Source organism: Trachemys scripta, chromosome 3 (genome assembly GCF_013100865.1).
Source record: "Trachemys scripta elegans isolate TJP31775 chromosome 3, CAS_Tse_1.0, whole genome shotgun sequence".
NCBI classification, from domain to species: domain Eukaryota; kingdom Metazoa; phylum Chordata; order Testudines; family Emydidae; genus Trachemys; species Trachemys scripta.
In genome coordinates this window covers 139,912,845-140,028,941 of record NC_048300.1, presented here as the reverse complement: position 1 = coordinate 140,028,941, position 116,097 = coordinate 139,912,845, and the positions used below count along the sequence as shown (strand labels likewise).

Genomic DNA, 116,097 nt, shown 5'->3' with positions numbered 1-116,097 from the left:
ATTTATAATTTAAAATCCCAACACATTTTTAGGATGGGATTAAGTGATTTTTAGGGAGATGTGCTATTATGCAGTGGTTAACACTGAGAATTATGATACTTTTTTGTAAATCATGTCAAATTGCCTTCACACATTTCTTGAAAAGTCAAAGTAATGCCTCTCTTTTAACATGTGTATAACTATACATTAATTTCATTATGGCAAATTTATCTTCAATATTGCCTCTGCTACTTGTTTTGTCTATGTGTAATTTATGATCTGCTTACACAATGATCATTTACCTGAGAAATCCATCAAAGATGATCTCGATCTCCCTCCATCAGTTGAGGAAGTTATGAAAGCCATACAAACAACAGAACTCTGGCAAAGCCTCTGGAAAGGATGGTATTCCAGCAGAACTGTATAAAGTAACAGACCCTAAGGCCTCGAGGTGTTTCATGATACCTTGACTAGCATTTGGGAGGAAGAAGAAATGCCAACAGATTTCAAAGATGCTATTATTGTATCATTGTTCAAAAACAAAGGCAGCAAAGCTGACTACAGAGGCACTGCTCTCTGTACAACAGGGAAAATGCTTGCATTCTACTGAACAGACTCATTGTAGACATATCTGAGGAGAATCTGCCAGAAGTGCAATGTGGTTTCAGACCAGATAGTAGTACTATAGACATGATCTTTGTCGTAAGGCAGGTCCAGGAAAAATGTAGAGCACAACATGGACCTGAATGCAGTTTTCATTGATTTGACCAAAGCTTTTGATACAGTCAACACAGAGGGTCTATGGGCTATTCTACATAAAATGGGCTGCCCAAGAGGGGGTTCATACAAATCATCCATCTGTTCCATGACCACATGATAGTACAAGTGCTCGCCAGTGGTGACTTTTTCTGACGCATTTGAAATCTCGAATGGAGTGAAGCAAGGCTGCGTTCTTGCTCTAGTGCTGTTCAACTTGTTCTTTGCCTGTCCTAAGCCATGCTACAAGGGACTTGGATCAGGGGATATCTTTCACTTCAGAGGGAGTTGTAGACCAAGAAAATCTATTCTTATTGCACAAAGAACGAGATACTCTCTCTCTACTTCATGTTGCTTTCATAAGAATAACCTCATGTAGTGGTGTGGTCTCTGAGAACTGCAGTGTCAGGGGCTGGAGTAATTTTATTTACAAGTTGGAAACAGCTCAAGCTTTGGGTATGTACTGGTGTGAAAGATAAACCAACCCATGCCAAAGCAGCTGCACTTGGACAACTATATAGAATGTTGCCAGCAGTACACACACTGACTGGGTGTAATTCAACCAGCAATCTGGCATGGCTTGCAAACTAAAGCCATGGAAGTTTATCAAGAAAAATCCACACAAATTTAGAAGCCTTGCCAATTTTGGCACTGTGATGGAGATACTTGTGCTGATTTCAACTGCGCAGGAACTTCTGATAACCCTTTTCTATGACACAATGACTAACTCAGCACCTGTAAATGGTGTGCGATATAAGCTTTTCTGTCACAAACAGACCTGGAATAAGGCCCTCCCCCCAATTTATGATAGTCTTGTGCAACATACCAACCATTCAGATTACCAGACCTTTATCTGGACCTTGCCATGGAGGCTTGACCTGACATCTTTCTCCTCCTTCCCTCCGCATGGAAATAGCTGGCATCACAAGGATGGACAGATTTCTCCAACACTAATGACAGACACACCTGCCACTGAAACACTCCTGGAAATCATTACATGTAGATGTAAAAAGCCAAGTGTGGAGGCAACTGTAGTTGTTCAAGACAGAGCATGGCGTACACTTTAACTTGCTTGTGTAGTGGTGGTGAAGACTGTTTGACACTGACAATTTCATGATGAGTATAATCTAAATGAGACCGACTACAGATGGTTCAGAATTAGACAAGAACCATATGGCAAATATATTGAAAAAGATTAGATACACCCATATTGCCCATCACTGAGAGGGAGTCCAGTGGCTAGTAGTGGGGCCCTACCAAATTCACGGCCATGAAAAAGGAGTCACGGACCGTGAAATTTGCCCCCCCCGTCTCCCCGGAAATCTGGTCTCTTGTGTGCTTTTACCCTATACTATACAGATTTCACAGGGGAGACCAGCATTTCTGAAATTGGGAGTCCTGACCCAAAGGGAGCTGCAGGGAGGCCGCAAGGTTATTTTAGTGGGGGTCATGGTATTGCCACCCTCACTTCTGCACTGTCTTCAGAGCTAGGTGGCTGGAGCGAGGCAGCTGTTGGCTGGGCGCCCAGCTCTGAAGGCAGTGCCTCACCAGCAGCAGCGCAGACATAAGGGTGGCAATACCATACCATGCCATGCCATCCTTATGTCTGTGTTGCTGCTTGCAGTGGCTCTGCCTTCAGAGCTGGGCTCCCAGCCAGTAGCTACCGCTCTCCAGCTGCCCATCTCTGAAGGCAGCACTGCCGCCAGCAGCAGCACAGAAGGGTAGCAGTACTGCGACTTCCCCTCCCCCCTCCCATAACCTTGTGACCCTCCCTCCCCAACTCCTTTTGCGTCAGGATCCCTACAGTTACAATACCATGAAATTTCAGATTTAAATAACTGAAATAAAATTTTTTATTTTAAAAATCCTATGACCGTGAAATTGACTAAAATGGACCATGAATTTGTTAGGGCCCTAGCTATTAGTGTTTTTGCTAGCACCATGATGTTCAATAGTATATTTGGCTTCTAATATAATGAATACATTTATTTAAAATTGTCAATGACTAATCTCTGCATTGATCAACACAAGGCCAATATTCTTTAAGTAATGAGCCTTATTAATTTGTGTCAATTTGGATGACTAAATTTAATTTTTTGTATGCAGTGTTGGTGTAGTCATGTCAGTTCCAGGATATTAGAGAGAGAAAGTGGGTGACATCATATCTTTCATTGGATCAAGTTATGTTGGTGTGTGAGACAAGTTTTCTGTTTGACCTTGTATTTAGTGGACACACTGAGTACTTTTTCCAGACCTGAAGAAGAGTTCTGTGTAGCTCAGAAGCTTGTCTCTCATCAGCAGAAGTTGGTCCAATAAAAGATATTACCTCACCCCCCTTGTCTTTTTTTTAATTTTTTCTTTTAATGTAAATTGTTTAAATCCCCTTTTATTCATTTTTTCTTTCCAACTTGTCTTGACAACTTAAATACATTTTTGAGGACTTTTCACTTGCACAAAAGGTTGTTTAGTCTGGGTAAATCTTGTATTGGCATCTCTTGCTATTACCTTATAACACCACACCCACCGTAGAAAGTACCAAAGGGACATGTCTATCAAAATAAGCTGTTGATTTCTGTGGGGGTGGCTATATCCACAAAATTTGTGTGGGCCCCTAGATGAAAAATCTAGTCACTTGGGGACTGCATATTTATCAGGATATATAGTGGGTAGTGGTAGGGCCAGCCACAGGATTTCTTGAGCCCTAAGATGTTGGAAGGCGCCATGGACAAAGTAGGTCGTGTGTGTGCTCTAATCCTGTTGTGTGCTGGAAGCTGTGTTGGTTTGGCAGTGAGCTCTTCCCTCCATCTCCTGTGATAAAGGGGATATACCGTGTTTTGTGAAGCTTGTATTGGATGCAGAGGCTGCTTGTGTTCAAGGTCTGCTGTGGATACTGCATTTATTTTGTACCAGTGTTAACAGTTTAAAAAGACTTAATTAATTTTGTTTGAATTAAATCTGCAGCTGTTAGATCAAAACCTTTTGTACCTGGATTCTTCAGAGGTGGTGAGGAGAACGTTATAGTGACTGAAGCGCTCTTGAAATCTTTGTGAAATCAATAAATGGCCTAGATTTCAAAGTGGAATGGTGAAGGGTCAGACACAGGGAAGGCTATTTAAGGTACTAACTAGTATTTGTTGAAAGGCGATTTCCTAATATTCCCAGATTCACCCCTGTAGCAAATGATTGATTAGTGTAGTTGTGCTGCATTTGATGCATAATGTCTCCTGATACTAAAAAAAATATTACACACAGATATCCTCCATTATATCACAAGTGAAATGCAGCTACCGTTGCAGTGAATTATTGGTAGCAGTTTAAGAAAGTGTAACAGCAGCTTAGATTAAGATACCCATCCCCTTGAAACTGCTGGAGGGGTACTGCATGTAATAACTGGTCCCTGAGCAGCATACTGACACTAACAAGTCAGTGGCTCTTTAATGATTATAAATACTCCAGGTGCTCAACTTCAAGACCTCCACTCAAGCAGTGCCTGAACACCATGTGGCAGTGCTGGTTTAAAACTAAATCAAAAGGAAAAAAGGCAGGAAGGGATAGCTCAGTGGTTTGAGCATTGGCCTGCTAAACCCAGGGTTGTGAGTTCAATCCTCGAGGGGGCCACTTAGGGATCTGGGACAAAATCAGTACTTGGTCCTGCTAGTGAAGCCAGGGGGCTGGACTCAATGACCCTTTCGGGTCCCTTCCACTTCTATAAGATAGGTATATCTCCATATATTATTAATGAACATCCCTGCATCTTGCACAGCCCTTGATCTGAATTCTGACCCAGCCAAACCCTTAGCTGTGATTTTGGTCAGAGTGCCCCCAGCAAACAGCTGTAAGTGATATGTTGACAATACACAGCCATAGCTATGTCACTATCATGGTTTGTGTGCAGCCTACGCTGCTGGAGAAAGGGGTTTTTCTGTTGGTGTGGGAACACTACCTCCCCAAGCCATGCTAGCTCCATCAGAGGAAGTGTTCACAGTGGTCAAGTGATATAGCTAGGTCAATCAAGTGGTATTTTTCCCCATATTGCTGACTAACATAGCTATGTTGATTTAATGCAGACCTACAGACCAAGCCAGCAGCTGTATAAATATTCATAGCCAACTGCTGCCCTCAGTTACAAATCCACTGGGAGGGTGCCTGCATAGGTTGGGGGCTGAATGCAGCCTCTAGCTATGTGGTGTGTGTTTTTTCTTTTTTGAAATGAGTATTATCTGCTTCAGATAAAATTAAAGGATTCTAGCACAGAGAATATCAAGCCTTCATAATTTAATAAGTGCTAAGGTAGCTTTTGAGTTAGGAAGGAAGTGTTAAAGCTTAGCTCCCAGACCCTAAAGTAATTTCCATTTTGCTTAGGAAAAATATTTGCCTGACTCTAATGGAATTTGCCATGTCCACCAAATCAAATTTGCGTCTCTGCAGTATACCTGCAAAACATGCAGTCTATGATGGACTGCACTGGTTGCTGAACAAGGTGTGGAGGAGCAAGACATTGATTGCTTAATGACAATCAAATACTGCTATTAAACCATTTCCTACCAATGAATTTAGTGTAGCCCCACCTAGAGCTTATCTACCCTCTCACTATGACTGCTTGCCATGAAAGAGATTTAGTCATGGGCAGCAAGGCAATGTAATATTTTACAGTCCAAATATTTTTTTTAAAGTAGTTTGCTTGTAACTCTGTGATAAAAGACCTCAAAATTGCTGTAGGTGTTCTAGTTAAGAGGGACCAAAAATAGGCGAGGTTGTCTCTTCTGGGACCTGTTTCTGGGCTCCTGCAGGTCTCTTCTACTTCTCATTGGGGTGGAATTGTGCTTGCAGACTGTCTTTGTGTCATCCCTCCCTGACTGCCAACTGGGCTTGGCCCTGCTGGAGTTTGCCTTTGGGAGTCTGGTCAGGAACAGTGGGTAGTGACACGGAAGCACTTTCTCCAAAGCGAAGTATGATTTCTTTGTCTGCATGGTACAGCGAGTTTAGCAGTACATAGAAAAATAAGAGTCCTATGTGTAAGGTAGACTTGATTTAGCCATGCACATGTATGTGCCCTCTTTCTCCTCCCCCATCCAATTATGGTATATAAAAAAAAATGCAAACTTGAAAATATCTGCCCAGCTCCTCTTAAATATTATAATTGTACTAACGTTATATATATATATCTTATGACAGAGGACTATGCTGGTTAGTTGAACCACTAGCTAAGCTACCAGGTATGACTTTAGTTAGATTGAATAATTCTGTGTAGGAAGCCAAAAACAGATCAGACAACTCCCCAGCACTACCTGCAAGGAGAAGACTTATGACAAACTGCATTTTCATTTGAGAATACCTATTTTTAAAATAAGTTCTTTTTATAGGGACGCTGAGAATTTAATACAGTAAAACCTTTTATCTGACCCTTCATTATCCAGCTCTCTGCATTAACTGAACCACCACCCACTTCTGGTCCTGTATGTGCTGATCTCTCCCGTGGCTGCTAGACAGCACTGTAGCCTCACATTTTCCCATTTTCTGGATTATCTAATCTGGCCCTTGTCCTAATTAGATTGACTACAGGGTTCTGCTGTAGTGGGTTTTTGTTTCATATTTTGGAACAAATTCAGATAATTGGAATAGCCACTAAGATGCCTGAAAATTTCCTTGCTTCTGTTGCTGTATATTTCACAGCATCTTTTTTTTTCTATTTTCCTGTGGGGTTCTGGGACATAGGATTCAAAGCTAAAATTTATAACCACTAATATAACACACTACAATGAAAACTTCTTATACAAATGAAGGAAGAATTATGGGATAAAAGTACTTAATTCCCAAGAAACTTACAACACTAAATGTTACCAAGCAGTACGGTATATTTGTGTATATGTTCTATGTCCCTATACTACGTGTAAGGTAAAACCAGCTACTACTTGGGGGGCAGGTGGGGGGACATAGTTCCTGGTTTTCAAACATGGCTATTTATGTCTTCAGGTGTAGTAAAGCTAGAGCACTGTGCTCATGTGTACTTTTTGCTTGTTCTCCCTTATCTTAATAAAATCTGAGGTAAAAACTCTTACTCTGTTATTAACCTTTGTTTTCCTGCCAGTGTCTACATTGACACTCATTCAGCAAGTCTGAAAGCTACAGCAACTTATTCCTTATTTTTCCATAATGCTTAGCATTTACATAGTACATTGCAGCTGTAGATCTCCAAGTGCCTTCTATAGGGGTATCCTCTCATCCTCATTTTGAAAATGGGGAAATTAAGGCAGAAATGGTGAAGTGTGACTTTGGGGATGTTACAAATCAGTAGCAAAGCGAGGAATAGAATTTAGACTTTTCTACCTCTGAGGCCAGTGCCCTATCCCTGGCTGTGGAAGATGGGCTGGAGGAGAACAAGTGATCCAAGTAATAAGCAGACTGAAGGCACTGCAGCCCAAAATTATGAGAATATCTAGCAGCTTCCCATACAAACAGGACAGGATGGAATTGTGGAAGCTTGCACCCAAGCACCCTCAGGGCAAGTGAGCAAATACATAAGGCAACCTCGGAAACCTAGAAAGTAAACAATGGAGCCACCAGTGCGCTACCTTATCCATCCTTGCCAAGGCACACCTGGCTGGTTATTTAAGGCAAAGGCTACTGCTATACTCTGTCTAGCAACATTAGTATGGCAACCTGAAGTTTTCCATTACCAGAAGACTGATCAAGTATATCAATTCAGTGGCTGAGTTACACCCAGTCTTGAAACCTAGCTAGCAGCAGTCCAGGACACCTGGATTGGCCTGCTACAACTTTGTGGAGACTTTCTCCCATAAAAGACTGTTTCAGACAAGGTACTTCATAACATTAGGGGCTGGTTTATTCAACAAGGGCCTATCTCCTGCCTATTTAAAGTAATTAATCTCTGCAATGGCCTATGTCCTCCCCATTGTCTTTCAAAACCAATAAAGGGGATAAGTCTAATTTGCAGGTGTAAAACCTGACTCCCAAGCCCCAGCAATGGCATATGCAGTACTTTAAACTTGTATGCATAGTTTTTATAAATCATCTATAGTTAAATAGTCTCCTCACTTGTTTCAATAGCAATCTGGAAAAAAAATCTAGGGTGGTTAACTAGGGTGTTTGTTGTGTATTTGGCTCCTTTTTATATATTCTCTTTATTTAGCCACTATTTGTCAAAGCTCTCATCACAAGATGTGATACTCCGCTGCATATTCTATTCTTTAGTGCTGCAGCTTCTCTCTCTTTAAAGACTGCCTATTCTAATCTAGGTCAGTGACTCATCATGCCAGCTGTTCTATCTTTTCAGAACATTTCCAGTACATGAGAATAATTCCCTCCACAGGGTTTAAAGTGGAAAATGGCTACTAGCATAAGGAATCAAGGCTCTGCGTATTTAAAAATGTAAAATCTGTTACAGGGGAACATTTTTAAGGAGCAGGGCATCTATTTACAATAATAGATTGAGGAAATTTATTATAAATCTGTACTAAATGTCCAGGATTATTTCCTAGTTTCCAATGATACTACAAAGGACTCTACATTTTTAGTTTTATGAAATATCTTCACTTATAAGAACAAATAAATGAGGCTACCTCTAATGTAAAAAGGGGGACAAAAGCACCAAATGAACATATAGAATTACTTATTTGACAAATAACACTAATTCCACTAAAGGAGGATTTTAAAATAAAAGCCAATGAGCTGTTTTCTCACTCCACTTTTGCTCTGGTTCAGGAGATTTTTCCCCTTTCTCTATACTCAGGAGGTATTGTTGCAACACGTGGTTCTAACTTGCTTCAATTTTAGGGCTTAACATCATCAGTTTAACTTGGCCATTATGCAGAAAGCATCTAAAAATGCTATTTTATGTAACAGAAATTCCATACTGTCACCCTAGATGTTACAAAGTATCTGGGAGATATTACATCACAGCATAACTGAGCATTTCACATAAGTTCACATATTGTAGAATATGTAAGTTTTCTCTATCCTGAGGTAGCAAGTTCTCTTTCCTTTCCCAAAGGTGTGTTTCAATGAATATATCTTCAAATAATGACATATTAGACACACATGGATACATCTTTTTTATAATAAAGAGCAATATTAAATATAATAAAATTAATAATGTGCTCAGTTAATTTCAAATAAATTAATTTCAAAACTAGATTCCTTCCAACAGGGCCCTGGATGATGTAAATGAAACATTAGAATTTCTAGAAACAATTTTTTTTGTGTTAATAGTGTCTTTAAAAATGCAATTAAGATTTTCCTCTCTTGATGACCTGGGGAAGCAGCAGACTTGAGAGGAGTTTTGTTGGGAGTATACACTGACAGCTTGGAGACATTAGGGTTTCTAGTAGCAAGCGGAAAGTACTAATTTGCTTCAGGCAAAATCCAGAACAGTCTTGTTACTAGACATTCTTGTCCCAGTTACCATCCCCAGTGTACCTGCTTTCAGAACCCTACAAATACTGGCTCCCAGAAGGTAACGCCACAACACATGAATGGTTTATTATGTTATCTGAACCCCTTTATGTAACTAGAATTTAATTACATACACTAAAAATGCTTCAGTATGTAGAGTTATGTATTTCTTTAGAAAAAAGAAGAAATTAACTGTCAATGTAACTGAGAAGCTAAAGATGTACATATACAGTAACTCCTCACAAAGTCATCCTGGTTAATGTTGTTTCATTGCTGATCAATTAGTGAACATGCTCATTTAAAGCTGTGTTATGCTCCCTTCTAACATCATTTGGCAGCCACCTGGCTTTGTCCACTGTTTGCAGGAAGAGCAGCCTGTTGCAGCTGGCTGGTGGGGACTTGGAACCAGCGTGGACTGGCAGCCCCCATCAGCTCCCCGCTCCCCTAAGTGCCTTGTACAGCAGCTGCTCAGCAGGCTATCAATTGCACCTGTCCCTCCCCCCCCCCACTGCCACATGCTGCTCCTGCTCTCTGCCTTGGAGCTGCTCCCCGAGACTCCTGCTTGCTGTGTAGGGGGGAGGGAGGGAGAAAGAGGGGGAGCTAATGTCAGGGTGTCCCCTTCCCCCTGCTCCTGCACCCTGCTTCCCCATCTTCCATAGAGCAGGAGGGACACACCAGGGCTCAGGATGGAGGGAGCCTGCTGGCAGCAGCTGCGGTCTCAGCAAGCTGATCTAATTAACAAGGCAGTGTACTTAAAGGGGAAATGCACATCTCTCTCCCACACACATACAGTATGTGTGTGTCTGTCTGTGATGCTGTCTCCCCTTCCTCCATTCCTGCTGCCTTGTAGAGTGTGAGAGTTAACCCTTGAGGCTCAGCCAATTGCTAGTTCATCATTTAGCAGTAAGGCATTCCCTGGGAAATATCCCACCCTCTGACTCCTCCACCTCAACCAAGCTTCACAATCATCATCACTGTGTACCAGTATTAAATTGTGTTTAAAACTTAGAGAGAGTGAGTGTGTGTGTGTATGTGTATATAGAATATATAGTCTTTTGTCTGATGAAAAAAAATTCCCTGGGACCTAACTCCCTCATTTACATTAATTCTTATAGGGAAATTGGATTCGCTTAAAGTCGCATTTTTCAAGAACATAAGTACAACGTTAAGTGAGGAGTTACTGTACTTAACTTATTGTAAGATGCCTTTTTTGATAAGATTTTGCTCTCTTTACTAATTAAAACCTTTCACCACACTGTCAAAATGTCCTATCAATTGCTACTTCAAAAGAGGATACCATACTTTTATGGCAAATCCACATAGCAACTAGAGGATGGACTGAAAAAGTTACTCACCTTGTGCAGTAATGATAGTTCTTCGCGATGTATGTCCTGGTGGGTGCCCACTGCAGGTGTGCTTGTGTCCCTGCGCTGCTGATTGGAGAACTTTGGCAGCAGCGGCCATTAGGCCTGCACATGCGCTGTCTCTCCTCGTGCAATGCCACAAGGCTAGTCAGCGCGCCTGGGCTAACACCCGTCAGCGCCTTCTCTACCTCAGAATCATTAACAAGAACTCCAAAATAGAGGGAAGGAGGGCAGGTTGTGGAGCACTTATAAGGACACACATCTCTAAGAACCATTGTTACTGCACAAGGTGAATAACTTCTAATAGTGTCCCTATAGGTGCTCCACTGTAGGTGACTCCTAAGCAGTACCCCTTCTGGAGGGTCAGGACTTCAGAATTGGGTCAGTTACGGGTGACAGCACTGTGGAGCCGAAGATGGCATCGGAGGCAAAGACTCAAGTGATTGCATAGTGTTTTGTGAAAGTGTGGACTGACACCAGTATCGCCGCTCTACAGATCTCTGAGATAGGGACATTCTTGAACGTGACAGATGAGGAGATCGACCTTGTGGAGTGTGTATGAATAGGGCCTGGAAGGGTCATATTGTGAATTTGGTAACACTGTCTGATGCAATTCGATACCCATTTAGAGAGCTTTTGAGCTGTGTAACGGGGTGGTCACCCGCACTTGCCCTGAGGGGTATAAAGACAGCCCTGGGAGAGGGCTGTTGCAGGGGGAAGCAGCTACTAGGCTGACTGGGGAAGCAGCCGCAGCTGGACCATGCCCCAGTCAGGCCTCAGCTAGCCCTATATAAGAGGCTGGGAGTCAGGAGCTCAGCAGACTTCCTCTAGCTTCTGAGAGGGAGGTAGCTGGCTGCAGGGACCTGAGCAGAGTACTTGAGTAGAGCAGGGCTGGGGAAAGGCAGAGGAGCCGGGGAGCTCCAGCCTGGAAAGCCCCAGGCTGTGGCCTAGCAGAAGGCCAACGGGTACTGGGGGTTGCAGAGGGCAGCCCAAGGGTAGGCAAAGGCAGCAGGTCCAAACCCTAGCTTGCTGGTGATGTGTAGGCTGATACTGCAGTCTGCCTCAGGGCACGGGGGCTAGATGACTGGCAGTAGCCTTATACTGAGGTGAGGTGGGGATAGTGGGTGGGGGTTCCCCAGGGAGGGGAGACCCCAAGACTGAGGGGTGTACAGCCAAGGGGCAGCACCCCAGATAATGGAGCACCGGGTCCGGGAGGGACACGGGGGCCAAGCGGCAGTGGGACACCGGCCTGCAGAGGGCACTCCGGAGGCTGGACGAGCTAATTCCCGGAAGAGATCAGCAGGAGGCCCCGCAGGGGTGAGTCCCACATTGCTACAGGCTGAGATTGCTGAGCCCTTAGATCTTTCTGCAATGGAGAGAAAAAGTCTAGGGGACTTCCTGGAGACCCTTGTCCTGTTAAGGTAGAAGGCCAGGGCTCCCCTGGTCTCTCAGGTATGTATTATAGCCTCCCTGTTGCCTTGGTCAGGCTTGGGATAGAAGATTGGAAAGTGAATCAACTGATTCATGTGAAATGGAGTGATTACCTTAGGGATGAATTTTGGATGCAACCTGAGCATAACCGTGTCTGGGAAAAAATACTGTATAAGGTGGATGCACTATCAGAGATGTTCGCTCTCCTATTCTCCTGGCTGAGGTAACTACTACCAGGAAGGCTGTTTTCATTGATAGGTACATCAGCGAACAGGTGGCCATAAGTTCAAAAGGAGGCCTAGACAGCCATTTCAGTACCAGGTTTACGCCTCACGTGGGGATAGAAAGTTGAGGGAACTCCACTACCCTCCACTGAGGTGCACTTGCTTCTGCCCCACCCGCTTTAAAGGTCTGAGAATTTTTGAAATTCCACTTCCTGTTTGCTTGGCGTGGACAGCTTACATTGCATCTTCCAGCTGACCATGGTGACTCCACACAGCAAACGCTCTCCTGCTTGGAGCACACCTGAGTTGTTGGATCTGCTGGCACTGTGAGGAGAGGAGGCTTTGCAGTCCCAGCTCCACTCCAGTCGTAAGAACTTCAATACCTATGGTCAGATTTCTCATGGCATGTTGGATAAGGGCTATGAATGGGACACAGTGCAATGCTGTGTGAAGATAAAGGAGCTGAGGCAGGTGTACCAGAAGGCAAGGAAGTCAAACCGTCCCTCTGGTGCTGCGCCGAATACCTGCTGCTTCTATGAGGAGCTGGACACCATCCTTGGCGGCAACCCCATCTCTACTGCCAAGGAGTTTGAGTTTGAGCATAATATGGAGCACACGTCAGGGTCATCCAGTGGTGAGGTAAGTCAGGAATGCTTTTCCACTCTGGAGGGGTCTAGCCAGTCCCAGCAGTCCATGTCTGGCGTGGATGATACAGGAGGGGGAGCTCTGGTAAGTGATCTTTTTGAGTTAATGCTCCTCAGTTATATGAGATAGAGTTGTCCTTTGCTTTGTTATATGCTAGAAGTGGGTGAAGGGATAGAAACGTACAAGACTAGTTGTGTTTGTGTGTGCTTCACATTCCCCTGTGCCGCTAAGCAGTGTGGCAGAACAGTGTGTTAATGCACACCGAGATTTCATGGGAATCTTTCCTGGAGATACTCGCCAATCCTCTGCTGAAGGTTCCTTAGCAGAGATGCTTTGTTCCTTCTCCCGCTGTAGAAAACTCCTATGTCTATCGGCAATCACTTCTGCAGGGACCAAAGCGGCACACAGGCAAGCAGCATAGGGACCTGGTCTGAAGCCACATGCATGCAGGAGATGCTCCCTTGCTTACCCTCAGCAGTGAGATATCAGCTTTAATGATCCCCTTCCTGTAGAAAATGGTGGCAGAATTCACAATATTGTCCCTAGTCACCTGCACTGATACCCTTAGAAAACCACCAGTATCTTTTGCCCCATCTTGAGCGCCACCCCCTTCCCCCAGGCCAAACTTAGGGCGTTCACTTAGCTGTGTACTTACCAAGGGACAATGACAAACTGAGTCGTATTTTTAAAAAGATGCATTTTACTATAATGATTCAATGCTGTGCGTGCACTAATAATCATGCTTCTATTTGTTTCTTGTGCTTCTGTAGATGTTGCCTTAACGGGAACTTCCTACACACCAGTGGAGCACCTCCACCAGATAAGGAAGCAACCAAGGAGGAGCAAGGAGAACATGTTTTGAGAGGTGCTCCAATCCTCAGAGGCCAAAAAACAAGAACACAGGGCATGGAGTGAGAAAAATTTAAAATAGAAAGGCAGGACAGAAAGGAGAGAGGAGCGCATTGTAAAGGGCCAGGAGCAGATGATAAAAGTGATGGAGGAGCAAACAGAGATGCTGAAGTCCCTAATCATGCTCCAGGCAGAACACGTGTGCTCTTCCTGCGCAGCAGCCAATACAGAACTGCTTTCCATGCCCTCCCCAAACTCCTCCCACTTGCAACTTCCCAGAACATCTCAGTACCCTGTTCACTTCGGACAGCTTCTAAAATGATAGTTGGACTTACACACAGCTATATGTGCCTATACTGCCCTTCATTATTATCTCCCTTCCCACCAAGCATTTTGTGTGTGTTGTTAATTGGTATTTAATAAAAACACACTCTCTGAAAGATAACCAATATTTATTTGTCTCCTACACATGGTAGTTGCTGTTGGAATTAATACACAGTGGCAATTTGATCATCTGCTGAGTACAAATCATGGTCAGGAATCATCAAAATTCATGCAAGGCAGCAAGTTAACAAAGCATGGCAGAGTGCTGTATAGAAAGACATATTATTGGAGCTCATTCCCAAAATAGTGCCTCAAAGCCTCCCTAATTTGAATAGCAACCCATTGTGCCCCTCTAATAGCCCTGGTATCTGGCTGCTCAAAATCAGCTGCCAGGCGATCTGTCTCAGCACTCCATCTGGGGGGAAAACTTCTCCCTTAGCCTCACAAATATTATAAAGCGCACAGCAGGCTGCTGTGACTATGGGAATATTTTCATCATTTAATTCTGACCTGCCATAAAGGCAGTGCCAGCGCGCTTTTAAGCTACCAAAGGTACATTCTATGGTCCTCCTGCATCTGCTCAGCCTATTGTGGAAGTGCTTCTTGCTGCTGTCCAGGTTTCCTGTGTAAGGCTTCATGAGCCATGGAAGTAAGGGTCTCCTAGCATCACAATGGGCATTTCACCATTTCCCCCATTGGAATCTTCTGGTCTGGAAAGAAAGTCCCTTCTTGTAGCTTTCTGTACAGGCCAGTGTTCATGAAGATGCGTGTGTCATGCACCTTCCCAGACCAGGTCCCCACATTGATGTTAGTGAAACTGCCACAGTGATCCACAAGCACTTATAACACCATAGAGAAATATCCCTTTTTACTGATGTACTCCATCGCAAGATGATCTGGGGCCAAAATCGGGATATGCGTGCCATCTATTGCCCCACCACAGTTAGGGAATACCATTGTCATAAAGCCATCCAGTATTTCATGCATATTGCTAAGAGTCACAGACCTTCGTAGCAGCATGCAATTAATGGCTCTTCACACTTGCATTAATGCAGCTGCAACAGTGGACTTCCCGACTCCACACTGGTTCACTACTGATTGGTGGCAGTCTGGAGTTACCAGTTTCAACACAGTGATCAGCATGCGGAGCTCTCATTTTGGTGTCCTTGTGCCGCACTACTGGGGCAAGCTCTGCACACAGTTCTAGGAACATGGTTTTCCGTATCCAAAAGTTCTGCAGCCACTGCTCATCATTCCAGACATGTATAATGATGTGATCCCACCACTCAGTGCTTGTTTCCTGAGCTCAGAAGTGATGGTCCACCATGTTCAGCTCACTGTGAATGCCAAAAGTAATCTGCTTTTTCTTTCCATGGCACACAGCAGGTCAGACAACTCTGATTCCTGTTCAGAGTGGGTGCTCATAATATATTGCATGATCAGATTGTTCATAACACTGACTACAACAGTAGGGAGCAGTGCAGGATCCATCCTTTCAGACAGAGATGGTGGGCGGGCGCACTGTAAACAGGGGTTGTTGAAAAATGCCATGAAATGCAGTCGGAAGCCCAGGGAGATGGGATGGAAAAACTGCATCATGGGACTTGAGCCCGCACCCATGATGCACTATGATCCACTCTGCCTTCCCACAAGTCCTAGCTGCACAAGGTGGCAAGTAGCACAGTGGGAGAGCTCTGTTGATGCTATAGCACCAACTGTGAACACGCTCTGTTGACAGAAGGAGCGTTGTGTGAACATGCACAAACAATGTAATTATACTGGGTTTTGATTGTCAGCATAATTTGTGTCAACAAAACTCTGTAGTGTAAGTCAGGATTAAACAAAGACTGTGAATGGCTATCCAACTAGAGAAACAGTTTCTCCTCCCTTGGTGTTCACACCTCAACTGCTAGCAAAGCACCTCACCCTCCCTGATTGAAGTAACCTCGTTATCTCCATACTGATTTATACCTGCCTCTGGAAATTTCTATTACTTGCGTCTGATGAAGTGGGCATTCACACACGAAAGCTTATGCTCCAATACTTCTGTTAGTCTTAAAGGTGCCACAGAACCCTCTGTTGCTTTTTACCTCTTCTGGCTTACTGTCTGAACCCTCACTAGAGGGCAGAGGGAAGGGGCATAACATGGCATGGCAGTGGGAATACTTCCTGTGGCTGGTAGAAGCTCAATGCAGAGGTCTTGGTACCAAGAGGAAGGGACTCGGGTGCACCTGACGTGCAGAGGTCTCTGGAATGGCGGGATTCCGCTGGTACCAATTGTCCCAGTGTCAGTAGTGGTGCCGGGGTTGGGGGCAAGAGGGCGGAGACGGAGATCTGGGTCTGCAGCTGTCTTTCAGGTACCATGTGAGCTGTCGCTGGTGAAGTGGACTTGCATGGACTTTTTAAGAGTGTTTACACTTGTCCTTCGGAACCAGTGACTCGGTGCCCATGTCCATCGGGTCCGTGAGTCTGTCAGTGGTATCAGTACCTGTTGGTCTTTGTGAGGCATGGTTGCCAGGCTGAGATGGTCTTGGAGCCGGCAAGATACCAAGCGAGATGGTGATCGCTTATGGCTATCTCAGGGTTCACTAGGGGGACTGACTTCCCATTCTCCTTTTAGATGATTTGTGAGAGGGGTCCGCAGCCTGTTTCTTCAACCCACATCCCTTAGATGTAGAAGGTTATGAAGACTCAGGTCTACCAGACAACTGGGGCCGGATTGATGCCTCTTCAGGCAGAGCTCTCTGTCTTCCTGGAATCTTGGCCGGAGTTGTTGGCAAAGACTACACTTCTGCTGTATATGGCCTTCCCTAAGGCAGCGAATGCACTGAGAGTTTACCTGCAACCAGGATCGCCTCTGTACACGTGTGGCACTTCTTGAAACCTGGCAAACTGAACATACCCCATTGAGGGAAAAAAAGCAGGAAAAATGCAGTCTCTTTTTCTTTTTTTTTTTTTAAAAAGGGTAAAATAAGAACGAAGATGACGAAAAAAACACTACAACTATAACTTAAATAGAAGGCTAACTATAAGTATGTAAAACAAGAGGACAATAGTATTAATGGACTGCTAATGGCTCTCTCTCTAGCCAAGGGTGGTTGAGAAGGAACTGAGGGGGGTTAGCCTGGGCCTGTTGACTAGCCTTGTGGCGCAGCATGAGGAGAGATAGCCCGTGTGCCAGGCTAACTGAGTTCTCCAATCAGCAGCCCAGGTATGCAAGCACACCTACAATGGAGCACCCTTAGGGACACTACTCGAAGAAAAAACGTTGGTTTCTTTCTTTTTTTTTTTTAAACTTTTGCATTTGCAAACAAATCACAAGAGCTTGTACATTATGAAAATACAACATATTTACTAATGATTGACATTTTATATACAAATCTTTATAGTCCTATTTACATAATTTATGACTATATATTAACACTTCCAGATTATTCTTGATTATTCTTAATTATTCTAAAAAAATCTTTTTAATGAAAATTAAGCTTTTATGGCGTTTTGGAAAATATCTGAATGAGATACGCAAAATAATTATTGCATTAATCCCAACTTTATCACTCTCAATACATGTTTTACATACAGATATCATGTACAAACACTTAGGGATTGTCTACATGAACCATTAGACTTCAGCCAGCTGGGGTGTGAATATACCCCACACTAGCTGTTCTTGTGGACCCTGCTCTACATGCTAGCAGTCTGTTAGAGCACTTTGAGCTAGTCGCATTTCACAAAGGACCAGATCAAAGTATTCTACGAACTGTTAATATACAGCAGCAGGGACAATACGGATAGTCAGACCATGACAGGCTAGTGCCTGGGAGCTTCACACCCCAGGCTGCTGTGGTCTAACTGTTCATGCAGGCTAGCCCTTACATACAGTGTATGTATTTTTACATGTATATATAAAATATATAGCATAAATATGAGCAAATATTGCACTGCAAATCAATTATGGGCACTCAAGTGCATTTTAACAGGAACTTACAAGATACAAATTGGTATATAACTACTTTTTATTTAAATCATGTACACTCACTCGTGTGACCACATAATTTACTGATGAAAACGTATCTTCTTTCATGGTCCCTCCAAAAAGGCACAGATCTATAGCTAATATATGTGCTGCTGTAGACTTGTAAACTAAGTTACTTCAGCTATGACTTAACTTTTAGCATCATTCAGTCAGCAATCAAATACCACAGATTATACTAAATAGAGCACTAGCATGAATGGCATGGCTTTGTAAGAATATCTCAAAATTCAAAGAAAATGGTTTTCTAAGGTTATGTCTATACTAGGAGTACTACAGCGGCACTGCTGCAGCTACGCCATAGCATAGACGTTTCCTATACCAACAGAAGGAATTTTTCTGTTGATGTAGGTAATCCACCTCCCCTAGCTAGGTTGACCAAAGAATTCATCTATCAATCTAGCTGCATCTAGACCAGGGATTAGGTTGTCTTAACTATGGCACTCAGGGGTGTGAATTTTTTCCACACCCCCTGCGTCCTTCTAAATTTTAACTGCAGACCAGGCTTAAGTCTGGGGTCATTGTTGTCATAAAAAGAACCAGACCTAGTCCTCCAAGCATTTGGAGAAGTTTAGGGGCCAAAAAGGGGAGGGAGGAAAGAAAAGAGTATTGGGTGAAAAGATGAGAAGAGAGAAGTGTTGGAAAGATGTAAACAAGATTTTGTGCCCTAATTATTGTAGTAATGATATTACTGGGTTAGCAATTTCTGTATAAAATAGACCACATTATTGGAGATTTTCATAGAAGATCTGACATAGGAGAATACAACTGAGCAATCAGTTATGCTATATGAAACAGAACTGTACATCTTCTCTCAGAAGTATTCAGTAATGTTCCACAGGCTGTTGGAAGAATACAAAATGCAAATTTCTTCACAATTCAGTTTATGGGGGGGAGGGGAAGAGGGGGAGGAGAATCATCTGGCTCAAAAGTCCTAATTTTTTGTTCAGGATTATTTCATATACAAGACCATTTATTATTAAGAAATTATGAGACACAATATGATCTATCAATTGTTCAGTAAAAACTTGCCTTTAGATGAGTGAAATTTCAGATGAATTTATGGAAAGTATCTGAACTTGCAAGGATTTCACCAGTGATTGTTTTATATTCACAGCTGTCTAGGTTAATATTCTATTTCTCTGATCAGTTCTTACCCAGTCACGTCTTTCAATATCTTTCTGGTAAATTTAATCCACTTGAAACAGGTACTGGAATAACAACCCCTTGTTTCTGCAATTCCCGTAAAACATCTAATATTGAATCTAATTCCACTTGAAACTTCTCCAGCTCTTGATTCTTTAATTGGGCAAGTTTTTTCCACTTCTCAACTTCCTGGGTTTGCTGCACTTCAGCAACATGTCGTGTTTGTTGCACTATCTGTAAATGATAAGTTGGTTAACAAGAAGTATATTGATTTCCAGCCATCAGTTCACTGAACACTGTTCCTTAGTTGAGACAGTCCCTTTGCAAAAATACATACTATTGTATTTTTAATTAAGTTTCTGATGTTAAATCCCAAAGCCCACTGCTAATTATTATATGGAAATATTTGTTCTGAACACTGGAAAATGTACTTTTGATAGTAGCAATAAATTCCTTTAGACATTAGTGGGGAGAGGAAGGGGGGTTAATACCCAGTTCATATTAAAGAAGCTTCACAAAGAATTTATTTTTTCCAAAGGTCCCAATTAAAAGTTTGAGCACTTAAGACTTTATGACAAATATTTAACACTTTTGAATATATCAGGCCTTTATGAGCCTTTTACAAAATTTGCTATATAAATACACACTAATTGAATTAGTAATAGTGTGCAACAAAGACAGACCAAATCTGGATTCTCTTTATGATACAGAGACCCTGTGCTATTGCTATACTTTTAAAAACTGCGTAATGAACTCTATAAATGCACCAAAAATAGCCTATAGTGACATTGCCCTGAGGCTGTTGCGGATATGGGTCTGAATGAGTTTTCACTCCTAATCTCACCAAATTCCAACAAACTAATTTAAACATGTTAGTGTCAAAGGAAATAAAAATCCATATGCCATTCTGAAAATGTAATGGCTATTCCAAACAGAATATTTTATTTTGGAATGTGCTGTATAAAGCAAAGACATAGTTTCAATCCTCTATAATAACAAGATATAAATTGCCAGTTATTTTCATTATTTATGTGTATTACCGTAGTGCTGAAGGGTAAATCTACACGGAAAGCAGCAGCCCACGGCAATGAGTCTCAGAGCCCAGATCTACAGATTCAGGCTCATGGGGCTGATATTACAGTAAGAAGTTCAGACTCCTCAGGTTCTGAAGGCTAGGAATGGGGGCTGGGTTTCGGAAACCCGAACATTTACACAGCTATTTTTAGCGTTGTGGTGTGAGCCCAGTCCGCAGACCCAGGCTCTGAGACTTGCTGTTGTGGGCTGCTGCTTATCGTATAGACCAGTGGTTCCCAAACTTGTTCCGCCCTTGTGCAGGGAAAGCCCCTGGTGGGCTGGGCCAGTTTGTTTACCTGCCGCGTCCGCAGGTTCGGCCGATCGCAGCTCCCAGTGGCCGCGGTTCCCTGCTCCGGGCCAACGGGGGCTTTCCTTGCACAAGCGGTGGAACAAGTTTGGGAACCACTGATATAGACGTACTCTAAGAGCCCTAGTCATGGACCAAGACACCGATGCTTCTTAACATTCAATACATTAGACTGTCCCTTTTTTATTTTATTTATTTGTACTGATTACTAGGAGTCCCATTGCAGAGGATTAAATTTGCAAGTTGGGAAATAAGCAAAAATTAAAAAAAAAAAAAAAAAAAGGAATACAAACAAACCCCACAATAACTCAGCAAAAGAAAAATTACTTAACAGTGATTGGTGTTTCTTATAGTGTTGCTCCTCTTTTACTGTACAAAAAAATCCTCACAATAAATATTGGGTCAGATTGTTTATTTCAGTGGTGTTACACCAATAAAGAATTTGGCCCTATGGTCCAGACAGCAAGGCAGTAAGGAACTGCCAATCAAGTTAAAGCATAAATCCCACCTGCCCCCACTTGTATCTGAATTGAGGAACTTTCTAGAGTTGAAAAAAAGGGAAATTACCCACTACCTGAGGTTGTAAAGGTGAATGGGTGGGGCCATGAGAGAGGGGAAGAAGAAAACAAATGAGTTATGTTGACTTGCTGTTTTGACTTTTAAAAATTGACAGCACAGGAATAGAAATAGGGCATTCACATTCATGCTAATGAAGAAATAAATTGCTCCGCCATCAGGTCTTATATATTTGATAGATTCTTTTAAAGAAGAAAGTTATTATATCCTAAGTGGACAGTTCCACTTTCTCTGGCACAATGGAACTTTCTACCATCAGGGTAAAGCTTGTATCTGCAGCAGACAGGGCTTTCTTTGGGGCCAGTCCAAGACTATGGAACAATGCCCAGAAGAACTAAAAACCTCATCACCTTCTACTCCAAGTACAAGATACACCAGGGCCGGCTTTAGGCCGATTCCCCGGACTTGGGCCCCGCGCCTAAAAGGGCCCTGCGCCTTAGGCACCTTTTTAATTTTAAACATTTTTTTACTCACCCGGCGGTGGTCCAGGTCTTTGGCGGCGGGGGTGGTGGGTGGGGATGGTGTCCTTCAGTCGCTCCGGATCTTCGGCGACATTTCGGCGGCGGGGGAGATCCGCGGAAGACCTGGAGCGAGGGAAGGACCCCCCGCCGCCAAAGTGTCACCGAAGACCCGGACTGCCACCGGGTATTCGAATCGGGCCCCGCAATTCCTAAAGCCGGCCCTGAGGTACACTTCAACTTTGCCTTCTCCATTTACCAAAAAAAAAATATTCCCCAAACCAAACCACTTCATTACACATATAATCTTCTCCCTGGGAGAGCATATGGGAAAGAATGAACCACATGTGACAGATACTAATCACACTGCTTAATGCACTATTGAAAAGCATTAAGATGCGAAAGTGATGAGGGAAATAAAAGAACCTATACAGAACAAAGTAGAAGTAATTCTTTGGATACAAAATGATCCTTATAAAGTTTACTAAGAACACAGAAGCTAGATCCGTCTATAAAATGAGGTACAGGAATCACTGAGAAATTACTTTACCTAATTGAAATTATATATGGCTGTACGTTAGGTTTTAAAAAGAAACCTTAATTCAGGTACAAGTGGTCTGGAAGTGTTTATGCTTTGACTTCATTGGCAGTTCCTTACTACCTTGCTATCTAGGGCATAGAGCCAAATTCTTTTTTGGTGTAACTCAAATAAATAAACAATCTGACTCAATATTTACTGCAAGGATTTTTTTGTTTGTATAGTAAAAGAACAGCAACACTATAAGAAGGAAAAAGCTCCAACTCACCAAACCACCACTGGATAATACAATTGTATAATATTTTTAATTACTACCTTTATCCCAAATCCACAAAAAAGCTAAAGAAAGTCTATGGGCATTTTTTATGAAAGTACAAGGAGCATATGGGAAATATTTTGCAAGTTTTTTCTGTCTGTGTAATGTTTAGAAATTGAGCAAACATCTTATGTTGTTGAGCTCTATTTGGGATCTCAGACTCAACTCAGTCAATATTAAGTCGAGCCTATTCTATAAACACACCGATCCTCATTTTCTAAACCTAGTGTTCCTGTTTGTGCCCATATATGGCAATTTGGCACCTACAACTGTTGTCACTTTGGATTTCTAAGTATTTCATTTGAGATCCAATGTACAAGTTACTTTAATTGCCCCTGTAAATAACTGTGGGTGCAGGATTGCATGCACATTTACATGTACCAGCGGGCACAAAAAAGGACAACGACTTTGGTTTATCATGTCATCTGTCAAAATGTATTTGATCCCTGCAGTATGGTCTGCAATAATTTGTACAAATGCTGTCAAAATACATAGGAGATAAGTACAGAGATGCTCTATTTTACCTGCTGAAGTTCTTGTTCTCTTTGTGCGTGTCGGATCTCCATATACTTGATTTTCCTTTCTAGACACAAGAAATGTTTCATCTCAGGACTTTGCCTATCTTTAGCCTCTCTCAGTTCTTCCAACAATTTTGCCATCTAAAATTTGAGGTATTATTTGTTACTTGTAATGAAGTAGTGCCAACTTTACTAAGTGTTGTATAAACAAACAGGATTTCCCATCAAAATGCCTTTACATTTTCTTTTACAGTATTTTAAATGTTAGCCCACTGTTATAATCCAAGCTTATTTTAGAGCCCGAAGGTTCTTGCCTCTTACTACTTTCCTCTATGCTGCAGAAGCCTAATCTCTAGTAGAATCATAGACGATTAGGGTTGGAAGAGACCTCAGGGGGTCATCAGTCCAACCCCCTGCTCAAAGTAGGACCAATCCCAACTAAATCATCCCAGGCAGGGTTTTGTCAAGCTGGGCCTTAAAAACCTCTAAGGATGGAGATTCCAACACCTCCCTAGGTAACCCATTCCAGTGCTTCACCACCCTCCTAGTGAAATAGTTTTCCCTAATATCCAACCTAGACTTCCCCCACTGCAACTTGAGACCATTGCTTCTTGTTCTGTCATCTGCTACCACTGAAAACAACTGAGCTCCATCCTCTTTGGAACCCTGCTCCAGGTAGTTGAAGGCTGCTATCAAATCCCCCCTCATTCTTCTCTTCTGCAGACTAAATAAGCCCAGTTCCCTCAACCTCTCCTCATAAGTCATGTGCCCCAGCCCCCTAATCATTTTCATTGCCGTCCGTTGGACTCTCTCCAATTTATTCACATCCTTTCTCTAGTGTGGGGCCCAAAACTGGACGCAATACTCCAGATGTGGCCTTACCAGTGCCGAATAGAGGGGAATAATCACTTCCCTTGATCTGCTGTCAGTGCTCCTAATGCAGCCCAATATGCCGTGAGCCTTCTTGGCAACGAGGGCACACTGTTGACTCATATCCAGCTTCTCGTCCATTGTAATCCTGAGGTCCTTTTTTGCAGAACTGCTGCTTAGCTACAAAAACAACAGGGAGTCTGGTGGCACCTTAAAGACTTAACAGATTTATTTGGGTATAAGCTTTCGTGGGTAAAAACCTCACTTCTTTAGATGCATAGAGTGAAAGTTACAGATGCAGGCATTATATACTGACACATGGAGAGCAGAGGGTTACTTCGCAAGTGGAGAACCAGTGTTGAAAGGGCCAATTCAATCAGGGTGGTTGTAGTCCACTCCCAATAATAGATGAGGTGTCAATTCCAGGAGAGGAAAAGCTGCTTCTGTAATGAGCCAGCCACTCCCAGTCCCTATTCAAGCCCAGATTAATGGTGTTAAATTTGCAAATGAATTTTAGTTCTGCTGTTTCTCTCGGGAGGCAGGCCAGTCCTCGCTTACAGACAACCCCCCAACCTGAAGCAAATACTCACCAGCAACTACATACCACACCACAGAAACACCAACCCAGGAACCAATCCCTGTAGCAAACCTCGTTGCCTACTCTGTCCCCATATCTACTCTGGCGACACCATCAGAGGACCCAACCACATCAGCTATACCATCAAGGGCTCATTCACCTGCACATCCACTAATGTTATATATGCCATCATGTGCCAGCAATGCCCCTCTGCCATGTACATTGGCCAAACCGAACAGTCCCTCCGCAAAAGAATAAATGGACACAAATCGGACCTCAGGAATGGTAACATACATAAGCCAGTAAGTGAACACTTCAAAGCTCCCTGGTCATTCTATTACAGATTTAAAAGTCACTATCATTGAACAAAAAAACTTCAGAAACAGACTCCAAAGAGAAACAGCAGAACTAAAATTCATTTGCAAATGTAACACCATTAATCTGGGCTTGAATAGGGACTGGGAGTGGCTGGCTCATTACAGAAGCAGCTTTTCCTCTCCTGGAATTGACACCTCATCTATTATTGGGAGTGGACTACATCCACCCTGATTGAATTGGCCCTGTCAACACTGGTTCTCCACTTGCGAAGTAACTCCCTGCTCTCCATGTGTCAGTATATAATGCCTGCATCTGTAACTTTCATTCTATGCATCTGAAGAAGTGAGGTTTTTACCTATGAAAGCTTATGCCCAAATAAATCTGTTAAGTCTTGAAGGTGCCACCAGACTCCTTGTTGTTTTTGTAGATACAGACTAACACGGCTACCCCCTGATTCTTGCTGCTTAGCTAGTCAGTCAGTCCCCAGCCAGTAGCAGTGCATGGGATTCTTCCATCCTAAGTCCAGGACTGTGCACTTGTCCTTGTTGAACCTCATCAGATTTCTTTTGGCCCAATCCTCCAATTTGTATAGGTCACTCTGGATCCTATCCCTACCCTCCAGCATATTTACCTCTCCCCCCAGTTTAGTGTCATCTGTGAACTTGCTGAGGGTGCAATCCATCCATATCATTAATGAAGACTTTGAACAAAACCGGCCCCAGGATCGACCCCTAGGGCACTCCGCTTGATACCGACTGCCAACTAGACATCAAGTCGTTGATCACAACCCATGGAGCCGGACGATATAGCCAGCTTTCTATCCACCTTATAGTCCATTCATCCAATCCATATTTTTTTAACTTGCTGGCAAGAATACTGTGAGAGACCGTATCAAAAGCTTTGATAAAGTCAAGGTACCGTATATACTTGTTCATTAGCCCGTTCGTTTATAAGCCGACCCCCCACAGATGGTTAGGTAAAAATAGAAAAAACTGTATGAGCCTTTCATAAGCCGACCCTATATTTCAGGGGTTGTCAAACTTTGGCTCCCGGCCCGTTAGGGTAAGCCGCTGGCGGGTTGGGACGTTTTGTTTACCTGGAGTATCTGCAGGCATGGAGCCCCTCAGGTCCCAGTGTCCGCGGTTTGCTCTTCCCAGCCAATGGGAGCTGCGGGAAGCGGTGCGGGCCCAGGGACGTGCTGGCCGCCGCTTCCCCCATTGGCCTGGAGCGGCGAACTGCGGCCAGTGGGAGCCTATATCGGCCAAACCTGCGGACGCAGCAGGTAAACAAACTGGCGTGGCCTGCCAGGGGGCTTACCCTGAGGCCGCAGGCCAAAGGTTGCCGATCCCTGATTTAGAAGAAGCTATATAGCAGGGGTGGCCAAACTTACTGAGCCTCTGAGCCACATATTACAACCTTAAGAAATTCGATAGCAAGGGCACACCTGCTGGAGATTGGGGCTTCTGCCCTGCAGGGTGTGCTTGCTGGGGCTCTGGGCTTCAGCCTTGTGGGAGATGCTTGCCGAGGCTCAAGACTTCAGCCCTGCTCCTGCTAAAGCCCTGAGCTCTAGCAGATGCACCTTGTGGGACTGAAGCCCCGGGGCCCCCCTACCCATTAGTCAGAAGCCTCTAGCCCCACTACCCTGCCACAGGGCACAAGGCCTGAGCTCTTCCCCCTTGACCAGTCTGGTAGGCGGAAAATGGGGGGCAGTGTGAGGGGCTCCGCGAGCTGCACTTTAACTGTAAAAGAGCCGCATGTAGCTCATGAGCCGCAGTTTGGCTACCCCATATAGGTTACTTTTTAAGTGGTACTGCAGTTCGATACATCTTCGTTCTTCCAGCAGCTGTCTACTTGTGGATTTCAAAAAGGTTCCATCAGAACTTTCTAGAGACCTTAATTTCTCAGTGTTGTTTTCCTGAAATCAAATACCAAGTATTGCTGTATTCTGAGAGTCCCCACTCACCCCCCATTCTTTACTATTCTGAATTCAAAATAGCCTGAGGTGACCAGTTCCAAATACCAATATGTTCACATCCTCATGCAGTACCATGTAGAAGCAGATCCAAAGATAGGGCATCTTCTGGTTAAAGTCTCCAATTTTTAAGTAAAAGTTGTCTTCTAAGGAAGCTAGGAATCTATTTAACAGATTGGCGTAGTTAATGCAGCATGGCTGTGCACAGCAATTCAGAGGCAGATTAGCATTCAAAATATCGGAATTACTTGGGGCTCTCCCAAAATATCTATATCTTCATTTGAGGCACTGGTAGTTTAAATAGATGAAGCTCAACCCCATCCCATTTAAGACTGCTAATAGTGATTCCCCTGTAATCACTAATCATATTTGCAACCCTCATTTGCTTTATTTTCCTGTTTAACTAAATTTGGATTCTAGGCATGAAATGTTTAAAAGTTATTTTACACTAACATTAATAGTTATTACATAAACTGAACAAAAACATGGCAAGTGAAGTTTTACCTTGAAAAGTCGCAGTCTCACAATGATTTCCAATGCAAATTTCTCACTTTACAAATACAATTATGTTTTTTCTAACTGCCAGCCCTTCAAACTCAACCTGGAATCTGTAGTTCAAGTAGGAGTCCTTCCTTCTTACACATCACCACCAGTAATAAAAGGACACACTAGGAACAGATCTTTTGAGTGAGAAGGTGCTATTTTTTACATAAGCATTTTTCAGAGTAGAGCTGAACTTTAAGATGCACAGAAGATGAAGATTAAGCATCACTCGAGGGACATTTTAAAGTTGTGATAAAGCACAAGAACTCCTCTTGCTTGAGCACATACGGTTATAGAAAATGTGAAAGAAATACCAGCAAGGACAATGGGTAAGATTACTAAAATTTCAAAAGTTTAAAACCTTATAATGGAAAAAATAGATTTTATTTTAGCAATACTTCAATGGTACTTATGATTTTAGTGTTAGAGTGACAGAATTAGCAACATTGTTCAAATGTACTATCCTCAGCAAAGCTTTCAATTGAAAAAAAGACAGAAAATTAAACATCATCATGATGGAGGATAGTTTTACAGGTAATAGATGGTATAAAAAAAAAGATAACATAAGTGTGGGACAAATGATCTCTATGGAATAACAAAACAAATACACCTCTACCCCGATATAACACGACCCAATATAAGGCGGGTTCGCATACAACACGGTAAATCTCTGACACGCTGCTTTGAGCAGTGTGTTAAGGGTGCTGGGCCAGTCTGGGGCCGAGGGGTTGGATAAGGAGCAGAGGGTCTCGGGGGCAATCAGGGGCTCCTCCCCCCCCAGGGTTTGGGGGGCAGGAGCTGTGGGAGGGCACTTTTGGGGGCCCCACAGTCCAAGAGTGGCCCGGAGGGTTAGCAGGGGGCCGGGAGCAGCCCGCTCTGCTTCCCTCGCCCTGGCCCCAGCCGTGTTGCTCGGGGGAGGGTGGTTGGGGGAAAGGATTCCCCCCCGCACTCACCAGCAGCGGCGGAAGCAGAGCAGCCCGGCTCCAGTCCGCTCCACTCCGCCAGCTCCCAGCCACAGCGCTCCGTTTACCGCCGCAGGTGAGTATGGGGGGGCATCCTTTCCCCAACCTCCCCGCACTCACCGGTGGCGGGAAGCGGAGCAACTCCCAGCTGTGGCGCTCTGCTTCCTGCCGCAGGTGAGTGCAGGACTTTTCCTCAGCCAGCCCCCAGCGACACGGCTGGGGCCGGGGCAAGGAAAGCAGAAAGAAATTAAAGCAGAGGTGTGATAATTGAATATCTGAAAACAGAAAAGGTTTGAAGGTTATAATATGGTCATATTTACCCTGTGAATAGAGGACCAGATAGAGATGCAGACGGAAGATTTATTTCTGCATTGGTAGTGAGATGTACCAGACTCATGCGTCACAAACATTTTAGGACCGTGGCTCTCTTACAGAATAAGTTTCAAATGCAATCGATGTCTATAGATCCATGTTCAACTCCAGGAACATATTCATCAAAAGAGGAATACAATCCAGACAAATGATCTTTGATAGTATTTTGATCACTTTCACTCTTCTCTTTTAAGAAATCTGGTTTCACTGGAAACAACTCGGTAACTCTCTTTTCAGTGTGACATCTCCAAAGACAAAGCTTCTTCATGAATTCCCTGATTTTCTCTTTCGTATCTAGTACATTTGTCTTCCTACCTTACCAGTTCAAGTTCAGTGCATTCAATTTGCCAAATATGCCTACCACATAAGTTAATATAATCAAGAAGTCCACATTACACACACAATCTGCAAAGTCTGTTTTCCAGGAGTAAAATTCTGATTTTGTCTTGCAATTTAAAGACACGTTGTAAAACTTTCATACATGAAAACACCCAGTCTTCACTGTGAAACAAAAGCTGAGAGTAGTCAGAGCCCATCATTTCACACATTGTACTAAAACCATGTGTGTTCACTACCCAGAATTTTATAAAATTAACAATTTTAACAACAACATTGAGGGCCTCGTGTACTTAAGATTGCAACTTCTTCAATACCAAAAGCTTATGATGACTCATACAGCTTGTCCAAATTGCTGCTAGTACCACTTTTTTAACTCATGTTGCAACCACACTATTCTATCCTGTCACTGCTGCTGCCTCATTAATGTACAGCTCTACATATGTAGCCCACTTAGGACCTTCTGGAATTAGAAAGATCTTGCCAGTCGTGTGTGATTGTTCGCATTTTGCAATTTGCACAGCCTCACCATAAGATGTTTCTAAGGCTTTTTGAGGAACAGTTGCTTCTTTAGACATGACTTTTTGTTTGGCACTTTAATTCTGTTGGTTTCTGAAGGAAAACAAGTCGCAGTTCTCATTTACAAATTCCAGGTGTTTGGTTGCTAAATGTCTCTGTAGTTTCCCTGGCCTCACACTTTCATTCATTAATGCATGAAAACAAACAACACATTGTGGCTGTGGACTTTCTACAGTAATACTGAGACACAAAACCCAAAACATTATGTAATTATCATTGTATTGTCTACTTTTCATCCATTTCTGTTTAACTTTATTAAAATCATGATCTTCAGCCAAACATTTGCTACATGTAGGTTTAGAACTTGGTAAAAATCATTCCAAGTACTAGAGACCACAGTGAAATGGACAAGCATTATGTAAGTTAAATTTTCTGTGGCATGTTCTGCTTCCTTGCTCACATAAATACCTGGCCTGTCCCAACCAATTAAAATTCACAGTTGTACTTGAGATAAAGAGCAATTATTAAAAACTTAAATTCTAACCAACTTAATTTACCAAGATCTAAAGTGGACGTGGAATCAGTCATCTGTTCGCTCTGCAACAAAATATGGACGGAGGAGAAAGTACCAGAAGAATGGACCCTTGGTATCATAATCAAGTTACCAAAGAAAGGTGATCTAAACAATTGTTCAAATTGGAGGGGAGTAACACTTCTATCGGTCACAGGAAAAGTATTAGCAGCAGTCCTCCTGAGAGGACGAAAGGAAAGATGGATACCATCCTACATGAACAACAATCTGGATTTAGACAAGGGAGATCGTGCACAGATGCTATTTTCACCTGAGACGGATTACTGAGAACACAACTGAATTCCAAGGCAGTCTTGCCATCAATTCTGTGGACTTTCAAAAGGCATTCGATAGTGTAAATAGAGAAACAATGTGGAAAATTGTGGAACAATATGGAATTCCAACAAAATTAATTATTATGAAGGCATTCTACGCCAATTCAAAATGCTGCCTTAAAATTGAAAATGGATTGAGTAAACTATTCAGCATCAAGGCAGATGTAAGGCAGGGGTGCGTCCTGTCTCCTTTTTTGTTTATGCTAGTCATTGACTATGGATTAAAACAATGCGACAGTGATACATATGGCCTAAAATGGAACAATTCAAGGCTATCTGATCTAGACTTTGCTGACGACATTGTTCTCATCAATGAAGATGCCAACGGACTACAAAAATGCACAAACCAAGTAAATGAAGTAATGGAGAAAATGGGTTTGAGATACAATGCAAAGAAGAGAAACTGGAGAAGGTGGACAATTTTACATATCAGCCAAGATGGTACTAGTTCCAAGGAAATAAGAAGAAGAATCGGGAAGGCAAACGCTGCATTTGGAAGACTTGAAAACATCTGGCAACTCAAAACATCTCACTCAAGACAAAACTGAATGTGTACAAAGCAATTGTTATTGCCATCACAACATATAGCAGTGAGACATGGCAACTTACCAAGAAAGATATGCAAAAGCTGGATATATTTAATCACAAATGTCTGAGAAGAATATTGGGAATAACACAGATATAGGAAGACAAATGAAGAAGTCAGAAAAATTACTTGCCAGGGCGCCCTCTCACAAATAATCTACCAAAGAAGACTTCAGTAGCTGGGACATGTGCTGAGAATGGAAAAAGAATACATACCAAATACCGGCCTTGAATGGACGTCAGAAAGAGAGGAAGACCATGAATAACATGGAAACGAACAGTTGTGAACGACATCAAGCACCTCAATATGAAATGGGAAGATCTGGAGAGAAGGGCAGTTGACAGACAAGATGGCAAATGTGGGTAGCCCAATGTGCAGAAAAGCACGGAATGGACTAAGGTCTAAGGTAAGGAAAGGGGTCACAAGCTTGGATTTTTGCAGGTTGTTTTCATTTTATGTTATTGGAACTTTTTAAAAATAAAACAAAGATTTCTTGCTTTATAATCAGATAGCTTAAAATTGAACAAAATCACAACAAACCTTTCATTTACCTCTTTTTGCAAGATTTCTTCTCGCGTTTGTGAAACTGCAAGGGCCTCCTGATCTCTGTGCAGCTCATTAACTTGTTCTTGTAGATGTTTTATTAAGATCTAAGGAAATATTTTAAATATTCCTCATTAACACTGACAGATTTTAAAACCTTCAAAGTAATACATAAAATCAATTCTTGAATCTTAGAATTAAAATATATGAAAGCATTTCTTGAATCTTATTAATAGTAATTGTATTGTACATTATACTAGACAAAAGCCAATACTGATGCATTTAATTGGTCGTGTACTGGATTTGAATTTAAAATATTTCCATCATATCATATCTTTATGCCCCGTATATTCTCTCTACATTTTTATTACGTAATATACACCTCTACCTCGATATAACGCTGTCCTCGGGAGCCAAAAAATCTTACCACGTTATAGGTGAAACCCCGTTATATCAAACTTGCTTTGATCCACCGGAGTGCGCAACCCCGCCCCCCCCCAGAGCACTGCTTTACCGCGTTACATCCGAATTCGTGTTATATCAGGTCGCGTTATATCGGGGTAGAGGTATACATATATTATTTGTTGAGAAAGTCCCATTTCTGAAAGAATACGACCTATTTTAAAAATATTTAATTTCTAAATCACCACAAATTTTGCTCATTTTCTGTTAAAATCATAGTTAACTCTTAACATTCATTAGGATCATAGGTGTATAACTGTTTTATTTTACTTCTTGTCTTGAAATTTTGCTATTTAGTTCAGCTACTTTAGAAGCAGAATGTTCCACTGCATGCTGACAAAGAATTTTCTCTACTTCTCTCTGATGGGATGCTCTTAGAGCTGCAATGTATTCTGCTGTATCGTCCTTTGTCCTGTAAAAGAAAGCTATGCATATAGCTGTTCCCCAAAATTGCACCAACAAAATTATATATGCTTATACATTTAAAATAATTAAATTATAGGCCCCATAACTTCAAAATTGCACACACTTCATTTCTTAGAAGTTGCAAAGATGCTATATGCAAACACCATGTGTGTGCAATTACTCCAACTGCACCCACAATTTTGGTAACTGTGTACGAAATTATGCATGTGTCTAATTTTGAAGATTTGGGCCATAAATATTAGTATTACACTATTAGCTGAAAAGACAAAGGCATCCAAGCTGCAACAATTTATATTAAATAACCTTGTTCTTACTCAAAGCCATGACAAATTCTAGATTTATTAAAATGCACTCATCTGGACCTGCCTGAGGGCTTAATAGCAGTGATATACTACATAGAAGACCTAAGTCCTCTTCTCAGCGTATTGTTCCTAAATGAGGGTAAGGACTTATGGAAGTGATTGCCTCACATTCTCGTCCATTCAAAAGCATCAATTTTATCCAGTCATCTATGACCAGAAAGATGCCAATTAGTGCCAATTTAGGTGGCAATTTTTGTGACATGTACACACTTGACTATGAATGTGTGTACAGATACCACCAACTAAGTTAGATGGTAGCATGAGAAGGTAGCAGCTTTTAGGTCATTACTAATGTGATCTGGATTCATACATGTGATCTATTTGTTAAAAGGCACTGTAACATTACTGATCTCCCGCCAAGACTCCGATGTTTTAATAAATGCATGAAATGACTGTTTTACCTTCGTATGTTACTTTCAGAATGAGCCAGTGCTGCTTGAGACTTCACTCTCTGCTGGCTCATTTCTAGAGACAGTCTTTCTAGCTCATCTTTTAACCTGGCATTTTCTTGCAGAACTTCTGAAATATGGGAATCGGCAAAGTTATGTGGCTGGTATATTTTATCATCAAGAGTGTCTGGGAAGGGTTCACTGGTGCTGGCATTCCTTTTACTTGTTGCTAAAATATCCTTTTTCAAAATTTCTGTAGACTTGTCCTTATCACTTGAGTTATGATTTGACAACATTGTCCTCCTCTCTTTTTGAAGTCTCTCCACAGTTTTTGTTAGGTCTTGTATCTCTCTACTTTTGGTGATTAATTCTTGATTTAGTCTTACCAACCTGGCTTTAGCATGAGCTTGTTCCACTTGGTATTCTATTGTTTGTAAGTCTTCATCATCTCTTTCACATTTTTTGAGTTCTAACTGGGATTTTTGATTTTTAAGATTTTCAATTTCTGTTTGAAGATTTTTTACTGTGATCTGATGGTTCTCCTTTAGACTACGAAGTTCTTGCTCAATTGCTGTAAAGCTGGCTTTGCTGTCATGCAGTTTTTGTGGTTCATTCATCAATTTATAGGCAAGGAGTTCTTCAAGCTCTACAAGTCTTTGCTCATACTGAAGCTGGAAAAAAAGTAATTTACAGAGTTGCACATCTATTACTCCCTCTTTTTTGTATAAATTAAGGGATTAAGCACCTTATGTAAATGTCTAACATTATATACAACAAAATCAGCAATATTTACAATACTATGAATTAGGTAGTTCAGAAAGCAGCCTCTTGAATGCAATAACTTATTAAGACTACCTGCAACAAAAAAGCACAGTATATCAGCAAACTAAGGAACTATTCTTAGTAAAGATAGATGAGCACTTTAATTATTTATTCTCTTTCTAACTGTTATAAAGCCAATTATTGGGAAAATGAGTGTTTCCCATTGTATTATTGTGCTGGATTATTCTATTTAACTATCAGTCTGAACAGACAAATTAACATTCCATTCTCAGTTTAACATTAAGAGCACGTTGGCTCACTAAGAAATTCAGAGCGTTTCATATTTTTGTTCAACATAGCATTTCAACTGTTGCAAAGTGGAAATTAGCATCATGGACCAGAATGTACAAATAGAACAAAACAGATGGTCCTTGCCATCTGGGTGTATATGGGGCAATCAAGATAATTAAACCCTGGTCTCTTTTGAGCTGTCAGGACATTCTGTTCCAGAGGTACTAGTAGATAGATACACAAGGAAGTTTCCTCTCAATTGGATGGAGAAGGCAAACCTTAGCAATGTATCTTCTTCTCCTGGTGTCATGAGCAGAAGACTGGTAATTTCTCATTCAAGTGAGTGCCAGGGTTTATTCAAAAGGGGTCTATCTCCAACTGATTCAGTCTTTCCAAGATCATGTTCTCCTTCCCTTCTACGTAAGCAGCGACCAAAACTGGTCTTGTGGTACAAAGCCCACTGCCATACCGACAGGACTTCCAAACACAGGATTTCAGATCTGATGCCAAGATCCTGGCAGAAGTATATGTTTTCCTGGCAATGGCAACCTAGCACCTACTTGTCATGCTGCAGATCAGAGCCCAGGACAATTTCTGCAGGAATCTCCAGTCCACAAACTCCCAACATAACAATTCTGTTTCCTGGACATCCATGAAGAAAAAGGTGGGGGGCACGGGTTCCAGTTCAACATGCAGAAGAGACTGCAATTTGTAAGTGGACTATGCTGTTGCAGCCTGCATTTATTTCGCTTGTGTGTGCAGCTTAGTATGTGTGTACCTCCTCTCTGTATCCTGTAGGACCAAGTCCCCTTCCTCTATTTATGAAAGGTTTTTTAAGAAGACCCAAGCAATCTCTCCTGAAAGTTTAATTCCTCCTCTGTCAGTTTCAAAATGCTTTTACGTGACTATATTTAAATGCCCAAAGCTTTGAAATTTCTGCCCCCAAAATCTTTTTCAATATTCTTCTCCCCAAATGTTATGCTACTACCTTAGAGACAGATACCCTTACATTCAGTAGAACCTCTCTTCACCACTTGTGGAATAAGCTGCAACTCACCATGCATAAGGGCCTGATGCTGATAGCCTTAAGTTAGTTACCTTTACTTTTTGAAACTGTTGTTCCATAGCACGTAGACTTTTTTTAGCTTCATCATCTTTACCCTCAAGTTCTGTTTCTAACTTTTTTATTCTTCTTTCCAGGAAATCAATTGTATTGGATTTAGCTGAAATGTCACCACCTCCCTCAGATGCTGCAGCAGCAGCATATATCAAAGCAGGCAAAGAATTTGGATGCCTTCTTTTTAGAATTGTTTCCATTTCTTTAATCTGTCAAAAAAAAAATTGTTAAATAGAGATTTGATTAAAAAAAAATTGTTGTTTCCCCTTTCAATAAGAACATAAGAATGGCCATAGTAGAACAGACCCATGGTCTATCTTGCCCAAGTATCTTCCAACAATGGCCGGTGCCAGATGCTTCAGAGGGAATGAACAGAAAGGTACAATTATTGAGTGATCCATCCCCTGTCATCCAGTCCCAGTTTAGGTGCACTCAGAGCATGGGGTTGCATCCCTGACCATGTTGGCTAATAGCTATTGATGACCCTATTCTCCATGAATTTAGCTAATTCTTTTTTGAACCCAGTAATACATTGGCCTTCACAACATCCCTTGGTAACAAGCCCCACAGGTTGACTGTGCACTGTGTGAAGAAGTACTTCCTTATATTTGTTTTAAGCCCGCTGCCTATTAATTTCGTTGGGTGTCCCTCTGGTTCTTGTATTATGTGAGGAGGTAAATAGCACTTCCTTGTTCACTTTCTCCACATCACTCATGATTTTATAAACCTCTATCATATCCCACTTTTTAATCTCTCTTTGCATGGAGGCTGTTCTATACCATTTTTGTTGCCCTTCTTTATACTTTTTCCAGTGCTAACATATCTTTTTTGATGAGGCATCCAGAACTGCAAGCAGTATTCGACTAGTGGGTGTACCATGGATTTCTATATTATATATTTTCTGTCTTTTTATCTATCCCTTTTTTAATGGTTTTTAAGAGGAAGTTTCTTACCTGTGACTGGAGGTTCTTTGAGATGTGTGGTCCCTATCTGAAGTCCACTGAGGGTTATACGCATGTGCCATGTGTCTGGAGATTTTGAAAGTAGTAGTCTCTGTTGGACCACGTGTGCACGCTTGCTGCACATCATGGATTCATGTGAGGCAAGTAAGGGTGGGGCGGATCAGCTGAGCCCTCAGTTCCTTCTCCACCACAAATCAAATAGATCTGCAGTAAACGGGAAGGAGGGTGGGACTGCAATACAAATAGGGACCACATATCTTAAAGCAACTCCAATTACAGGTAAGTAGCCTCCTCCTGTTCTTCTTTGAGTGATGATATCTATTGTATTCCACTGAGGGTGATTAACATGCAGTACCTAGTTAGGAGAAGGGTGCGAAGATGATGATGGAACTGTGCAATATTGGATTTGACTTCCAATTCAGTAGGATTTGACTTCCAACTTTTAAAGGGTGTCTTTTTGTATCTAACTGCCTCTTTTACTCCGTTTAGCCATGGTGGCATTTTTTGGTCCTCTTACTGTTTTTTTTAAATTTGAGGTATACATTTACTTTGAGCCTCTGTTATGGTGTTTTAAAAAAGTTTCCTTGCTGCTTGCAGGCATTTCAATCTTGTGACTTCCTTTTAATTTCCATTTAATTAGCTTCCTCATTTTTGTGTAGTTTCCCTTTTTGAAGTTAAATGCTACTGTGGTGGCTTTCTTTGGTATTCTCCACCTTACAAGGATGTTAAATTTAATTACATTATGGTTGCTATTACTATGTAGTTCAGCTAGATTCACCTCTTGGACCAGATCAGGTGTGCCACTACGGACTAAAACAAGGATTTCCTCTCCCTTTGGGGATTCCAGGACTAGTGGCTCCAGGAAACCCATGAGTTTGAACTTCTATTGTAATAAAACTCTGCCCTCAACTCCTCCTTGGGTGTTTACTAACATGAATATTTAGACCCCCAGAGACAGTGAAACTTCCCTACCTCCCTCAGAGTCTAACAAAAATGAATAGTCCTTCTGTAGAGAAGAAACTGCCAACTGGTGTGCTGAGACTGCCCTCAAACTGTGCTCTGGATGAAAGTGTTGATATACTTGGTTCTGGTATAGGAGCAGTGGTTGGTACTTGGGGTTAAGCTCCTTCACTAAGGCTAATAGAGTGGTGTCCAGTATGAAAGAGACCAGTAGGTCTTTTGACATCACACAGGACTTTGGTACGGAATACACTGGTACTGAAGACAGATGAGTAGATAACATTGGTACCAGGGAAGACAATGGTACTGGGGTCCTTAGTGGTGAGAGGTTGGGACAGCAGACCCATTTTGGGCCTTGGGCTACTCTGTCTCAGGCTTGAGAAGATTTATGACTTGACCTAGAACTCGTCCACCTGTGGGCTCTTTCCTCCCTCAGTCCCCTGAAATTTTACCAAACAAGGACGCTGGATCTTTAGGAGTAGGAACTTCAGGTCCACATGTGGAGCACTTTTAGATGATGGGTGCTCAGAGGTTTGTGCCCCAGACATCCCAGGATCTGAAGCGGGATGCATTATCCTCTCCAAAAGGAACATTTTCCAACAGGACTCCCTAGCTTTCTGGGTTCTCCTAGAAACTGATTTACAGAAGGCACATCTCTCTCCTTCTAATGTGCTCCTCACTCAAACACAACTAGTACTTAGTATGCAAGCAACTGAATCATTAAGAGAAAGTCTGGCCTCACAAAAAGGGCAATTTTTAAAGCCTGGAGATTTATGTTCAGTCACAGGGTATTGTCATCACTAAAAAGTTTACATCAGCACCTGGGTCTGAGCACCCCAGTTAGCCCAGCATGGCTGTGAACAGCCACACTAAAGCCATATTTGAATTACCATGTCCTCAGTGGTGCTTCACTCACTCAGGTAAGTTGCTATGACTTCTGGACGCATATTGCATAGTTCTTTGTGCTTCAGTAAACTGAGCTACTCTCCAATTCTTTCTCAGTGAATTGTGGGAGAACTTGACTATCCTCTGGGCACAAAGGGGGGATTCTGAGAAGGCACTAGAGGAGTATCAGAACTTGAGTGGTCTAGCTGGTGGCATTGGCCACTGCCGGAAGACAGGATACTGGACTAGATGGATCACTGGTCACACCCAGTATGGCTATTCTTAAGTCAGTACAAACTAAAATTTCATACAAACAATGACTTGTTTATGCTGCTCTATATAATATACACTGAAATGCAAGTACAATATTTATATTCCAGTTTATTTATTTTAAAATTATATGGTAAAAATGAGAATATTACTGAAAAATGGCTCAGTGTGTTGTGATACTTTTGTATGTTTGTGTCTGATTTTGTAAGCAACTGGTTTTTAAGCTAAGTGAAACTTGGGGTATGAAAGATAATCAGACTTCTGAAAGAGATACAGTAGTCTGAAAAGGTTGAGAGTCACTTCTAGCCTATTCCCCTATCTATTCCCCTATCTAGGCCAGACAGATTGGGTTTAAAGCACCATCAAATGCAGGTAAATGTATTTTGTGTGTGGACAAAAAGGGATAACACCGAAGTAAGAACCTAAAGGCATGTCTGCATTAGTGAGCTTACAGTGGCACAGCTGCACTGGTACAGCTGTGCTGCTGTAAGATCACTTGTGTAGCTCCTCTATACCGGCGGGAGAGAGCTCTCCTGTCAACATAATAAAACCACCTCCACAAGCAGTTGTAGCTATGTCGGTGGGAGAGCTTCTCCCACGGACATAGCACTTCTGTCAGTGTAACTTATGTCACTCGGGGGGGGGGGGGGGTAATTTTTCATGCCCCTGAGCGACATAAGTTATACCAACAAAAGTGGTAGTGTAAACATGGCCTAAGTTAACTCTGCAGTGAAGAGACAGTCTTGGTGCCTGGATAAGCCACTAGCCCTGAGGCAAAAACAACCACCAAGTTTCCTTCTAAAGGGAAGAAAAGAAACACTATACAAAATCTCTAACATTAATTATTAACTATTAAGTACCTATCTATAACTAACTATTTACATAAGAAGAGGTCACATGAACACTGCAAATTCCAAATTGTAGCCAGATAAGGAATTGCCAAAGTTGGGCTCTGCCCTACCCCTTTATGCCTTCGGTTGGTGGCATAAGGACACACAGGGTACAAACAGTGGCTACCAGCAGACACTGTGGGGCACTGATTCCATGTACACCATCAGTGGAATATATACAGAGAAGCATTTGAAGGAAAACATTTCACAGACATTACCACCAGTATACTTTCAACCCTTAACATTTATATCTAGAGGAAAATGCTACAGGATAAATTTTCATTAAAAAAATATAATTACATTTCTGTGATCAACAGTCAGACATTGATCATATAAAAAAAGCAGTTTCCTGGATTTTGAATTAAAAATCTCTTATTTCTTACTTTATTATCATTCATTTAAAAAAGATGAAGGTGGCAATTTGCTGGGGGAAGATTTGTAAAGAGGACACAAGGGCTTTCATTGGAATTTTTAAAATTTATAGAGGTACACGCACACGCAGGCATGCACCACCACCCCACCCCAACACAAGAACAGGGATTTGTTTTAGATTTTGAAATATTCAGCTGCATTGTGGGTTTAGTAGTTTGATTTAAACAATCTTTTCCTAGGATGCCTTTTGATTTAAATGGGTTATTCTTTATACTCCGATTATTTTAGATAGAGAAGGACACTACTTTAATGCACCCTCCATTTGCTTTTTGACGCTTTGGAATTTCAGGGCCATATAAAACAAAATATTCATGGCTTTCTGGGCTCTTTTTCCTTTTCTCTTCTGTCCTATTCGCCAACTAATACTTGATTCTACCGTAATCTCAATGTTAGTCATATGATATCCAAATCATTCTCCGAGCAACAGACTAATGCCATTATTATTTCACTGTAGGCCCCAGAACTTTCATCCTGGATGCAAGGGGAAGAAAATATTCAAACAAAAACTTTACACATGGAAATAAGAATTCAGAAGTGTACTGATAAAGTTAGTTGCTGCTTGAAATACTATTACTTTTAGGGTTTGTCCCATCATGAGAACACTTTCTCATAAATGAATTAATATTTGTAATGTCAAGATAAGACAGTTCCATAAGGACAAAAAAATGTTTACTTTATTATGGGACTTTTCCAATACCGCATAGTTTAATCTTGATATTTCTGCCAAGATCTCTCAACAGCAATTAACATTATTGCATTTTTCACAAGCTATGAAACACTGAGAAAAGTAATGTTATTACATACTTGTCGCTCAAGATCTTGAATTTTTTTTGCATCTGCCGCTCTGTCCTTTAAACGTTTCTTCTGTTGCACAGACTGATTCCCAGCTTCAGTTCTGAGATTATCAACCTATCCAGCATATTCAGTGGTACATTACAAAAAGTATATGCAACTTCATTAGCACAGTTGAAAATATTTGTAATTATTTCAAATTAACTATAATGAAAGAGTTCCATATTTGAACAAGACTAGTGCAGAAGTTTATCCTAGTTATCAGTATGGTTTGTCTGATAGAAGTCTATGGGCTATATTATCATGGTGGGCTATGGCCTCTTTGTGCCAGATAGGGGTAATGGAACTGTAACCTAGCTGCAGAGATCTAGCAGAGAATTCCCTTATGAAGGGAACTCCCTGCGAGCAAATCTCTGCCAGGTCTGTGCCCTGAGCCTCTGCCCCCCACTCTCTTGACATGGTAGGATAGGGAGGTGGGATGGTAGAGCTAAGCTATGTCTTCCACTGATGTATGATCAGTTAAGGGCACAATTTAAGCATCCACAACTTTGCATTCAGTGATGCAATTTAGAGATGCCCAGCAGCAGCTCTAAATTATATCTAAGATGAGCTGGCCCTGAGGTTCTGGAAGCCAGAACCAGGTACCTTTTTCCTCCATGACCAAGCAAAGCTCTGTCACAGGAGAAAATTTGGCCATCAAGGTTCAAGTCTAATATCTGGAGCTCCCACCTAATATTAATATTGCAATGTATTGCTAAAGAGATATTGGACTGTTACATGAACACACATTCCCATTATCTACTGGATCAGTAGTGAATGTTATTTTAAAAACATGGGTAATAACAACGCTTCATTGTAAAGTTTAACCTTTGATACACAAAACTGTTCACCCGATTGAGAGAGCAATCTCATGGTGTTTCTCAAACCTATGAAAATGAGCCTACCTTGAGGAATATGAAACCAGTCATGACAGCTCCTCCCCACCCACCATGTGTTGTTAAAGGCCTACATAGATCTTAATTTACATACTTGCAACCTCTTCCCACACTTTGGGATGTTTATCATACAATACTTCCTCTGTTTTCTACATGCATTCATAAGCTGGGAAAGAGTATCACTGGCATCTGAATTAGCATCCATTGACATAAATGGGGCAGTTCACACTCACAGAAATTGTGAGCTATAGCCCACGAAAGCTTATGCTGAAATAAATTTGTTAGTCTCTAAGGTGCCACAAGTACTCCTGTTCTTTTTGCAGTTACAGACTAACACGGCTGCTACTTTGTTACCAGACATTGTTTCAGGCTCTCTGCATTGGTTTAACTTGTTTCATGTTTTGAAAGGTTTTCTTTTCAACCATTACAGCTAGAGACTTACTTTTCTTTCAAGAAAATAAAGCTTCCTCTGACTCTGGAGAATGATTCAGAAGCCTATGTCCCCTACAGCTATTTCCTTCAGCCTCTGAGGCACGCATGCCACGCACTTTGGGATAACACTACTTTAACCACTACAGCATGGTATGTTTTTTAAATGTTAGTGTAATAACGTAACTGCTACCTAGTAGTCTTAGTCAATAGATTTGCATGGCCTAAAGAACTATCAATTTAGAATTATTTCCAGAAATGCCATTGAAGTGCCAAATGCAAAAACAAACAGCTTTAAGCTCTCACAGATCTAAATCCTCCATTTCACACATAATAAATGTACATTCTGCATATCAGGCCCTCAGTATTTAAGTAAAATTTTGATGTATTCCATTACTGCATTTAGAATATGATAGATAACATATACTAAAGAACCAAGCTGCATTCTATGGACACTATTTCTATAAATACTAATTCACAAAATAAACCTTGAACTGTTGTGATCACCTGTAGTTTCAATTTCTCAATTTCTTCTTTTGCATCTTTAAGACGAATTGCATCTCTATCCAAAAGCTCCTGATTTTCTGCATACCACTGCAGTCTCTTTTTCAAAAGACTGATTTCCTGTTTGTATGATTCTTCTATAATCTTTATCTCATAAGATTTTTCACCTAGAAGGCAAAAATTCTTGATTTAATATACTCCTCTTAGATATCTGCAACAAAGCTACCAGTCAGATATTGCATCATTCTCAGATACATTTCAGCACTTTGCCATTACTTTTTCTTTACTAAAATTTAAAGGTGTGACTCAAATTAAGTTTTCAAATATAAGAGCATTTCAAAAGCCTTTATATCACATTTATTTAAGCCCTTCTGTATTACAAATAATTAAGTTTTATACATTTATTTAATGAAACAAAGGTAAGGAGCAATTATCCAATTATTAATTGGAACAAGAGCCTCCAGAAATGAGTACTTTACCTGAAGTAGAAACAATTTGGGCTCTTGCCAAATCTCTTTCTCTCCTCATTTGTCCCAAATCTACTTCAAGAGCTTGTTTGTCTTGCTTAAGCCGTTTTATCTCTTCCAGCAATTTGGTTTCTTCCTTCTTAATTTTCACAGTAAACATGTAAAGAAAAATAAACCAACAGAACATATGTTTTATACAAAAAAGAAAAAAAGTAACAGGTGTTTTTCCATCATAAGATGAATCACAGCTATTGCACTGATCCCTTAGCAGCCAATGTGATTGTCTATGTTGGATCGTATCCTTTCTACAATGCAGGAAGACTGTATGAAGTTAGTCACACAATACAGGCTGAATCTGAGGTCTCTTATAACATAACAGGCTCTTATTAAATCAGTCTTAGAAACCAAACAATCCAGATTCAGTTTGTAAGTAGACCACAGTTAAAGAAAAAACTCTTTTAGTCTAGGCACAATGGAAAAATTTAAGTTTACATTTATCAAGAACATAAACCCATTCCCAAACTTTAGTCTAGTTCATTTGTATCAGTGAGCACTAACCTTTAGCCTTACTCTGGCTATGCCTTCTTGGAGCCCTTTCAAACCAACAATTTGCTTCTAGGTCTCCTGCTTTCCCAAGTCCAAAGGGAAACAAATGAGAAGGAAGGTTTCTCAGAAATCCACATGCCTCCTTGTGAGATCTATGCACACTTGCTGGCTGGATATGGTTCTTTCTACAACCTACTGGTTTTCTTCCAAGATGCCAGGTCTTTCCCTTTGAGTGAGATGTGGCCTCACACACTGACCACCTAACAGAGAGAGACTCATTCCCTCCTTTGCTTTGAGAAAGTGACAATCTTCCTGCCTCAGCTTCTCCATATTTAAAATGGGAGATCTGCCTTCATTCCAGTATACTGTTGATTACACGAATCACATGGGGGACATGGATTTTATTCAGATAATGGAGAGTATGGATAATCGAGAGAGCAGGAGTGGCAATACAGGGAGCTCTCTGCAGCACTGCTGTCATGGCCTTGCTCGCTCACAGAGGGCTCCCTGTACTGCTCCTTCTACCTTCTTGATTATTGCAGGCACAAGATGTCAGGGATGCAGGGGCATTGTGGTCCTGGCAGAGCACAGCAGAGAACCCCAGCTGGGACTAGGCTCTGCCCTGTCGGGACCACAGCTGTCCTGTGGCTGTGCAAGGAGCTCTCTGCATCTCTGCTGTCACGGCCCCACTCCCATGACAGCAGGACTGCAGAAGGCTTCCTGCGCTGCTGCAGGAGTTATTTAGCAGCAGGATGGCCTCCCTTCTGGCCAGAGGTCTCTGCTCTATTGGTGGACAAGCAAAGGTTCAAATAATAGGATTTTGGAAAATCCAGAGGGTATCCGGTGTCTATAAATTTATTTTCTCAGAGATGACATCTTTGGCTACCTACCTATCACAAGAGCAAAAACTCTTCCCTTGCAGAATATAGAAACGGTTCAAAATTCTGAACTGGCAAAGGTACCCTTAAGGATCTGCCCACCAGCTATCATCTAGAACCCAACTGAAAAACACTCCTTAAACACTACACTAAACTTGCCTGAGACTAACATGTGTTCTTTATCGGTGTCTCAACTAAATGTGCACCTGTAAATGTCAGCATATCACCCTGCTGGCTGCCATCATTCTCATAGAACATTTCAGAATAACACTGAAGCCCCACAAGAGATGACAGTGGCTAAAGGCATCTTTGGAGGCTAGTTTTGTGGGTTCAATTGATTATTCATTCATGCTATTTTCAAGTACTAAAACAAGACAGGTTTTTAATAAATACTATAAAGGGTACATCATTTTAATATACAGAAATATGCTACAAAATTTCCAATTTTACTTTACACAATAAGTCTATGGTATCAATGGATATATTTATTTTACCTGGAGGTTAATATTTAAACAGGCATACACTTCTGGAACAAAAAATCCACTTACCTGTGCTACTCGAAGTTCTGAAATCAGTTCTGTGAAACTCTGGTTTCTTGATGGCTTAGAATCCTGCTCTAATCGTGACAGGAAGTTATTTTTATCCATCTGTTCTCTAATGTGACAATGACAAAAGAGCATGTTATGCAGTTTGGTGATTTTATGTAACTTTCTCTTCATTAACACGTTCAGTGGTTTCCATATGAATGGATCATCTCTACAAATTCAGGCAAATATTTCTTTTAAAGCATTAAAAAAAAGAATAAGCATTGAAATAAATAGGTAAAACACAAAGCCCAAAATTACTCCTGGGATATCAGACACCAACCCATCCAGCTTCATAAATGCTAACTTGATGATTGTGATGCTGTGTATAAAAAAGATGACCATTTTTATTATTGTTGCTACCACTGTTATACAATTGCAACAAATCCTGTACAAAATATGCCATGTGAGATGTCAATGGAAAAGTTAAGATTTTCTAAGTATGGTTATCTTGTTTACATGCATGTATCATATCTTTGTATCTGAGTTTATGAAGACTGGCTACGTACCTACGTCTTACACATGTGTTGTATTCCTGGGTGTCACTCCCCAGATAGAATTTACATTAGGGCTAGACAGCTGTGTGTTGATGGCCTATCAAGGACATTCCACTCTCACAATGGACCGCTGAAGAAACTCATCCTGTCCAGATGGCTCTTCCTGAGGATGCCTCAGACAGCAAGGAGTCAATGACCACACCCTGGTGATTCCATAAAACATGTAAGGGCATGTGATATGCTCATATGACCCTGGGCTCCATCTTGGGCCAGTAATTTTCCACATACAGGTGCTGTGGGCTTTGTTTGGGACTTCCATTCACATGGCAAAAGAAATAAAAGACCTCTGAGACACCTCCATGTTGCCTCTTTTCTGCTCTAATTCTCTGGACTGCGGATTTACAACTAAAAGGAGCCTTTTGAACTATGAACTGAGGACCTTCCAATCTTTTGGAAGTTTCTAGAGAGACTTTACATGCCAGCAGTCTATTCATCACTGCTACATATGGATATAAGGACTTGGCAATCATTTGTATGTGTATGATTTATTAACCATTTATAACACCCTTCTTTTCTTTTATTAATAAACCTTTAGTTAGTTTACTAAGGATTGGCTGACAGCGCGATATTTGGGTAAGATCTGAAATTTATAGTGACCTGGGATGTGTGTCTGATCCATTGGGATTAGGAAGAACCTCACATATGGTGAAATGGGGTTTCAATAACCTCTCACTATATTAGACTGGACTGACTGGACGGGAACCAAGGGCTGGAATGCCTAAAGGGGACTGTGTTTGGCTTCTGGTTAACCAGTGTGGTACTGCAGAAGTTCTTTTGTTACTGGCTTGATGAATCTAATTATAGAGTTAACCACCAGTTTTTGAGGGACTGTCTGGTCTATTTCTTGCAGTCTGCCCTGAGTGTGGTATTCTCAGTGTGGCCCATCCCAGGCACCAGTCACAATGATAATTGCAAAGATTTTAAATAAAACAAAAGATGATAAGTCATTATATGATCAAAATCAGTAAAGGTGACATCTACCCCTTTCCGGCACAAGCCACTATGTCTACACTGCTATAAAAAAAACAAACCAAAAAAAACCCACTCCAGTAGTGAGTCTCAGAGCCCGGGTCAACAGACTTGGGCTCATACTAAATAAAGCCATGTAGATGTTCCCGCCTGGGTTGGAGCTCAAGTTCTGAAATCCACCCCTCCTCCCAAGTTTGAGACCTTGAGCTCCAACTGAAGCAGGAATGTCTACACAGCTATTTGCAGCGCTTCGGCATGAACCCAAGTCTGGAGACCTGGACTCCCAAGACTCGGTGATGTGTTATTTTTTTATTGGCAGTGTAGACAGACCCATAAACTCCAAGTAAGCAATCTTTGCTTAGGAAAACTACATGCAAGTCTGGGGATAGAATCTACTCCCCATGAATTAAGCTCAGCTGTGAGCTCCTATACAAAGATTTGTAAATACTGGATTTGCATGGTTGCTGACCCTCTATCTGTTACAGACACAGATCCCAGTTTTACAGAGGGGGAGATTCCCCCTATATAACCACTGCTCAGGCACTCATCCCTCAGCACAGTGATTCCTTTGTACTGGGGCCTTCCGTGACCTGAGCTGCTTGGTGAATTTCATTTTATGAGAATACTTATGCATAATAATAATAATAATAAACACATTTTAACATGGCAAATAAAATTATACTACAAAAAGGCATGCTCTCCCCCAGGCCTTCACTTAATTCTGTGTATGAACAAACATTCACTCTTGAGATTTAGAATACAAGCATCTAAGCTACAAGCCCTATTTATCCAGTAGATCTCTAAGAGAAAAGGGAAGGGTAAGAACCAAATTTGGACACTTCTTCCACCCTCCCAATTTCAGTGGAATAGGAGCTCATCAGTCACCTATCAGCATCTATGACAAAACAAACCGAACAGGATATCCGACAGGCTTGCTAGTTCTGTTTTTATGGTTCTGCTTACTGAAGGCTTGTCTACATGGTAACAGGTTTCAGAGTAGCAGCCGTGTTAGTCTGTATCCGCAAAAAGAACAGGAGTACTTGTGGCACCTTAGAGACTAACAAATTTATTAGAGCATAAGCTTTCGTGGACCCGAAGAAGTGGGCTGTAGTCCACGAAAGCTTATGCTCTAATAAATTTGTTAGTCTTTAAGGTGCCACAAATACTCCTGTTCTTTCTACATGGTGAGTTAGTGTATGATATGCTGGTGCAGACTAACTGGCCTGTGCGGACCCTGGTGTGCACTAAAAGTTCTCTAGTGCATGTTAATGTTGTCCCGTTTCAGATAGTATTATGTTCATGTACAGTAGGAATTTTAAGTGCACACCAGCAAGGTCCACATGGGCCAGTTAGTGCACAAAATACTAGTGTAGACAAACTTATACCTCACTAGTGCAGACTAACACACAAGCCCTCAGACTAACTCTGAATTTACATGTCTTTAGGTTAGAAGTTTAAACATACTCACCTTAAGGACGCTAACTCAGATGTTAAATGTTGATTTTCCTTAAACATCCTTTCCTCGTTTTTCTTGTTTTGTATCTGGAGTTCTTTCATTTGCTTGTATAACTTTTCATTTTCCTAAGACAAAAAAGACAAACTTAAACAAATGCTGGTTATTAATAATAATTTGATCTGGCTCAATAGCATTTTTATTGTAATTTACACGTGTAATTTGCTTCTACCACATTCTTAATACTTCGATTTCATAAAGCAAATACTCTATTACCTTATTCATATAACACAGAGTAAATATAAATTACAGTAATTTATAAAAATACTAGACAACAACAACAACGATGATAATAATAGGTCATATAATTGTAATCACTGAATACTCACACATAGGCAAACATATTTATGTTGGATGAGACCTTGATGTTTATAACAATTTGTTCTTTGAGCACATCTGAATATCAAATACTTTTTTATACAGTATGCTCAACTAAATGTAGTACACATTTAGCTGGGATAGTATGGCACATCCAGGCTGATAACACTCGTTAAAAAATAATGAGTTAATTAAATTTGTAACTGAACTCCTTCGGAGAGAATTGTATATCTCCTGCTCTGTTTTACCCACATTCTGCCATATATTTCATTTTATAGCAGTCTTGGATGATGACCCAGCACATGCTGTTAGTTTTAAGAACACTTTAACTATGGATTTGACAAAACGCAAAGAAGGTACCAATGTGAGATTTCTAAAGAGAGCTACAGCACTCAACCTAAGGTTTGAGAATCTGAAGAGCCTTCCAAAATCTGAGAGGGCAAGTGTAAAGCAGGGATGGGCAAACTTTTTGGCCCAAGGGCCACATCTGGGTATGGAAATTGTATGACAGGCGATGAATGCGGGCTCTGGGATGGGGCCAGAAATGAGTTCAGGGTGCAGGAGGGGGCTGCGGACTGGAGCAGGGAGTTGGAGTGCGGGGGACGGAGGCGGGGGGGGGGGGGGGGGCGGGGGGCCCCGGGGGGGGGCGGGGGATGCGGGATTGGGGGTGCAGGAGGGTGCTCCGGGCTGGGACCGAGGGGTTGAGGTGCAGGAGGGGGTCAGGGGTGCAAGCTCTGGACGGCGCTTACCTCAAGCAGCTCCCAGAAGCAGCGGCATGTCACCCCTCTGGCTCCTACAAGATGGTGCAGCCAGGCGGCTCTGCACACTGCCCTGTCCGCAGGCGCTGCCCCTGAGCTCTCACTGGCTGCAGTTCCCAGACAATGGGAGCTGCAGGGGCGGTGCTTGTGGCGGGGGCAGCGTGCAGAGCCCGTTGGCTGCCCCTATGTGTAGAAGCCAGAGGGGGGACATGCCACTGCTTCTGGGAGCCGCACAAGCCCTAGATCCCGCTCCCCAGCTGGAGCGGAGCAAGCCCCAGACCTCGCTTCCCAGCGGGAGCTCAAGGGATGGATTAAAACGTCTGGAGGGCTGGATGTGGCCCCTGAGCCGTAGTTTGCCCACCCCTGGTGTAGAACATGTTTTCAGAAGTCTTAAAAGAGCAACATTCCAATGTGGAAACTACAGAACCCGAACCACCGAAAAAGAAAATCAACCTTCTACTGGTGGCATCTGACTCAGATGAAAATGAACATGAGTCAGTCCGCACTGCTCTGGATCATTACCAAGCAGAACCCGTCGGCAGCATGGACGCATGTCCTCCGGAATGGTGGTTGAAGCATGAAGGAACATATGAATCTTTAACGCATCTGGCATGTAAATATCTTATGACACCAGCTACACTAGTGCCATGAGAAAGCCTGTTCTCACTTTAAGGTGACATTATAAACAAGAAGTGGGCAGAATTATCTCCTGAAAATGTAAACAAACTTGTTTGTCTGAACAACTGTCTGAACAAGAGGTAGGACTGAGTGGACTTGTAGGCTCTAAAGTATTACATTGTTTTGTTTTTGAGTGCAGTTATGTAACAAAAAAAATCTTACATTTGTAACTTGCACTTTCATGATAAAGAGATTGCACTACAGTACTTGTATGAGTTGAATTGAAAAATACAATTTCTTTTGTTTTTTTACAGATTACAATATTTGTAATAAAAAATATAAAGTGAGCACTGTATATTTTGTATTCTGTGTTGTAACTGAAATCAATATATTTGAAAATGTAGAAAACATCCAAACATATTTAAATAAATGGTATTCTATTACTGTTTAACAGAGAGATTAATTGTGCGATTAATCACAATTAATTTTTTTAATCACTTGACAGCCCTAGTTCTGAGTCATATCCAATCCCAGAAGAAAAGTTTCAAATGCTGTTCTCTAAGTTTTCTACCTTTCTACCAGTGCAGTCAGAGACATAAGTTGCACCTCTGGGCTGAGAAGTAGATGGAAAGATGATGCAGATGCATGCTAGCAGAGCCAAGCTTACCTCCATGAGCCTAGTTTTTCTTGGGAAAACAGGTTTTCCACATGTTTTGGGGACGGAAATTTTGATTCTTTATTGGCCAAATTGTATTTTATCTATTAAAGTTTTCAGCTCACAGATCATATTCCTTTAATGCCAGGGAACACTATATAACTTGGGAAACGCTTACTCAAAACTAGAAAGATATAAGCTTTTTTGAAATGTGTGTAATTTATTCATGCCCTTCAGACCTAAACCTCTACTGCTTTTTAGAAAAAGATATCTTCTTTCAGTAGAATAGCAGCAACTAGTCAAGGATTTCACCTACGAAAGTTTCATTCTCAAAAGAATCAGTTTTGTAAATGGAAAAGCTGTGAATTATTAAAGGCCCAAGTAAGGCAGCTTTTGAAATTTTGAAGAAGTAAAGGAAACCCCAGAAAGTTTTATTTGGTAACAATTCAACTAAGTGTTTTTAAGTTAAACACAGATGCATCTTGTATGTGGAGGAGCGCAGGAGCGCTTAACCTCAACTATGGATACAATGACCCTGGCAGATGGGAGTCTAACTTAGGTGCTTTAGAAAATCCCATCCTAAAGTTACAAAAACAACATATAGTTTGTCTGATCTTTTTGTTTTTACAGCTAGCTAGAGTTCACACCACCACATTAAAATATCACTACCTGCTGATAACCGTGAAGAAGGTTCTCTTGATCTTGAATTTCCTTTTGGATTTGCTTTAACTTTTCTTCAGTGACCGTCTCTGTTGCCCCAAGGTGAAGCCACTTCTTTTCTTTGCTCAGCTCTTCCATACTATTTACCTTTTAAAATATACAAAGCACACAAAACGTCAATAAAACAATTGTTAGACAAAGTTCTCTGGAGAAAGCTTTGCACTAAGTCAGATGGCATCTATAGTCCTTTTTATAATAAAAGGCATGGAAACAGAGTACTCTGAGTCTTCAAAAATACCGGTGTCATCATAGAAGCATTATCTGAAAAAGTGAAGCACATGAAAGACTGTAGTAATATGCACAACAGGCCCTGTTCAGTATACGGTCTTGTCTACATGGGGAAAACTTACCAGCAGAACTATACCACTAACTCCCCATGTGGACACTCTTATTAAGAGAGTTCACATGGTATAACTGTAGCAGTATACTTGAATTGATAAAGTTCTGGTGGTAACTTTCCCTGAGAGCCAAGCCTTAAGCATAGTTTTGTGGAAAACACATCAGAAAGTGTATATAATTCTGCTTTTATTTTACCAGAAACTGACATTATATTAAACATTTATTTATAGTTATAGTGTAAGGATTTATAATTGGAATGCTGCTCTGGAATGTGTAATATAGGATACGTATACACCGTACACCACTGGTGGTGGCATGTAGTATACATATAGCTACATGCTGCAGTTAAAAGCACACTGCATCCACACCCCAGCATGTAGCCATAGATATCAGTGAAAGACTCTGGCAGAGGAGAGATAGTGGGGAAAGGCTTCAGCAGCTTCCTGCTGCCAGAGCCTTTCCCCACATCCCCCTCCCCCCCCCCCCCCCCCCAGCCTTTCCCAGTTGCCGGAGTCTTTTCCTGAGGCAAGGAAAGACTCTAGCAGGGGGAAAGGTGAAGCCTTTCCCAGCTACCTCTCCGGTGTCAGAGCTTTTCCCTGCAGCAGGGAATGACTCCAGCAGCAGACAGTTTGCACAGCCTTTCCCTGCTGCCCCCTCACTGTCAGAGTTCTTCCCCACTGGATGAGTTAAAAATAACAGTGTAGAGGCAAGTAGAGGGGGTAAAGTATGTACTCACATACATACACACACACACACACTCACTCTTCAGGTGTCTTTACTTGTCTAAGCCAGGCCTCACCAGCTTCACTGTTATTTATACCCAGGCTAAGGGGGCTAGAGGGATATGTACTCTACATGCTGCCAAAAGACGCATGGAGCATGCACGTATCCAGAAAGGAATTAGACAGACAACCCCTAAGTAGCAAAGCCTCCATGTAAGAGCCTCTATTCATCTTGTGACAATGTGGCTCAGTGAAGAAAATTGGTAAGTAAATTGTTTGGTTGAGGTGAAAGTCCAAGACCATCTCTTTAAAAAACTTGGGGTGAGGCCTGGTAGAGACTTTGTCCTTATTTAAAAAAAAAAAAAAAAGGAAAAATGTGTAGGAGGTCCTACTCTGAGGCTTGCAGATCCCCCATCCTCCTGGCCAACATGGTAGCCACAAGGATGAGGGAAGAACATAACTCAGTTTACTCTCTGGAAAAAAAACAAAAACATCTTTATGATTGACTTCAGATGGAACAGCAACAGTGTGAGTGTGCACCCTGCCCCCACCCCCACCGTTTATTTCCTGTTAATTGGTTCAGAGCAGGAATGACTGAACTAAGAAATACTGAGTGTTGTTTTCAGAAGCAAGTTTAAGCAAGACTTTCCCTTTGTCTGTGGTGGAAGATAATAAGGTACAGTACCTTGGTCTGAAGCACATAGTTTTCTTGACTCTGCTGAAAAAGCTCTTTGTCATGTTGCATTTTCATTTCTATCATCTTATTCTCCATTTCCTTCTCTTTCTGTGAAAATGAATCTTTTAGCTGCTGAATTAAATCATGTGCTGCTTTCAACTTTTCCTCTGCTTCCTTGACTCTTTTTAGCAAATAAAGCTCTCTCGCACAGTTTTTGACAGGGAAAAGTGAGGAATCCTGGTGAAGAAAAATTACCAGAGAAACACTGCATTGAGATCATTAATCATTCATTTTCATTTCAATAAGATGAATTGAAGATTTAAGGTTAGCCAATACTACATCTTCTTTCTTCTGTGAACTATTTCACTCAGCACTATGAAGATATAAAGAGCTGAACAGGAGAGTTAATACAGTTAAGCAAGATTAAGTGTCCAATGCCAGCAGATATCAGGGTGGAGGAGAAAAGAGTTGGGAAGGATCTTCACAGGTAAAATATACAATAAAAGTTATAAAATTATTGTCTTTAGGTTTTGGGTTTTTTTTTTTTTTTTTTTTTTTAAGCAAGTCATGTAAAATGCAATTTAAAAGTACTATTTATACTATGGTTCTGGTAAAAAATGGCACCAATTTCAAAGAGCTTCTCCTTGTATGTGTGCCAAATCCTATAATCTTACTTTAGAGATAAAAATGGATTTCTAACTACTTTTACTCTTATCAGAATTAGCTCTTAAGAAGAGCGAATCAGTTGGATTCTAGTCTGACTCATACTTCAGAATGGCTAAATCCCCAATAACAAAATAAATATTTCAAGGTGAACAAAGCTGTTAAGGCACCTTTGAGTTGTAGTAGCTCTAGGGCCAGATTTTTCTATTAGCTGCACATACATGCAGTTGCCACCAACTTCAGCAGAAGTTGAACATGAACGGATGATGGGATAATGAGGACCTTTTAATATATTTCAGTACGGTAGGATAAAAAAAGATGTTACTTACCTGTTCTGTAATACTTGCTCTTCAAGTGATTGCACATGTCCATTCCATGTGAGGCATGTGTGCCAAGTGCACTGAAGCCAGGGATTTTTTTTCCTTAGCGTTATCCACTGAGGTAGTGCCTATGCCTGCGTGTACTCCTGGCCCAAAGTACAAAACTTGGAGCCACCCCAACACTTTTCAGTTCCTTTTCAGCACTGGAATCCATAGCAAGCTAGCCTCTGAAGCAGAGGGGAAGGTGGGTGGGGTGTGGAATGGACATCTCGAAAAAACAGAACAGATAAGTCACTGTTTTTCCTTCAGGTGTTTGCACACGTCCATTCCACATTAGGTGACTCCCAAGCAGTTTGAAATGGAGGCAGAGCTCAGATCCTGTCTGAAAAGGGATTGTAGAACTGCCTTTCCAAAGCTGGTATCATCCCTAGAAGCTGCAGCAATACCATAATACTTGGTAAACGAACGTGCATGTGTCAGAAATTGGGATATTTTCCCAAAATGCTATTGAAGTTGCTTGAACTCCTATGGAATATTCAGAAATCTTTGAAGGAGCAGTGGCCTCAGGAATCTCATAACACACTGATATGTATGATGTGCTCTAATTGGAAATTCTTTGCAAGGAAACTGCCAGCTCCTTCATTCTGTCTGCAAAGGAGACAAACAGCTGAGGGATGCACAGAATGGCTTAGTTCTGTCGAAGCAGCAGGCCAGGGCTCTATGCATGCCTAAAGAGTGGAGCCTCTATTCATCTTGTGACTATGTAGCTCAGTGAAGAAAATTGGTAAGTAAATTGTTTGGTTGAGGTGAAAGTCTATCATCATCTTTAAAAAACTTGGGGTGAGACCTGGTAGAGACTTTTTTTTTTAAATAAAAGACGAAGTGTAGGAGGCCCTACTCTGAGGGCCTGCAGATCCCCCATCCTCCTAGCCAACATGGTAGCCACAGGGAAAGCCACTTTGACTGAAAGCGATGTAATCAGGAGCATGCAACCAGTAACTCACAAAGTGGGCCATTAGAAGTAATACTAGATTCAAGTCCCAGGACACAGGCAGTGAGTCTGTCAGGATCAGAGTGTCTCCACCCTATATACTCTTGGCTGGGATTAGAAATAGATGCAAGGCACACAAGCAGCCCTGATCAGTACTGCTATGTGAAAAATCTCTTTCTGCAGTTCACTGGGTGTGCCCACACTTAGCGTGGAATGGATATGTGCAATCACTTGAATTTACAGTTATTCCCAAGGAGGAGTGAACACAAATTTCAGAACCCATGTAAAACTGCAGCACTGGCACGCACACACACACACACACACACAGGTTTATTTCTAAACTGAAAAAAGTTAATATGGAAATCACCAAGAGGCAAACATGAAGCCCCACAATGCCATTTTTAGTCACTTTTCAGAAAAGAAAAGCACTTTACAATTATTTTTGCTAATATTTTAAAAATATTCTGTTTGTTGTGGCTCTAAGTGTTGCTTCCCATACACTCATTGGAAGCTGTCTCATCCTCCCGGTATGCACAGAGGTGCCAGAGAAGAAGGAAGAGCAGCACTCTGACAAGTAATGAAACATCCTGGAGATATTTAAGAGTAGGTTAGATAAAATGTCTATCAGGGATGGTCTAGACAGTATTTGGTCCTGCCATGAGGGCAGGGGACTGGACTCAATGACCTCTCGAGATCCCTTCCAGTCCTAGAATCTATGAATCCTATGCTCTTTTCTTTGCTTTCAAGATTTCCTTTGGGCTCTTTTATGAGCCTTTTTTCCATCTTGAAAAAAGGTCTCTGAATAGAACCAAAAAAAATGGTAGCGACCACCCACAGCTACCTGAGCTGCCTTGCTCCATGTCTAGCTTACAGAAAAGCAGTAAGAATCCAGGGATAAACACCAATAAATGCATAACATTTCCTATAAGGCAAAAATAAATACATAAATATTGCTTTCTTATTGGCTGCCCACTGCCTGCCTGAATAAAGGAGGAGAAAAACTCTGCCATGTTGTCAACCAAGTCATTTTTCTGTTGAGATCAGAAGATACTATTATACGCTCTAGTACAATATGCAATACTAATACAAAGACAGACAAATACAGGTACTAACTTACATGCCAAATATAAGTTTTATTTGGAAGTTTTATTTAAATTAAAACCATTTGGTACTGAAATATTAATGTTTAGAAATTAAATAATGTATACCATTTTCACAATAACATTGACATAAAACTACCCAAACAGGCTGATCTGGGAACCTAAAGTGACAATATAACTAGCAATATCTTTTAGAAGAACATCAACATCTGATTAAAGCAAGCTCTTAATGCAAAGTTTCAGCATTTATTGATCCTGTTACAAAAGGTGTTACAAAAAGCCTCAACAAAACTGGCATGCAAATTCTTCATCACAGGTGTTCTAGTTTTGAGCAGTAAACTTAAAATACTACACTTACATTTTGCGACTGCACACAAGAATCCATTTCCTTAATCTGCTGTCCAAGGGCATTAACAACTGACTGGCCGGACGTAACCATATTGTTGATCTTTTTAGAAGCTGATTCATTTATTGCAGATCTTATTATCTTAGTAGTAAATAATGTGTCTTCATTTTGAGAGGAATAAGCAGAACAGAACAAAATTCAGTGAGTGACAGACTGTGAAGGCACTGTGCTTTCAGGCTATAAAGCCAATGAAAATGCTTATTTTCTACTTGTGAACAACACATACTGTATGTATATGCTCTCAAAAAGTCAAGTATATTCATATAATCCACCAGTGCTAAGCCTCAAACTTCTGGCTCACAATTCAGGCACTCCATAGTTAAGATTTTCAGTTAATTCAAGAACATCCACAACAAATTATGTGCAATGTTACTGGCGATGGAGTAGCCATCATTTTCTTTATAAAAATTTTTATTCATACTTAAAGAACAATGAGAAGTATAACTGTAATAACCAGAATGCCCTGCAGACCAAAATACCATGATAATTATCCATTAATTGGATAGCAAATAAGCTAGCTCAGTTCATTTTGTGAACTTTCTTTAAGAAGAACCAAGCCACCCACATGTATATGAAGATACTACAGAATACCAGTCACACTCAGAGAAATAACACCAATCTTAGAAATAGACCCTGTAGCAAAACCAAAAAAACTCCACAGTTTAATTGAGAAACTCAGCATCTATTCATAACAGCCAACATGACATTGCTGTATGCAGTGCTGTTGTAGTCATGTTGGTCCCCAGATATTAGAGAGACAAGCTGAGTGAGGAACTATGTTTCATTACAGCTCTGTGTGGGGTCAAAAGCTTGTCTCTCTCACCAACAGAAGTTGGTCCAATAAAAGATATCATCTCACCCACCTTGTCTTTCTAACTTGACATTGGGGCATAAACAGTGAAATTCATCCTAGGATAGGAAGTAACGCACATTCAACAATTTATAGGTCGGTAGCCTAGAACGTGGTGGTTTTCTGTAACTACTGAAATACTACAGACTACATACACTCCTTCCAAAAAAAGCTTGAGCTGATGACAGGAGTTTCTACCTATAGTGCGGGAGAATATATTGGTAAGTGACCACGTTGCAAATCAGATGCCTTTTGCTCTTCTGAAGAGCTGATCTCTTTCAGGTTTTAGCTCTAGTACTGTTGGTTGTGAAATGATTGTTTGCTTCTAGGACTACCTGAAGTATTTTTCCTAGGAATTTTAAGGAATACAAATAAACTTTTCCTTACCATCCACCACTGTCACCATTTTATCCAGAAGCTCCCTAAACTGTCGGGCTCTCAAAATAAGGGAACAGACAGGAGCTGTTTTAGCCTCGAGTGTGCTCCATATGCTTCCTGGAGACCACATTAGATGCTATGGAATGTGTTGAGAATCTGAGAGCATCCACAGAGTGGATGCCTGCAGTGCCTCAGAAATAACAAATATTGCTCACAAGATGCCAAAACTGATCAGGAATTTTACTAAGTTCAAATGAACCAAATCCTGAAGTTTTTCTTTATTTGTAGTTCAGTTCCCACTGTACAAGCCACTTGGAAGCAGAGAATTCTGGCAGAGGTTTTTTCTTAGTGGGCAACCTCAATATCAGATTAATGGGCATTAAGGAAAAAACTAATTCTGGAAATAAATGGGAAATAAAAGCAATTATTTCTTTGTATTTTCTAACAAGCTCCAAAATGCCCAACTGAGTATAAAGATAAAACGCATATAAAAAACAGGACAGGCCACACTGAAAGAGGTTACAATATCACTCCAATAAATTGAACTATCCAAAAGGACTTTAACAGAAATAAAGATTTTTTAGTTGCAGAGAATATTTATACTTACTAAAGTAGAAACTAGAACAGATGTACATCTGTTTTTGAAGGCAAAATTATTTTCTATTCAGTTGGTCAGCAATAGTTACATAAATCTAGTGGTGGAGCATGGGCTTTGAATAATTACATATGACTAGAGTAAAACATAATTTTTACTTGGGAACTACAGCAGGTCAAAAAATATTTTTTCCTTTCTATGGAAAATTTTGAATTTTCATAAGGAAATTGAAAATGTGTTTTGTTTTTTTTATAAAAAAGGTTTTTTTTAATTAAAAAACAATGGTTTTTGAGGACAGCAGGCACTTTCCATAAAAACTTGCATGTCGTCAAAATCGACAGAAGATTTGACTAGCCCAGTAAAGGAAGGTTTGAAATCCACATGTAAAATATGCTACAAAAGAAAGATTACATTTCTACAACGAGTTCTGGTAGGCCTATTCAAGCATAAACTGATTACATTTATTTTTCTTATTTTACTTTCGGACTGACTATGATATCCATGAGTCAGTGATATCAAAATGCATCAATCTGTTCAATGCAGAAAATATCATACAATCTGACTGCAATTTGAAAATATGATATCTAGGCCCACCCCTCAGGAACATGCAGGAATCCTGGGAATCTCTCGCTGATTTATTCTTTCAGGAAAAATTAACACTGCTATAAGACTCATCTTTAAGAAGTGGAAAAAGTACATCACATAAAATCTAACACTATTTTGTGCGTGTAACATCAAAACCAAAAGCTCTCTGGATTAAACAAAAATTAACTTCTGAACTCTTCATTTAAGATAAAATTATGTGTATAAAACTATCAGTTTACCTTTTTGCCTTGCTTTATCTGGAGGTGATTTGGCTTTCAAACTTGGCTTTTTGAGAGCTTCTTTTGATGCTCTCTTTTCACTAGTTGTGGGAAGTTGTTTTAAGGGTGAAGTGGGTTTACCATACCCAGAACTCCTAACCAATATATGAGGTCCAATGGGAAATTTCTTCTTATGTAAAGGAGCTGTACTTCTAGTGCTCTTGTGCATTATTTGCTTATTAATCACTGAATCCAATCCCTTGTTCCTCCAGGAGCTGGACTGACATGCCTGTGTAGAATAAGTATAGTTTGTAACAACCACATTAGACTATAATAAAATCTGAAGGTAACTTCAGTTTTATTCCTATTTAAATATAATTCTAGTAACTGAATACTGGGCCAGTTACAAGAGTTATACTTAAATAAACAGGAATAAAATTCCTGTTGGAGCTGAAAATGAATAATCCAAACCCAAACAAATGAATAATGTGTAATTCTACAAAAATCTAGAGTGCTTTTAAGGTAGTGAAAAGAAGCTATCACACTGAGAATAGAAAACTGCCTATTAGGTGGAACTGACAACAGAGCAGAGATGAAAAAGACCTATCAGGTCATCTTGGAAATTGGCATTCAGCTTTGGAGCCATGACCCTAATCAATAGATAGCAATAATGTTTTCTTGGGAATCCCCAAATTATGGATAGACTCTAAGCTCCTAAAAATATTTCTAGCAAATATGTTTGTAGAAACAATCTTCAAAATGTGATTTAAAATTATTTTTTAAACAGATAAAAGATAGCTAAATATTCCTTACCTTATTATTAATTTTGCTGTCCTGATGCAACAATGCAGAATCTTGTAGTACTGTTTGTCTCAAAAAGTCAAGCTGCTCTTTATCAATTTGGTCTTCTTTATCAGTCCCTTTTTGATGATTACCTTCATTTGCAGTTGCCTGGAGAAAAACACTCTCTTCTTCTTCACTATGTTTTTCAAACAAAGAATCTAAACTTTGCTTCTCCAGAACTGCATCATTTTTGAGTTCTTTAAATGGCAAATGGCTGACAAATTCAGCTGCTCTGTTGTCTGTTAGCTTTACTGGACTAAAAAATAAAAATAAAAGTGCATTTAACAAGACTTGCAATTTGCTTACAATTTTTTTTCTAAAATTGACACACAAATGCAATGTTATTTCCGTTGCCAGATCAAAAGACTGCTCATTTTTGAAATAGCTACTTGCAATACTTCTAAACTGTATTTACTAATGGAGTAAGTCTACTGGAAATAGATCTTGTTTTCAAAAGAGGCCAGACTAATTCAGACTACATATTCACTTTACACATCAGCACAAATGACACACAGTAGTACTAAATTATCTAGCACAATAAAATCTAGATTCCTAGCTCAAAAATTACCCTAGTTATTCAGAAAGATGATTTTCACAAATAATTTATGGGTATTAAGATGTTAAAACATGCATTTTCTAAAACAAATACCTTACAGGCTCCAGGTCAAAGCCTCTCACATGAGATGAATCTGCTCTAATGGGTTTCATCAATTCCTCTACGGTGAGCAAATCTAAGGAGTGGAATAAATTATTAATTTTAAGTATAATATTTAATACACAGTAATAAACTAGTTTTTTTTTAATTATTACAACTTTGAGTGGGTGATAGATTTAGAAAACATATTTGTATCAAATGCTATAACTGAGTATTTGACAAAAATATCACGTATCTTTCTGAAACATGCCCCTTACTGATTTAACTTGGCAACAAATAGATTCCAAGATATCTATCATGTAAATAATTCAGTGATGTTGAAGAAAAAAAAAAAAAAAAAACTTGTCTCAACTGTAAAAGTAACTTCTAACACAAAAGTGTCAGAATCATTAATTTTGAGTGGGGTGGTATTTTTTGTCTTGTTTTTACAAGCACCCTCATTGTCCAGAAACTACATACAATCTCTCAGGTTTTATTCAGATATTTTAAGTTAGGCACAGGTATTCCAAATGGGTATCATTCTGCTTGATTAGTGCATAAAATATTTATTGGCATTTTTAACTTAAATCGCTAACTACGTTTTAAGTGCTGTATTGAACAAACTGATAAGGATAATACAAAATCAGTAATAAATGAAAGCTATTAACTTGAACCTCATTAAAAAGCAAACAAAAGAGATACTGAGCTAAACTCTGACAAACAGTAGTGTATAATTCTCCAAAATCTCTAGTGCTTCTAAGGTAGTGAAAAGAAATCACAGACAGAAAATAGAAATGGAAAAGACACACTAGGCCATCTCAGAAAATGGTGTAAATTAGGAATAACTCTCAATTCCTTGGTGTATCTAAGAGCAGAATTTAGCTGTTAATGTTTGTCACATAGAAAAAGTGGGTAGAGAAGATCTTGTTTCTAAGCTTTAAAAAGGGTGTTACAAATACAAAGCAAATGAAAATCTTTTCTTAAAATAGAACTTTATGTAGTACGAATCTTTGTAGGCCAGATCCTACCCTCCTGTGGTAAAACCCATGGGAGAGAGCTGTTGGGGAAGGAGGTCTTTGCAAACATTGGCTCCTGTAGATTTCCCTATATTGTCTCATTCAAGTCTGTGTTGGGTAAGGAAATCAGAGCTGTCCCAGAACATGACAGATCCCCTGGGATCTGCAGGCGGCCATCCACATGGAGATCCTTTACCTCTGCATCAGCTGTGGCCCCCACTAGCTCTTCCTTGGCAATACAATGCTATTGGAGAACTCTGTTCGCCCTGGATGCCTTTAGGATGCAAGGAGGGTGCTTAATAGAAAGATAACTGTATCAGACTATATTATCCTTGCTGGGAATGTGCAACTTGCCTTCTCATCCCTATCACCTGTGTAGTCTTCACCCTCTCTACCACTGTAGATCATGATCTGGTGTAGCACTCTCTAAGAATTTGAGTAGAAGAGAAGAGATAGTGCCACTGATGTGGCTAATCCCCCATCTTGTGGGAGTAGAGATTCACACGCTGAAGATCCACTCCCTGGTTGGATTTCAGGGAGAAGATCAAGAGTCAAATTTTCAAAAGTGACTAAGTGATTCTGGAGCTTAAGTCCCATTTTCAAAAAGCACTTAGAAACTCAAGTCCCACTCAGTATGACAGACTTAGGCATTTAGGAGAAAAGCTGGTCAGAAAAATTCCAACAAAATATTGTGTGTCAAAATTTTCTGATACATGGAAATCAAAATATTTCAAGGAAACAGTTTGAATCTGACAAACTTCTGACAGAACCCAGGAAGGTTCCTGGTCATCTCATCTGCCTGGATTCTCAGCAGTGGGGCTTGCGGGTAGGATGAAATGCAGCTGGAACCCTGGAAGACCCAGCTCAGCCAGGAGCCTCAGAGCTGTCACTCCCAGGGTTCCAGCTTCAACCCACCAAGCATGTTAGAAAGGACCCAAGGCTTCCCAGGTCCTGGCAGATCACCATATGGGCTGCAATGAAGCCAGGAACCCTGGCAACCACAGACTGAAATTGACATGATTTTTGTTAGATCCATAGCTGCCCTTCAGTGAATAGCAGCAGTGAAGCTGACAAGACTTTTGTCAAGTTAAAAGGTCTGGTCAGTTTCACCGCTGTTATTCAGTGATGGACAGCAGTGAACCTGATAAGAATCATGTCAATTTCAGTCTGCAACTGCCAAGGCATCATGGGTACCAGCTTCCCTGCAGCCTGCCAAAGAGGCAGCTGGGGATCCCAGGAGCACATTTTGTTTCAGAAACACCAGATTTTGGTGTTTCCAAAATGAAATGTTGCAGGATTTCAGTTCTGTGAAAATCTGTCCCACGTCAGAATTTAAAAAAATTATGAAAACTCTAAAGTTTTCAAATAACTGTAATTAGGTTTCCCAGCCACCTCTACTTGTGAGCCTAAGACGCTCTTGAAAATGGGACTCAGACTCTTCTGAAAAATTTTACCCCTAGGCTTATATATTTTACTTGTGTATGTGATATTACAGTTTTGTTTTTTCAATTTTTAAAACGAGATTTGTTTTATGCAGTAGAGAATATTGGAGTCAATAATAAATGCATAAATGCTTTAAGTTTTAGCTCTTTTGTTTGAAATCATTCCTTTAAGTAACTTGAACACACTTCTCATGTGTAACTTAAGCACAACCCAAAACATACACTGATTTTACATGATTTGAACAAGAAAGGAATTATACAAAGATTATATACTCAAGATTAGTGGAGCATGAGCAATTCAGTCCATATTACCAGAAACCACAGCTCTTTTAACCTAAAATAAATGGCAAATGGCTGCACTCTGTACTAGTTCTATCCACAGAGTTTGAATGTATCATTTCCATAATGTAGTAATGTCAACTAAGGAAAGGCAATAGATGGGAAATCACAACGCTGCTTCCATGTGCAGTATCTACCTGATTCAGTAGTTGAGATGTTTTTTGCACAGTCTTCGTTGTTTTGTGAAGCATCTTGTACTGGGCACTCTGCATTTTCCATCGCACTAAGATTAATTCTTTGCTCATCTGTGTCTCCTAGAGACTGATCAATATGACAATAGGCCTGCTGTAATGCTTCAATATCACTGTTAGTTTGTCCATAGGAAATACCTGCTGGAAATTAACAATCACAAAATGCAGGGAACTGGAAATTCGTTAGAGAAACAATTAGTAAACTCAACACATTGGAACCATAAGTTTCAGTTACTAGCATGATCTATTAACAGATAAATAGAACAACATTGTGACAAAGTAATGAGAAAAAGAAAAGAAATCCAACAATTTACTTTTCCTCTCTTGACTCACAATTTCAAAATTTACAGGGAGCAACTATTGCTGAAAACAGCAAACTTCATTTTAACTAGGAAAGTGTTTATTAAACAATACTTGCTCTTCTCTAAAGTCTTTTCTCTGCAATTATAGGTGTTTCTATTTTTACATATATTTTCACTACTAAAACTCACACAAATGAGAAATATATTTTGTTAGATTAAATACAGTGTGCCTATGATGAAATAAGTGTATTGTAAGTCTTCATGGAGTTATATATTTTCTCATTGTTTTGACTTCTCTCTCCCATGACAGTTTCAAGTACAATTAAAATTTTAGCTGCTGTAAATGTCTATTTCTGACTTCTAAATGAAATTCAATTGCTAAAGTGTGGGTGTGGGTGTTTGAGAAAGCAGCTTGCAGTGATCAAGAAAGAATAAAAGAAAATATTTAAAACTTAAGTATCAGTTGTCTAGAAAAGGCCTTCATGAAAAAAAATTTAAGCCTGACAAGAAAAAAATATTTCCTTCCTCAAGATTTTGGACATTACCAACCAGGGCTTGATTTGCATAGGGAATGTAGAATTTCCTTATTTCCTCTATCCAATCCTCTGGAGCCATCAAGTCTTCAGCTAAAATAGAGTCTAAAACAAAACAAGACAAGACAAAGCAGCCTTACCAGTTCTATTTATTTCATCCTTAGTGACGTCAGGTGTCTCATGTTCAGTCACTGCTGCATCTTGCTGTTCAATGACCTTTTGGGTTTCCATGGTAGAGTCTTGTGAATCAAGCAACACAACTAAAAGGATACAAAGAGATAAACCTGGGACTTTAGAGAACACTGTCACTGATTTGATATTATACTTTCTCCATCCTGCCCCAGTGGATGCAGAATAAAATTTTAATCAGTTAGGAATAGATTGGCATCTTGCGATTCGTCATGCGTATGGGACAGTTCCTTGTTGCACTTCCACCAGCAGCAAAGCAGGCCTTTTCAGTCTCTGCTTCCCTCTTGCTCCTTGGGGGAAGCAAGCTGCTCCAGCTCCTTTCCCAGTTCAGCTTCCCTGCCCACTCTGCTCCAAACCAGCTCAGTTGTGCTGGCTGGCACACTAGAAAAGAGGAGCTAAGGCTCAATCCACACCCCATTCCTGCCTACCCACCTGCATGGGAGAGGAAGTAGTGGCTTAGCTATTGCTATTTCCCCACCGTGCTGTGACAAGCAACGCGAGTAGCCAAATGGGTGTACACACCCAGGGCGCCGGCTCCAGGGTTTTTGCCGCCCCAAGCGGCAGGAAAAAAAAAAGCCGCGATCGTGATCGGCGGCAGCTCCACTGCACCGCTTTCTTCTTCAGCAGCAATTTGGCGGCAGGTCCTTCCCTCCGAGAGGGACAGGGACCCTCTGCTGAATTGCCGCCGAAGAGCCCGACGTGCTGCCCCTTCCCCTTGGCCACCCCAAGCACCTGTTGCTCAGCTGGTGCCTGGAGCTGGCCCTGAACACAGCCTTACGCTACACTGCACAGATAGGCTCATGAGTAAGCCCTTTAGTTAACCCTCATGAATTAAGCCCTCACTTGGTTTTATTACTAATAGGACTTTACCATTTATCCCTTCAAATTCAGGATTAGCATACTTGAACATAAAATAGATAAAATAGACTGTTAGAATAGTTAATATTTTGTTAACCCACCAACAGATATTTTGTTACTGATGCAGGCCTTGCTGGAGCCCTAGGCATAGCTAACAGTGTGACTCAAAGGATATGGACCACAGTAGGGCTGGCCATGGCAACATAACTAATACACTAGATCAGTGGTCTCCAAAGTAGGAGGATCTTTGGGGGTGCGTGGCAGTTCGGGCGGGAGTCCGAGCGGCTTTTTTTTTTTTTTTTTGCTTTGACAAAAGTGGTAGAGCTGGCGCGGCATGGGGTGCATGCTCAAAATTTTTTTACCGATAGGGGTGCGCGATCAAAAAAAATTTGGAGACCACTACACTAGATACTGGCTAACCAAGTAAGCACACTCCTGACCTGAGAGGAAGTAACTACGTAAATATATTCCAGGAAGTTAATACAAATACACCACAACCTAGCACAAGATAAAATGGTTTGACAGAGTAACGAATAGGAGTGTTTTGTCTGAGACATCAGAAGCAAGGTACAAGGGAAGGTAACAAACTGATGTCACGAAACACATGAGGTGGTACATAAATTGTTTAACCCAGTTGTTTGTCTCAGTCTATAAATGTCAGGGCACCTCGCCTTAATCTTTTGTGTGGCCGAGGGGACAACAGAAATTCCCGCTGTCTGAGCCACTCCTTGCCACGGGGCACTCACGTGTTAACGTACTTGTGCAAGTTGTGAGAGTCGTTAGGACCGTGCCTAGAGGGCAATAAACCTGGCTGCGTGCCTTAGTCACTGAACCATGCCTGTTAGAGTGACCAGATAGCAAGTGTGAAAAATCGGGACAGGGGGTAGGGGGTAATAGGAGCCTATATAAGACAAAGCCCCAAATATCGGGACCGTCCCTATAAAATCGGGACATCTGGTCACCCTAATGCCTGTGGTCTTTCTCTATGAGTAACATCGAGGTCTGCTGAATTAGCAGGCTGAGCTTTCTGCTTGTGCTGGTAACACCGAAGCTCCAAGAACAGAAGCACTGAGCAGCTGTAACAGCTTAGCAACCTTGACCGTGTTGCCGCAACAACATTCCTCCGCACTTATGAACTGACTAAAGACAGTTCATTTGTTAGACCCCCACATGTTTTGTAGACACACCAAACAACAACATGCCTCACTATAACAACTTTACTCTAAAGGACTCTCCAAAAATCAGCATGATTTTTTTTTTTAAATTGCCAAAATAAAACTCATTTAGCAGTTTCCGAATTATTTAAACCCCCCTTTTTGGAGGGAGGAGACAAGTGAGAATAGGAAAAACGTTCTGTTAATTTCTGAAAGACTTCCTGTGCACCTCATGATCACTTCACTCCTAGACAGCTGGGTAAGCAAGCTACAGATTTCCTTCTTCACTCTGGTAAAGGAGACCGTTGTAGAAGTGACCAATAATAAAATATCCATTTCTCCAGAAGTGGGTGTGTTATGACTGGAGGTCAGAGAGCTAGACAACAAGGTTAAGATTTTCAAAGACAACTAAGGAATTTAGTTATAACTCCCACTGAAATGAATAAGGCTGGATCCCTAGCTGGCTCTGAAAAAACTCAACCCAAGTTTTTTGGGTTGGTGGCTTTGGCTTTCAACAGGTAGGTCACAAAAAGCATGTAAAACACCGGTGTCCAACCTTCCAGCACAGGACCAAAAATATTACATCAAACTATCAAGGGGTTATAATCAGGAGGAAAGGGGCAGTTTAAGCTGCTATCTTTTCTGCTTTGATCCCTAACTTTAGGTTCAAAGATGCTCAATTGCTCCCACCCTGCCAAGTATCAGTTGGGCTTGGAGAAGGAAGCTGGGGCTTCCATAATCAAGTCCTGTTTTTAGAACATAAGAACAGCCATACTGGGTCAGACTAAAGGTGCATCTAGCCGAGTATCCTATCTTCCAACAGTGGCCAATGCCAGGTGCCCCAGAGGGAATGAACAGAACGGGTAGTCATCAAGTGATCCATCCCGTCACCCATTCCAAGCTTCTGGCAAACAAAGGCTAGGGACACCATCCCTGCCCATCCTAGCTAATAGCCATTGATGGACCTATCCTCCATGAACTTATCTAGTTCTTTTTTGAACCCTGTTATAGTCTCGGCCTTCACAAAATTCTCTGGCAAGGTGCTCCACAAGTTGACTATGCCTTGTGTGAAAAAAATACTTCCTTTTGTTTGTTTTAAACCTGCTGCCTATTAATATCATTTGATGAGCCCTAGTTCTTGTGTTATGAGGAGTAAATAATACTTATTTACTTTCTCCACACCAGTCATGATTTTATGGACCTCTATCATATCCCTACCTTAGTCGTCTCTTTTCCAAGCTAAAAAGTCCCAGTTTTATTAATCTCTCCTCATTTGGCAGCCGTTCCATACACCTAATCATTTTTGTTGCCCTTTTCTGAACCTTTTCCAATTCCAATATATCTTTTTTTGATATGGGGCAACGACATCTGCACACAGTATTCAAGATGTGGGTGTACCATGGATTTATATAGAGGCAATATGATATTTTCTGTCTTATCTATCCCTTTCTTAATGATTCCCAACATTCTGTTAAATGTTTTGACTGCCACTGCACATTGAGTGGATGTTTTCAGAGAACTGTCCAGGACTCCAAGATCTCTTTCTTAACGTAAGAACAGCCGTACCGGGTCAGACCAAAGGTCCACCTAGCCCAGTATCCTGTCTACCGACAGTGGCCAATGCCAGGTGCCCTAGAGGGAGTGGACCTAACAGGCAATGATCAAGTGATCTCTCTCCTGCCATCCATCTCCATCCTCTGACAAACAGAGGCTAGGGACACCATTTCTTACCCATCCTGGCTAATAGCCATTAATGGACTTAACCACCATGAATTTATCCAGTTCTCTTTTAAATGCTGTTATAGTCCTAGCCTTCACAACCTCCTCAGGTAACGAGTTCCACAAGTTGACTGTGCGCTGCATGAAGAAGAACTTCCTTGTATTTGTTTTAAACCTGCTGCCTATTAATTTCATTTGGTGACCCCTAGTTCTTGTATTATGGGAATAAGTAAATAACTTTTCCTTATCCACTTTCTCCACATCACTCATGATTTTATATACCTCTATCATATCCCCTCTTAGTCTCTCCTCTTTTCCAAGCTGAAGAGTCCTAGCCTCTTTAATCTCTCCTCATATGGGACCCGTTCCAAAGCCCTAATCATTTTAGTTGCCCTTTTCTGAACCTTTTCTAATGCCAGTATATGTTTTTTGAGATGAGGAGACCACATCTGTACGCAGTATTCAAGATGTGGGCGCATCATCGATTTATATAAGGGGAATAATATACTCTCAGTCTTATTCTCTATCCCCTTTTTTAATGATCCCTAACATCCTGTTTGCTTTTTTGACCGCCTCTGCACACTGTGTGGACATCTTCAGAGAACTATCCATGACGACTCCAAGATCTTTTTCCTGACTTGTTGTAGCTAAATTACCCCCATCATATTGTATGTATACTTGGGGTTATTTTTTCCAACGTGCATTACTTTACATTTATCCACATTAAATTTCATTTGCCATTTTGTTGCCCAATCATTTAGTTTTGTGAGATCTTTTTGAAGTTCGTCACAGTCTGCTTTGGTCTTAACTATCTTGAGCAGTTTAGTATTATCTGCAAACTTTGCCACCTCACTGTTTACCCCTTTCTCCAGATCATTTATAAATACGTTGAATAGGTTTGGTCCGAGGACTGACCCTTGGGGAACACCACTAGTTACCCCTCTCAATTCTGAAAATTTACCATTAATTCCTACCCTTTGTTCCCAGTCTTTTAACCAGTTCTCAATCCAGGAAAGGACCTTCCCTTTTATCCCATGACAGCTTAATTTACGTAAGATATTGAATTTTTGGTGAAAAATTAGAGACTGTGCTGAGGCCTATTTAAAAATTAAGACATATGGATCATCCTTAAATACTTCAGTCCATGATTAGGGAGCAGTAAATTCACATACAGAAATAAAACAGATTTACTTGCTATATGTTTTACAAATATTTTCACGCTACTGCAAGTTTAAATTTTTACCTTTAGCCAGCATGCCAGTCTTTTCATCCTAAAACAATTGAAACAGTGAAGGATAGTTACTTTGTGAATTTGAAAAAACAAAATAAGTTTATCTTTAAAGAGATTAAAAGTTTGATTTAGTTCATGTGCAGTTCAATATTTATAGTATGAGTTTAAGCTGTGCAACTGCTTGGAGCACTATGTAGTTATGATACAAATAGATGAACTGGAACCATACATCTTCCCCGTTCTTTTACTCTGCTTCCCCCTTTGGAGTGAGATGGAACTAGATGCTAAAAATGTTATTGCAAATTACAATACAAGAAAATCAGAAAACACCAAGTTAGTGTCCTTATTACAGCATTCATTTTGTACTTCCTAACTGCTTTGCCTTCAAATTTGAAGCCTTAAAGTGGTATGAACATGGGCGGAGGTGCGGATTGTGGTTTTGCATTTATTAGGACTAGCATTTCAACTAATACTTTTTTTTGTTTGTTTTTAAAAACAAGCTACAAAAATTTGAGGGTCATCAACTGAAGATGAATGTGAGCTGTTCTAGACAACAGAATGTAATGTAGATAAGCTGTAATCACATACATGGTACGCCCTACTAAATAAAGTTTACCTCTACTATGTTGCACTGAATTTTTTAAAGAATTTTGCTCAGAAATAAGAATCATTTTATGCACCTGTGTTTTGTTATTCAGTCTTAAGGGACCAGAAGCATCTGAAAATAGGTTTAGCTCATTTTCTATAGATGTGGTACAGTGCGTGGATACCACACAAAATATCCTTACAAAGACTTATTGTCTTTAATTTTGCATTGAAGGTTTACCTCTTGGTCTCATTGTTTTGCTTACATAAAACACATTGGGTCCAATTCTTGGACCAAAAGGGTAGGAAAAGGTGACTTTATACCACGTTTTAGGCCCCTGGATTTTAGGGTGATCCTGGGATGGTTTGGCCCTGGTGAAAATTAGACCAGCCTCAGAACTGCTCTAACCTAGGCCAAGTGATCCCAAAAAAGCTGTTGCAGCAATCATAAATAGCCAGAACATACAGCCACTCCGGCCATGCCTTCTATGCCAAGGGCAGCTGGGAACAGGTATAGAGCTACTGCACCTTCTCCATGACACTCCGGCATTCCCCTACAGTCACAGAATTCCAGGTGGCTAGATCCACTAGGTTCATCATTGATGATACAAATAGTCTTGACCACCCCTTCACAAGTCATCCAGCAGGTCACTAGCCAACAGGTGTATGCACTGTTTGGGAGAAGGGGTGGAAAGGAAAAGTTTGATTCCTCTTTTCATTCTAAAGTTCTATGGGCCAGAGGCTTTCCTTTTCCTGAAGAGCTCAATAGCTTTTTCGCCCCTTCCCCAGGCCTCTCCACAAAGAAATATTTTAAGATACAGAAATGTATATAAGTATGATATAATGTATTACTTGAAATGACAAGCTCCTTGTCATTGTGAAGCTCTGTGCAGTGCTTTTAAGTACTGCACTTACCATCTGTGATCGTTGACTCAAAATGCAAATAAGCATGTACTGTAGATATGTCAAGGGTTGATTCTGACCATCAAGATCAAACCACTAGGAAGAGTACATTCTTCATGGAAAAATAATCACACCAAATACCTCTATTCTTCCTTGTATGTAATGCAAGTACATTTAAAAAACTATAGCTACTTGTGGTCTTTTACGTGTACATTTGTGTACTTGTAGATCTCTATAAACTCAAACAAGTAGTTTAAAAGCTCAGACAATTAGTTTAAAATGATAGATTTTTAAGAAGCGTTTAAAAACTAGCAGTTTGGTCTTTGTCAGAATTATGAACATCTTTAAAGCAGATAGACATTTGCTGCTATGCTTGACACCACAAAATTCAACATTTTAAATATTATACCTGCCCTTGAATACTTAAATCAGCATCTGATCTGACAGTTTGCTCAACTTGGTTATCTTCATTTTTAGAAGGATAATCAGATTCAGTCTCATCTTCAAAATCTTCACTGTAATTGCCTGAAGTATAATTAAGCAGGAAATAAATATGATTTTTTTTTTTTTTAAGGATACAGGCAGTGTCAGGAAAATGCTTTGCTAACAACAAATACAAAACAAGCTCTGTGAGCAACACAGTAACAAAAATTAGCATGAAGAATAAATCATGTATAGTCCCTCCAAATTAAAATGAGTACATAGTGTAATTGCTACAAACAGGATTGTCCACCATTCCCAATGATATTTTTGTTTGACATTTGAGGATTCAAAATGTATACTTTAGTTTCTGATTATGTAGTACAATTGTTACTATACGAGTTTCACTATAAAAAATTATAAGACTATAATTATAGTCTATACATAAATATATACATATACACACACACTACAATAACTATATAGGAACTAAATTGTTACTATAAGAACTTCTATTCTTTTAGCTTTGTAAAACTACAAATTTATTTTAACATTTCTATTATAACTCTTGAACTGACAATGCACCCATACATTTTAAAGAAAGACTATTTCCTTTAAAAAGAAGAACAGGAGTACTTGTGGCACCTTAGGGACTAACAAATTTGTTAGAGCATAAGCTTTCGTGGACTACAGCCCACTTCTTCGGATGCATATTAGAGCTTATGCTCTAATAAATTTGTTAGTCTCTAAGGTGCCACAAGTACTCCTGTTCTTCTTTTTGCGGATACAGACTAACATGGCTGCTACTCTGAAACCTGTCATTATTTCCTTTAGTTAGTTAAAGTTTGCAAATACACATTTTACTTAGATTTAATAAGAGTTTCTTTATGTTTATTAAATTCAAAGTTTCCAAAATGGATTTCTGGACAGGTCAGCTAAACAATTAATTAATTCCATCTTAAAAAGGAATTTGCCCTTTTAGTAGAATAGATTAAGAGGCCAGTATGGAATAAAATGGATAAACCAAGAAAGAGCACAAGTAAGGGGAGAGGGAGGAGCAGCAGCACAGTGAAAGGGAAAAGTAGAGAAGGGCTAAGAGGGGCAGTGTGTCAATTTGAAGAATCTACAATTTATGAATTTGGTGTGAGATTATGAACTCTCTGTATGTGTCTTTACCAAGCTCCTAACTCCATTTTGATTGTGCAGCCCTTTTCCTTCTCTGTTCTTTTACTTCCATGTTGGACTGAAATTTCAAGTGGGAGTTATACAGGGCTGACAATAGAGGTCGTTAAACTGGGATCCGTCTCTAAACATCCTAGACAAGAGGCAGGTTCTTGCCGGGCAGAACTGGTTTATCAGGGTAGATGTCGCCTGGAAACCAAGCTACCTGCGAGGTTCTGATCACCTGAGGAGGCTGATCTGGGAATCACCTGTAAAGTTATAAAAGGCAGATCCCAAGTCCTTATTAGTACAGACAATAAGAAAATCACCTTGACATTCAAATAAAAACAGGTTGCATCCATTGGGATGAATATTGATGTGGAAGAAAGCCAGATGAAAGATCACCTGGTTCCCATAATACCCCCACTACTCTACCTTTCAATGGTGTTGCTATATTATCTTGTCTATTTGGAATATGAAAAAGGAGAGGAGCCTCAAATTTTCTGGCTCACCATCTATGAAGTAGGGGACAAACAAAAGTTTTAAATTGTATTTCCTTTCCAGGAAATGTGGAGATCCTGCTCTACTCAGATATTCCAACATGCATTTTTCTGATGACTTCAGTAGCTTCTATAATTAACACTAGTGCAGGGAGTTCACCTTTTGTTAATTATTCAACAGTTTTGTAAAATTTTCTCTATTCTTAGTTTACACTGTTGGGTATAAAGTAATGCCAAAAAGAAGAAACTCCACAAATTAAACAAGAAAATGTAAGTATTATATGTGAAGATAAGACTATTACCACATTTCTCTTCATGTTTAGATTCATCTTCCACTTGTTCTACATTTTGTTCATTGCTGAGGGGAAAAAACCAAAAAAACCCAAGAATGTTACTGTCTCCCTTGTCATTTATGAGCACCAATTTAGATGTTTTTTTTAATTTGTATTAAAAAGCTTCCTGCCTCACACTAGTAATTGTAATAATATGTGCAAACTGATCTAATCATTGATATTCGATTTTACATTCTACTTGTGTAAGTGTTGCTACAGCTGTCCACACAGCTAAAACTCTCACCCCCAAGCCTCTTCACTCTTGTTTATTGCAACCACCTCCTCTCTGGCTTCCTTCACACCCACATAGGCATGTTTGTTTTGAGGGGCTATCATCGTTATTTTTGCTTCTTGTTTTGACTTTGCCATGTTCCACCCTTTGAGTTCCTCTCTTGGCTCCCTTCAAAGTTAAGAATGTTGTCCTCACTTTTAAAGCTTTTCAGAACTCTACCTCTCCTTCCTTATCTGCTCTTATATTTTAAGAAGTTTCTTTTTCAATCTCTAAGCAAACCCAATTATGCCAGCCTTGACAGCCCATTTGTCTACTTCTCCCACAGTTTCACACTGCCTCTTACACATGGAATGACCTCCCAGATCTAGTCTTGGAAGTCACTACTTCAAATCCCTCCCCAAGCCCCACTTCTAATGTGATTTCTATAGGAATATGTTAAAAGAAAATGGCTAAGTGGAAGGTTAGTATGGATTACCAATATCTTAATTTACACGGTATAGTTAAGAAAAAAAATTAAATAACTTGTAACTATCAAGTTGTGTACAGGTCTGTGTAACTATCACTATGACTCTCCTCATTCTCTCCTTTTGCTAATCTCATTTGTATCCTGCCCTAGGTTTTTGGGGTACATTTGCACTTTGAGCTGAGGAGACATACCCATTCTAGCTCTTATCAGAGTAGGACACTAAAAGTAGAGCATGATGGCAGCAACATGACTGGCAGGAGGGCAACATCCCGATTACATTTACATGCTATGGTCTCAGATGTATTTGGATGACTAGCCCCACCCACCAGTCATGCGGCCATGACCACACCTTTTAACATGCTAGCTTGATCGCAGCTACCATGTGTCTTCTTGAGCTGGGAATCACACCCTCTGAGTAATGACCACATCATTTTGTATATTCATAACGTACCTAGTACAATGATGCCCTGATCGTGATTTGGGCTTCTGAGCACCATCGTATATATACACACACACACCGCTACCTCGATATAACGCGACCCGATATAACACGATTTCGGATATAACACAGTAAAGCAGTGTTCCGGGGTGGCGGGGCTGTGCACTCCGGTGGATCAAAGCAAGCTCAATATAACACGGTAAGATTTTTTGGCTCTCGAGGACAGCATTATATTGAGGTAGAAGTGTATATATTTATTAAAAGTAATGTAGTAATTTCAGCGTAGAGTCCCCCCCCACACACATTACCAGGCAAATGCTGCTAGTAATATAGAATCATTTGAGTCCAGCTCTTTGTTTAATCTTGAATAATCAATGGTATATGAAGCTCCTTTTTCAAGTTTAGCAAAGAATCTCTCTTTTTCTTCTTGTTCTTCCAAAGTATCCAATCCAGCTCCCAAAATACTTTGATTGGGTCCAGAAGCCACAACTGAATCTAAATTTAAAAACATATGACAATCTAATTACAATAATACAATCTCAGTACATGGAATAATCATAGAAGTTTAATTATAATAAAAGACAGTCACATACAGTGCTAATGGTATTAAAGAAATAATAAATAGTGTACTGGATCCTGCAACTGATTCCATGCAGATAGACCCCTATGCAGAGTTAGTTGCAGGATCAGGGACAAGAACAATGTTTTAAGGTAACAGTTTCACCAATTCTCACCACTTGTGTTTATTTTTAGAAAAATATATTCTTTATTAATAATAACTTGGCCAACAATTTGCTAATAATCTGATTAAATGGTTTCTCTCTCTGTTATTTCTTACCATCAGGTTCCAGGCTGTCTCTGCTTAAGGATATAGAAACATCATCATTTTTTTGGAGCTGCATTTTTCCTGTGTGAGCTTCCTCATCCACCTCCATAATAGGGTGGGAATCCTTTTGTGACTTGAGAAAGCTTCCATTTGTCCCTAGCATTCCTAGAAAAGACAGTTTTGTACACAATAGAGATGAATTACAAATGACAATTTGTATTGCATGGTTAAGTCTTGCAGTTACCTTTTTAGAATGAGTGCAGTTTATATACTTTATCACAGTAGCAAAAATGTTCAACTTGTTTACGTTCCTGAGCTCCTATTAAAGTGTGTGACTCAGCCCTCTGCATGTCTTGTTTAGCTTAGCTACTCTCTGCTTTACAATTTTTTTATTTTCACAAGTCATGTTTTTAACACCAGCCTGGGATTCTGCTTAGGTGAACATCATATGTTATGAAATACATAGGGTGTATTTTGTAACCTTTTCACAAGAGCATTCATGGAAGCCAATTATATCCAGAAGTGTTATAAAGAGATTAATATTTAGTTGTAAATATAGTTGGTAGCCCAGAGAAAATGTAGCTTTTTATTTGTTTTTTATTTTTATTTATTTATATTATATAAAAATAAAAATAAAAACAGCACCTATTGCTTTAGCAGCAACTTACATTATTTAAAATCAACAAATTTCATTTAATTAAAAAACTACAATAAAAGAACATTCAGGTTGCAACTAAGTACTCAAAAGTCAGGAAAGAAGAAAGTTAAGGATGAACATGCACATTTTATGTATTACAATAGCCTTTAATTAAATTATCACACACTAATTTTCAAGTAATACACTATATCATACTTCCCCTTCCACACACAAAACCTTATATACATGTCTGAATCTTAAAATATTTCTTTGTTGTATGTTTACATTTATGTCCTTGTCCCAGCAGTCCAGTATGTTTGACAGATTTTTATAGGAATTCTCTTCTCTCTAAACCACTTATTCTCATATATTTTTCCTTTGGAGACAAATTGAGCTCTGACTAATAACTTATTGCTAGGGTTGCCAACTGTCTAATCACACAAACCCAAACACCCCTGCCCCGCCCCCTCCCCAAGACCCTGCTCCACCCCTTCTCTGAGGCCGTGCCCCTGCTCACTCCAGCTCCCCCCTACCTCTGTCGCTTGCTCTCCCCCACCCACTTTCACCAGGGTGGTACAGAGGGTTGGGGTGCAGAACGGGATGCAGGCTCTGGGCTGGGGCTGAGGGGTTTGGCATGTGGGAGGGTGCTCCAGGCTGAGCCTGGGGCAGGGGTGTGGGAGGTGGTGCGGGCTCTGGGAGGGAGTTTGGGTGTGGGAGGAGGCAGAGGGTTGGTGTTGAATAAATAAATAAATATTACTAAATAAATATTACAAAGTCAGATGGAAGGAGGTTGACAAATAACTCAAGCTCCTAGTTTCATACACATTCCTTTAGACCACAGGGGATTCTGCTGCTGGTACTAGAGAAGGACCCTATTTATCAGATCTTCGGTTTCCCACCATGTTCAGAGTACATCCAGACCAGTCTGGACTCACCCTAAGAGCACAGATCCTGCATTTAAACATGTGAGTGGTCCCAGTGATTTCAATGGGACTTGCTTAAGTGCTTTGGTGGACCATAGATTCATAGATTCTAGGACTGGAAGGGACCTCGAGAGATCATCGAGTCCAGTCCCCTGCCCTCATGGCAGGACCAAATACTGTCTAGACCATCCCTGATGGACATTTATCTAACCTACTCTTAAATATCTCCAGAGATGGAGATTCCACAACCTCCCTAGGCAATTTATTCCAGTGTTTAAACCACCCTGACAGTTAGGAACTTTTTCCTAATGTCCAACCTAGACCTCCCTTGCTGCAGTTTAAGCCTATTGCTTCTTGTTCTATCCTTAGAGGCTAAGGTGAACAAGTTTTCTCCCTCCTCCTTATGACACCCTTTTAAATACCTGAAAACTGCTATCATGTCCCCTCTCAGTCTTCTCTTTTCCAAACTAAACAAACCCAATTCTTTCAGCCTTCCTTCATAGGTCATGTTCTCAAGACCTTTAATCATTCTTGTTGCTCTTCTCTGGACCCTTTCCAATTTCTCCACATCTTTCTTGAAATGCGGTGACCAGAACCTAAGAAACTTGTTATTTGTTTGTTGTTGAACTGAGCTATTCAAGCAAGTGCAGTTCCGTTCTAGGTGATCACTTAGGCCCTGATCTTGCCAATGCCAACTCATGCAAATGTTCTGCAAATCTCACAATATTTGGTGTTTTTCTTAAACCCCCAGCACCTGGAATCACGTAATTACACAAAACTACAAGATTTCATTTAAAAATAATGTTTCTATCCATCATGGTTGCAGAGAAAAAACTGAATACATGAACCCTAAAGGCTTAAAATCGTGAGAAAAATAGAAGACCCCATAATTTATGATTTTTTAAAATCTCATGATTTGGGGGGGGTTGACATAAGCTTTGTGAATGCTTACCAATACTGCAGCTCTGTATTGAGAGCCACAGAGAACCCCCATTGAAATGGGGACCTGCCTACTTGATTCTCAATGCAGGACAGGAGTTTAATAAACTTAAACAACCAATAAGAAAAGAGGATTTCACATGCACTGTATGTAATTTTCAGAGCCTCATAACAAGGCCAAATCAAAATCAATTTCCTTTGGAACAATGCAATGAACTACTTCTCAACAAGGGCTATTTTCATGCTGAATTACAGCTTTTAAATTTCAGCTGTTTTTGGCATTAGGCCATATCCAAAAAGGTTGCATTATTTAATTTAATTTAATTTTATTTTATAACTGGACAAGAAATTTTCAATTAACAATTTTTTTTTTAAAGTCACCTACAGAATAGGAAATAGAGTAAGTATGTTACCATCACAACTGTCTGGAATGTCGGAAGCGGCATTTCTTTCTTCATTTAAATATGCATCTTTCCTGGCCTTATGAAATGTTTCCAGTATACCGTATTTAGCCAATGTCTTGTTGCAAGATGCACTGGAAAAAGGTTTTGCAGAAACGACTAAGCTCACACACAACATTCATGAATATTTAGGTATAATGTAACAGGGAGTAAAGAGAAAAATAAATCAGGAGAATTTAAGTTACAACACTGGAAAAAAAACAAACACCTGATTATTTCTTGCAGGTTGAACTATATCAATTTTATAGCTGCTACCAAAACTATAAAGTTACAGTACAGCAGCCATAGTAATTGTTGCTTGTGGAGATTTATATATACTATTTTCTTTTTTTAATGGATTCAGCTGTTACTTACAAGGTATCTCATCTCATACAAAAGTTTTATTCTAGCATGAATGGAAGGGTATGTCAGACTATCTGTCTGAAGATAACAAATACTAATGTAGCTATGCCAACAATAAAGCAAGTTTTGTAATACCAGTTTTCAAAGAAAACATCTGGATCTGTTGAAGCAACATAACAGTGAAAAAGCAGTGATAAAAAGTAGTAATAGCCTTGATATTTCAATATCTTGATTATAAGAGTTGCACACCTACAACTCACCTAAAATCTCATAGGAATTTATTTAAAGCCCAGTGAAGACAATGAGAGACTTTCTGTTGACTTTGATGGGCCTTGGTTCTGGTCAACAAGTGAATCAGTGGCAACACTGGAAATTGAACCAGACCTTTATTCCTAGGCTAAAAGAGATGACAGTATCCCTTTCATTATATCAACTAACAAACAAGACATCCCTTTACAACTTCATTTTCTTTTTTAATTTAAAAAAATATATACCTCATTTCCCATGCCCCCAAATTTTGCCATTGTAGCTTGAGAAATTTCTTCAGTTTTTAGTGCTTTCATCTCCCAGACCAAGATGCTTTACAGTTCATCATACGGGTCTGAGGTTGATTAAACACAGAACAGCACACTCATTTATGAAGCTAGACATGTAATAGAAGGGAGATTTCCTGTAGAACTGAGGAGCCATTTTTGCTAGTATAACTGTGTCTACACTAATGGGCTGTACTACTTTAATTGTCATTATAATCAAAACAGTACATCTTTTTAGTGTAGACAAGGACTTAGCCTATTACTTGCCAATTACTCACTGCCATTATTATTTACGCACAAATGCCATGGCCCATCCATCGTTAGTTGCAGCGATGAGAGCAACAAGTCGTCCTTGGGACTCCTCTTAGGGTGACAAACCCTATGCTGCACCATGCATAGGTCTGTGCCTAAAGATGCAATCTATACCTTAGAAATAAACTGCTTGATTCTTCTTCAGTCGTCTGTTGCAGTTGCACCAGCATAAAACTACTGTAATGGCACTATTCATGGGATAACTTAACACACAACATGAGTAAAGGGGACAGTAGTAGGCCCATAAAAATATGTAGAATATCGGCTGGATTAGAATCTCTGAACTGATGCAAATATATTATATTCATTTTACATATAGCTAGACACTGATACATACACAAGTTCTTCCAATGATTTCTATGCCAGTGGTTTTTCCATATTTGGCCAAACTATTAAATATATTCGAATGAAAAATGACATTGTTACCGAATTACACTATTGCAACATTATAAAGTCTACAGTTCCTCTACTTATTTTTGGCAATGCAAATGATATAAAAGGCAGCTTGGTTTCATGAGTACGTTGTGATTAACTGGAAAAATAAGGTAAGGAAATTCTATTGGAAATATAAAAGTAGCACCAAACTGACGTTAACAAATATTAGAAAACTTGGTTACATCAAGTACCAGATTGGAAAATTCAATGAGGCATCTTCTGTTCATTATCTCCAGCTATTTCAGCATTATTTTCCATTACTTTCTTCTCTTTGTCCAGTTTCACAAATCTTATCTGAGGATCTTGAGAAACAAGATAGACAGCAAGAATAGACATGCAAGCTGGACACAGAGTAGACAGGAATTCTTATCATGCTCTTTGATTCATCACTAATATTGTAAAAAGAACTAGAAGGCTTATGTAATTAATGAGGATCAAATGCATCCAAGATGGGGGGGGGGGAGAGAAGAGAGAACAGCCCAAAGGAATAAAGGCAGTTTCTTAATCTACCAAACATGAAAGTCAACAGCTAGAAACATACTCCACAAATCAATTCAACCTTAGCATAAAGCCAAAGGAAGTTGAGATCAAATGTAAAATATGCAGACACTACAAGTTTTTTTCCATTATTTTCTTTTCAGCCAACTGAACAGCAATCAGTGGAAACCACTGTATTTTCTAGTTTATTAATTAAAATAGAAAACCAATTGAATTGCTTATTATTGATTCTAAACTCAATGTCAGGGCCTTTCCATGATGAGAGGGCTAGGAAAAGATAATCAGACTAGAGATTTATACTACATGATAGTCTTTCTGTCATCTAACACTCATACAGATTTTCATATGAGTTTGTTTGCTTCACATTGACAAAATACTTTTGTCAATCACTTTTGAAAGAAATAATGCAATTAGCAGAGTGCATAAAGCACTATTTAGCTTAATGCTGCAGATCTCATGCAGGTACCTCCTATAGCCTTTAACAAGAGTGGTGTCTGCAAATGAACTGCAAGATCAGGCCTAAGGGAACACAAAGCCCTGCAGAATTTCATGGAACATTAGGCTTAGACCTCACAAATGAAATTCAAAATTTATTCCCACGTTTGTTACCTCTGAAGCAATATCATTTAATTTTTAGCAATGCTAACCGTTACTTTGTTCCTTATGCTGCACATTAATAAGTGTACATCTGACTTGCAAAACAAAGAAACTACTGGTAGGTCACTTGTTCAACTTATGCCTTGCAGCAATTTAGTACTGCAACATTGTTCAGCCACTGCTCAGTTGCATAATATGACCATGTATTGGAGAACCTATATGAGAATATAGGCCTGGATCCTTGGATCTTGCTGAACTACACTTGACAAAGGACCCAAGAATGGGTAGGGAAGAAAGATGGCTGTAGGTCACCTCTGTGCTCCCTGATTCCCACAGATAATGGGGCCAGTTCAGTCTCCAGTGCAAACTAGAGCAACCTCAGCCTTTAACTTCTGCTGTCTTATAGTGCCCATTGCTCTAAACATGGTCCCGTACTCAGAGAGTGATCACAGAGAGACAGATGCATGGAAGATTCTGTACTAGCAAAACTGGTCTAGATTACCTACTATTTTCCAGCTTTTAAGCGAAGATCTGCTCTTAAAAGTGACCCTAAAATTGTTTGGTGGGGCTCCAGATTTATTGTATCTCAATGCATTGCAGATCAAATCTGCTTGGTTTATAAAGATTTTTTTTTCCTGCCTGCCTTGCAACCTGGGCTTTAAGATTGCATCTACTCTAGACAACCAAACTGTTCTTAGCTGAACCAGTGTGATAGAATTGGTTTAAGCAGAAATGGCTCAGTACGTCCATACTAACTGCTGGCTTGTGCTGTTCAACATCATTTGGTTGCACTGTTCTCTGAGTACCTATCCCACAGTTCCCCATGCAGCTCCCAGTAGTGGCTTCAGAAAATTTTCAAAAGGCTTTGTGGTTACCTCAAGGACACCAAAAGGAATTGTAAGAGAAGAGGTCAAACTTTAATAACCCCTTGAGAAATTATCAGCTAACACTCTTTCAAAGCGATTTTTGCAAAAAGATTTGCCAGGTGGAATGCTCAGTTTGCACTCCTTGCTCAGCAAGAAAGTTCTCTCTCAGAGCTTTTGAAAAGCTATTGGGAAACATCTGAGATAGGAGTTTTCCAGTAAAACCTGTGAAAAGCCAGAGACCAAGATAAGCAACTTGTAGAACTCATCAGACAACTGCCAGACACTTGCTGAGTTCAGGTCTGCATGTTGTATTTGTGGATTAAGTGAATATGTAGTAGTTGGGTCTGGACGATGACCACCATCAATGCGATGGAGTCATTCTTAAAGCCTGAGATGATCAGCGGCATCTGCATAACTTCCAGGGGATACTTCTGGAACTTTCTGCTGAGCTCACCCTTATATTGCTGCAATGGATTATGAGAATAAGAGCCACCATTCACTGTGCAAAAGTGAGTGGCAATCACCCTGTGAAAGCTGGCTCCCTACATAGTTAGTTAGTTAGTTACTGGTCACGGGGGAACCAGACTGAGTCAGGAAGGTGAGGTGGAGGTTTGCAACCAATATATATTTTCTTGTAGGAGGATGCGATCAACGTAGTTACTGCAGGAGAGATCATCAGACCCGCCAAGTCCATAGGTTTTACCAATATACTACAGGTCCTTGAAAAACCTCCACCTGATTGAAGATGGGAGAATGGTAGCATGTTTTTGCTTTTGTTGTGGATTTTTTCCTGCACTTTCCCCACCCCACCATATGAAAAGCTGCAAGTATAATTATCGTGAATACAGATCTCTTATCGTTTCAAAATTATTGAAGTTTTTTTCTCTCTCCATTTTTTAAAATGGAGATCTACAGGTATTGAGTAAGAAAGAAATTAGGCATTATTAATGACATTGTGACCCCTTTTAATATTTGTACACTACATTTTCTAATAAATTATCTTTTTCTGATTCAGAATTTATTCATCTGATATAAGGGTATCTCAATATTTTATTAACTTCAAGCTAACCATAAAAGTAAACAGTATAATACATATAGCTTACTCTCTTGAATTTTCTTTCCAATGAAGATTTGAATAAAAAAAGTTTAATGAATTCATTTCATTTTTTATTCTGCATTACTTGTTAGTGTGCTACAAAAATTGTAAACAGTTTTGAACTACACTCACATTACCAACTTTCCTCAGGATACAAAAAATATATATGAAAGAAAGGAAGATCTTGACTGACACACTGTGGCAAAAAGAACTGAAGTTATACAGAAATGCACACTATTTACCGCCATCATCAGAATCATCCTCGGATATCCACCATGGCACAGGATCTTTCTTCTTCAATTCCTTTCTCCTGGGCTGTCCCAGTGTCTCAAGAATGGTAGATTTTTTCTTTGAATTTTCAAATGAATCATCTGAAAGAGACTGAATCAGAAAGATACAGAATTAAAAATAGTTCTGTGTACATTTTGATGTGATTTAGAATCACAGAAATGTAGGACTAGATCGGACCTCGGGATGTCATCTAGTGCAGCCCCTTGTGGTGAGGCAGGACCCTGTGTACCTAGACCATCCCCCTGGCAGGTGCCTGTCTAACTTGTTCTTAAAAACCTCCAATGATTGGGATAGTTTAGTTTAATTATCATCATGGGTATGAGGAAAAACTTTCTAACCTAAATCTCCCTTGCTATAAACCCATTACTTCTTGTCCTACCTTCAATGGACACAGAACAATTGATCACTGTCCTCTATATAACAGCCTTTAACATATTTGAAGACTTATCAGATCATCAGTCTTCTTTTCTCAAGACTAAACATACCCAGTTTTTTTTAACCTTTCCTTAAAGGTCACAGGTTTTCTAAACCTTTTATCATTTTTTATGCTCTCCTCTGGATTCTCTCCTGTTTCTCCACATCTTTCTTAAAATGTGGTACCCAAAACTGGACATAGTACTGCAGCGGAGGTCTCAGCATTCTGAGAGTAGAGCAGGACAACTACCTCCTGTGTTTTACACACAACACTCCCAGAATTAATACATCCCAGAATGATATTAGCCCTTTCCACAACTGTATCACATTGTTGACTCGTTCAATTTTTGATCCACTATAACCCCCAGATGCGTTTCAGTCGTATTGCCACCTAGCCAGTTATTCCCCATTTTGTAGTTGTGCATTTGACTTTTTTCTTCTTCCTAATTGGAGTTCTTTGCACTTCCCTCTATTGAATTCCATTTTGTTGAATTCAGACCAATTCTTCAGGTTGTCAAGGTCATTTTGAATTCTAGTCCTGTCCTCCAAAGTGCTAGAAACCCCCACCCCCAACTTGGGGTCATAAGCAATTTTATGAGCACACTCTCCATTCCATTATCCAAGTCATACATGAAAATACTGAATAGTACTGGACCCTGGACAGACCCCTGCCAGGTCCCACTAGATACATGCCCGGTCCCTCCCAGTTTGACAGCAAACCATTGATAACTACTCTGAGTAGAGTCTTTTAGTTGTGCACCCACCTTATAGTAATTTCATCTAAACCATATTTTCAGTTTCCTTAATGAGAATGTCATGTGGGACTGTGTCAAAAGCCTTATTAAAAATCAAGATATATCATGTCTATGGCCTCCTCCCTATTCACTAGGCCAGTAACTCTGTCAAAGAAGGAAATTAGGTTGCTTTGGCATGATTTGTGTTTGACAAATCCATGATGGCTGTTACTTATAACCTTACTCTACTCTGGGTATTTACAAATTTAGTTACTTTTAAATTTTTTCTGGATTTAGATTATAATTTTAATTGAGGATCAGACTATTATAAAAAGGGCATAATGAAACATTTCCATTGTGTTTTCAACATAACTGAAAATGAATCCATGATCTTTTGATAGAGTTGTCCAGGAGCCTCTCTTGATTCCACACAGTCCTCCCTTTTTGGCTTTTCATATTTGTAGCATAAAGTTGTACAAGAGAACAATAACTATACTAGGATATGGAGTAATACTTTGTACTATATTTCTAGCACTGATGTTTAATTGATGACAGTTGGTTCTGCAAAAATTATCTGATCAGCAGCATACATTTTCAATTTAATAATGTACTGAGATTTTTATTTTATTTTTGTGACAGTGTAAGAACCTACATATAGTAATTATTTTAAATAAAAAACTTGGGCCAAATCCTGATCACATCCCTCCGGATCACAGAGCACAGAAGGTGATGTATAGTTTGGCCTGACTTTGTACCCTGAGCAGCATTGTTAAAGTCCCAAAGGTAAGTCATTCCCCAGCCCCCACCCTCTGAAATAACCACTGAAGCCTTCCTCACCTCTCTGATAGTGGGCAGAATTCAGAACTCCACTCTGTGCTTTCCATGCTCTTGGGAATTAAATCAGTATGCCTGAGCAGTTCCTCCCTGACTATCAAGTTGGTGTCAATGCACAACTAACAGCTAGCCATAGGGATTCGGACTGGAAGGTCCAATTCAGAGCCAGTCAGACCACTGGAGCAAAGTTCTAAACTCCAGCTAACTGAGATAACTGGGAAGGAGTGGGGAGAGGAAAGACCCACAGCCAGTCTACCAGGTCACAAGGCTGTGTTGAAGTAGAGACCTGACCCATTCCCACAGAGCCAACTTCTGCTCCTTTCCTCCGACTCCCAGGACAGCTCTGGGGGAGTTATGGCAGAAACAGGGTCACAGTGAACTTTTCAGATTCTGAGTGGGGGAAGAAAGAATGGCAGGAGGTATAGGAAGCCTCACATATCCATATACCCACCAGAACCTCATTTGCATGAATTTCTCTTATCACTGCCACCCTCAATACACTCCCAATCAGTTGATTCAGTGCAGTGTGGATTTTATGTGCTACTTCATAGTCTCATAGGATGAACTAAACCAATAATGTTTTTTAAAAATTCATTAAAACGAACTTAAGCTAAATGCAAAAAAAAAAAAAAAAAAGTTACAGCAATGTTAAGTTTATACAGTTGTAAGAGTCAGCAAAGACCAGACAGAAATGCAAGAGGCGGGGGTTCCCGCAGCTGTGACGGACACTACCGTATATTCTATGCCTATTTTTCTCTCCTAACTGTGTAAGTTAACACTGCGTATTATTTCTTATATTGTTAAATATACAAGGATGCGTCACATGGGTAAATTAATACCATTATAGAAATCTTAATTTTTATATTTATATTTCTGGACTTCTGGTCATTTTAACAGTGCAGCCTTTATACTAGAATCAACAAAGTTTTGTGTACTTAATAAGTATGAAGCCAAGGGGCAGTTAGCATTATTATAATTATCACAAGGTCCACCCATATATTAAGATCTAAATGAGCTGAGAATATCAGAAATCAAACGTGAATGGTCTCCAATTAAGTGAAGAAACCTCCCTTTCTGAATCAATATCTCTTTTCAGCTGCCCATGATTATCACTGTAGAGCAGCAAAAAGTCAAGCTATGACTCTTTAGAGCTCCACTTGCAGTTGTCTTGAAGCCTTAAGCAAAGCAACTGGCGTGCTGAGCATGGGAACACTCTCCATATTGTGTGACACACAAAAATCTTGGTAAGGATCACTGATATAGCTCAAGTCAGTTTTCTCAATGTGCAGGGAGAGGCTTGACAGGAACTAGGGATGAGGTGGATGAGGGAAGCATATTGAGGAGGAAAACTCTGTGGGGGAATGGAAGGAGGCAGGACTTGGACGCAGAAGTGTATGGGGCAACCTACCCTGTTTATAGGAGGCTATGAGACTGAAAACAAGTTTCTACAGTAGGACATGAAGAATGAATATAACTGTGCAGAGGAACTTGCACAGGGAACTGAACAGTATGGGGGAAAGTGACAATATATGCAAGAGAATACATATATAACCACTGGTAGCAATCCATTTGAATAACTACAATTTCTTTAAAAATTTTGAAAAATCTCCCCAAAAGGCTTCACTGATAGCCAGTTAAAGCTGCTCAAGGGCATGCAACACCATAATAAAAAAGTCAGGAAATCACAAATTTAGTGCTCACACAACCCTTGCAATTATGATTTTGCCTTCTCAATATTCTTTCACTCAGCATATATGCCTCTGCCTCCCGACAAAACAGTCAGCCTTAACTCCAGCCGCAACCATCAGCTTCTGAAAAAGCAAAACCAAACCACCGTACTTCTTCAGTAAAACACAGAATCATAGAATCGTAGGACTGGAAGGCACTCAAGGCAGGGCTAAGTATTATCTAGACAATCCCTGACAGGTGTTTGTCTAACTTGCTCTTAAAGATCTTGAATGATGGAGATTCCACGACTTCCTTAGACAATTTATTCCAGTGCTTAACCACTCTGACAGGAAGTTTTTTCTAATGTCCAACTTAAACTGCTCTTGCTGCAATTTAAGTCCATTGCGTCTTGTCCTATCCTCAGAGGTTAAGGAGAACAATTTTTCTCACCCCTCCTTGTAACAATCTTTTATGTGCTTGAAAACTGTTATCAGAGTCTTCTCTTCTCCAGACTAAACCCAATTATTTTCAATCTTCCCTCATAGGTCATGTTTTCCAGACCTTTAATAATTTTTGTTGCTCTTCTCTGGACTTTCTTCAATTTGTCCACATCTTTCCTGAAATGTGGTACCCAGAACTGGACACAATACTCCAAGTTGAGACGTAAATAACATGGAGTAGAGTGGAAGAATTAGTTCTCATGTCTTCCTTACAACACTCCTGCTAATACATCCCAGAACGATGTTTGTTTGTTTTCCCATCATCTCCGTAACAGAACACTACTAAAAACATCAGTGTAGTAACTATTTATTCATACTGTTGTCAGAAACAGCAGAATTTGGCCTTTAAAGCTGATGCAGTACCTTAAGTTCAAAAATGCCATTTTGGTTTCCCAATTTCTCTATACAATGCTGTTCAATCCCTAGGGCTGTAGGGATTCCCCCTAGCTGCATACTCCAGGCAGGGATAGAAACCAGCCTCTGAAAATCAAAAGCTTCAGAGCTACCAAGCAGAAGGAGCCTCCTGACTAGTGCAACTCTACCATGTAGTTTAATTACTTACATGAACATTTAAAATATTAACATATTATATATCATTTTACTTGGTGCCCACTGTCTTACATCACATACGCCCCATGCACCATGGCTGCAGAAAAGGGCCTGACTAAGTAAGTGTGGCTCACATCATGCTCTTATGTACACCACACTAAAATGTCAATAAACCACAGAGGGAGTTCCAAAGTCACAATCCCTGAATCCAGCCACCAGAGATCAACCCTAATTGCACCCCAGTAGATCTCAATTACCAAAAAAGGCAATAGGGAAAAATGTAGACAATCTCTAAGGTAGCCACATCCAGACCATTCAAGGCCTTAATTAGGGTAAACAAAAGATTGAACTATAAACTGGAAGACACTGGAGAGCAACAGTAAAATGAGCTCACAGTCTTCCCTGCTTAAAAGGCAGGAAAAAACATTTTCCATTAGTCAAAGCTTCCAAGTGTCCTTCAAGAGTGCTCAACACATACAATAGTAGTGAAGTAGAAGAGAAAAATGAATGGAAACTGTAGCAAGATCTGCATCAGAAAGAAGAGACCACAATTGCTTGGCTAGCCAAAGAACACTCAGAGCTGCTAACCAGAAGCAATGATGGATCTAGTAAAATACTGAGAAATTATGAATTGCTTTGACAATAGACAGGCATACCTCAACAAACAGAGCATACAACCCCTGCCAAATCCTCCAGAGGCTTCCCCACTACTAATGAGCATCATTTCCATCTTATCTAGACTGACCCTAAGACAATTTGTTCTCATTCATATGCTTGGAAAGTAATAGACTACATAATATAGCTCCAGTGAAAGAAATGCAGAGCTGGAGATTTATGGTGTTTTGATTTGTCAGAACCAGAAGCCTGGAAAATCTGGATACTTTTGGCTAGATGTGACCCTTCGCTAAACACTGGGCATCATCAGTGATAAAACCCTTCAGCCTAAAGCTTTCAAACCACTATAGTTGGCTCCCCTTTTGTTAGGTTTATTTTATAGCAATGAATTTTATTAGAATTTAGAGCAGCTTTTAAGTGAAATTATATATTTAAAAATAATATAGGAAAAATACCGGATGAAAGAAGTTTTAAATACAAATTGCCATTTTATACACATATGGAAGAGTTACTATTGGTCTCGTTCCATGTATTTTAAGTCAAGCAGATCAATTTTAAACATCTGCTACTAGTGCTGAGTATGGCTCTTAAATTTAATACCTTGAATAATGTAATCACAATTAATCATCTCACGTAGCAATTGAGCTTTCTAAGGACCCAATCCACCAAAAACATGCACACAGGCTTAAAATTAAGCACAAAAATATCCCATTGACTTCACTGGCACTACTTGCATGTTTTAAGTTAAGCAGGTCTGTAAGTCTTTGTGCGATCACTACCTAAGAGAATTATTTAATATAATATAGCCGTGTCATGTCTCTCCTGCTCTACCACACCCAACTATCAGTGTTTCCACATTTTAATGGAGTAAAAAAAGATATGTAATCAATTTCATAGTAAAATGTAAACATACCTCTTTCAGAAACTGTTCAAACTGCTCATCTAGTTCTGCTTTTGAAAACCGATGAGCCATAGTCAGCAGCTCAAACTTAACTTCCAAAACAGTTCAATTACTGGAAAATACTAAAATTAAAAATAAAAATGCAGTTAATGAGGCAGTGCTTTTGAAATCATAAACAGCCTGGTGATTTCCTACTAGCTTTTCATGCAGGAAATATTAAAAGTTGTCTACCAAGTCTAAACTATACCACGTTTCCCCAAAATACTGTATTTACTGCAAAGGTCCAAGCACCACATCTGAATTGCCTAGATTCCCTAGAACCATAGACTTAAATACCAACAGGACTGATTTAGCCCTTAAACCGTGTGAGGTTAATAAATAGGAATTTCTTCTCATCCTTCATATTCCTCTTCAAAATGTAGCTCTTCCACCAACGTTCTCAGGAAGGAAATGTTTCATTTATAACGAAAGGGGAGAAAAACACCGTAAACTCAGATTGCATCTATACCATGTATACTTGCACAGTGTTTGATGTATTTTAATTGCTGTCTATGTTTGTTTTCCAAACTATGAACACTCCGGGGCAGGGAGACTTTCTTTATAGTGTGTCCAGCACTGAGCACACTGCTAGAGCATAACAAATAAATAGTGATTTAATCCGTGGAAGTCTTTCAGGTTAGCTCTTAAAGACAGAAATTCTGTCCATTCTGCATTCACACTGAAAAGTCAGTAGTGCTTTTTGTGAATGGAGGATTTGTGTTGGTTTTTGAGAGCAAATATTCCCCAGCCTCTCAATATCATGCAGCTTTTAGATATCACCCTGCAGACTCAAAGTGGCTGTTTTACAGTGGTGTCATACATAGTTTTGAAGTACTCTGGGATCCTTCAGAATGAGAAGTGATATAATAAATTCAAAATAGATTAAGGGTTTGCAGATAAGGTTTTACTATTAAATACGAACTTTTTCAAGTATAGATCCTTTTCAGAACATAGAACTGTTACCTAACTAGTAAACTGATCTTGACAGGCGAGTTCTGATAACTGTTTCCTGCTTTAACTCTTACTTCATCCAAAGACTACCCAACACTTTGGCAGTACTAAAGAAAATTACTGCAAAGACTGCCCAGTCTTTGAATTAAATAAGATAGCCTTATGTAAGCACTTGGAAAGAGTCTTAAAAAAAACACAGTAAGAGGATTAAGAATGTTACCTCTCATGACACACATAATCCAGTACGATTTTATATTTTTACAACAAAGAGTCTTGTGAGCTGTGACATTTTAATGTTACTACCTATGCCAACTGCTTAAGCAAGCGGAGAATATTTATTTGCAAGCTTGATAAGAAAAAATAAGTCCTGATCTTCTTACATTTTACTGTAGTTTCCTGTGCATTACATACATATATACGCACACGTTTCTTATAAATATTTACACTGCATCTTATACAATTTCATCTGATATTTGATTTTTCAAAAAGTTTTTTTTTAAATCAGTTGACATCCATTTGCCCACAGGTAATGCCAGTTATTAACTAAAATCAAGCATACGCTTCCTTAAAAGACTTTAGGCAAATTTCTCCCTTAATAAGAAATAACCTTATATTTATGACTTTAATGTAGAAGGATCCCAAAGCGCTTTGCACACAATATATACACACACAAAATCAAAAAATGCAGCCATTTCTGGACTGGAGGATGGTTGCCTGGCAGCACACTGCATCATTGCAGGAAGGGGAAACTTTGGCTAGAGGATTGTTAAAAACCTTCTTCTCATGGCAAATGCCATAATATTTCTAATATCTCATATTAAAGAAACGAAGAGTACACTTCATGGAACTCAAGTTTATCTTCCCAGGAATGATGGAAAACTGACTTAACCCTGTTGGGATTTGAAGCTGTGATCACAGAATCATAGAATATTAGGGTTAGAAGAGACCTCAGGAGATCATCTAAGAACATAAGAACGGCCGTACCGGGTCAGACGAAAGGTCCATCTAGCCCAGTATCCTGTCTACCGACAGTGGCCAATGCCAGGTGCCCCAGAGGGAGTGGACCAACAGGCAGTGATGAAGTGATCTCTCCTGCCATCCATCTCCGTCCTCTGACAAACAGAGGCTAAGGACATCATTCCTTACCCATCCTGGCTAATAGCCATTAATGGACTTAACCACCATGAATTTATCCAGTTCTCTTTTAAACGCTGTTATAGTCCTAGCCTTCACAACCTCCTCAGGTAAGGATTTCCACAAGTTGACTGTGTGCTGTGTGAAGAAGAACTTCCTTTTATTTGTTTTAAACCTGCTTCCTATTAATTTCATTTGGTGACCCCTAGTTCCTGTATTATGGGAATAAGTAAATAACTTTTCCTTATCCACTTTCTCCACATCACTCATGATTTTATATACCTCTATCATATCCCCCCTTAGTCTCCTCTTTTGCAAGCTGAAGAGTCCTAGCCTCTTTAATCTCTCCTCATATGGGACCCGTTCCAAACCCCTAATCATTTTAGTTGCCCTTTTCTGAACCTTTTCTAGTGCCAGTATATCTTTTTTGATATGAGGAGACCACATCTGTACGCAGTATTCGAGATATGGGCACACCATTGATTTATATAAGGGCAATAATATATTCTCAGTCTTATTCTCTATCCCCTTTTTAATGATCCCTAACATCCTGTTTGCTTTTTTGACCGCCTCTGCACACTGCGCGGACATCTTCAGAGAACTATCCACGATGACGCCAAGATCTTTTTCCTGACTTGTTGTAGCTAAATTACCCCCATCATATTGTATGTATACTTGGAGTTATTTTTTCCAATTTGCATTACTTTACATTTATCCACATTAAATTTCATTTGCCATTTTGTTGCCCAATCACTTAGTCTGCTTTGGTCTTAACTATCTTGAGCAGTTTAGTATCATCTGCAAACTTCGCCACCTCACTGTTTACCCCTTTCTCCAGATCATTTATAAATAAATTGAATAGGATTGGTCCGAGGATTGACCCTTGGGGAACACCACTAGTTACCCCTCTCCATTCTGAGAATTTACCATTAATTCCTACCCTTTGTTCCCGGTCTTTTAACCAGTTCTCAATCCATGAAAGGACCTTCCCTTTTATCCCTTGACAACTTAATTTACGGAAGAGCCTTTGGTGAGGGACCTTGTCAAAGGCTTTCTGGAAATCTAAGTAAACTATGTCCACTGGATCCCCCTTGTCCACATGTTTGTTGACCCCTTCAAAGAACTCTAATAGATTAGTAAGACACGATTTCTCTTTACAGAAAGCATGTTGACTATTGCTCAACAGTTTATGTTTTTCTATGTGTCTGACAACTTTATTCTTAACTATTGTTTCGACTAATTTGCCCGGTACTGACGTTAGACCTACCGGTCTGTAATTGCCGGAATCACCTCTAGAGCCCTTTTTAAATATTGGCGTTACATTAGCTAACTTCCAGTCATTGGGTACAGAAGCCGATTTAAAGGACAGGTTACAAACCTTAGTTAATAGTTCCGCAACTTCACATTTGAGTTCTTTCAGAACTCTTAGGTGAATGCCATCTGGTCCCGGTGACTTGTTAATGTTAAGTTTATCAATTAATTCCAAAACCTCCTCTAGTGACACTTTAATCTGTGACAGTTCCTCAGATTTGTCACCTACAAAAGCCGGCTCAGGTTTGGGAATCTCCCTAACATCCTCAGCTGTGAAGACTGAAGCGAAGAATCCATTTAGTTTCTCCGCAACGACTTTATCGTCTTTAAGCGCTCCTTTTGTATCTCGATCATCAAGGGGCCCCACTGATTGTTTAGCAGGCTTCCTGCTTCTGATATACTTAAAAAATATTTTATTACCACCTTTGGAGTTTCTGGCTAGCCGTTCTTCAAACTCCTCTTTGGCTTTTCTTATTACATTCTTGCACTTAATCTGGCAGCGTTTATGCTCCTTTCTATTTGCCTCACTAGGATTTGACTTCCACTTTTTAAAGGAAGTCTTTTTATCTTTCACTGCTTCTTTTACATGGTTGTTAAGCCATGGTGGCTCTTTTTTAGTTCTTTTACTGTGTTTCTTAATTTGGGGTATACATTGAAGTTGGGCCTCTATTATGGTGTCTTTAAAAAGCGCCCATGCAGCTTGCAGGGATTTCACTTTAGTCACTGTACTTTTTAACTTCTGTTTAACTAACCCCCTCATTTTTGCATAGTTCCCCCTTTTGAAATTAAATTTCACAGTGTTGGGCTGTTGAGATGTTCTTCCCACCACAGGGATGTTGAATGCTATTGTATTATAGTCACTATTTCCAAGCGGCCCTGTTATAGTTACCTCTTGGACCAGCTCCTGCGCTCCACTCAGGACTAAATCTAGAGTTGCCTCTCCCCGTGTGGGTTCCCGTACTAGCTGCTCCGTGAAGCAGTCATTTAAAGTATCGAGAAATTTTATCTCTGCATTTCATCCTGAAGTGAAATGTTCCCAGTCAATATGGGGATAATTGAAATCCCCCACTATTATTGGGTTCTTAATTTTGATAGCCTCTCTAATTTCCCTTAGCATTTCATCATCACTATCACCGTCCTGGTCAGGTGGTCTATAATAGATCCCTAATGTTATATTCTTATTAGAGCATGAAATTTCTATCCACAGAGATTCTATGGAACATGTGGATTCACTTAAGATTTTTACTTCATTTGATTCTACATTTTATTTCACATATAGTGACACTCCCCCCACTGCACGACCTGTTCTGTCCGTCCGATATATTTTGTACCCCGGAATGATTGTGTCCCATTGATTGCTCTCAGTCCACCCGGTTTCTGTGATGCCATTATATCAATATCCTCTTTTATCACGAGGCATTCTAGTTCACCCATCTTATTATTTAGACTTCTAGCATTTGTGTACAAGCACTTTAAAAACTTGTCACTGTTTATTTGTCTACCCTTTTCTGATGTGTCCGATTCTTTATGTGAATGTTTAACATCTGATCTGGCCCTTACATTATCTTCCTCCATCCTCTGCTCCTGACTATAACCTGGAGATTCTCTATCATTAGACTCTCCCCTAAGAGAAGTCTCTGCCCGATCCACATGCTCCTCTGCAGCAGTCGGCTTTCCCCCCATCTCCTAGTTTAAAAACTGCTCTACAACCTTTTTAATGTTTAGGGCCAGCAGTCTGGTTCCACTTTGGTTTAGGTGGAGCCCATCTCTCCTGTATAGGCTCCCCCATCCCAAAAGTTTCCCCAGTTCCTAATGAACGTAACCCCCTCCTCTCTACACCATCATCTCATCCACACATTGAGACTCTGAAGCTCTACCTGCCTACCTGGCCCTGCGTGGGGAACTGGGAGCATTTCTGAGAATGCCACAATAGAGGTCCTGGATTTCAGTCTCTTCCCTAGCAGCCTAAATTTGGCCTCCAGGATGTCTCTCCTACCCTTCCCTATGTCATTGGTACCTACATGTACCACGACCACCGGCTCCACCCCAGCACTACTCATAAGTCTATCTAGATGCCTCGAGAGATCCGCAACCTTCGCACCAGGCTGGCATGTCACCATGCGGTTCTCCCGGTCATCACAAACCCAGCTATCTACGTTTCTAATGATCGAATCTCCCATTACTAACACCTGCCTTTTCCTAGTAACTGGAGTTCCCTCCCCCGGAGAGGCAACTTCAGTGCGAGAGGTAATCCCAGCACCATCTGGAAGGAGGGTCCCAACTATGGGAAGGTTTCCCTCTGCTCCCGTTGACTGCCCTCCTTCCCTTAGCCTTTCATCCTCCTTAATAGCACAGGGGCTGTCTGACTGGAGGTGGGACAATTCCTCAGTGTCCCGGAAAGCCTCATCAACATACCTCTCTGCCTCCCTTAACTCCTCCAGTTCCACTACCCTGGCCTCCAAAGTCTGTACATGGTCTCTGAGGCCCAGGAGCTCCTTGCACCGAATGCACACATACGCCACCCGCCCACAGGGCACGTATTCATACATGCTGCACTCAGTGCAATAAACTGGATAGCCCCCACTCTGCAGTTGGGCTTCTGCCTGCATTGTCTCCTAGTTAATGAAAGGGTTGTTTAAGCAAAAGGTTTTGAATGTAGTTTGGTTTATAGGTTTTAAGGGGAATAAAGGGACCCCCGCTCCCTTCCGACTCCCCTTCCAAACTCCCTTGCGAAACTCCCCGTTAGCAGCCCCTGTTCGCAAAAGCTCCCTGGTCGCTTGAGCGCTGCTTTATGGGATCATGGGATCTAGTTCAATCCCCTACTCAAAGCAGATTTTTTTTAATCTCACTGCCTTGGGGATGTGCTTGGCACATGATTGTGTTACTATTAATTCAAAAATATCACCAAAGGAGTCACAATCTTCAAACACATAGAGCCTGTTTTTATATTTTTATAAGACCTAATAGAAACATTTGCATAACTGTTTTGTGTTTGAATTCACACATTCCTGACATCCAAATACATCATCAGTGAACTAACATGTGAAAGCCATGAACTGCCCAGTCTGTTTCCCATGCCTCAGCTGAATAAACTGCAGGAAGTAAACAGCAGCAATGGTAATAGGTGAATGGGATGTTTAAAATCTATTAAGTTTCAAGTGATCAGGGCTGTTAACAGACGGCACAAGTGGGGAAGTCACTTTTCAAACGCATGAAATTTAGTCTTATGCTGCTGGGTGGTCAGTGTCCCTTTAGTCTAAATCTAGCCCTACCTATTTATTTCGCTTTTTAAAAGGTTCCAACCCAGCCTTTATACACCCTTCCAACAGGACCCAAGAGCTCAGCGGAAGAAACTCCCAATCTCCCGGTGAATAGATGCCCAGGCCCTCAGCCTGCCCAGAAGGCACTAGGCCCAGAGCATCAGGAAAGGCGGGGTAGCTTCGTCGCACCCCCGTGGGCGCCTCTCTACCCCTGGGCCAGGGCAGGGCAGCGGCGTTTCAGGCAGCAAGTCTCCTGGCTTCCCAGGGCAGGTGCACGCCGGAGCGACCCCGGCCCCGCAGCCCAGAGCACAGCCTCGGGCTAGCGGGCGTGGGTAGGGCTCCCGCAAGAGCCGCGCGGACAAGTCTGTCAGGGGCAGCTGGAGCTCTGTTGCTGGGCGCCCAGAGGGTGCCGCCTCCGGCCGGCCTCCTACCTACCTACCTCAGCCGGGCCGAACCACCGGCGGCCGCGTCCCTTGGAAAACCGGCAGGTTTGTCTCAGGCGCCCGAACTAGGTTACCTAGGTAACAGACCTAGCTCAGCTCGGCCACCGTAGCTCCCACGACCAACGGCCAGGCTCAGCGGCAGTAGTCACATGACGTCTTCCTCGGACCCGAGAGGATCACGTGAGGAAGCAGGTCCCGCGGCTCCCATTGCTACCGAGGCAAAGTCGCCTATGCCCTGCCCTGCCGCCCAGTGGGGGCATCAGTACCTCTAGTTTCCCCGTACTCCGTTAACCGGTCTGAACGAGGCGGCTGTCGCGAGCTTAGGTGGTCACGTGATCCAATCCCCCTCGCCCCCGAGGGAGTCATGTGACCTGTGTGTGCCTACACCCGCCGGGCGGAGTGGAGCGATTGAGCGAGGGGGAACCGGGAACAGCGCCCCCTGCCGCAGGGAAGAGCGCGGCGGCGGCGGGCGGAGCAGAGTAGAAGGGAAAGGAGCGGCGGGGATCACAGCGATGGGCCGTGCGGACCTGCCCTACTCCATCCGCCATCGCCTGCTGCGCGGGACGCCAGGGCTTCTGCCGCCGCGGCGCTCGGGGGCGGGAGGGTAACGTGCGGACTGCGGCGGCGGGGCTCGGCTGGGAAGCTTTGGCAGGCAGCGCGCGGCCCGGCCCCGCCCCAGAGTTAATCCGAGCCGCTTGCGCTACAGGTGTTCGCTGGCTGATCCGCCAGCTGGCTTCCCGGTCGGTGCCGCGGCGTTACCGCACCCACAGAGCCGGGGAGCGCTTTGGGCTCGCTACCAGCGGCATGCTGCCCCCCCTGCCCGAGTAGTGACATACCAGTCACAAAACCAATCAATCCCCCACAACAGCCAAACAAACAGAAAAACTGGCACGACATTGAAACGTTAGCGATCCGTCATCGGTGCAGCATTTAATTTACTTCCCGTTTCAGATCGTTACACCGGATTATTTTTTTTTCTACTAGCTAGTGTGTTTTACAAACTTTTCGTTACAAAAAGCTGACTATATAAAATGGGCTTTTTCCTTTGCTTTGCTGCTAAAACTGCCCCTTTAGCAAGAGCATACAATTGTTATAACTGAGCAATAATATAACTTGAATCTGTTAACAAAGTGCTAATTTAAAATCTTTTGAAAATATAACAGTTTGGTATTCTTAAGTGACTGTTACTGCTTCTTTTATTCAGTGTGTGTGAAACCTGACCCTGGGGTGTCATTATGGAGTGAAGTTGCCCCCTCTAGACTTTGGTTCCTTGCCCCACCACCCAGACTTTTCAAAGGTCTACATGCTTCATTCCCCGCTCCCCAACTTTGCAGATGTAATCACATATGTTCTATATGCTGATACACCTTTGCCCCTCTCCCTCAAATGTTTCTGAAATGATGTCCCTGCCTTGAGTCCTGCATAATGACAAAAGAATCAGGTTTTATATGACTGTCCTGCATGGAAGTATTAAATCTATTCCCCCAGCTGAGGGCAGTGCTTCCTGTACTGCTGGGGTGAATGTGGTCCTCAGCAGGAAACTGAAATCTGGTTTTGGTTGAAGATGTCCATCATGCACTTAGCTATTTCTATCATTAGAGTATAACTCATAAATGCACTACTGGGCTTCTGGCAATTATCCCTTATCTTAGACAACATTTGTAAAATACATGAAAAAGGTTCAGATGTCTAGCCTACCAACTTCCACACTGTTCAATTAAAGAAGACTGTAGTACTTCACTAAGAAACTCTACGGGGCTTACACTGACCCAAAAAGATCATGGCTGGGAACCAGTAGAGCGCCCTGAGGTCACAGATTTGGTTGGGCTTTCTGAGACTTACTGTCTGAGACATCCTGCTGCTAAGTATAGGTGTAAGGGAGGGCAGGCACTGCAGGAGGACTTGGCAAATGAATAAAAAGCAGGCAGTGTTCAGAGGCGGCATCTGAGAATTGTAAATAGATGGGTTTTGGCATAGATGTTCTGATGTCACCTCTGAAAGCCGCTCCATCTATCTCTGCTTGTTTCATCAGGGACAGAGTTGGTGGTCCTTTGGCAAATCTTGTTATCTAGGCTGCCTGAAGCCGGAGGCTGGAACTGAGCAGCAGGAACAGATATGGGACTTCAGCTTTGTTTTTCATTCCATTGCTGGCAGTTCTTCTAAGTACAGAAAGTTTACTGTTCTTTTTGTTCCTTTATTCCAGAAACTGTGCTGGAGCCAGTGAATGGAATACTCAGCCAAAATGGAATTTAGTGCACAGTTTTTCATTCAGTTGCCATTTTAGGTCTCTGCTGAGACCCTCGTTGCTTCCATTCAAGTCAACTTCTGGGACTAAGGTGATGGCCACTTCTAACCAAAGAGCTGTTAGTCAAGGATATGAGAGACATATCACTTGAAGAATTACTCTGCTAATATTTAGCAAAAAGCAAAAGACAGTACATTTCTTGGTGCCAGTAGTGACAAGAACAGGCAACCCCTTCTTGCATTCACAAACAATCCCTTTCTAAAAGTTTTCCAACATTTCTGCTTCAAATTTTGGTTACTTTGTTTTAAATATATTTTAGCACATATCTGCAAATGTTTAAAATATGCAGAGAAATTAATGACCCCTGTCTCCTTGACCACTGACTCTCAAATAGCTTTAGAACAATAGCAGTCTGTGCTTGCATATGCTGTCCAGCCTAAGGGCTGTCAATTGTGTTTGTTGTGAGAGTCATGTTGCTTTAGGAATTTTTATGCCAATATATAGTAAATGGTAAAATATAACAAAGGTCACTTAAGAATACAAATACACATTATTCACACACATGCATTCTGGTCCTCTCTGCTGAAAACCCTTGAAACGAAAAGATTTTGTAAGGCAGTTTTCTTCAAAGAGCACTAGTACCGTATACCAAGAAGTGAGAAACTAATTCAGATTCTACCACTATCTCGCATTTCTCTCATTTCCTATTTAATCTCAGGTATAAAGCCTATGCTAACAAAGGGCCCATTATGCCACATATCCCAGATTATTTTATACAAGTATAAACTGCAGTTAAAATTAGAGGGAGCAGACAAATATTGGACTATAGGGTCTTCTGCAGTTCACACTGAACTCCCAGGGGAGTGGAGGGTACTTTCACATTGCGAGAGGTGCAACAGCATCTCTTGGGATCAGGCTCTTTATCTACACATGGGTGTTATATTTCCAGTTGCATATGTTGGGCCATTTATAGCATTTCATCTACATGCACAACTGCTGTTGATAGTCATGGGAAATGTGCAAGCCAAGCTAGGACAGTATATGGCAGGGATCGGCAACCTTTGGCATGCGGCCCGTCAGGAAAATCTGCTGGCAGGCTAGGAAGGTTTGTTTACCTGCAGCATCCGCAGGTTTGGCCGATCTCACTGGCTGCGATTCGCCGTTCCAGGCCAATGGGGGTTGCGGGAAGTGATGTGGGCCGAGGGATGTGCTGGCCGTGAGAGTTATTTCATTAGCAACCAACTATATAAGCCTACAGTGCTACAGGCTGCTGAACAGCGTTGCAAGCTGAAGCAATGATGTTAACTTCTCTGTTTGCTTAATATCTGTTCAGAGAGGCTCCCATGTTGTGTGGAGAAATGTCCGTTGGGCTCAGCACTATGGAAACCTCTGAGCCCACATGGAAATGAGCACACACGATAATGGAGATGAGAGAAAAGGTATGCCCTGGCTTAGGTGTTTAAATGGTGTGAATACTAATAATGTGCACACTCGCCATTTAAAGGATTTTCATTTCCTTCTAACAGCAACCAGTTGCAGCCACATTCTCAAGGGCACGTGACTGCAGTATTTAACAACAACAGAGAGCAGGGCTAGCCATGAAGATGAGCTACTGCCAAGAAAGTATGTCTGAGGGTTCTAAGAAAATAGAGTTGCTCTCTATCCACTGTGATATACATCTTGGCAGGAGTGAGTACCAATTAATAGGATGAAATTCTGGCCCCACTGATGGCAATGGCAAAGCTTCCATTGATTTAATCAAAGCCAGGATTTCACCCATGTAGTTCAAGTGATGGCTTCTTTTCTATACATATACTTTTTCTCAAGATAGCTGAAGTGTATGGCTTCATATATTAATATAATAACAGTGTCAAACTATTGAATATACAATAAAAAGTATAAAATGTCCATACTTCTAATTTTGTATGGAAAAAAGTTCAAATAAAAAGAGGCTGCTGCATCTACTTTGGCCGAGGCATCGGATTAGATAGTATTTCAGTACTGAATTAGCAAATATGTGAAATGGGAGATTATGATAATAAATATTTAGCTATATTCTTAGTTGTGTTTTTTTTTAAGGTTAACAATTTCATACTGGATGAAAAGTAAACAAACAGTGGTGAATTAAGAACTTTCTTTAAACTTATCCTCTGTTCATGTCCATTGTAATAACACTTCCTTACATGACTGTGCAGCAAAAATACCATAGTGTATGCATCAGAAAAAGGAAGAGCTTGCCATACAAGTACAAGTTGTATAGAAAACAAAATTTGCTGTAGCTGTATGGAAGAAATTTTATAAGATGAGAAAAATCATCGAACAGTTAAATAGCAATATTTTCTTTGTGACATCTTAAAACTAGATCTTGTTTTCAGCTTAAAAATGCAATGACACATTTTTTATAAAAGTTCTTATTTTTGTTTCACTGTAGACCTTATAGTGATCTACAAATAATGAATGTAGATCTTCAAAATCTTCAAAAAACCCCAAACACCAAGGGCCAGATTCTTAGGTAGTATAAATTTTGTAGCGCCATTGAATTTAGTCTCTCTCCCATTCCCTCACTACCTCCCTTCTCCCTTGTTCAATCACTGCCCTAGTTAATAATTAAATTCTACATGGTATTTAAGATTATGCTGGGGGCTTAAAATAACTGGTCTAGACTGTGATTCATACTAATGTCCCATGGACTGAGCTACAACTTCAGGAGCCAATCCTACAAGGTGCTGAGTACTCTGAACCTCCGTTGGCTCATTGTCCACTGGGTTCAGGCTGTCATGCCTACAAGCTTGGTCTACTGGTAACTCCATTTAGTGGAGCAAGATCTCTCTGTTAAGAGCTCTCAGCTTCGGCAAACCTTGGCCAAATCCTGGTTTCCTCTTGGCAGTAGTCCCTTTGGAGTCAGGAAAGGCTAACATTGATCTGGCTCATCATCTCACTGTATCACCTCACCTTACAGCTCCTTGTTTCTCAATTAGAATGCTCGGCGACTTGCAGGCGGAATCAGCGCAGTCCAGAGGACTGGAACCATAGAGTCTCATTGTCCAAGATGAGTCCTCTGTTACACATTTTTAAAAGTTTCCTTCTTACCATGAGCCTCAGCTATCAATAATTTTCTCCTTTGTATGAAGAACGTCAGAGAAAAGTATTGCGGTAAATGTTTTTGTGTATGTGAATGCATGTATGTGAATTAGAAAAGATATTAACCACATAGAGCAGAAGGATCACAAGTAATAATGAATAAAAATTAAATATGTTAATACCAAAATTAGTCAGAGCTATACAATCTTTTGTTAATCCTGACATCTCCTAACGCTGGCAGAAATACTTGATTTGCATTTCAAATTTTCACTTGGTTATTTTTAGTTCTTCTGAAGCCTGGGAAATAAGAAATATAACCGCTTTGAACAGTCTGAAAGAGCCAACTATAGCAGGGCCTCTGAATCTGATTAGATAAAACAACAAAGAGGTTCTGTAAGGGCAGAGGCAGGAAGAACTAAGGTGGGTGGCAATATCTGTCAGAACTCAGGGGAAATGTAGCCTCAAAGCACTCAAAAGTGGGTGAAAAAAATAACATAAGCAATAGACAACTTTCCCACATCTTAGGTCACTCTCCAAATGCAGTTTGAAGAATTTTCTTTGCACTCAACTATTTTTTTGTATTTTTAAAGTACAATAAATAGCACATGAATGTGTGTTTATCTTAAAAAGCTTATTGAGGGGAACATCATTTTTCTGTAGCTATCACTGCCTCAGTAACTTAGTTGCTTGAAATTAGTAAGGCCAGTGCACTTACTGTTTCAGGAACAGAATAAAAAAATTCAGATTATGTCCAAATCACATTATAAATATAGAATCTCTCATTTAAAAATCACTTTACTTCAGGATTACTCAGTAGTCCCCCCCCCAAATTTGAACAAGGATAACATTTTGTCATATTTTAATTACACTTGTTGAATAACACATAAAGTGTTATGTTTAGTACAGCTAGGAGGTCTTCAGGGTTTGATTTAAAAAAGATGAGCTGGTATTAAAACTGGGAGAACTTGGAATACTCACCTGGCCAACAAACTCTCTTTTCTTTTCATTTCTTTTCCGAATAGTTCTTTTAGGTCGCAAGCTCCATTAAAGTGAGGAGACATGAAGGACCTGTCCATCCTAGCCTTATATCTAGTAAAAATGTTTTCAAAGCCAGTTTAGCACATCCAAAGTGTTGTGATTTGTCTCCATTAGAGGGCTGAACCATTTCATGTTTAAAAATTGCAGCTAAGCATTTCTAGCATGGTTTAGGGACCACAACCCACTATCATGGTGTTTTGTGAGTATTCACTCAAATCATTGCTATACCTGCTCATTGTGGTGCCTCTCCCCTAATTCCAGGCATATCTTCCTTGGAATAGATATAAAGAATGATGGTGCATACAGATGTACATAAAATAATGTGTATTTGCACCTGTTAAACATTATACTGTATTTGCTTTGTTCCAATTGTCTTGCCCTAACCGTGGATTCACATATATGTCCCAAGGGTTAAGGGCTAAGCCCTCACGCAAATACAATGGTAGTCACTGGCTGCTGGACAGAGTGGGCTTGAAAGGCCTCAGATGCCATCTACAGATGCTCTAAGCGATAAAGTTCATGCTTTTATTCTTTTTATAATTCTTTGTAGAATATTTATCATTGTAATTGAAGCCAATGGGAGTTGAGGATGTTTAAGAAATGGTCTCTTGTGCCTAAGCAGTGACTTTTAATGAATATAGTGTCATTTGTACTACAATTTGGTGTAGAAGAAGGGGGCTCTGAGCACCAGAGTTCAGGTTTGAAATCCTGGCACGACTGGAGCCAATGGGAGCTTTGCTATTGACTTCAGTGGGTTCAGTATTTCACCCCAGATTTCTGGAAAAAAAGCTTGCTGCAGCTACAAAACTGATTTTTGTTAATTTCACCGTGTAGAGTTACAATTGGATAGAATAATTTTTGGGATTTAAAGGTAGTCACGTTGCTAATGCATTATTTGCTTTGCCATATGCTATACTAGATTTTTAGAATAATTTTTTTGGAAAGGATATCAGTGTATATGCCAGGAGCCTGACTTAACTTCTTACCAATAATCTATTCTGCAATTTTCCTCCTTTCATGTCTATTATAAATAGTATCTCTGTGAACAAAATGTGTTGTTATTGTTATTTTTCTAGTATTTTAAGAAGACTGAAAGCAGTCATCAGTGTGAAAGAACTTGAGCAGAAATTTCTGATTACTTTTTTCACTCAAGCTTTTGCCTTGTTATAATTTCACTATAACTTCATCTGCTGTGTGTGTGTGCACACGCGCATGTGTGTATGTTTAAACTGTATTATTGGGTTCAATCTTGAATTCCTGGACAAGGGACACAGGATTGGGCCTGCGAAGTAGAGAGGGGAAAGAAATCTGTAAATGCAAAATCAAAATGAAACAGTTACAAATATATGCCCCAATTCTTCAGGCTGATCCAAGTTGGTAGATTTCCAGTCTAAATACAGTAGGAAGTTAGCAAGTCTTAGCTAGTGGGAAAGACTAGATAGGTGCAGTGGGCAGACTCCTGTAAGCTGGAAGAAGGATTGTGCCTCCCCAAACTGACTGCACCTTACTGAGGTTCTTGTGTAACAGCAGGAAACCTGGAGGTGTGAAGTTATGTAAATACAGGAGAGCTATTATGAGTCGTTTTTTGTGCAAAGCAGCCTGAAATGTTGGGAGATTCCCTGTCTCTCTGTTGGGGAGCAATAGCTTTTAATCAGTTGAAGGCAGCTGTTACATTATAAGTAACATTCTTTGCCTTCTTTCTCGGGGGGAGGGGATAGCTCAGTGGTTTGAGCATTGTCCTGCTTAAACCCAGGGTTGTGAGTTCAATCCTTGAGGGGGTTGCTTAGGGATCTGGGGCAAAATCAGTTCTTGGTCCTGCTAGTGAAGACAGGGGGCTGGACTCGATGACCTTTCAAGGTCCCTTCTAGTTCTAGGAGATAGGATATCTCCATTAATTAAAAAAATAGTTAAGATTTAGGTCCCAGTCCCTCAGGTCTAGCAGAACTGCATTGGGTACAGAACTGGAAGCTGGGGGGCATCAAAGGTGGCTGTAGGCCAGCTCTGTGCTCCCTGATCCCAAGGGCTGGTTCAGCCATCTGATGTAAGTTAGAACAGCCTCAGGGCTGCCTGTACTGCCCCTACCCTCCCAGATCCATGACTAGTGTAACCAGACATCTCATTTTTAAAGGGACAGTCCCATATTTAAGCCCTCCTGCCAGTGTCCTGACTTTTTCTTAAAAATGGGCAAATTGTCCTTATTTTCTGTCTCCCCTGCCTCATCAGTACTGGTGGGTCCTGCTGCTTGCCAGCTGCATGCCTACCAGCAGTGAGTGGGGGCTCCAGTGGCTGACAATGGGGGTGAGTGTGCAAGGCTGGTGGCGGGGTGAATGTGCAGTGCGTGGGATTGGCCACTCCCCCTGCTGGTCCATCAGCACAGCTCCGCTGCGTGCTGGCTCCTGGCCAGCAGTGCCCTGCTCCCCCCATCCCATTTCCAGCTGCACTGGCTGTGAGCTGTGGTGGCTGGTGAGTGCGGGCAGGTGGCAGCTGGTTACATGTCACCTCTGCTGCCTACCCATTGGCCCTTTACCTGCTTCCCCTCTCACTGTTCTCTCTCTGCTTTGCTCCATTGCCCCCTTCCCCCACCCCAAGCTCCTCCATATTCCTCCTGGCAGAACACGTCCTGCTCCTAGCGCTGCGCGGAGAACCAGCACCTGGTCGGAGCACTGAGTTCACCAACAGCCTGGCTGCCAGGCTCCTTCCTTTCCCCACTGCCTCTGGCTGGGCCAGCGCCCTGGGAAAGTCCAAGACCCTCCTGCCCGGGGCGCTGGGCAGGAAGAGCCTAGCCCTGCATGTGCCAAAGCCCTGTGCAGTGCTGGCTTGGGGAAGCTTCTCAGCTAAGCTCTGGAGTTGCAGGGGGGAGCTATTTTCAGCCTGTTCACCCTCTTCACTCACCCCCTGCCCCCAGCCCTGGGTCCTGCCTCCAGGGAGCGTGGGGCTGCTCTGTCCCGTAGGCACCCTCTGCTGCTGAGCCACCCCTCTGGCTGGGTTCCCTGAAGCCCCTGCAGTCAAATTCCCTGGGCCCTGGTGCACAATGAATCCTTAGGGCTTAACCCCTTCCTGCCTGCCCTGTAGCTGAGGGACAGGAGGTGGCTGGGTTATGTTGGTGACCAGCAGCAGTCTGGTGGTATTAGCTGCCTTTTGACACTGTGCAGGCAGGAAGGGACAAGCTGCTCCCAGCCACATGGGAGCGGTGGGCTGGGAAGGAGATGAGTTCTGCAAAGACACAAGCCAGGTAATCCCTTCCTCCACCCTCCTCCCCTGCTGCTAGAAGCAGCTCCCATCTTTCTGTCCCGCACAGTGCCGAAAGGTTGCTGCTGGCCACATTCTGTTGTGAACCCTGGCAGAAATATGAGGAGGGGGCATGTGACCCTGTGTGCACCCCACACACACATGTGTTACCTCAAGAAGATGTGGTGCCAAGTACCAGGAGAGGGGGGTCTGTTCCAGGGGCCTAGCCAGGCATGGAGGGCAGAGAGTGCCGGACAGGGAGGGTGAGGTCACTCGGTCCCACCAGTGTGAGAGAGGGGTGTACAGGAGTGTGTGTGTTTCACCCCTCCCCGGGTGTGTGTGTGACCCCTCCCCATGTGAACCCTAAAGCCTTAAAGATAAGAAGGTAAATAAAAAGAATCCAACTACACAGTATTTCTTTTTAACAGGGACTCAGTCAACTTGATGTTAATTTGAACGTTTGTATGATTGACTGCCATTGAACTTGCTTGAATATTATTAATTTTACCAAATGTCCATATTCAGCATAGGAAAATATGGTCACCCTACACATGACAGCTCTATGCCACACAGAGATTCCTCAATACCAGCTGGGAAAGCAAACTTGTTGGCACCAAGAATCAAGCCCTTACATTTGTTCTGTATTTGTTGTTTTCCTTAACCTGCCATAAAGGTCACCCAGCCTCCAAGTCCATGTGTGCTGTTTGTACATGGAAAACAAAAGCAAACCAAATACAGGATAAGAAAATAGTACAACAAGGGTCTCAGATATGGTCTGTCAAAAAGTCTTCTAACAATAGTTCCTACGACAGGGAGATGACCTGTCTTTACTTAGGGATTTTCAGCAGCTGAACATTTGACGTCAGGCTGCCACCCACATAGTGCCAAAAATGCCACCAAGAAATCTGCTGTTAAAGCACTAAACAAGGCCAAAAAGCCGGGGCTCAAAAGAGTATGACATCTGCTCTCCTGTGTCTTCTCTTTCTCTCTCCATCTCTCCCACTAATCACCTCTTAGCTCCTAAGGTTCAAGAAATAAACACTGGCAGAGACAAGGTTCAGACAGCGTATTCTAAGACCTGTGAAGTCTGCCTTTCCCCCGCGTGTGTCTTGAAAATAATACCTAGATTAAGACTTTAAAAACCTAGTGGAGTTCTTTGTTGTTTCAGGCTTTTGGGAAGTTGTCGTTTTCCCAATGTGATAATAAACTGAAACATTTTCAAAGAAACAAGAATTTTAGCTGTGTAGCCAGTGTGGATTAGTAAGACTGGAAGTGACAGTTAAATGAATACCTTAATTATGATGATCTCTCTATTTTAGCTGTTATATTTCCTTAATAGATTATTTAACTACTGCTTTAAAATATATCTGTATCTATAGTGTTTTTAATGTGTACTAAAATTAAGCACTAACGGTACTTTGCAACCTAACAAAATTTGATTTGGCATAGTTAGAGTTTATACAGTGCTTGGTTTTTTTAATCACAACTTCCTTAAAGTTCAGGGGGAGGGGGAACCCAACACTGAGGCCTCATAAGGTTCAGGAATATTGCTTAAGTTCTGCATCTGCAACTAATAATAAAGACCATGCAACTTAGTATGAAAAGATGTCTAATTATCACGGCAATGAGAAGATGTCTGACTCATCTTCAGCGGTTTGCATTACATGTGTGGGATTGTGTTTTGGATGGAGCACTCCAGAATAGCAACACTCCATCAAAAACACAGTTGTACACCTGTATTCCAAATGGCTGAATAAGGAAAAACACATGTCACCAGAACACTGTGAATCAAATTAAAAAAAAAGCTGGAAGAGAAATAAAGAAACGTACCATAACACTGGTGTGTGTGAAGAGTTGTTTCTCTAGAGCTCTCCAAATGATTTATCTATCACTAAACCTCTGTTCACAAGCCATGTTTGATTTTGCTTGATGCTGATATAGATGCTGCAACCGGATCTTGCGGAAAGTGCTGCCAACTAATGTTTGATCCCGATAGATAAATTACAATAGCAGGTACAATTTACAATGAGAAGCTATTGCTGCTTATGCCCCTAATGTGTGATGTGGTTTGAAAATCTCAGGCGCCAGATGCTCATTTGCACTCAGAGCCCTTCATACTGCTCTGGCTACGTAAGAGGCCTTAAAGTGTGAGTATATAACATTTACAATGAGAATCAGGTCCACGAATATACATCCCACGTGTGATGTATATAGATATAAATGGTGACTGACTGGATATTGCCAGTTTCACGATATCTAGCTTAGAATATAATCAGACAAAAATACCTTTTTTCTGTATTTCTTAACACAGACAATGGGCCAAATTCAGGTGGGATGTATAAGGCTGCGTAAATTAAACTCCATATGTCATTGTTTTGCAGTAGTACCCAAAGGCCTCATTAGGCTCCTGCCCACTATTACACTGTGTGCACAAACACATAGGAAGACAATCCCTGCTCTGAGGAGCCTTGGGTCCAGATTTTTAAAGGTATTTAAGCACCTAAAAATGCAGATAGACAACTAGTGGGATTTTCAAAAGTGCCTAGGCATCTCTCTACATCTTTCAATGTCTAAAGACCTTTAACAACCTGGCCCTTGCATTCACTTAGACTGACTTACACCTACTTGCCAATGTGTACATGAGTTTAATTTGGTGCTGGTCACTTGCTGAAGAGTCAGAAGAAAGTTCAAGTTAATGTAGATGGTGGTGCAACATGGGTGCTGCAGGCAGGGGGACAGAAGAAGGTGCAAGTGGTCTGTTTGGCCACCTTTCTATGAACTGAGCAGTACAGTTTATCCCCACTAACTCCTCCTAGGGGAAGTGTACCAGGCCAAAACTCAATATATTATAGATATATGTCAACAAGATATTGCATTACTGTATGTGCACTGCTATGAGGTATCTGTCCTAACATCCTCATTCAGGCTTTATTTAGCAGAGGGTTGCCCGAATAAGGACTGAGATAAGGGCTTCAAGGTTGGGGCTAGACTATATGCACTGTATTTATAAGTTTTCAAATGTCTATTGCCACATTTTAATGGAATGTATTACAGTCTTGAAGCTTATTAGAAGGTACAGACTAAGTGCTGCTCTGGTACTGTGGCTTTTAAAACCACACACACTCTAAGTGGGATGCCAAGGTATACTGTTCCAGCAGCAGTTGGCAGAGACAGTCTGATGACAGAGGCCAGAAGCTGGAAGGATGTTTCTGGAGCAGTGATAAGGTGGGTGAGGTAGTATCTTTTATTGTACCAATTTCTGTTGATGAAAGAGACAAGCTTTTGAGCTATACAGAGCTCTTCTTCAGGTCTGGGAAAGGCACTTAGGTCAACAGAATTTTGTAGTGTAGACATACCCTAAGGTTGCCGCTGCATTGACCTAACTACATCAGTGTAGACACTGTGTTGTTTACATCGACTCTTGCTGCCTTTTAGAAGCCATCCCATAATGTCCCACACAGACAGTTAAATTGGTACAAGCGCTTCTGGTGAGGATGTGCACCGCTAACACAAAGAGCATAATGTGGACATACAAAAGCGATTTAATTACTGCGATGGCTGTATGTTGATGTAACTTAGGTCGACATAATTTTGTAGTGTAGACTTGCCCATAGTTCAGTGTGGGACATTGTGGGATGGCTTCTGAAAGGCAGCAACAGGCAATGTAAGCAACGCAGTGTCTACACTGACACTGCATCACCCTAACTACATCGACTAAAGTGCTATGCCTCTCAAGGAGGTGGAGTTATTAAGTAGGTGTAGTTGGTAACTTACAACGGCGAAGCGACATTTTAGTGTAGATGCTTACAGAGTTAGGTCGACATAAGCTGCCTTACATCAGCCTAACTCTGTAGTGTAGACCATGCCTCAGAGTGTCAAAGCTAAATACCAGGTGGAACAGATTTTTTAGCACAAGTAGTTAACACGTATTCTAAGGGACCATTCAAGGTGAAAAAGCCCATTAACACCCCTATAGTCATAGGACAAAAAAGGGGAGCTAGGGGGTTACAGATTATTGTAATAAGACATAAATCCAGTGTCTTTATTAAGACCATGATTTTTAGTGTCTAGCACCTGGTCTACACTACAGAGTTAGGTCGACATAAGGCAACTTACATCAACCTGATTCTGTAAGTGCCTACACTAAAATGTAGCTTCCACTGATGTAACACACTCACTACACTGACTTAACTTCACTTCCATGAGAGGTGGAGCACTTTAGTTAATGTAATTAGAGTGATGCAGCATCCATGTAGACGCTGCATTACTTACATTGCCTGTTGGCTGTCAGCTCTGGGGCAGGAGGGCTCCAGCTGTGAGCCTCATGCAGGGCTGGCAGGGGAGCTGCAGTTGTCAGTGTCCCACACAATTAAGTTGATGGAATCACTCCTGGTGAGGATGCACCGACAGAAGGAGCATAGTGTGGATGTGAAACACCACTTTACTTACTGTGGTGGTTTTACATCAACTTAATTTTGTAGTACAGACACATACTAGCAAAGTTATAAATTTAACCTCCCAGGTTAATCTTTTGAAGGGTTTTTCCCTTGAGGATGAGGAGTGAGAGGTCTAATGGAGTGATTGTTTTGTCAAAAGTGTTCACCCACGGATGATGTGGTGTTTTTTTGTCTTTTATTATTTTTCTGTGTGAATTCATTCGAGAGCATGTGTGAAGCCAGACAGTTGTAATTGGGGCATTCAGTGCACTGGATGAGGTACACCACACTTTATGCTAGGCATGAATAGGCAAGGTGTGTTGTCAGGGGGGTATTGATCATTGTAGCAGTGGAGCTATGTTTGTCTACAGGTTTTGCATCTCTTGTTATGGCAGGATCTGGTGCTGCTTTGAGTTATCATGTCCTGGTCTGTGGGGAGGTTGCTTCTAATGATGAGTTTGGTGGAATTGGGGGGTTGTTTGAAGGCCAGAAGAGAGGGTTCAGGAAATAAATATTTCCATATGTGGTCCCCACTGAGTATGGGTTGCAATTGTTTAATGCTACCCAGTATAGGTTCCACAGTGGGGTAGTAGGTGACAACTAGAGGTGTGCAGTTAGAGGATTTTTTCCTGTATTGAAACAGGTTCTCTTGGGATATTTGAGTGGCCTGTTCCACAATGAGATCTTTTCTCTGACAGAGTCCTTATTTGGTGAAGGCAATTTTAAGTGTGTTATGATGTTTATCTTGGACTTTCTCCTCAGAGCATATTCCGTGGTATCTGAAGGCCTAGCTGTAGATATCAGATTTCTTGGTGTGGTTACTGGATCTGTAGAGGTACATTTAGTGATCCATGGGTTTCTTGTATATAGTTGTCTGTAGGATTCCATTGTCAAAGCTGATCATGGTGTCCAGGAAGTTGATGTTGGTGTGGGAGAGTTCTAGAGAGAATTTGATGGATGGGTGGTGGTGGCTGAAATTGTGGTGGAAATCTATGAGGGAGTTTAAATCATCCATCCAGAGGATGAAGATATCAGTAATGTATCTTAGGAGTATCATTAGTTTTGTCCAGAAATTCTTCCTCGATGTGGGTCATGAAGAAGTTGGCATATTGAGGAGCCAGCCTACTACCCAAGGCTATTTTCATGGTTTGGACAAAGAGTTTGTTGTTGAATGTAGAATTGTTATGGGTGAGGATGAAATGGATGAGTTTAGTGATGTATTTTGGGTGGATATTTGAGTGTTGTCCATTGTCTTGTAGATAGCTGAGACAGACAGTGATGCCGTCATGGTAAGGGATGTTGGTTTATAGGAAGGAGACATCCATGGTGGCAAGAATAGTGTTCTGTGAGAGGTTGATAATGTTGCAGAGTTTCAGGAGGGACAGAGGCAGGTAGAATGCTTCCAGGAGTGGCTTTGAGGTGTTATCTACTACACCCTTTGAAAAGGTATAATGTGTGCTCCTCTCAGTACTGGACTCTAGCCTCTAGCAGGTGCCAACAGGGCCAAGACCAGACTTCACCCTCTGTCTCAGCCCATCTCCTTTGGGATGTCTAGGACAATCAATAACATTCCTTAAACCCAGTGTCCAGGGACACAGCATTGTGTCTGTGTCCAGTACTTCTTCCCCAACACACACACATACTTACTGTGCATTTAACACAAGCACAGCCGGAATCTGACTCTAATTTTCCCAGGAAAGCAACTGTGGGCCCAATTCAGCATTGCTTTGCACCTTCTAGAGTCATTTACACCAGCACAAAGGGCATTCTGATTTTGTAGTATTGTGCACTCATTCAACACTAGTGTAAATGACTGCACAAGTTGCAGGACAAATGCTAATACAGCTGTTTTGTGAATCAGCCCCTAACACATTTATGGTACTTCATTTGCAAGAATAATGAGCACTGAAATTAGGAAAAAGTGCTGCTAAAATATAATGACAGGTGTTTATTAAGAACACGTTATAGAAATCCCATCAAGGGAGATTGTCTAACTTCCCTTGAAAACCTATTCGAATACTTAACTATCCTTATAGTAAGAAAATCTTTCTTATTATCTAACCTAAACCTGCCTGCTTCAGATTCAAGACCATTACTTCTTGTCCTACCTTCAGTGGACATGAAGAACAATTGATCCTTTTATAACAATCATTAACATATTTGAAAACTATTATCAAGTCCCCCCTCAGCTGTCTTTTCTCAACACTAAACAGCCCAGGTTTTTTTAACCTGTTCTTGTAGGTGAGGTTTTCTAAATCTTTTACCATTTGTATTGCTCTCCTCTGAACTTTCTCCAATGTATACACATATTTCTTAATTAATATGACACCCAATATTGGACACAGTACTTCAGCTGAGGCCTCACCACTGCCGAGTGGACTGGGACCAATTACCTCCCATGTCTTACATAGGATACTCCTGTTAATACACCACAGAATGATATTAGCCTTTTTCACAACTGCATCTATTTGTGGACTCATATTCAATATGTGATCCACTATAACTCCAAGATCCTTTTCACCAGTACTGCCACCTAGTCAGTTATGCCCCATTTTATAAGTCTGCATTTGATTTTTTTCTTCCTAAGTTTAGTACTTTGCACTTGTCTTTATTGAATTTCAGCCTGTTGATTGAAGACCAATTCTCCAGTTTGTCCAGGTGATTTTGGCTTCTAATCCTGTCCTCCAATGTGCTTGTAACCCCTCCCAGTTTGTAGTCAACTGCAAATTTTATAAGCATGCTCTCCACTCTATTATCAAAATCATTAATGCAAATATTGACTAGTACCAGATACAGGACAACCCCCTGCAGGAGCCCTCTAAATATGACCCGTGGCCTGACAGGAAACTACTGACAGCTACTTGTTCAGTATGGTCTTTCAACCAGTTGTGCACCTGCCTTACATTAATTTAATCTAGATTGCATTTCCCCCATTTGCTTTGTAGATGCAAACTAAGAACTTGTTGCTTCTATTTTTTTTGTGGTTACTTGAGTTAGGACAAGCAGGTGCACAGTAACTACTGTGTACTTGTACATACTGCTATCATATTATTGTACATGCAGTGCTAAGGTGCTAAATAATAGGACATACATACTTCAGGACCGGACTTGAAAGAGAAACTGCTGAGCTCCAGTTCATTTGCAAATTTGACACCATCAGATCAGGATTAAACAAAGACTGTGAATGGCTATCCAACTACAGAAGCAGTTTCTCCTCCCTTGGTGTTCACACCTCAACTGCTAGCAGAGCACCTCACCCTCCCTGATTGAACTAACCTTGTTATCTCCATACTGATTTATACCTGCCTCTGGAAATTTCCGTTACTTGCATCTGAAAAAGTGAGGTTCTTACCCACGAAAGCTTATGCTCCCAATACTTCTGTTAGTCTTAAAGGTGCCGCGTCCTGTTGCTTTTTACAGATTCAGACTAACACAGCTACCCCCCTGATACTTGACACCATGCAAGGCACTGCATTTAGCCGTATGGAATGGAAATCTATCAACCTCATGAAGAAACTTGCACAAATACAGACAGATATCATCTTCCTTTCCAAATGCAAATGGATGGACATCATACCAAATGGACTGAAGGTGAAAAATCCATTGCTATCTGCATACTGCACTGACCACAGTGAGAGATTATGCCATACACTATCAAAGAAACTGAGGAACCACCTGATCAGCATCCTATGCAGCAAACAGAAAGACATCAAGAAAGAGCTCTCCAACCTGGAGACTTCCATAAATAACCAACCCTCCACACAAATGGACTTTACTAAAATAAGACAGGAGATCTACATTACACACTTCACCTCTCCACAAAGGAAAAAGGACCATAAGCTGTCTAAAATCATACCTGCCACATGGGGCCACAACAGGGGTACCCCAACTCACCCAGCAATATCGTCAATTTATCCAGCTACACACTCAACCCAGCATAAGAGTCTTTCCTATCTCGGGGACTCTCTTTTTGCCCCAGCATCCCCACAAACATGATACAGTTCTGCGGTGATCTGGAAGCCTACTTTCGCTGCCTTCGACTCAAAGAATACTTTCAGGATAACACTGAACTGCGCACTGATACACAGATACCCTCCCACCAACAACACAGGAAGAAGAACTCCACATGGACTCCTCCTGAGGGTCGAAATGACAGCATGGACCTATACATAGAATGCTTTCGCCGACGTGCACAGGCAGAAATTGTGGAAAAACAACATCACTTGCCTCATAACCTAAGTCGTGCAGAACGCAATGCCATCCACACCCTCAGAAACCACCCTGACATTATCATCAAAGAGGCTGATAAAGGAGGTGCTGTTGTCATCATGGACAAGTCTGACTACCAGAAGGAGGCTGCCAGACAACTCTCCAATACCAAATTCTACAGGCCACTTTCCTCAGATCCCACTGAGGAATACACTAAGAAACTGCACCATCTACTCACGACACTCCCTACACTAACACAGGAACAAATCAACATACCCTTAGAGCCCCGACCGGGGTTATTCTATCTACTACCCAAGATCCACAAACCTGGAAATCCTGGACGCCCCATCATCTCAGGCATTGGCACTCTCACTGAGGGACTGTCTGGATATGTGGACTCCCTACTCAGACCCTACGCCACCAGCACTCCCAGCTATCTCCGTGACACCACTGATTTCCTGAGAAAACTACAATGCATTGGTGACCTCCCAGAAAACACCATCCTAGCCACCATGGATGTAGAGGCTCTCTACACAAACATCCCACACACAGATGGAATACAAGCTGTCAGGAATAGTATCCCTGATGATGACACAGCACAACTTGTTGCTGAGCTCTGTGACTTTATCCTCACGCACAATTATTTCAAATTTGGTGACAATATATACCTCCAGACCAGTGGCACCGCTATGGGCACCCGCATGGCCCCACAATATGCCAACATTTTTATGGCTGACCTGGAACAACGCTTCCTCAGCTCTCGTCCACTCACGCCCCATCTCTACCTACGCTACATTGATGACATCTTCATCATCTGGACCCATGGGAAGGAGACCCTGGAAGAATTCCACCATGATTTCAACAGCTTCCACCCCACCATCAACCTCAGCCTGGACCAATCTACACGGGAGGTCCACTTCCTAGACACCACAGTACAAATAAGCGACGGCCACGTTAACACCACCCTATACCGAAAACCCACCGACCGCTACGCCTACCTTCATGCCTCCAGCTTCCACCCCGGACACATCACACGATCCATCGTCTACAGCCAAGCGCTGAGGTACAATCGCATCTGCTCCAACCCCTCAGACAGAGACCAACACCTACAAGATCTTCACCAAGCATTCTCAAAACTACGATACCCACACAAGGAAATAAAGAAACAAATCAACAGAGCCAGACATGTACCCAGAAACCTCCTGCTACAAGAGAGGCCCAAAAAAGAAACCAACAGAACTCCACTGGCCATCACTTACAGTCCTCAGCTTAAACCTCTCCAACGCATCATCAGTGATCTACAACCCATCCTGGACAATGATCCCTCACTTTCACAGACCTTGGGAGGCAGGCCAGTCCTCGCCCACAGACAACCTGCCAACCTTAAGCATATTCTCACCAGCAACCACGCACCGCACCATAACAACTCTAACTCAGGAACTAACCCATGCAACAAACCTCGATGCCAACTCTGCCCACATATCTACACCAGCAACACCATCACAGGACCTAAC

General features: G+C 41.0%; 1 protein-coding gene across 6 annotated transcripts; it reads right to left on the bottom strand.

Moving 5' to 3' along the window:
- Positions 1-17,324: 17,324 nt before the first annotated feature.
- CEP162 (centrosomal protein 162) lies at positions 17,325-96,563 on the bottom strand. 6 transcript variants are annotated; one of them, XM_034766099.1, is made up of 27 exons: positions 96,343-96,563; positions 89,221-89,330; positions 82,945-83,083; positions 75,076-75,228; positions 74,546-74,732; positions 73,071-73,126; positions 71,097-71,212; positions 69,212-69,239; positions 64,189-64,308; positions 63,160-63,354; positions 60,241-60,322; positions 59,562-59,847; positions 58,770-59,037; positions 56,075-56,223; positions 52,652-52,879; positions 50,855-50,992; positions 47,792-47,904; positions 44,762-44,867; positions 42,802-42,928; positions 42,326-42,489; positions 40,467-40,571; positions 35,245-35,472; positions 33,106-33,764; positions 32,187-32,328; positions 31,463-31,561; positions 22,957-23,091; positions 17,325-19,397 (listed from the first exon to the last, which is right to left on the bottom strand). In XM_034766099.1, exons 2-27 carry the CDS (start codon positions 89,278-89,280, stop codon positions 19,188-19,190), a joined length of 4,293 nt encoding a protein of 1,430 aa, XP_034621990.1. In that variant the 5' UTR covers positions 89,281-89,330; positions 96,343-96,563; the 3' UTR covers positions 17,325-19,187. The 6 variants fall into 6 exon arrangements, 5 of the variants coding, with proteins under 5 accessions (XP_034621990.1, XP_034621996.1, XP_034621994.1 ...); XM_034766105.1 differs by having other exon boundaries at positions 32,223-32,328; XM_034766103.1 differs by having other exon boundaries at positions 58,770-59,039; positions 59,567-59,847.
- Positions 96,564-116,097: the final 19,534 nt, after the last annotated feature.

Coding starts and splice junctions, on each gene's coding strand:
- CEP162 (XM_034766099.1), bottom strand. CDS start 89,280: ATGGCTCATCGGTTTTCAAAAGCAGAACTAGATGAGCAGTTTGAACAG. Junction 63,355..64,188: donor GGATGAAATAAATAGAACTG/GTAAGGCTGCTT, acceptor GTTAATTTCCAG/CAGGTATTTCCTATGGACAA. Junction 50,993..52,651: donor ACTATGTGCTTCAGACCAAG/GTACTGTACCTT, acceptor ATATTTTAAAAG/GTAAATAGTATGGAAGAGCT.